This window comes from Artibeus jamaicensis, unplaced genomic scaffold (genome assembly GCF_021234435.1).
Source record: "Artibeus jamaicensis isolate MK-2021 breed Jamaican fruit bat unplaced genomic scaffold, CSHL_Jam_final contig_3197, whole genome shotgun sequence".
Classification (NCBI taxonomy): domain Eukaryota; kingdom Metazoa; phylum Chordata; class Mammalia; order Chiroptera; family Phyllostomidae; genus Artibeus; species Artibeus jamaicensis.
The window spans coordinates 17,016-161,194 of NW_026521752.1; the positions used below are offsets into that span (position 1 = coordinate 17,016).

General features: G+C 38.0%; 1 protein-coding gene and 1 non-coding gene across 3 annotated transcripts; one reads left to right on the forward strand and one right to left on the reverse strand.

Moving 5' to 3' along the window:
• The first annotated feature begins 23,768 nt into the window (after nt 1-23,768).
• TM9SF2 (transmembrane 9 superfamily member 2) lies at nt 23,769-111,263 on the forward strand. 2 transcript variants are annotated; one of them, XM_037154840.2, is made up of 18 exons: nt 23,769-24,136; nt 54,630-54,697; nt 56,911-57,004; nt 62,782-62,909; nt 70,136-70,265; nt 71,268-71,392; nt 72,256-72,367; nt 73,412-73,491; nt 74,265-74,373; nt 79,085-79,217; nt 82,311-82,430; nt 86,955-87,012; nt 93,790-93,949; nt 102,223-102,363; nt 103,900-104,051; nt 105,395-105,506; nt 108,722-108,893; nt 110,583-111,263. In XM_037154840.2, the coding sequence occupies exons 1-18, from the start codon at nt 23,972-23,974 to the stop codon at nt 110,648-110,650; spliced, it is 2,127 nt and encodes a 708-aa protein (XP_037010735.2). In that variant the 5' UTR covers nt 23,769-23,971; the 3' UTR covers nt 110,651-111,263. The 2 variants fall into 2 exon arrangements, with proteins under 2 accessions (XP_037010735.2, XP_037010736.1); XM_037154841.2 differs by lacking the exon at nt 102,223-102,363 and having other exon boundaries at nt 23,837-24,136.
• Nucleotides 46,556-46,766, reverse strand: LOC119056470 (small nucleolar RNA U3). Its single transcript, XR_005083888.2, has one exon. It is a non-coding gene; the product is annotated as a small nucleolar RNA U3 (small nucleolar RNA).
• Nucleotides 111,264-144,179: the final 32,916 nt, after the last annotated feature.

The window sequence follows — 144,179 nt, forward strand, 5'->3', positions numbered from 1 at the left end:
CCTACTGATTCAGAACTATGATGGTATTGAGCAAACAGTCCTCATAAGCATTGCTAGTTATCAGTAATTGTCCACATACTGTATTGGATTGGCCAAAAAAATCTGTTCAGTTTTTTCATAAAATAAAACACAGATTTCTCATTTTCATCAATAACTTTATTGATTTGAATTATTTGTGTATGTTGGCTATCTCCTGCTATTGGATTCTAGTGAGTAGAGGCCAGGGGTGCTGCCAAACTTCCAAATGCATAAAATAGCCCCACTACAAAGAATTATGTGGCCAAGGCATCAATAGTACCAAGAAATTTCTCAAACCACTCAAACCCCTTTGACACATTTGATCAGTCACAGTATCTTCTCCATACACTGCACAACTCTTTTTTGCGTATGTTTGAGTTGCATTTTTACCTTTCTTGAAATAATAAAGATGCTAAAAATGCTGCGTATTTTCTTCCATCTTCAATATTAAAATGGCTACACAAAATTCACTAATTTTGATAAGGTTTTTTAAATGCACGCTGATACAACAGCTGTCACAATACAATCTAACAAAAATTGTTTTAAATTAAGTTAAATACAACTAAGCACTAGTTGAGCCATTGTACACAAAAAACTAAATGAACTATTTGTCCAATCCAAAAGAACTCTCTATTTCAGTGGAATCTATCTTAAGTCTTTTGTTAATATCTTCCCAAATATAGTCAGGGAATTCTCAAACCCTTGTGGCAACACAGTCCAACAGTATTGGTGCATGGCTTTAATATCTGGGTCCTGCCGTTTAAAGGCAAATTACAGTCAAGCCTGTTCATCTATTTGGATGCAGAAAAAGGTATCCTTCAAGTCTAGGACTGAAAACCACTTGTTATTCCCAGGTACATGGTCAACAAAGTATAAGGGTTGGGCATCATAGGATGAATATCCTGGACAATGTCATTTATGGCCCTAAGATCCCATACAAATTGATAATAGAGTGATGCTTTTGACTGGCAAAATGCTAGTGTTATAGAAAAAATGGTGTGGCCAAATTAATCCTGATTTTAAGACATTCTGTAATACTGGTCGAATTCCCTCTAAAGCTTCCTTTCTAAGCTTTTGTTCCTTTTTATTTTTTCTTCCATTGGGACCCTCACCCCTTTATTAGGATAATTTTACAAGTTGGATGTTAACTGTTCTATTTGCATTTCCATTGGCCCAAACAGCTTGATCAAGCTCTTCATAGATCTCAGGTGGGAAGATTTCACCGCCAGGTCTTTCTAGGCAAGTCAGGAGTGCCTGGGCTAGAGAGCATGTTCCAACGGGATTTCTATACATAATTGCTGCTTCTCAAGAGAAAAAGTTATTTATGTATGCAATTTAAATTTACTAAATAAATCTTATCCTAGTAATGAAATGGGTCAGGTGGCATGTAAAGAAAACTATGCCTAAGTTCTTGATCCCCTGTTGGCATTCTAGAGGTTGAAGGAATGTCTGTCTTTGTAATTGTCTGGTCATTCCAGTGACCATTACTGCAGCTAAATTTTTCTTGGTTAGTTTTGTATTTAGCACTGAGTATGTAGCTCCTGTATATATAAGGAATCAATTAGCTTGTTCCTAATGTCCATTGTACCTGGTGCTCCTGTGGGGAAATAGTAATAGGTCAGAAGATGTCGTGGGGAGACCTTGGGCCTCCTCATTTGTCATCAGATTCATCTTTCCTTTCCAGCATTTCTCAGCCAGGCTTTTCATCTTTGCTATTTTCCTTTTTGAGTTCTGGGCAGTCCTTTCTCCAATGGCTTCCTTCCTTGCAATAGGTACATTTATTGGCACCTAGTAGGTCTTTTCATTTTCCTTTCAGGTCCCACCTCTTTTTCTGGTTTCTCAGCATTGTTTCTAAGGGAACCATGCCCTGTTTTAACTTCCTTGTTTCCCAGGTGTTGTAGACAACCGGCGGGTGTATACACACTCTCGGAGCCAAAAATTAGTTTAAAAGAATTTAATTTTTGCCAAGGGATCAAATAAAAAATCTTTGGCCAAGCTTTACCTGCGCAGGCGCGAACTTCCCAGATGTGACCGGAGCCACGTAGCTACCCAGAGCTACCAGATGGAAGTCGCGCCTGGCTTACAGACTACAGGGCTTTTATAGGGCAAAGCAAGCAAGCATGGGCTTACAGAAGCCAATGTGGTGGTTAGCTATTAGCTAGGTTGCTAAGTTGAAAATGGCGAAGGTCCCTAATTGGTGGGTGCTGCTGCTGGCGGGCCTCTTCTGGCGGGCCCTGGTTAGTTACCTTGTTTGGCTAGAAATTTGAACCCAACCGTTCCCGGATGTTTATTCATTACCCAGTCTCAGGAACTGCAGATACCTAACGGCTGTCCGTATGTTTCCACTACTAATGGCCATTACACCAGGCATGGTAAATTTTAAAGGCTATGGCCCCCTACTGGGAGGAATTCATTCCCAATGCCCCATGTAAACGTTGGTGCTTCCTTCTCAAAGCTAGTGGTTCTTTGCCCAATTAAAGTCATGTTTATCATCCAGACATTTTTCTGGTGCCTATGAGTCAGCATCAGTGTACTTTCAATAGACCTGATAGATCCTGTCTAAAAATTCAGGAAGATCTTTTTTGGTTTTTGTTGAAGGCCTGTACCATATTCAGGCACTCTTATTTAAGCACCCTTCCTTAAGTCCTTTCAATATGCACATTTTTGTAATATTCTTTGTAATATCCTAGCCTGAGAATAGCTCTCCACTATTCAAGTCCCAGTTGGGCTCTGTCAAGAGAATTGCCCCAGCTGGGTCTGAGGTTTCATTGGAATTCTCTTGACAGAGTCAATGAGCCTCGTCATTAGCCTTATTTAAAACTAGCCACCTTTCATCTGTTGTTAGCAGGATGTTAAGGAGAGCCTATACCTCTGCCTAGTTTGGATTGTGAGTAGCAAAAATGGAGGTGATAAGATCTGCCATTTTCTGAGGATTCTCCCTATATGAGGGGTTGGAATTCTTCTAGTTCAGTAAATCTGAAGTGAAAAATGAAATATGGGCCCAATAGTGGCCAATGGGCTGGCCTTCCTGGTTTATTCTATAAGGTATTACTTCAAAGGGAATTGTTCTGAGTAGGGATACTTCCTGGCCAAACTGGGTGTTCTCCTGGGTCATTGAGGGAGAGATCATTCCTTCATCACACAGGGGTGGGACTGTTGCCCTTCTGGGCCCTATTTCAGGACCATCCAGCAGAAGGAGTGGTGATGGGGGAAGTCTTCCTGCTGCTAATTCTGTGTCCACTAGCTTCAGGGCATTAAAGAGACTCATTTCCTATTTTCCTTTTCTTCCTGTGTCTTACTATCACAGGAGTGGTTGTGAAGCCACTTCCTTTTTTCACATCATTAAGTAGTTCCCTTTCCTTGACAAATCCCTATTATATAAAGACATAAATGCCTAGACAAAAGGAATTTCATCCCATGACCACTGGCAAAATAATTCCAATTGCTTAATAGTATAGTAATTTAAGGAACCATTTCAGGGCTACTTTCTCCCACAGTCTAAAGTATACATAGGCCAAACAGTGTTAAAGTAGAAAACCAATTCCTTCTTAGCAATTGGATAATAGCTGTACATGGACCCAAAACCATAACCATGACAATGTAACAGGGTGCAGTCAAGGGGGGCTCCCAAATAGGGATTCGTAATGGGGTCCAGAACTCAGAGTGTGCAGGAAATACTAGAGAAAAATATATGTCCATACCCCCACCAATCTGAACTGAGGGATGGAACTCATAGAGCTGAGCCATTGAGAGCTGTTTTGCATAGCAACAGCTTTGCATCTAACCTCTGGCATGGTCATTTAATATATCTATAGCCTTTAACTGGTTACATAGATATGTTAAATAGCTGTGGCTGTGCTTTGAGCTGGGGGATGGGAGTGACTTCAACCCAGGATGCAAATGGGAAGCAACTCCCCCTGGTTACAGTGCCTGAGTGAGAGCTTGGAGATGATTGGCTCCACACCATGGGGACATGCCTGTCTGGACTTACTATGGCAGCCCAGTAAAGCTGGAAGAATAGGGAATACTGGCAGGTGTAACTGATTGTGGGAGGAATCAGAAATGGGGCTTCAGAGGAAGACTGGCTCAGGAAAATATAGGAAATTTAAACCCAGACATGGAATCCCTGACAAGTATTACCATGTAGCTTGGGCAAAGGTCTGGACTACTTGGCTTTGGGGGAGTTGGGACCATTCAGCTTGTGCAAGAGTTAGAACCATGCTGTTCTGGGGTGCTCCCTTTTGCCACATGGCTTAGTCAGCAGGAGAGACTTTACCTGGAAGAAAAGGGGTAAAAGGACTCTTGCTGGTGGGCCATGAGAAGGTGCCACATGACTTCGGATTAGCTGGAGATCCTGGTGGTGACACAGCTGATGGTTCTGGGAGCCTGAATCACAGACTTGTACTTCTTTTCCTGAGATACAGTAGCCCGGACTGGAAAAAGAGGGAGAAGGAAGGACTGTGTGCATTTGTGGATATTCTAAAGAATTTATTTTTTTACTTTAATATATTTTATTGATTATGCCATTACAGCTGTCCCATTCCCCCCTTCATTCCCCTCCAGCCCGTGCGCCCCCTTCCCCACCACTCCCCACCCAGTTCATGTCCATGTGTCTCAAGTTCTCTAGACTCCACATTTCCCATATTATTCTTGCCCTCCCCCATCTATTTTCTACCTACCGTCTATGCTACTTATTCTCTGTACCTTCTCCCCCCTTCTCCTTCTCCCACTCCCCTGTTGCTAACCCTCCATGTGACCTTCATTTCTATGGTTCTGCTCCTGATCTAGCTGTCCTCTTAGTTTGCCTTTGGTTTAGGTGTAGTTGTTATTAACTGTGAGTTTGCTGTCCTTTCACTGTTCATGTTTTTTATCTTCTTTTTCTTAGATAAGTCCCTTTAACATTTCATATAATAAGGGCTTGGTGATGATGAACTCCTTGAATTTGACCTTATCTGAGAAGCACTTTATCTGCCCTTCCATTCTAAATGAAAGTTTTGCTGGATAGAGCAATCTTGGTTGTAGGTCTTTGGATTTCATGACTTGGAATACTTCTTTCCAGGCCCTTCTTACCTGTAAGATCTCTTTTGAGAAATTCGCTGACATTCTGATGGGAACTCCTTTGTAGGTGACTGTCCCCTTATCTCTTGCTGCTTCTAGGATTCTCTCCTTCATTTTAATCTTGGCTAATGTAATGATGATGTGCCTTGGTATGTTTCTTCTTGGGTCCAACTTCTTTGGGACTCTCTGACCTTCCTGGATTTCCTGGAAGTCTATTTCCTTTGCCAGATTGGGGAAATTCTCCTTTATTATTTGTTCAAATAAGTTTTTCACTGGTGGCTGTTCCTTTCCCTCTTCTGGTACCCCTATAATTCAGATGTTGGAGTGTTTAAAGATGTCCTGGAGGTTCCTTAGCCTCTCCTCATTTTTTTGAATTATTTCTTCATCCTTTTCTGTTTGGCCATTATTTGCTTTCTTCTGGTCCACTCCATTGATTTGAGTCCCAGTTTCCTTTTCATTGCTATTGGTGTCCTGTGCAATTCCATTCATTTCAATTAGTTTCGCCTTCATATATTTGTCTAATTTGTCGGTATAATCAACCAGTTCTGTGAGGATCCTGATGACCAGTGTTTTAAACTCTGCGCCTGAGAGTTTTGCTATTTCTTCATCGCTTAGATCTATGGGCTCTGGGGCTTTGAGATCTTCTTGAGCCATTTTTGGTCTGTTCTCGACATTTAAGTATGAGGAGCGGAGCCTTGGACTCCCAGGTCGCTGGGTTGTGACGCTGTATGTGGGGGCGTGGTCAGAGCGGGGAAATGGCGACCCCCCTCTGCTGTTTCTCACAGCTGGGTGAGGATTAGCGTCTTAGGTGGTTCACCTGGGCCGGGCCACTCAGAGTCTCTGGGTTATGACGCTGTATGTGGAGGTGGGGGTCAGAGCAGGGAAATGGCGGCGCCCTCCACTGCCACTTGCCGCGGGGACCCGCTGGGCCCCCATCCAACCGCCCACTCCCTCGCCTGTCCACCCGCGCACAAATGTGCGACCACAGTCAACACGCAGCACCGCTCCCCCGCTGTCTCCCCCACGGTCGCTCGCCTGGTGCCTTGCTCGGTCGCTCACTAGGTCCAACCCTGCGCCTGGATTCCGCGTGTCTGGATTCTGTGCCTGAGTCCGTCTGACTGAGTTTTCCTGTGCAATCCCGCTTTACCAGCTGCTGGTTTCGCTCCTTACTGGTCAGGCCGAAGAATTTGTTGTTAACGGACTTCTGAAAAGTTCAATTTTCCATGTTCTGGTTGTGTTTTTTGTTGCTAATATTTAGTTGTCTCAAACTTGGTTGTGTGAGAAGGCATGGCACATCCACCTATGCCTCAATCTTGGCGGAAGTCTCAGTACTTTTTAAGAAATAAAATTTAAAAAAAATAATTCAATCTGAGAGTTGTTTGAGTATTCTAGACTATCAAATCTTATTATATCATTTATCCAACTATTTTTCCCCAACTATAAAATTACCTTCTTTGTGTAGTGCTATTGAAATTCTAATTTCTTCTTTAGGTGCTTTGTATCCTTCCAGATAGCCATAGTTAGGAAAGAATGGAAGACCCTTAATCCAATCAAATTTAATTATTTCAGAGCACCTGTTCTTTTTTCTTTTTTGCTCTTTGATATAACACTTATTTATTCATCTATTAACTCTTCCAGAAAACTTCTTTAATACCTCTGATGGAAGCACTAACTTTAAAAAAAATTTTATTTAGTTATTTTTCAAGTACAGTTTTTGTCCATTTCTCCTATCCCAGCCCACCCCTCCCCGTGCTCCCTACCTCCCTTCCATTTGCACCCCCCTTAGTTCTTGTCCCTGTGTCCTTCATACTTGTTCCTCCAAATCCCTCCTCTTTTTCCCCTTAAATTCTCTTCCCTCTCCCCTCTGGTTACTGCCCCCTTCTTCTCTATTTCAGTGTCTTTGTTTTTTTCTGCTTGCTTGTTTGTTTTGTTGTTTAGCTTCCTGTTAAAGGTGAGATCATATGGTATTTGTCTTTCAACACCTGGCCTATTTCACTCAGCATAATGCTTTCCAGTTCCATCCATGCCATTGCAAAGGGTAATAGCTCTTTCTTTCTCTCTGCTGCATAGAATTCCATTGTGTATATGTACCACAATTTTTGATCCATCCATTTACTGATGAGCACCTAGGTTCTTCCAACTCTTGGCTATTGTAAATTGTGCTGCTATGAACACTGTTGTGCATAGGTTTTTTGAAATTGATGTTTTAGGATTCTTAGAATATAATCCTAGCAGTGGAATTGCTGGGTCAAACAGCAGGTCAATTTTTATTTTTCTGAGAAAATTCCATATTGTTTTCCACAATGATTGTACCAGTCTGCAATCCTACCAACAGTGAACTAAGGTCCCCTTTTCCCCACAACCTCTCCAACATTTGTTGTTGGTTGCTTTGTTTATGATAGCCATCCTGACTGGGGCAAAATGGTATCTCATTGTGGTTTTAATTTGCATCTCTCTAATAGCTAACGATATTGAGCATCTCTTCATGTGTCTCTGGATATTCTGTGTGTCCTCCTTAGAGAGGTGTCTGTTCAAGTCCTTTGCCCAGTTTTTACTTGGGTTAGATGTCTTCTTAGAGTGGAGTCGTGTAAGTTCTTTATATTTTAGAGATTAAACCTTTGTCTGAGGTATCATTGGCAAATATGTTTTCCCATACAGTTGGTTGTCTTTTTAATTTAATACTGTTTTCTTTAGCCACGCAGAAGTTTTTTATTTTGATGACACCCCATTTGTTTGTTCTTTCCTTTATATTCCTTGCTCTAGGGGACATATCAGTAAAAATGTTTCTGCCTGAAATAACTGAGATTTTCTTGCCAATGTTCTCCTCTAGGACTTTAATGGTGTCACTGCTTATATTTAAGTGTTTTACCCATCTTGAATTTATTTTGGTGTATGGTGTAAGTCTGTGCTCAAGTTTCATTTTTTTGCACATAGCTGTCCAGTTCTCCCAACACCATTTGTTGAAGAGACTATCTTTACTCCATTTTATATTACTGCCCCCTTTGTCGAATATTAATTGACTGTAGAGAGTTGGGTTTATTTCTGGGCTCTCTGTTCTGTTCCATTGGTCTATGTGCCTGTTTTTATGCCAGTACCAGGCTGTTTTGATTACAGTGGCCTTGTAATACAGTTTAATATCAGGTATTGTGATCCCTCCTACTTTGTTCTTCTTTCTCAAAAGTGCAGCTGGTATTCGGGGTCATTTATGGTTCCATATAAATTTTTGAAGTGGTTGTTCTATGTCTGCAAAGTATGCCATTGGTACTTTAATAGGTATTGCATTGAATCTGTAAATTGCTTTGGGTAGTATGGACATTTTGATGACATTAATTCTTCCAATCCAGGAACAAGGTATGTTTCCATTTGTTTGTGTCTTCCCTGATTTCTTTCTTCAGTGCTGTGTAGTTTTCTGCACACAGGTCTTTTACCTCCTTAGTTAGGTTTATTCCCAGATATTTTATTTTTGTTTTTGCTTATCAAATGGGATTTTTTTCTTGATTTCTGCTTCTGTCGATTCATTGTTGGAATACAAAAGTGCCTTCGATTTCTGGATATTGACTTTGTAACCTGCCATTTTGCCAAATCCATTAATTAGTTTTAGCAGTTTTTTGGTAGAGTCTATAGAATTTTCCATGTACACTATCATGTCATCTGCAAACAGTGATAGTTTTGCTTCCTCCTTTCCTATTTGGATGCCTTTTATTTCCTTTTCTTGTCTGATTTCTGTGACTAAAACTTCCAATAGTATATGAATAGAAGTGGTGAAAGTGGACATCCTTGTCTTGTTCCTGATTTTAGTGGAAAAACTTTTAGTTTTTGCCCATTGAGTATGATGTTGGCTGTAGGTCTCTCATTTATGGCCTTTATTATCTTGAGGAATGCTCCCTCTATTCCCACTTTGCTGAGTGTTTTTATCATAAATGGGTGTTGTACCTTATCAAAAGCTTTTTCCATGTGTATTGATATGATCATGTGGTTTTTGTTTTTGCTTTTGTTTATGTGATGTATTACATTTACTGATTTGTGAATACTGAACCATCCTTGCATCCCTGGGATGAATCCCACTTGATCGTGGTGTATGATCTTTTTAATTTATTGTTGAATGTGGTTTGCCAATATTTTGTTAAGGATTTTAGCATCTATGTTCATCAGCAATATTGGCCTGAAGTTTTGTTTCTTTTTTGTGTCTTTATCTGGTTTTGGAATTAGGATGATGCTGGCTTCAGAAAAAGCGTCTGGGAGTTTTCCATCGTTTTGGGTTTTTTGGAATAGTCTGTGAAGAACAGGGGTTAGCTCTTCCTTAAATGCTTTGTAGAACTCTCCTGTGAAACCATCTGATCCAGGGCTCTTGTGTGTCAGGAGATTTTTGATTACTGCCTCAATTTTATTTGCTGTTATTGGTTTGTTCAAGTTTTCTGCTTCTTCATTGATTTTAGGAAGGATGTATTTTCTAGAAATTTGTCCATTTCACCTAGGTTTTCAAATTTCTTGGTATACAGTTTTTCGTAGTAATTTCTTACAATCCTTTGTATTTCTGTGGTGTCAGTTGTAATTTCTCCTCTTTCATTTCTGATTGTGTTTATTTGTGCCCTGTCTCTTCTTTTATCAGCCTGCTTAAAGGCTTGTCTATTTTGTTTATCTTATCAAAAAACCAGCTCCTGGGTGCATCGATCCTTAGAATTGTGCTTTTAATCTCCATGTCATTTAATTCTGCTCTGATCTTGGTTATTTCCTTCCTTCTACTTGCTCTGGGCTGTCTTTCTTGTTGTTCCTCGTGTTCTTGTAGGTGTAGAGTTAGGTTGTTTATTTGAAATGTTTCTATCTTTTTTTGGTAGGCCTGTATTGCTATGAACTTTCCTCTCAGGACTGCCTTCACTGTGTCCTATAAGTTTTGGGTTGTCGTGGGTTCATTTTTATCAGTTTCCAGAAACTTTTTGATTTGTTCTCTGATTTCATTCTTGACCCATTTGTTGTTCAATAGCATGCTATTCAATCCCCATGATTTTGAATATTTTGGGTCTTTTCCCTTGAGGCTGGTTTTCAGTTTCAGTCCCTTGTGGTCGGAGAAAATGCTTAATTTGATTTCAATTTTCTTGAATTTGTTGAGACTCATTTTGTGTCCTATCATGTGGTCTATGTTTGAAAATGTTTCATGTGCATTTGAAAAGAATGAGTATTTAGCTTCTTTGGGATGAAGAGTTTTATACATCATTTAAGTCCATTTCATCTAGGACGTTGTTCAATGCCACAATATCTTTGTTGATATTTTGTTTGGATGATCTGTCCATTTTTTACAGTGGGGTGTTAAAATCCCCTACTATAATTATGTTGCTGTCAATGTCTTTCTTGAAGTCCCCTAAGATTTTCTTTATGTATTTGGGTGCTCCTATGTTGGGTACATATATATTTACGATGTTAATGTCTTCTTGGTGGATTCTTCCCTTGAGTATTATGAAGTGACCTTCTGGGTCTCTATTTAAGGCCCTTTTTTTTAAAGACTATTTTGTTTGATATGACTATTGCTACCCTGGATTTTTTTACTGGCCGTTTGCTTGGAAAATTTGTTTCTAGCCCTTCACTTTTAGTCTGTGTAGGTCTTTTGTCCTGAGGTGAGTCTCTTGTAGGCAGCATATATGTGGGTCACGCTTTCTTATCCATTTAGCTATTCTATGTCTTTTGATTAGAGCATTTAATCCATTTATGTTTAAGGTTATTATTGATAGGTACTTATTCATTGTCATTTTTATACCTGTGTTCTCTTTGTCTCTCTCTTTTTCTTCCTTTCCTTAAAGTGGTCCTTTTATTATTTCTTGTAGGACTGGTTTGATGGAGGCATATTCTTTTAGACTTCTTTTGTCTTGGAAGCTCTTTATTTGGCCTTCTGTCTTGATTGAGAGCCTTGCTGGATAAAGTAAGCCTTGGTTACAGGCCTCTGATTCTCATTACTTGGAATATTTCTTGCCATTCTCTTCTTGCTTGGAGTGTTTCCATTGAGAAGTCAGTAGCTAACCTTATTGGGGCTCCCTTGTATGTGATTTCTTTTTTCTCCTGTGCTGCCTTTAAGATTCTCTCTTTGTCTTGGAATTTTGCCATTTTAATGATGATGTGTCTTTAAGTGGGCCTCTTTGGGTTCCTCTTGATTGAGACTCTCTGGGATTCCTGGATTTGTGTGACTTTTACTTTCATCAATTAGAGAAGTTTTCCATTATTACTTTTTCAAATACATTTTTTATCCCTTGCTCTTCTTCTTCTTCTGGTATCCCTATTATTCAAATATTATTACATTTCATATTGTCTTGCATTTCTCTCAATCCCTCTTCATTCTTTGTAAGCCTCTTTTTCTTTTCTTGCTCTTTCTGGGTGTTTTTTTCTACTTTGTCCTCCAACTCACTGCTCTGATCTTCTGCTTCATCAATTCTCCTTTTGATTCTGTCCACTGTGTTTTTCAGTTCAGCAATTGTATTCTTCATTTTCTCTTGGTTCTTGCTAATAGTTTCTATTTCTTTTTTTCATGTTGATATATTTTGCTGTGAGTTTATTGTAATTTCCCTGTAGTTTCTGGTAGCACATTGTGAGCTCTTTGAACTTCCAGATAACCAGTGCTTTGAATTTAATATCTGATAGCTGACTTGCCTCTGTTTCATCTAGCATTCTTTCTGAGGCTTCCTCCTTTCTTTTCATTTGAGGATTGTTGTTTATCTTCCTATTGTTTGTGAGACTCTTCTTGTTAGCTTCAGCTTCTTAAAGTGATTTGTTCTGGCTTCCTGGGTTTATGGTGTGCACTTCTGTGGTATAATACCTGTGAGATTCAGTGGTGTAGTCTTCTTGATCTCATAAGCTCACTGGTCTTGGGCTGTCCTTTACATTGGCTCTGAGTTTGTCTTTGGGTTTTCATTGTTTAGGGGTCTTTCTTTTGTGGGTCCTTCCCACCAGCTGGTGAACTGATGGTCCCTCTGTCCACCACTCATTTTAATTTGTTGTGCTGGTGAGGGTGGGTAGTGTTGAAGGTATTGCTTATGTGTGTACAGGGTTTTGAGGATTCTCTTTTGCTCTTGTTCACTTGTTTGCACTGGGTAGTTTCTCCACTGTTTAGTTGTGTTTCCAGATAGGTCTTGGATTGATATTTGTGTGGTTTCTACTCTCTTCTTCACCTTCTTCTGTTGGTGATTCCTTTGTTGTTGGGTTTCCTCTTCCTTTGAGTGTCCTGGTGTTCACCACTTCCACCTACTCTTTTTTGTGTGCGTGATCAGCTGGAGGGGAAGGCAAAATGGTTTATCACAGCAGGAGAATATTCTATGATATTTATAGTAGCATCCAGTAGAGAAGAGATAGGAGATCCTTTAGGCATGCATAGTGATAACCATAATCTTCAACTCAACTAGCTACTTTTTATAAAGGATAGAAAGAAGATAAGGCCCTTGTCGGGGAGGGAAGATTTGTGAGTTGAATCTAGAAAGCAGTGAGGTTGTGGGAGGTCGGATTTGGAGGTAAGGTGAGAAAAAAGGATGGTAAATAGGTGTAGTGTGAGAGAGAATAGAGTTAACCACTACAGTATTATAGTTTAGGCAACAGTGAAGTCGGCTAAGATCTGGGGGTGGGGGGGTGTTGTGTAGTATTTACAATAGTATGGAATAGCTATTATTTACAATAATATTAGAGCAACAATCATATGACAGAATCTATGAGATACCAAGAATAGGGAGTATTGGAACTTCAATAGTGTGTTGATGGAGCACAGGTGAAGTAAAGGAGAATAAATTAGCAATAGATTATGACTGAGGGGACAGGAGAAACCTGTCAAATGATACAATACATCCAGCCAAGGCAAAGAAGACTATACAGAAAGAGGAGGAATACAAAGATACTATTAAAATAAGAGATGTAAGAATAATGAAAAATAATTTAAAAAATACAAATATGCACTAACTTGTAGTTCCTCTGCTATAGCAAAGTGAAATTTGTCTCTCTCTCTCTATTGTTGGGATGCCCCCTCTTTGGGTCCAAGTCTGATTTTTTCATAGTTCCAAGTTTTTTGTCTCACTTGCGGAGGGAAGAAAAAAAACAGAACAAAACAAAACAAAACAAAAAGATAGCAGAAGGGAGGAAAAAGCAGTAAGTTTGGAAAGAAAGAAAGAAGGAATAAAACAAGAAAGAAGGAAAGAGAGGAAAAAAAGTATTGAAAGATAAAACAATAATAATGTTTAAAAAAATAAAATTTTACTTAAAAAACAAAAAACTTCTTGTTGGTTTCCAGCTGGCAAAATTGGTTTTTCTGGTCTCGCTGGCTGCAGCAGGTTGCAGCAGGCTGAGGGGTGATTTGTGTGGCTTTTCTCCCTTCTCAGTGTACTCAGCCTGTGTCATGAACACTCTCCCAAGATCCAGACTGGCGCCTCAGTGCCCCACCGAGGGAATCCAAGTCCTTTTTTAGAGCACTTTTTCCCTGGAAGTCACCACAGGGGGCTAGGGTGCGGCCGTGTGCCAGACCAGACTTCCCTGGTCCCGCTGGCTTGGGTGCAAACCTTTCCCAGTGCTACGGGGGAACGCAAAAGCAACACTCGATGCTCCCAATCCAGTGACCACAGACTCCACAGGTGATCAAGGCCCCCTTGTTTGCTTCGTTGTGCCCATTCCTCTCTCTGACCCTTGAAGCAAACAGGTCTCTCCCGGTATTTTTCAAATTGTGCCTGACGGGGTAGGGAGGGAGCTGATGATCCTGCTCTCTTTCAAGGACCGTGCTGCCAGCCCTCAGCTCCCTAAGAATCCACGGCAGACCTGCCCAGCCCCCTGGTGCCCGGCCGGGCAGAGGCAGCAAGCCTGGCCCTCGGCCTCTGTGCTGGTCCCTTGGACCTTATTGACCTGCAGCCATCTCCTCACCATCTGGTCTTTCAGCATCTGCTATAATTTCTGGACTCCTATTTTCCAATATGCTGGAGCACTGATGGCTATTTGCTGGTTTCCTCCACAGATAGGCCAGGTTTTTCTCCCATTCGTGGGGGGAAGTGGAATCCTCTTTGTCCTACTCCGCTGCCATCTTCCCCAGGAGCCAGAACATTTTTTGTGCATGTATTTATATGTTTAAATAGTCACAGAAATACATAGGATTTTTGGTTTTGCTTTGAGTTGCAGAACTATTAATGGGAATCAAGACCAAAACCCTAAGACATTATAATATGCCAGTCCTAGCCTTTTCTAATATCCTTGCCCTGGGTAGTATAGCTCCCAAGGTAGCTAAATGCTCACTGCCCAACTGCCAAACTGAAGTATAATGTTTGGTAATAGTTAATGGATTTTTGAGAAACAACTTGGCCTATAGGATACCTATGGCATCACTTCCCACTGTTAGCCATGACAGATATAGATGAGGGAGGCTGGGATCCCCAGGCAGTGGTGAAAAGTATTGATTGCCATGGCCCAGTAGTGGTCTGCTTCTCAGAGCCAATTCTGCTGTCAGAATCTCGGGCTTCTGTCATCGATGTGGCAAATAATGACCAAGGAGGCCAAATGGACTTGATTTAAGTTTTGCTCTCTAGATTTTTTGATAAAACCATTAAAAAATTTCATCTAGCATAATTTTGGTCACTTACATAAAGCAAAATCTAATAAGCCCAACGCTACTGGAACTCCTAGAAGCTTTCTAATGCTTGATAAGAATTCTGATCCATTTATAAGACAAGCCAGAATTGATGAGAAATAAAAACAAATACTTAGTCTATGATTGCATCATGACTTCTACATTTTTTCATTTCAGAAGGAATTCTGGTGACATACTCTAAAGTGGAAGTTGCTGGTGAACGCATGCTAATGGGAAGCCTAATGGTACAGCAGAAGACTTTGTGCTAGGGCGCATGGCAAAGCACAAGATTCACTGAGAGATGACAGCACTGCCAGTTCTTTTATAAGTAAGAGAAACATCTTATCCAAAATATTTTTTAATAATGCAGTAAAGACTCTTTGTCCACCAAAGGCTGAACCAATATGAAATAACATCAGGCATCACTCAAGTTTTTTAATAACATGATATATACACATACACATATACACATGTACATATACATATATACATGATATATATCATATATCATGTATATGCACATACATATATACATACATATATATGCTAGTTATATAAAATCTCTTAGTGAAACACATGTTCATTATTTTTTAAAAGATTTTATTCATTTATCTCTATAGGGGAAGGGAAGGAGAGAGGGAGAGAAATATCAATGTACGGTTGTCTCTCCTGTGTCCCCCATTGGGAATTGGCCTGTAACTCAGGCATGTGCCCTGACTGGAAATCGAACTCTGATCCTTTGGTTCACAGGCCCACACTCAGTCCACTGAGCTACACTAGCCTCGGTGTTCACTACTTTTAAAAATGAAAATACTACATAATTGCAGAGGCTAAATATATTATTTTTCCTACCACTTTCTAAATTCTTCTAGTTGGGCTAATCAGCAAATTAGCAGAGACAGATAAACAGAAGAAAATCAAATTATAATACATGTGCATGGGGAATTCAGATAAGCATGAAAATTTCAAAGACAGTGAGACCACATTGGGTATACGTGACATTCTGGACAAAGATTAAAAGAAGGGGAACAGGGCATTAGAGTTCAGATCTGAGAATGGACTTTTGACAGGTAGTTGAAGAACTGAACACATATGGCAAATCCTGCTAGGTAACTCAAAAACAATAGGACACAAGTGTTATCTAGCTAACTGGCCCCTGCCTGATGCCCAGGCTAAAGTAAAATCCTAAGATTCCCTTCCCAGAGTGGGCCTTTTTATCTGAAACTCTTAGGCAGGAAGGGGGATGGTTTAGGTTATTTGAGTCTCGTTTCTCAAAAAAATAGCTTAAAATCAATGTCCCAAAAAAGGCAGCTTCAGGGTGGTAAAACTTTGGTTCCCTTCATAATCAACGGGAAAAAAAGTCAGCCTATTTTTAATTGTATTTTTAGAAAAGACCCATAAGAGTTTTCATGTGTGTCCTTTCATTCTTTTTGCTGTGATTATAAGGCAGAAGAGAAAGAAGTTACTGAGAGCTCCCCACAAGTGAAATGAGGAAGTAGAAATGGACATCACAGGCTGATAGTGTGCTAGGTCCTCTCACCAGAGTTTCCCACCCCCTGTGAATGATCAAAGAAAAACAGTTTATGGAAGGAAATTCCTATGGTGGTCATAGAAGTCAATGGCAAGAACTGGCTAAACCAAATCAATCCAAGATGGAGGAAAAATTGACCAGAGAATGACCCAAAAGTTTATTAGACCATCATTATAATTAAAATTGACATCATAAGTAGAAAGAGGGGGATAAATGCCATGACACTTGCAGAACAGATCATATTAAGAACAGGACACCCTCCCAACCAAAAGGCATACAGAATTTGGCACCACAAACTTCAGAAACAACCCATCTTTGGGAACACATAAAATCCCAAGAAGTAATTGACCTTAGCTCACAACTCACTTGTGAGTTTCCCTGTGTCCACTTGGATGTGTACTTTTGCTTTCAAAATGGTGCCCTATGAGACTTGCAACCAAGGGAGTAGCAGGGAGCAGCAGCCAGTTCCTGGCTTACTGCCTGATCCTGTCTCTGGGAATCCACATCCTGGTCCCTTTCCTGCTCTCAACCTTTTGAATTCACTTAGACTCACTCTTGGATTCTTTCCTGTGTGAAGTCAAGAACTTGTGGGTCACAAAGTGTTTAGGAGGCTCATTTCCAGTGTGCCTCCTGTGACAATTATATATATAATTGTCACAGAGTTCAATTGTTCACAGGAGGCACACTGGAAATGAAATATATAAATGAAATATATATATATTGAAATATATATTTCAATTCTAAACACTTCTTTCTATGAGTTTTAATGCACATATATCAATAGATATGTCTGACTACCACCAAAATCAGGATATATAACAAGTTTATCACCCCCTCAAATTCATCTTGGTATCCCTTTGTAATCATACCTTCCCTCACCCCTAATCCCTGGTACCAGCAAACATTTCTGTCACTAAAGCTTTGGGTTTTTGAAAGTATCATGTAAGTAGAATTATAGAATCTGTAACTTCTTAAGATTGGCCTTTTCACTTTATATGTATGAGATTCATCTGAGATGTGTGTATAAATAGCTCATGAGTTTTTATCACTGAGTAGGATTTTATTATACAAATGTAACATGGTTTGTTTACACTTTTATGGGTTGAAAAACAGGTTGTTTCATAATTCTGGTGAATATGAATAGAGGTCTGAAAGGAACTCTGAAGCTGCCTTTTTTGGATAGTGATTTTTAAGCTGGTTATTAAGAAATGAAAGTCTGAGAAACAACCTTTAATCTCCCACCCCTTTCCTACTCAAGAAATTAAAAAATAAAAAACCAGCTTCCAGAAAAGGACTTTTAGGAGACTTCTAGCCAAGGAAGCACAGGTAGATACACTTTGATTCCTCACACAACCAAAAGAAGGACAACAACAAATTAAAAAAAAAAACACCAGAGCTGCCAGAAAATTGAACTGTATGGAAGTCTGACAACCAGGTAGTTAAAGAAGAAACATTCATTCAGACTGGTAGGAGGTGTGGAGATGGGCAGCCAGGGTGGAAAGGACTCCCAGCAGCGCAGCTGCTGGAAGACCAGGTGGTACTGCATTTGTGTACAGATAAATCAGGAGGACCAATTGGGGAGTGAGACAAACCACAGAACCCAGGGTTCCAGTGTGGGAAAAGAAAGCCTCAAAACCTCAGACTGTAAAAATCTGGGGGGGGGGGAGGTGGCAGTAGGAGAAACTCCCAGCCTTACAGGAGAGTTCATTGGAGAGACCCACAGGGTCCTATTAAGTACACAAATGCACACAGCCAGGAATCAGCACCAGAGGGCCCAATTTGCTTGTGGGTAGAGGGGCAAGTGATGTAAAATTGTTGGAGAGCTGAGCAAGAGGCATTGTGTCCTCTCTGACCCCTCCCCTACAGACAGTGCCACAACGCAACAACGTGGGTTGCCCCACTCTGTCCAATACCTAAGGCTCTGCCCCTTACAAAGTAACAGGTATGCTAAGACAAAGAAATATGACCCAAATGAAAGAATAGATCAAAATTTCAAAAACATAACTAAGTGATGAAGAGATAGGCAACCTATCAGATGCACAGTTCAAAACACTGGCAATCAGGATGCTCACAGAATTGGTTGAGAATGGTCACAAAATGGAGGAAAAAGTGAAGGCTATGCAAAGTGAAATGAAGAAAAATATACAACTTCCTGGCAAGATGGAGGCATAGGTTGATACATTGCACCTCCTAACACAACCAAAAGAAGGACAACAACAAATTAAAAAACAAAAAACAACCAGGTCTGCCAGAAAATCAAACTGTATAGAAGACCAACAACCAAGGAGTTAAAGAAGTCACATTTACCCACACTAGTAGAAGGAGCAGAGATGGTCAGCAGGGGCAGGGAGGATTTGTGGCAAGGTGGCAGGTGGCAGACCTGGTGAGACAGCAATGGCGGAGGGGATGGTCCTATATCTGCAAGTGGGTAAATAGGGAGGAACAACTGGGGAGTGAGACAGACTGCACAAACCAGGGTTCAAGCATGGGGAAATAAAGCCCCAAAACCTCTGTCAAAACCCTCTGTGAGGGTTGTGGCAGTGGGAGAAATTCCCAACCTCATGGGAGAATTCGTTGGAGAGACCCACAGGGTCCTAGAATATACAAAAACCCACCCACTTGGGAATAAGCACCAGAAGGGCCCAATTTGCTTATGGGTAGCAGAGAAAGTGACTAAAAGCCAGCCGATAGCCCAGCAAGTGGGATTGTTCCCTCTGACCCCTGCCTGCATACAGCAATACAATGCAGCAATGTGGGTTGTTCTGTCCTAAGGCTCCATCCCTTACTATGTAACAGGTGCACCAAGACAAAAAAAAAAATATGGCCCGAATGAAAGAAAAAATCAGAACTCCAGAAAAAATACAACTAAGCAATGAAGAGATAGCTAAGCTATCAGATGCAGAGTTCAAAACACTGGTAATTAGGATGCTCACAGAATTGGTTGAGTATGGTCTCAAAAATAGAGGAAAAAGTGAAGGCAATGACAAGTAAATTAAGGAAAATGCTAAGTGAACCAACAGTGATTGGAATGAAACCAGGACTAACATCAACAGTTTGCAGCAGAAGGAAGAAATAAACATTCAACCAGAGCAAATGAAGAAACAAGAATTCAAAACAATTAAGTGAGGCTTAGGAACCTCCAGGACAACTTTAAACATTCCAACATCCAAATCATGGGGGTACCAGAAGAAGAGGAAGAAGAGCAAGAAATTGAAAACTTATTTGAAAACATAATGAAGGAGAACTACTCCAACCTGGCCGAGGAAACAGACTTCCAGAAAGACTAGGAATCTCAGAGAGTCCCAAAGAAGTTGGACCCAAGGAAGTGCACACCAAGGCACATCATAATAACATTACCCAAGATCAAAGATAAGGAGAGAATCTTAAAAGCAGCAAGAGTAAAGAAGACAGTTGCCTACAAAGGAGTTCCCATAAGACTGTCAGCTGATTTCTCAAAGAAATCTTACAGGAAGGAAGGGGCTGGAAAGAAGTATTCAAAGTCATGAAAAGCAAGGATCTACATCCAAGACTACTCTGTCCAGCAAAGCAGAATTGAAAAGGAGATAAAGTGCTTCCCAGATAAAGTCAAGTTAAAGGGGTTCATCAAGCCCTTATTATAAGAAATGATAAAGGGACTTATCTAAGAAAAAGATGAAAAATATGAACAGTAAAGTAACAACTGTCAACTATCAACAACCAAACCTGAAAAAAACAAAAACAAAGTAAGCAAACAACTAGTACAGGAACAGAATCACAGAAATGGAGATCACATGGAGGGTTATCAGCAGAGAGTGGTAGGGGAGGTACAGGGAATAAGAAGCTTAATTGGTAGGTAGAAAATAGGAGGAGGTTAAGAATAGTATAGGAATTGGAAAAGTCAAAGAACTTACATGTACAGCCCATGGACATGAACTAAGTGGGAGGGGAATGCTGGTGGGAGGAGGCTGCAGGGCAGAGCAGAATAGAGAGGGAAAGATGGGATAACTGTAATAGCATAATCAATAAAATATACTTTAAAAAAGGAATTTTAGAATGTTTGTCTTAGCCTAATTTCAGCTAAGTAAGGTGATAGGAGGGTTTTAGGTTGAGGCCTGTTAGCTAGATATCCCCTGTATTCCATTGTTTCTTGGTTGGCTAGGAAGAATTTGCCTGCCATGTGTGTTTAACTCTTCCTCAACTACCTGTAAATAATCCATTCTTACTTCTGAAATAGAATACCCTATTCCCCTTCTTTTATTCTTACTCCAAAATGTCATGTATACCCAGGACTGCCTTATTATTTTTGGAGTTTTCACGCTTATGTGAATTCCCTATGCACATGTATTAAAATTTGATTTTCTCCTATTAATCTGTCTCTGCTAGATAACTTAGAAAGTGGAAGAAAATATTTTTTAGCCTCCACAGTTGCTATTAGTATTTGTGTACAATTTTTTTGTGAAATAAGGTTTTATTTTTCTAGGATTTAAATACCTTGGAGTGGAATTACTGGGTCATATCGGAAATATATGTTTACTTTGTAAGATATGGTTACATTATTTTCCAAAGTAGCTGTACTATTTTTCATTCACAACAGTAATACATGAGAGTTCCAGATGCCTTGCATCCTCGTTAGTTTTTTAATACTGTCAGAATATTTAATTTTCACCATTATAATAGGTATTCATTGTTAACTTGTATACTTTTAAGTTTTAATGTGCATTTTCCTATTGACTAATGTTGATGAACATCTATACTTATTTGCAGTCCATATGTCCTCTTTGGTAAAGTGTGTGTACAAGCCTTTCACCATAATTTAATTGGGTTGTTTGTTTTCTTAATATTGGGTTTTGAGAGTTCTTTTCATAGTGAATCGCCTGTGTTAGCTAGGTTATTTACAAATATTTTATCCCGGTGTGTAGGTTTTCTTTTCATTCTCTTAACAGTGTATATAGATTTTTTAAAAAAGCAAGTGTGAACTCAGCATGTGCAGGCTGTTTTGTTATATACCTTTTTTCAATTAACAATGTATTTCAAACATTTTTCCATGTTATTAGTTCTTCTCAACATAAACTACATTCCTGAAGTTTTACAGGTAGTCAGAAGCATTAGTACTTTCAGAAAGGGGGCATCACAGTCTAGGGAGGGATGGAAGGAAAACTTCATTTCTTCCTAGTTTGTAATTGGAACCCCTGTTCAGCCTTTCTACTTGACAGCACCCAGGGTGGAAGCACCTACAATAAAGGGAGATTTTATTTTGTGCCCTGGGAGAGGTTCGGAGTGAGCCGCCTGAGCCATCGCTCAGACCCGGGAGCCTGGTAACCAAGGAATGTCGGCGGGGGGGGGTAGGCGTTTCCCTGGAGGCGCGGACCCGTAGGTACGCAGTAGTGCCGTCTCCGGCACGTCCCTCGCTCCTCCCACCAGTCTGGCCGCTCGAGATGACGTGTCTGAACTCTGTAGGCGGAAGCCAGGAAGAGGGTAGGGGCCGGCTTTGTACGTCCAGCCGTCCGAGCGCGCGTTCCACGCAGTCCTAGACCCGGTGTGTGTCGGGAGTCCGGAAACCAATTCTTTGGGGAAGACTCCACTTGTCCAGGGTTTTGCTTTTCCTGAGCTCGGAAGATTGAAGAGCTGGCGGGGTTTGAAGACAAAAAGGTTGGGAATCCAACTGGACTCCCAGGCTGCTGCGGGCTCAGCCTCAGTGAATAGTCGAATGGCTTCGAGCAGTCAATCACTCCTCTTTCCTCTCTAGACGGAAGAGATTTCATTTCAGCGCTGGAAGTCTTCGATTCTAAATTCTGACCTGGAGTTTCCGTGTTTTGGCGCTAGCAGTCCTGTAGTGCTTTCCGGTTACTTGCCCCTCTTGTCTCCTTTATGTGCCAGAAGCTGCTATAGATTCTGGGGGTATAGAGATAAGGTCCTTACTCCGTGGAGTTTACATATACATGGGGAGTGAACAAGTGAATTAACCACACTAACTGCAAATAATGGTAGTGTGGGATGCGATGCGTTGAGCAGAAGAGTGGTATCGAAAGGTATCAAAAACTTTTCCCACCGAAAACTTTTCTGAAAGAGGGTTTATTGATCAGTATGCTAGCCAGATAAAGGACCAGGTCCTGGGGCATGCAGTCTAAACCACCGCCAGCAGCAGGGCTAGGTGAAGAAGACAAACATGTCTGTTGTTCGGGGATGCAAAATGCTCTTTCATAAAAACTGTTGGGGAAAAGAAAGATTAAATTGTTTTTGCAGGAATTTACATTAGCTGTAGATGAAGGGGGTGGGAGAAGGTGAAGTAGGGCTAGTTCTGGGACAGGTGATAAAGAAGTGGCTGCTCTTTGGATTAGTTGTAGACAACAGTCTGGAAGATGTATTGGAATAGCAAGTACCTGGTGGTAGGGTATGAAAATAGCCACCTGGAAGTTAATTCAAGTTTCTACATATATTTAGGAATATTATAAGTCTTGTTGGTTTCAGCTTCTCTTCCTTCCACCCTGCTGTAGTTTGATTTTGGGCATCTCAGAATTTTTCAAAGCTGGAGCTCTTAGAGTAAACTACCTTTAACAAGCAAGAATTTTATTTTTCATTGTTCTAATTACCCTACAATGTAAAACAATTGTTCTAACCTTTGCAGGGCATTAGATCCCTTTGAAAACTTAATGAATATCATCAACTTTGGGTGTGTGTGTGTGCAGACACCCACAATGAGTTAGATGTGATGCATGGGGCTGTACATTTTTCTGAATTGTCCATTTATCAAACTATCCCATTCTTCAATTCTGAGCTGGCTCCCTGGTGTAGATTCCTTGGTATACGGTGGTTAGGTTGATGCACTCTTCCGAAGCATTCGTTGAACTATCTAGGCTCAAATTAATTGATTTAATGTCACAAAAACCAAATTTATCCTTGAAAAATACTCAGAAAATGACCTACATACGGACACACACATGCACATACAAACACAGACAACACGTCACTTCAATGGGAAAAGTGACAGATACGTAGGGATAATCATAGCGGATTTGTTTCGCTAGGACGACTTTCCAAGCTAAGCTGTAGGATGTGCCCATGTCTTTGCAAAGTGTCAACAGTAGCTTCTTCTATTTGCTCCTGGTTTTCGACCTCTTCAAGAGGTCTTGTGTATTCTGTGCAATCACTGTCCTATGCAGGGATGCTTGGAATCTGTCCGTGCAGACACCTCTGTGTAGCTATTTGAGCGAGGACTTAGAGTTAGTTCCTCCCCATTTACTTTCTTATCCTGCTGCTAAACAGATATTTCCCGAACTTTTCCCTGCCACCAACTCGGCTTCCATCAGCAAGTACTCTCTAGAGCAACAGCTCTTTCATACAGGTTGGCACGCTGGGAACAAAGAGGTGAGCAAACTTCAAGATGTTTAAGAGACATTGAGACAAAGCAATGAGCCTGGGGGTGCCAGACAAGCGGGACTGCTCCACAGCGCCCCAAGGGAGCTCTAGATCCGAACATGGAATGAGAATGTGAACACCGAAACCTCTCTCCCAGCAACCATCAAGCCAGCTGGCTGAAAACCTGGAAACTGGATTTTCTCCACGCTCCCTCCCGGAAACTTAGGGGTTCTGGCGACCGCTCTCACTGAGCATGTGCAGGCGGCATTGCGCATGCTCTGTCCAAGTCCAGTTCGGTGTCTGTTGCGGGATCTGCTGCGTCTTCTAGCGCGACCTGAACTGTCCGTCAAGGTGCTGGACTCAGTTTGGGCGACCTTGTCGTCATCTCTGAGTTTTCCCTTCCCTCATTCCCTTTTCACCCCTTCGACTCGTCTGCCCTTTTTCCTGAAACGGCCATCATGAGCGGGAGGCTGTCGTCCCCACCTCGGTGGCCGTGGTTGTTGCTCCTATCACTACTCCTGCTGGGGTCAACCCCGGGCCCGCGTCTGGGCGCGGCTTTCTATTTGCCCGGCCTGGCTCCGGTCAACTTCTGCGAAGAAGAAAAGAGGAGCGACGAATGCAAGGTGAGTGAGGCCTGTTGGACCTCCGGGTGCACTGTCGGAAGGGGAAACTTCCCTCTTCGTGGGAGATGGGGTTCGAGAGGAAAGGGGCGTAGCAGCGGGTGGGGTCAAGTATCTCCTGTTGCTTGGCGGCTTGTCCAGGCTGTGGATCAGAGGCTCTGGAATGGCCCTTGTAGGGGGTTAAATTCTGGAGGACTCTGGGCCTCAGCCTTTTCTCCCGTCTGGCGGACCAGATTGCACCAGCTGCTGTATTCCGGTTTCCTGGAACAAGGACCATGTATGTATGACGCTCCCCTCGAGTTGGATGCCTGCACGTCTCACGAGTGAGAGTGTACACTCACAGCCCAGTGTCAAGCACTCCAAGGGAGTGGACAACCAGGTCTTCCAGTAACTTTTTGCTCCGTTGCCTCCGGTTTTATTCTACTTTACGAGAACTCTTCGTTGATGATGAGAGCTTGTTCTTTCTAGAGCTTTGATATTTTAAGCCCATGATTAGCAGCTGGTTCCTTAATTGTGGAATACAACACCCTGAACTGCGTAAACTGTATTAATAAAGACTTGGCTGTAATGGTTGAAACAGTTAATTCTATTTTTTTAAGTATAAAAAATTTTAATATACAAATATATATATAAGATCCCATTATTTAGTTTCACCGAGATTGTTTTAAACACTCAAAAGGAGCAGAGGACAGGAGAAACTGGTATTTTCTTCCTAGAGCAAGCCTTGGAAGTGATGGTCTCTGAAGACCATCACTGTCAAGGTTTTTCAGTGTAACTGCTAGCAAGAAAGACAGAAAAGTGAACGCCTTTTAGATTATTTGGCATAAGGCATAATGATATACGTACATAATTATTCTAAATTGGTAAAACTTAACATTTTGGGCTTGAGGATATGTTTGCAACTATTAATAAATTTAACGATCCAAATAATCATTTAGCAAACTTTTACAATCTGTAAAGTAAGGTTTATTTACTAACTTTGATTTTTTTTAAAAGCTGGTGTTTATTTTATTACTGCCAGCTTTAGCGTAGCTGTTAATATTGAGCTGATTTTAGGGAATTAAAGAAGCTATTAAGTTTTTTATAGCATTTTACATTTTCTGTTTAAAAACTTGGATGTCTGAAAACATCTGAGGATCTTTAAGGTTTATTAAAGTCAAGCACGTGAAACCATAGCTCTCACACTTTGTAATGCAGGAAGCTTTGACTTTGAGAGTTTTGACTGAAAGAATATAGTGCTTCCAACTGAAAGGCAGAGCTAGTTTCCCAAGCACACTGGTTTTTCCACTAAATATTTTAGGAATCAGCCTTTAAAACCTAGTATATTGTCTTTGAATTAAATTTAATAGCAATTTATGTAGTGTATTCCTAGTGCCTCAGTCACAAAAAAATGTATCTTGGGCTTCTAGATAGTATCTTCCAAATGTATCTGGAGCCTCAAAGTAAAGGACATATGTTTATGAACAGATTATTGAAATCTGATGTTTTTGAAAATGTATGTCCAAGTGCTCTAAAACAGAAATGAAGGAACATTTGTGGATTGGAGTCTTAAGGGAAAGCTACAGGAGGAAGTGACATTTGATATGAACTTATGAAAGTGATTATAAGTGAAATTTACAGGTGGTCTGCCATTTAGATGATTTTTGTTTTCTCAACAGGTCTTTCTTTAAGTAGCTACTTTTTGGTTGACTTCTGGCTAATTTCAGAGCCCTTTGTATTTTTAATTTTCAAAAGTACAGAGATAAAACAGGCAAGGCACATTATTTTCCTGAAATGTTTGGATTTCATCTCTGTTGCCAGTTGCTTTCACATCTTGGTCAATGGAAACAACTCTTTGATGGAAAGAAAGATATACTTCTAGCAGTTTTTTTTCTCTACAGTTTGACTAACTGGTATAGAGAGTCTGAGGTGAACTTCAATATTTGTTCTCTTTGCCTCTCAAAGAATAAACAGTTTAAGCAGTAAACAGTTTAAAATTTCATTGCTTCAGTCAGTGTATTAATAATTTTTTCATCCATTCCATATTTGTTGAAAATAGTCTTGTTTACACTATTCAGAAAAGCTGAAGGGACGTATTTTAAAAGCTAAAAATGGGAATTGTGAAATGGGCATAATTATTTCCAGAAGATGCTAGAATCAAGAGTTGGAAGAATTGGGCAAGTTGTTGATAGTTTCCATGTATTATTATCTCCATGTTACAGTTTTTCAATCTGTAACATGGAGATAATAATACATGCTTATTATATGCATTTCTCAGAGAAAAGTACAGTATTATCTTTGTGATATTATAAAATATTTATAAGTATAGAGATGAAACAGGGATGTATATCTTCAGCATTAATGTAGTTATATAGTTTAGTCTCTATGTACTGTGAAGTTCATGTCCTGAATTTACCTAACTCACTGTATATGTTGAAAGAGAGTCAAAAGAACCCTGAAGATTTGGTCATCTTTTCCTTTCACAATATTTTATGCTCAATTTTGTAGCAGAGAAACAGAAATTTAGTGAGCATGAAATTCTGTTTATATTGTCTGACTTCTGATTGATGATCTTTATTAGCATTTATAAATACTTTGTATTCTGTGGCTTTTTTCTTTTAGCTTGCTGATATTACATGTACATACATTTGAATAGTGGATATTCTTAATGGTTTTTGACTATGTAGTATTCCATTCTATTACTGTACTATGGGTTGCTTAACCATTTCTTGCTTGTAGAGCATTTAGATTGCTCCCAGCTTTTTTCTATTATAAATAGCTTTGCTAGAGTGTATTAAGGAGGAATTACTTGCACATTCCTAAATATAAAATTACTAGGTCAAAGACAAGACGCAGTTTGATAGCTCTATTTAATATTACCATGGTTCTAGCCCTGGCTGGTGTAGCTCAGTGGATTGAGCGCGGGCCTGTGAACCAGAGTATCGCGGTTCGATTCCCAGTCAGGGCACATGCCTGGGTTGCAGGGCAGTTCCCAGCAGGGGACACATGAGAGGCAACCATACATTTCTCTCCTACTCTTTCTCCTTCCCTTCCCCTCTCTCAAAAAGTAAATAAATAAAATATTTAAAAAAATATTACCATGGTTCTTATAAGAAAGATAGTTTTGAAGCCCTGGCTGGTGTAGCTCAGTGAATTGAGCGCAGGCCTGCGAACCAGACAATCGCGGTTCGATTCCCAGTCAGGGCACATTCCTGGGTTGCAGGCCAGTTCCCTGCAGGCCAATTCCCAGCAGGGGACGCATGAAAGGCAACCATACATTGATGTTTCTCTGGCTCTCTCCTTCCCTTCCCCTCTAAAGATAAATAAATAAAATTTTTTTAAAAAAGGGTACAAAAGGATTTAAAAAAAAAAGATAGTTTTGATTTACAGTGCCATTAGCTTAATGATTCTGTGTCTCCACAATATTTTTAAATTTTTGTTTATCAATTTAATAGCTGTGTATGGTACCTAAAATGTTTTTTAAAGATTTTATTTATTTATTTTTAGAGAGGGGGGAAAGGAGGAAGAAAGAGATGGAGAGAAAGATCAATGTGAGAAACATTGATTGATTATCTCTTGTATGTGTCCTGACCGAGCCAAGCCTGCAACCCAGGCATGTGCCGTGACTGGGAATCCAACTGGTGAACTTACGCTTTGTGGAATGATGCCCAGCCAACTGAGTCACACCAGTTAGGGCCTAAAACATTTTTTAATGCTGCATTACTTTCATTGCTATTGAGGTTTCTCTGCCTTTTCATTGTTTTCTTTTATTGGGGTGGCCAAAAGTCCATTCAGTGTTTTCTATAAAAGAGAAGACTTTTAGTCTTCTAAAAGTCTTAGAAGTCATAGGTTGGTTGTTGTCAGTGTCTCAATTTGATCACTATCAATTTCAACTGGTCTACCTGACTGTGGAGTGAGAAATTTCCAGCAGGAAACTTCACAAATCACTTTTGACACATTCAGTCAATCACAGTACCTTCTCCATACACTGCACAAAATTTTTTTATTGCATTTCAGCTTGCATTATCTTTCTTGAAATAATACAGCTTGATATGCCAAAAATATTGCTTATTTTCTTTCATCTTCAATATTAAAATGGCTACACAAAAATTCACCAATTCTGATGTTTTTTTAAATACATGCTGATATGACAGCTGTCACAATACCATATAACAACATTGTTTCCAAAGAAGTTACAAACAACTGAATGCTACTAGAGCCATCTTAGGAAAAAACAAATGAACATTTTGGCCAACCCAGTATTTGCCTTATTTTGTTAGTTTTTGAAACCAGACCAATAAAGGATTGAACCATGGTGTTAACTTTCCTCTAGGATCCATTTTACTTTCTTAAAAATAGGAGACAATAGCCCTGGCTGGTGTAGCTCAATGGATTGAGTGCAGGCCTGTGAACCAGAGAATTGCGGTTCGATTCCCAGTCAGGGCACATGCCTGGGTTGCTGGCCAGTTCCCAACAGGGGACGCATGAGAGGCAACCATACATTGATGTTTCTCTCCCTCTCTCTTTCCCTTCCCCTCTAAAGATAAATAAATAAAATCTTTAAAAAAAAAATAGGGGACAATAAGTTGAATGCAATAGGTAGAATAAAGTGCTGATTAGAAGTGAATAGATCTTCACAGGGTAAAATGTGCAGTTCTACTCTACTTTGTAAAAGTTTTGGCTATTTCATTCAGCTGCTACATGCTATTTATCTTTCAGTTGAGTCTTAAGTGTGCCAGGTGACATTCTGATCGCTAATAGCTGAAGATTAGTGAGCAGTTCACTGTTGTGGCTATTAACTTGGAAGTAATTATTGGCTTGTCAACACAAATTCATATCTAACAACTAAACTCTCCAAACATCTGCCACTCTTTTACCATTTAATGTACAGATCATATTCATAGGTGAAAGATTGTTTTCCTGTCTAGTAAGGAAAAAGAGATAAATATATTCACTGATAGTTTTTAAAGGGAAGACTTAAATGAATTAGTAACTTTTTGATAAAAAGAAAACTTAATCAGAAGCATACTTTAAAAAAAATCTTAACCCAAAGTTATGTTTTTTGATTTTTTAGAGAGAAAAGAAGGGAGAGGGAGTGGCAGAGGTCAGGACGAGCAGGAGAGAGAGGAACATCAATATGAGAGAGAAACATTGACCTATTGCCTCCCATATGCACCCCAACTGGGGATTACAGCTGCAACCTAGTTATGTGCCCTGACTGGGAATCGAACCTGCAACCTTTCGGCATATGGGATGATGCTCCAACCAACTGAGCAACCTGGCCAGGGCCAGAAGCATACTTTTAGTCTTCCTCTCTCGAAAGATTTTTTTAGAAGCTTTTAACAAATGGTACGTCTGTTGTTTTGTGAGCAGTTGCGTATAAATATGGAATAAGTCAAATTTAAGAAAATAGTTCTAAATGTTGGTTTGAACTGACCCAAGTATGAATGGATCTCTACCTGTTTTAATTTGACCATAGAAATAGTTTGAAGATTTTGAAATATTTAAAGAAAATATAATTTATATTATTAATATAATTGACATATATTTAGTTATATAAAAATATTCGACATTAATATAGCAATATAATACCAGTATAACTGATATATGTATTGATATTTAATTTCACTTTCTCATAATTTTCTCTGGAATAATAGCATTGATTCTTAGCTTCTGGAAACTAATCATTGTGTAGAAGTTACTGATATTGTTTGAAAGATGAAATCTGGCACTGGAAAGAGTGGCTCTCACTATGATAAATTCACATTCCAACAGTTCTCCTTCCTGTTGAAAAAAATACATGGAGTTGAATTAGAAAATTTGCTTTCAGAAGTAAAAATTTTGAATACAATTATTTTAAAACTGACTGCTTATTATGGATCTGAAAGCTACTACTGGGAATGCAGACGTGGTCACTATAGATAAAATAATGTCCTGCTGCCTTTGGCTATCTGTAAAGAAAAGCCCCTCCAAAGGTATATACTTGAACATCTGAAACAAAACTACAGTTATGTGTTCCACACCCAACACCCAGACACAAGTAAGTTGTAAATAGTGGTCTCTGCTGTCAGTCTTAGAGCCCAGTTCCTATTCTTTGCAATTTTCTATCAGTATCCTCTCAGTAAGTGTTGTGGTTCATTGTAGCCACATTAAGTATGTTCTGCAAGATGAATCTCTGTTGTGATTAAAATTAACTAAGTATCTGTGAGAGGCATTGGTGGAAATTTGTGAATTTTTTTCTTTGTTCTTGTTATTTCTCAACTTTTAAATCTATTGCCCTTAGCTAGTAGTAATAGCGATATCATTAATCCTTGGGACAACCCTGTAATTTTTAGATGGGGGAAACTGAAGCTGAATAAAACATAGTAACCCTCCCAATAATACATAGCTAGGAAGTAGTGAAGCCGAGGTGCAAATCCAGGAGTCTCTGAACTTGAAGTCTGAGCTTTTTTGAGTCCTGCTGTATCTTCCATGCTGAGCACTCCACTTCTCCCGCCCTACTCTGGATATCCCTGGCTGCTTTTAATCCTGGACTTCCACAGTTAATAGTCAACATAAAGTTCTTTACCTATGTAATCTTTAAGTAGTCAGATTTTATATTTATTCCTTTCTTTGATATAGTCTAAAATTGAAATTCTTTTTTTCAGTGGAGTGGGGAGAAGAGACTATCTCTTAGTACCTAGGAGAGCAGCTTCCAGTCATTGCTGGTGAGATAATTCAAAGCTCACAAACATCTATTTGTGTATTCCATTATTTTTATTGTCTGATTTAAGATTTTCCTTCTTCAGAATTTTTGCCCCTGTAAATACTCGTAGCTCAGGAGCCCCAAACCAGGGAGCTACTTAAGTGTTTGTGATATTCTGAAAAAAAAAACCACCTGGAAGACTAGCAGATGTGGATATGCCTTTCATTACTCACGTTATAGGGGAGTGCACCGATGGCAGTGGGTCGGTGTGAAAGAGTCTGTGTCTCCTCTAATGTGAGGCTCATTTCAGGGGTGTCCAACCTGTGGCCTGTGGGCCATATGCAGCCCAGGATGGCTGTGAATACGGCCCAACACAAAATTGTAAATTTACCCAAAACATTATGAGATTTTTTTTTGTGGTTACATGTTGCAATGTATTTAACATTTAGCCCAAGGCAATTCTTCCAGTGAGGTGCAGCGACACCTACAGGTTGGATACCCCTGTAAAGAGTCCTAGACAAAGGGCACATATCCTGTGTGTGATGCTAAACAAGATTATCTCTGTGTGTATGTGCAGAGAGAAAAGGTCAAGAAGCAGTCATAGGACAAGAAGCTGCTCCCAAAAGGAGATAAGAAGGGAGTTACACTCTATTCCCCCCAAAATACACAATTCCTTCTGGCCAGCCTTCAGTCATGGGAGGGAGAAGGGTCCTGTCCATTGACCCCACACTCCACCACAACATTGCTCTTCCACCTCACATTCTTTGCATTAATTCTGGTAGGGGACATGTGTGGTGAGCATGTTGGCACTTTACATCTATATCCCACAGATACAGTAAAGGGTACACCTTAGGACTAAAGGTGGAAAACAGAAGTAAGAGAGACTCAGGAGGAAGGAATTCCACTGATACTCTGTAGCAGTCAGTACCATAATATTCTTGCACAGGGTTGCTGGCATCCACCCCATGAGTTGCACACTAATTTGTAGTCCTGTTTCTGTGTTCAATACATATGGGTATGGAGTGTCATAGTTCTACCTGTAATACTGACAGACGTCCCACACCATCCCTAACTGTAAGTGAGCTATGGCTTGGTGTAGTTAGTCTGTTCTCTCACGAAAACACCTTCTTGTGCATCTGTTTGAAGCGCGGCAGAAGCCTTTCAGTCTTGCAGCCAGTCCCAGTGTGTATGGTTCACAGGGTGAATCCACCATGGCAGGTTGGCAGAGGACCCAGTCAGGAACTCTGTGCAGACCGAGTAGTTTGAGTGGTTATTCTCAGCAGCCAGTATTCCCACCCACTGGGCGAAGGCATTTATGCAGAATCCAACCAGACAACCCCTAAGAACTTGACAGTGAAAGAACTCAAGAGTTGATGAACACAGCTGATCATAAACAAGTTTCTGAGTCTGTAAGAGTGTCAGATGAGAAGACTTTTGCTTGAATGAAATTAAGTAATGATAGTCTGATAATCCTCTTTATTTGCAGTTTGATGTCTCTGGTGATATTGACAAGAGCTCAGGTAAATTCTATATGGTTGATACTGCATCAGTGTAGTTCTCAGTAATTCCAAATCAAAGGATGAAGAAAAAAAAGGAAACACTAGTGTGAAAGAAAGCTGGAGAAATTTGGGATCCAGTCTAGTTTATAGGTGAGAAATAAAATTTTACAGACAATTCACTGAAATAGAATCTACTTTCCGTAATTGTGTATGATTTTATTGAAACATACTTTTTCCCCTAAAATCACCCTCTTTAATTTTTATTAAAGAGCCACATCAAGACCAATTCATTTACTGTGTTAAGTCCAGTTTCAGTTTGCCCTGATCATTTGCATAAAAACAGTAGGAATAGCAATTGATCGGGCTTTCTTAAATCTCCTTTGAGGGCATGTATTAAGAAATTCCTAGATTGAGTTTTAATCAGCCCCTCAGGGCAGGGAAGCCAAGCCACACAGTTGCCATCAGGCTTTTCCTGCAGTACCTGCAGATTTGGGTGAGTTTCTCAAGTTCTTGAAGTCCCCAAAATACATTGAGGTTCTTCCCATGCCATCTTTCAGGAAAGTAACCGTCTTCCCTCCTTACTTGGAAGGACTGCCTTGGATTACATGACCAAGCAAGGTACCAGCCCATTTCTCCAAGGAGCTTTCATTGGCTTCAAAGTCTATCTTAATTTCTTACAGCTTTCTGATGACATCCAAAGTCCAGGCAAGACCTCTTTGAGAATGTTATTCCAGACAAGACTTAGTTGTTAAAATCACAATTGGAAACTGGCTTTGTATGTCCTGTTATGAAGAAATCAGATTCCTATTGGATTCGTTCAAACAAACATATTGCTGTGGAAAGAATAATACTCATTAAGAACTTCCAAGTTCCAGAGGGCTCAAATAGGGAGAAAAATATAAATACCTCAGTACCACGTATGAAAGTATACTTTATCAAATTGCTTTAAGAAACAAAGTTTTCTTATGTCTGAAAAACAAATTAAAATTAAAAATTAGCAATATTTTGCAACAAAACTTACAAAAGCCACAATTATCTTCAGCTTATTATGTCCCATAATTAATTTCTGTTCCCATAATCTTGATTGTCTGCAAGCACCTCTGTAAGTCCAGTCATTTCACAGAGCTCCAGCAATCTTTACTCAGTTTAAAGGTTAAATCCAAAATCTATTCTCAGAAATATGCAGTTGTCCAAAACAAGTCCAAGTCCTCTCCATGGACCCCTCCCAAGATATATTTTTACAAATTCATTGGAACAAAATAATGACTTTAATAAATGACAGAACTTAAAATGACATGGTTACAGAGGTGAGTACAATGCAACTGACAAAGAAATGTGCTTTCATGCAACATTTTAAGATGACTAAAATTACAAATGAAAGTATATCAGAATTCATATAATCTCTAGAACATCTACTTCAATAATAAAAATATGTGTGTACAAATAGGACATACTTATTATTCTTTTACTTGACAAAGCTTTCCTTGTACTTTAAGCACATTAAATAGGGCTAGTTAGTTCCAAAACTTCTCTTTATAAAAGGAGAACAAATCCACAAAGTATTCCATGGGCCCACTAGAATAACCTAAAGTCATTTTTCAATTAAAAAGTCTCTTAAGATTTGAACTTTGGGAAGACTTTCAAACTTAACCAAAAGATTATAACATTAACTTTTTGTAAAACAACCTATTTTTATGGTAATAACTTTAAAAGACAGTAACAGACTTAAAACCGGTTTTCACATCAATTAATTTATCCAGACCACAGAATCCTATTTAATTTATGTGGTTACTTTCTTTAGGCCAATAAAATACTGCACCCTAATTGTGCCATCAGGAGGAAGGAAACACAGCACATGTAATACGCAGACAAACATATCACATAAAGAACACACACATAAAGACTGAACACATAAAAACTCTACAGAAAATATGACTTACTAATTTGGTTAGAGAAAGCATAAGATATTCTCATCTGCTTGTCTTTTTGCTTCTTCCCTCTACACAATGCTTCTCCAACTTTCCTTTTTCCCTTTTAGTTTGCCCTTTTAACCCATCCAGAAATCAGGACACCTACTTTTAATTCTACTTCCTTCAAACCATATTGCCATAATTTACATCTTGCATTACTAAAGCCATATCTTTTTCCCTAACTTAAATGTAAGTAATTACCATTCTTTAGATTGACAAATTCATGACTACATTTCCTAAGTCTTATTCTGTTCACTAGACCTTCAGTAAAACAATCCTAGTTAGTCTAAAATGTGACCTAGGCCTCTCCTTTCTGAAACAGAAACAAAAACAAAATCGAAAGGCAAAAGCAAAGGCAAAATTTCAAGGGAAGCAGGACTAGCCTTAGAACCATATCTCCTTATTTTTCTCTAACTTAAGCTCATCCTCTAATTACCTTACTTTTGCTTCAGCTGCTTCTTCCTTTTCCCCCACACAGGTGCTCTGCCAGGCTTGTGGGAGCCTTGGGGCCATTCCCCCAATACTGGTGCACTATCCCAGGATTACCCCTTGGCCTTCCCCATTTGTCATGTTACCACATGCAGTATACTTGACAGAGGTATTTTCTGGAATATCCTGTTTGTGAGGTCAGTTGCAGGAGCCTGGAACTAGGAGCTGCTTAAGTGTTTGCAATATTCTGAAAAAACCACCTGGAGGACTAGCAGATGTGGACATGCCATTAATCACTCTCATTACAGGGGAGTGCACTGAGGGCAGTGCATCGAGGGCAGTGAGAGAGGCCATGCCTTCTCCAGTCTGAGGCTCGTTATAAGGGGTCCCAGACAAAAAAGGCACATGTATGCAGGACTCTAAAACTACACTACCTCAGTGTGTAGCTGCAGGAAGAGAAAGTTAGGAAGCCATCACAGGACAAGAAACTGCTTCCAAAAGGAGATAAGGAAGGAGTTACAATCTGTTCCCAAAACAGTACACATTTCTTCTGGCCAGCCCTCAGTCAGGGGAGGGACAAGGGCCATGTCTACTGACCCCACAATAGCTCTTCAGTATTTAACAGTGGAAGTGTTTATAGTTTTTCTTTTTTTGTGGTTGTACCTTGGTATCTCAAACCCTTTTTTCACTAGTCACTAGCTTTGATCTGTGTACAAAGTCAAATTTCTTCATAGATTTCTTTCTGCCTTGAAAACCGATTGTAGGTGAGGGATGGGGGAGATGTGATGGCAGTCAGGTAAGGTATAATAAAAGCAGAAACAAAAGGAACAAGGAAATTGGAAAAAATGAAATCCTGTGGCAGGGACCATGTGTCTTAAGGGAATAAAATAGAGTGTAGTGGTGACCAAAGCTGGGGTCAGATGTAAAAATGGACAGATTAAGACTAGAAATAAAATTGTACTTTTGGAAGGAGAAGGATTTAGAAGGGAGACCATAGAACTGTAAATTAAATTAAACTGTTTTTATTAAAAAGTTCTTATGGTGGATTTTAATCAGCTTAAGTCTTTCTTTAGAATTTACAGTCTTGATTTAGGATTTATCTGTAACTTTCTTAAAATGTTTAACATTTTAAGAACTTTTTGTGCTTGTAATTACTCAATTTGGGACATTTTGAAAGCAGGATTGTGCCCTAAGTAACACATAAGGCTCTTTCATGTTACGTCAGTAATAGTTTGGAGTTGGCCCTCTCTATTTAAGGCAGAATTTCAGAAGGAGATGCACTCAGTAAACTTTTAGATGAGTAATAAAGAAATTTAGAGAAGAAAGTGACCTTAAAGTTAATCAGATATTGTCCTCTTATAGCACATTGCTGTTTTAATGATAAGAATTCATTATTCCCATTTAATGAATTAAATCCCATTGAGATTCAGTGTATGCTCCAAGACTATATAAATGGTTTTGTCACTTTTTATTTTACTTTCATGATTGTATGCCTTATTTCCCCATCTGGATTATAAATTCTTTGAAGGCAAGTATTGAAGTATTTTATATCGTATTACTCACAGAGCCTAGTACAGAATATTGTGGGTATGAAGTAAATGTCTTGAGTGAATTTCTTCTGGCTTTTCAGGATTTGTTAATGTTCTTCAGTTTTCCTGTATACTGCAAATACTACTTATTTAGAAAAGTTTCCCTTATTTATTCCTCTACTAAAAATTTTCCTTATTTAATACTTTTTTTAAAGTCCTCACCTGAGGTTATGTTTTTACTGATTTTAGAAAGAGAGGAAGGGAAAGAGAGGGAAACACCGATGTGAAAGAGAAACATCCGTCTATTGCCTCCTGTATATGCCCCAACTGGGAATCGAACCTGCAAATTTCTGAGGTACAGGATGATGCTCCAACTGAGCCACCTGGCCAGGGCTATTTAATACTTCTTTTGAAGTCATCTTCCCTGCTTTTTTAATTTATTGATTGATTTGAAAGAGCAAGCAAAAACATTGATTGGTTGTTCCCCTTATTTGTGCTTCCATTGGTTGATTCTTGTGTGTGCCCTGACCAAGGATCAAACCTGCAACCTTGGCATATCAGGACAATGCTCTAACCAAGCTACACACACCTTGGTGTATTGGGATGATGCTATACACAACTGAGCTACACAGCCAGGGCATCTTCCCTGATTCTTGAACATTTTTCCACACTATATTTTATTCTTTTGTATTTATTTTTTACTGCTTTGACTTGGCTTCCATTGCTTGATAATAAGACTGAATTGAAAGTCTGCTCTCAACTTTAAACCCTTTTCTTTTTCCAACTCTTAATTGTGACAATTTTCAAAATTCAAGAAAGTTGAAAGAATAGTATAATATCATCTGTGTATTCATCTAGAGTCCTAGGGCCAGCAGTTGTTTATGTTTTTCCCTACTTGTTTTATCTGTGCGTATATTTAAATTTTTAGGGGTGAATTTCATAATGTACCTTGACCTTCATTAAAAACACATAAACTCATTAGCACCTCATTTCCTTCTTCTTTCTGTCAATTTTTTTTAATCCTTACCCATGGATAAGTTTATTGATTTTAGAGAGAGAAAGAAACAGGTTTAGAGAGAGAGAGAGAAACATCTATGTGAGAAACATCAGAAACATCAGCAGGTTGCCTTCCATATGCACCCCCACCGGAGATCAAATCTGCAACTTCTTGGGGTACAGGATGACACTCCAATCAACTGAACCACCCACCCAGGGCGTTTCAATTTTTGACATTTGTTCTACTGCCATATTGTGAGGATTCACATTCCTATAATACTTTTGAAATGTTCTCATTTCACTGTAAGGATCAATATTTAAAATAGAGTATTGTAAATGTAACATATTTACAGACATTGTAACTCAATCTATTTTATGTTAAAAGTATTTTAAACTATGTTTCTTAGCATGTTTTAAGTGAAATTATAATTCTTAAATTTTCATATTTTTACAATGTAAAAAAGGAAGAATGAACAAAAGTGCTACAAAAATAGCCAAAATGAACTGAATCTCAAAGGTGTGTTTTGAGTAGTTCACTAAACAACAGAAAAAGGTCCATAATTTAGTGGTGATATTTATGATACATTAACTTTCCTGTAAAAGTAAGTGTGGAAAAGTATCAGAATTCTGAGACAAGAAGAAAGAAAAGTAGAGGACTGAGGGCAGCCGACATTAAAAGTGATGGTAGTAACAGTTGAGGTTTTTTTTTGAAGCAGCAGTCCAGTTTTTTAACTTATTTGTCTTAAAGTAGAGCAAGAGGTCCCTAGTTCAAAACATTATTATGAGACTTGTGCTTGATGATTATCTTCCTCTTTCCTAGACTTATAGCAAAGAAGATGAGTAGCCATAAATAGTAGATCAAAAAGCATATTGTCCTAGTGTCTTTTAACGGAAGGAGAAGAGAGTGAGCCTCTTACAGAAACCCTCAAGGCTGTCCTTACACTAATAAGTATTCAGACTCAGGAATGTCTAATTTTTCTAAAATAATAGGTAATAATAGCTACACTTACGTAGTCATTTAAATTATACTAATTGTGTACCAACTTTGGCCAGCTTCTGTGTTGTTTGCTATTTTAGTATTACCTTATTCTTTCATCACATTAAAAAAGTATTACTTATTTAGGAGCTCATATTTATTAAGAATAGACATAGGATTTGAGATGAACCCAACTGTCTGACATAATGCTGCCTTCAAACTGAAGTGTTCTCTATTTATGTGCTGTATGTTAAAATTAATTTTGTTTATAGGTGAAAGTTTAGTGAGAATTGTCTTTTTGATTTTGCTTTTTGGAAAAAATTTGTGAACAGCCCTTGATGGCTTGTAGACATTCTTATAAATCACAAAGCAAGACTAAAACATGCGCTTGTTAGGTGGCCTTAATACCTTTGTTTTAGGAGTTGAATTTGAAACTACTTCACCAGATGAGCAAAAGTTGATAGATAAGGTAAATTTAATGGGGATTTAAAACTAGATAAAATGCTAAGAAAATGGCCAAAAACTAATGTTCAAATAGGAAAATAGGGAGAGAAAGGGGTATAGGGGCCTTTGGCCTATAGACTAAAATAGAGTTAATGTGGTAATCTGTTAAAATGATAGTAAATTATATAAACAAAAGACTAGCATGGTTTCTGGAACAGAAATTTTCCCGGTATATAGAAATTATTCAAGGACTTGCAGTAGATGTAGAGGGAGCTGGTGAGTTTGATTTCTGAGGTTTTGACAAGATTTTTTTTTAAGGTTAAGTTGGAATTTACAGTGGTTTGGATTAGCTTACATGCACAGTGGAGCACTGAATAAATCCATGGGGAAAACAGACTTCCAGGACAGGTGCTTGAGTCTAATTTGGATATTAAATTTAGTAGAGAATGAAAGTGGAATGTTTCATGGTATTAAGCTCGTATGTGTAATGCATGGTAAAGCCAAGGGAATATATTTCCAGAAATTCTCTTAAAGTTACATGAGAGCACAATCGATAAGTTAGTGTGGTCATGGACAAGTTAAGAGAGTATATTTAAGGAAAAACAACAACTATATTTTTGAGATGATGAGCTCTAAGCTATTGCTTATATTAGGTTGACCAAAAAATTTGTTCAAATTTAGAGTAAGACCTTATTTTTGGTAAATTTTTAAAAATATTTTATTTCTTTGTTTTTTAGAGAGAGGGGAAGGGAAAGAGATAGAAAGGGAGAGAAATACCAATGTATTGTTGCCTCTCACGCACTCTATACTAGGGACCTGGCCCCAACCCAGGCATGTGTCTTGACTGGGAATTGAACCTACAGCCCTTTGGTTTGCACTTGGCACCCAATCCACTGAGCTGCACCAGCCAAGGAGAGTGAAAGACTTTTGTTTTTAAGTATATTTTATTTATTATGCTATTACAGTTGTCCCAGTTGTTCTCCCTTTGCCTACCTCTGCCTGGTACCTCCTTTCCCTCCAGCAATGCCCCCCTCCTTTAGTTCATATTCACGGGTTGCACATATAAGTTCTTTGGCCTCTCCATTTCCTATGCTGTTCTTAACATCCCCCTGTCTATTTTGTTCCTACCAATTTTGCTTCTTATTCCTTGCACCATTTTGACCTTTCTTCCCCTTCCCCCTCCCAGATGATAAACCTCCAAATGATCTCCATTGATTCTGTACCTGTTCTGGTGGTTTCCTTCATTTTTGTTTGATTGTTTTTTAGATTCAGCTGTTGATAGTTGTGAATTTGTTGCCTTTTTAATGTTCATGCTTTTGGTCTTCTTTTTCTTAGATAAGTCCTTTTAACATTTCCTGTAATAATGGCTTGGTGATGATGAACTCCTTTAGCTTTACCTTGTCTGGGAAGCACTTTGTCTGCCCTTCCATTCTAAATGATAGCTTTGCTGGATAGAGCAATCTTGGATGTAGGCCCTTGCCTTTCATGACTTTGAATACTTCTTGCCAGTCCCTTCTTGCCTGCAAAGTTTTTTTTTTTTAGAAACCAGCTTATAGTTTTATGAGAACTTCTTTGTAGGTGACTCTTTTTTTTTTTCATGCTGTTTCTAAAATTTTCTATCTTTAACCTTTGATATTTAAATTATGATGTGCCTTGGTGTGTTCCTCTTTGGGTCCAACTTATTTAGGACTCTCTGTGCTTCCTGGACTTGTATGTTTATTTCCTTCACCAAATTAGGGAAGTTTTCTTTCATTATTTTTTCAAATAACTTTTCAGTGTCTTGCTCTTCCTCTTGTCCTTCTGGAACCCCATGATTCAGATGTTGGCACATTTGGAGATGTCCTGAGGTTCCTAAGGCTAACCTCATTTTTTTTTGAGTTCTTGTTTCTTTCTGTTCTGTTTGAATATTTATGTCTTCCTTATGTTTCAAATCATTGGTTTGGATCCAAGCTTCCTTCCCTTCCCTGTTGGTTCTATGTGGATTTTTATTTATTTCACTAAATGTAACCTTCATTTCTTCCTTTATTATTACTATAATTATTATATTTTTGGCATACTCAATGAATTCTCTGAACATCCTGACCATCAGTGTTTTTAACTACATCTGATAGGTTGGCTATCTCTGTTTCGCATAGTTCTTTTTCTGGGGTTTTGTTCCGTTCTTTCAGTTGGGCTGTATTTCTTTGTCTCCTCAATTTAGCAGCTGCCCTGTGTTTGTTTCTCTGTGTTAGCTAGAGCTGCTTTTATTCCCTGTCTTAGTAGTGTGGTCTACTGTAGAAAAGGCACCTGTAAATTTCATGGGGTAGAGCTTTAGATAATTGTCAGAGGGAGGCAGCCCACTTCACTGCTTTCTTGGTGTGTGGGGAGGGCTCAGAGAGGGAACAGACTTGCCACCTGGCTTCTAGAGGTTCACCTGGCACTATTCCTGTTCCTAGTCACTTCACCCCCTTCCTGTGTATGACTGGCACCCTTCCAGCTGCTGCCCTGGTGGTGAATTCCACAGTGGGTGGGTTTGCGTGTGTTCTATAACCATGCAGACCCTTTAAGCCTTGAAAATGTGGCAGTTTCTTCTGCTGCCCCAGCCCTCACTGGTTTTTACAGCCAGAGGTAATGGAGATTATCTTCTTGTTACTGGAACCCTGGGTTGTGTGATCTGACCTTGGGCTAGGATCGCTGTTTCCCAGGGTATCCCTCCCGATTTTCGTCTACCATATGTGAATGGGGGACTATCTGTTTTACCACTACCTTGCTGCACCACACTGCATCTCTGCGACTCTGCCCCTCCTAACCTGGATGAATGTGGCTTCTTTAAATCCTTGGTTGTCGGGCTTCCATGCAGCTTGATTTTCTGACAGTGGGTATTATTAGTTTTGAGATCTGGTTGTAATTCTTTCTATGGTTGCACAGGGAGATAAAGCATGTCTATCTGCCTTCAACTTGACTTGAAGCCTCAAGACTTTTTTTTTGTTTTTACCAAGAACTTTTGAACAACGTATTCACCATTTGTTCCACTATCTTCTGCTATCTTTCAGGCAACTTCATAATTCCATCTTCCCAAAACTTTTTATCTTTTTGAGCAATGAACTATTCCAGGTGTTTTTTGTGGTGTTTTTTCCAGGGAATTAATACTGTTTTTATTTAGAGAATTTTGTAAAGACTGAAATAAATGTAAATGTCTAGTGCATATGGCATTGACTCAGAACTTCCAGCCAAGCTGTAACAGTTTATGTCTGGTCATCAAAGAAACATGTAGTCTTTTTTTGTTGACTAATTCCAGATTCTTTTCATCGCATGCTGCTTTCAGTTCGTTTAACTGGGAGTAGTATTTGTTGGAATTAATTGTTTGGTTTTCCTAAAGAAGCTCATAATAGAGGACTCCCTTCCATTCCTATGTTATACACAGCAGCACGTTCTTTGAATGAGGACTGGCCTTTGGTGTGGTTGGTGGTGGTTCATTTTGCCTGCCCACAATCTCTTGTGTTCCACATTATTGTAAATTATCCACATGTCATTGCCTGTCCCAATTTGTTTTAAAAACAGAACATTTTTGTTACGTGTAAGTAGAGACTCACATGGAAAAATATGATCAAGAAGGTTTTTTTCACTTACCTTATGTGGAACCTAGATATCAAAGCGATTAACACAACTGAGCTAGTACAAATGATTTTCAGTGCTTGATTTGGACATTTTGAGTGTGTCAGCTATCTCCTGCATGGTATAACATTGACTGTTCTCAGTTAATGTCTCCATATGATTGTCAACCACAACTGGTCTACCTGACTGTGGAGCATCATCCAGTGAGAAATCTCCAGCACTAAACTTTGATAACCACCATTGACATGTTCAGTCAGTCACAGCATCTTCTCCATACACTACACAAATTTTTTTATTCCATTTCAGTTGCATTTTTACCTTTCTTGAAATAATACAGCATAATGTGCCAAAAATACTGCTTATTATCTTCCATCTTCAATATTAAAATGGCTACATAAAAATTCACCAATTTTGGTAAGTTTTTTAATGCACACTGATATGACAGTTGTCAGAATACAGTCTGGCAAAATTATTTCCAGTGAAGTTAAAAACAACTAAGTGCTACTAGAGCCAGTTTACAAAAAAACCTGAACAAACTTTTTGACCAACCCAATAGAACATAGGTAAGAGATGAAGAGTGTCATTGAAGAATTATGCTTATGGCCAGAAAGGCTAATGAAAAGTAACAATGTCATTCTATATATATTTGTAAAACTATAGTGTCTAAACCTTTAATTTTTCTTGTAATTCTCAATCACATACCTTTTAAGAAGGGTATGAGGGTAGGGCAAGGTCCTGAGAAAAGCAGTTGGCATGATCAAGGAGATAGGTGATTCAAAAAAATTAAGACCTTTCTGTTTTGAAAGATTAAGATTCAGAGGAGATAGGGAGAAGTCAGAAAATGAGAATATGGTTTTCTCTCGGTCTTATAATCCTATAGCCAGAAGATATACCATGAAACTTCAGAGAGAACATTATAGGCTACAGAAAAATGATTGCCTCATCATTTGGGAAGAAATGGAAGAAGCTTTAACTGTAAATTTATATGTCCTTGAACAATGTCCTAGAGTTTTTCACATAGCATCAGGTCTTTAACCCAGTGCCATGTTTTAGGTTTTCTAAGATTTAGATTTAAAGAACATGGAAAAATATGTTGGGCCTTGGTGGGTTAGCTAAATTGGTCAGAGCATTATCCCCGTACATCAAGGTCTGTGTCAAATCCCTAGTCAGGGCACATATAAGAAGCAACCAATGAATGCATTAAAAAGTGAAACAACAGGACTTCTGCCAAGATAGAGGCGTAGGTGGAAGCACAGCACCTTCTCCCACAACTAAGTTTAAAAACAACAAAGTTTTAGCAACAAAAACGCAGCCAAACCACAGAAAATTGAACTACACAGAAATCTGACAAAAACGAACCCTTCAGCCAAACCGGTAAGAGCCAGCAGCAGAGCAAGGCCAGGCAGGAAAGATCCACCAGACCGACCTGGGCACTCGACCCAGGTGCACTAGCAGCCTTGGGTGGATCCCAGGTGTGGAGTAGCGGGCAGACCCACTGAGGGCTGATCACGGTCACACATTCACACGCAGATAAACCGGTGAAGGAGCGAGCAGTGAGACTGCATAGGCCCCAGTGGCAGGAAGCAGCAGAGGGAACCACCATTGTCCCTCTCTGACCCCACCCCCACATACAGAGTCACAAACCAGCAACCTGGGTGGCCCCACCCTGGTGAAAAACTAAGGCTCCACTCCTCATTCGTCACAGGCACAAACAGATCAAAACATGGCTCAAGAACAACTGAGAGGCCCTGAGCCAATAAATCTAAGCGACCAAGAAATAGCCAAACTGTCAGATGCACAATTCAAAACACTGGTGATCAGGATGCTCACAGAACTGGTTGATTTTAGTTACAAATTAGAGGAACATATGAAGGCTAAACTAATTGAAATGAGTGGAAATGTACAGGAAACCAATAGTGATGGAAAGGAAACTGGGACTCAAATCAAGGGAGTGGACCAGAAGGAAGAAAAAAATGACCAAACAGAAAAGGATGAAGAAACAATTCAAAAAAATGAGGAAAAGGCTAAGGAACCTCCAGGACATCTTTAAACACTCCAACATCCGAATTATAGGGGTACCATAAGGGGAAGAGGAGCAACCATGAGTGGAAACCTTATTTGAACAAATAATAAAGAAGAACTTCCCCAATCTGGCAAAGGAAATAGACTTCCAGGAAATCCAGGAAGCTCAGAGAGTCCCAAAGAAGGTGGACCCAAGAAGGAACACACCAAGGCACATCATCATTACATTAGCCAAGATTCAAATGAAGGAGAGACTCCTAGAAGTAGCAAGAGATAAGGGGACAGTCACCTACAAAGGAGTTCCCATCAGACTGTCAGCTGATTTCTCAAAAGAGACCTTACAGGCAAGAAGGGGCTGGAAAGAAGTATTCCAAGTCATGGAATCCAAAGACCTACATCCAAGATTGCTCTATCCAGCAAAGCTTTCATTTAGAATGGAAGGGCAGATAAAGTGCTTCTCAGATAAGATCAAATTCAAGGAGTCCATCATCACCAAGCCCTTATTATATGAAATGTTAAAGGGACTTACCTAAGAAAAAGAAGATAAAAAAGATGAACAGTGAAAGGACAGCAAACTTACAGTTATTAAGAACCACACCTAAAACAAAAGCAAACTAAGAGGACAGGTAGATCAGGAGCAGAGCCATAGAAATGAAGGTCACATGGAGGGTTAGCAACAGGGGAGTGGGAGAAGGAGAAGGGGGGAGAAGGTATAGCGAATAAGTAGCATAGATGGTAGGTAGAAAATAGATGGGGGAGGGCAAGAATAGTAGGGGTGATATAGAATCTAGAGAACTTGAGACAGGTGGTCATAAACTACAGGGGGGAATGATGGGGGAGGGGTGTGCAGGGTGGAGGGGAATGAAGTGGGGGAAATAGAACAACTGTAATGGCATAATTAATAAAATATATTTAAAAATAGGGGGAAGTTAAGAATAATGGAGAAGCCAAAAAACTTATATGTACAATCTATGGACATGAACTAAGGCAGGGGGGAGTGGAATGCTGGAGGGTGGTGGGGTACAGGGCAGAGTGGGGATAAAGGGGAGAAAAAAATTGGGACAACTCAAATAGCATAATCAATAAAATATACTTAAAAATAAAGCAAAATTTGAAAGAAAAAAATAGAAGTACAAATAGATAGTTCCAGAATAGCCATGGGAATGTAAAGTACAGTATGGAAATGGAGTAGCCAAGGAACTTATAGGGGTGACTCATGGACATTAAGAATTGTGTGAGGATTGACTGAAGGAATTGGGGGGTTCAGGGTGGAGGGGGAAAGGGAGAAAATTGGGAAAACTGTAATAACACAAGAAATAAAATATAATTAAAAAATAAAATTAATTGGAAAAAAAAGTGGAACAACAAAATGGTGTTTCTCTACCCCTTCCTCTATCCCTCCCTCCCCCTGCTCAAATCAATAAATTATAAGAAAAATGTTTGGCAAACATAGGTCAAGGATAGACTAGGAGTCAAACCATCTTGCTTATTGTTTTGTAGGATCCTCAAACTAAGAACATCAAACTTCAGTACCAATAAATAGAGTTTTATTGGGATGCAACCATCTTTATTCACTTATATATTGCTAATGGCTGCTTTTTGCCCTACAGTAGCAGGGACTTAGAGTCCTGCAAAGCCTGAAATATTTACTCCCTGGACCTTTAATAAAAAGTTGGCTAAACCCCTAGGTTAGACCCACAATATTAGAATTATTTTTCAAGGTAAATAAAATATTGTAGTGACATGAGCAAAGTGTTATATGTATGAAGAGGTACTGAGCAGCATTTTATACTTTTCTGTTACTATGCTAATCCAGTAGCCATTACCCTCCCATAACTATTTAAATGTAATTAAAGTTAAATTTTCATTAATTATTTTACATTTTACAGTATTTATTTGAAAAAAAATCACCATGTAAGTAGACCTGCACAGTTCAAACTCATGATGTTCCAGAATTGGTTATATTGTGTCTCTCTCTTTTTTGGTTATATATCATTATACTCTTTTTTTTCCCCATTTTTTATGGTATTTTTTTCATTACTATTTATTCCCCTTATACTACCCCTCATCCAAGCAATCACCACACTGTTGTCTATGTTCATGATTCCTTTTTTTTTTAACTCAAATCCTCCACCCCTTAACTTACCCCCACACCCCTGAGCTGTCATCCTGGTCTCTGTCTATGAGTCTGTATATATTTTGCTTGTAAGTTCAGTTTGTTGACTCAAGTCCACGTACAAGTGAAATCATATGGTATATGTCATTCTCTGACTCGCTCATTTCTTTTTTTTTTTCTTTTACCACTCAGACTGTATTCTCTTCCTCTTACTCCTCCAAAGGAAGAGAAGAACGATCATCAGGGGCTATTGGCAGTTGCAAAAACAACACCAAAAGCTGGCTTCATGCTCAGGAGAGAACACTGCACCTCCTCGTGGTTTCGGGTGCTCCACATGATCAGAGAAACTTCTCTAGTAACAAACTAGAGAAATGATCCCTGAAAGTATAGTCTTCTGACTGGCTTATTTCACTTAGCATAATGTTCTCCAGGTCCATACATATTGACTCAAAGGATAAAATTTTTTTCTTTGTTTACGGCCAAGTAGTATTACATTGTATAAATGTCCTATAGTTGTTTTATCCACTCATCTACTGATGGACACCTGGGCTGTTTCCAGATCTTGGCTATTGTAAGTGAATATAGCAGTGCTTATGTTCTTTCAAGTTAGTGTTTTGAGTTCCTTCAGTTATAGTCCCAGAGGTAGGATCACTGGGTCAAAAGGCAGATCCATTTTTTATTTTTTTGAGGTATCCCCATACTGCTTCCCACAGTGGCTACACCAATCTGCATTTCCACTAATAGTACAAAAGGGTTCCCCTTTCTCCACATCCTCGCCAGCAATTGTTTGTTGATTTATTGATGACAGCCATTCTGACATGTATGAGAAGATACCTCATTGTAGTTTTAATTCCTATTTCTCTGATGATTACTTATGTTGAACATCTTTTCATATGTCTGTTGCCCATCTGTATGTCCTCTATGGAGAAGTGTTTACAGGTCCTTTGCCCATTCCTGATTTATTAATTGGGTTGTGTTTTTGGTGGGTTTTGGGGGGGGTGTTGAGTTTTGTAAGTTCTTTATAAACTTTGGATATTAATTCCTTATAAGATGTGTTGGCGACTATGTTCACCATTCTGTGGGTTGTCTTTTTATTTTGTTGATGTTTTCCTTTATTGTGAAAAAACTTTTTGGTTTGAGGTAGTCCCATTTGTTTATTTTTTCTTTTGTTTTCCTTGCTTGGGGAAAGATTTCTGATAAAATACTGCTATCAGCATTGTCCAAGATTTTGCTGCCTGTGTTTTCTTCTATGGGGGGCTCTGCCCACAGAGCTCCCATGCCGATGCAGATAAGAATAAGTCTACCAAGGCATCATCTGCTTGGGTAGGAAAGGCTGACCAGTCTCTCAGAGGAGAAAGGCCTTGAGCCTGTTTCTCAATGGGCTTTTATTGGGTTTAGTTTGCATAGCAATACAGGGCATATATGTAAAGCTCATCAATCATAGGCAGTAATGATCAAGGAATAGATAACATTCACAGAACTATAAGGGCTTATTCTGAGTCAGGGTCAGATAGAGTGACGCCAAAGGGCCATAAAACTTTGGGAAACAAATTCTTTTTGTGCTTGGACCCTTGACATTTAAATTGAAGGCATTCTTAGCAAAGCAGGTTCCACAGGATCTTATCCATTTTCTCTTAGGCCCGATTGCCATGCTCCCCACACTCCCAGCCAGGCACCACACATTCTGGCACAGGACTGCACCTGCCTTCAGCATCATTTTAGGCTTAAGTTAGGTGGGGGAAGTAAGGCATCCAAGAGATTAGGAGACTTCTTACAGATAGGATGAAGGCTCAGGCTATATCAAAGCCAAGGGATGAGGGTTTTTTGTCTCTCCTTCATAATTCCCTAACTCCTTCCCTGATGGCCCCTTCGTGACTGTGCCTGTCTTAGGTGGTTCCTTCCTTGAGGAATCTTAACCGTCACTGGCTAACCAGCCATCCTTCAGTGGCCAAGCAAGGTCAAGTAAAAAAGGCAGAGGCTGCGCCCCTACCTGGAGGATAAGTTTTTTCTTCTTAGTGACTTATGGTCCCAAGATCTTTTTACTCAGCCTTAGCCATGGAGGATTATGGCTTCTGAAACCAGGAAAGGCGGTTCCCAACATTCTTCTATGATTTTTATGGTTTTAGATCTGACATTTAAGTCTTTGATCCATTTTGAGTTTATTTTTGTGTGTGGTGTAAGAAAGTTTCATTTTTCTGCACGTGTCTGTCCAGTATTCCCAACATTTATTGTATAAACTTATCATTAGCGAATTTTATATGCTTGCTTCCTTTGTCAAATATTAGTTGATTATAAATGTGTGGGCTTATTTCTGGGCTGTCTATTCTGTTCCATTGATCTATGTGTCTGTTTTTATGCCAGTATTATGCTGTTTTGATTACTATGGCTTCACAGTATAGTTTAATATTATATAGCGTGATTCCTCCAACTTTGATCTTCTTTCTCAGTATCACTGTTGCTACGTAGGGCCTTTTGTGGTTCCATATAAATTTTTGAAATATTTGTTGTAGTTCTGTGAAATACATCATCAGAATCTTGATAGGAATTGAGTTGAATCTATAGATTGCTTTGGGTAGTATGGACATTTCAATGATGTAAATTCTTCCTCCCATTAACATGGTTATGTGCCTCCACTTAGAGGATCTTCTTCAGTGTCTTATAATTTTCCGAGTACAGGGCTTTTACATGCTTGGTTCGGTTTATTCCTAGGTATTTTATTCTTTTCGAAGCAATTGCAAATGGGATTGTTCTCTTCATTTCCCTTTCTGTTAGAGAAATTGTGTTGGCATATAAAAATGCAGCTGATTTCTGGATATTAATTTTGTATCCTGTTTCTTTGCTGAATTTACTTACCAGTCCTAGTAGTTTCTTGGTGGAATCTTTGGGGTTCTCTTTGTACAGTATCATGTCATCTGAAATAAAGTCAGTTTTACTTCTTCCTCTCCAGTTTGGACGCCTTTTATTTCTTCTTCTTGTATGATTGCTGTGGCTAGGACTTTTAGTACTATGATGAATAAGAGAGGCAAAAGTGGACATCCCTGTCTTGTTCTTGATCTTAAGGGGAACACTCATAGGTTTTGCCCATTGAATGTGATGGTGGTATTGTGTTTGTCATATGTGGCCTTTGTTATGTTTAGGTATGTTCCCTCTATTCCCACTTTGCTGAGAGTTTCTATCATAAATGGGTGCTGGATTTTATCAAATGCTTTTTCTACATCTGTTGATATGATCGGGTGGTTTTTATCCTTTATTTTGTTTATGTGGTGAAAAACATTTATTGATTTGTGAATGTTGTACCAACCTTGTGTTCCCAGAATAAATTCCATTTGATCACGGTGTATGATCTTTTTGATGCATTGCTATATTTGGTTAGCTAATATTTTGTTGAGGATTTTAGCATCTATGTTCATCAGGGATATTGCCTGTAATTTTCTTTTTTTGTAATGTCTTTATCTGGTTTTGGAATTAGGATAATGCAGGCCTCATAAAATGAGCTTGGGAGCCTTCCCTCCTCTTAAATTTTTTGAGATAGTTTGTGAAGCTGAGTTGTTAGTTCTTCCCAGAACGTTTGGTAAAATTTCCCTGTGAAGCCATCCAGTCAGGGCTTTTGTTTGTTGGGAGTTTTTGATTACTACTTCAATGTCACTTGGTATGATCTGTCTATTCAGATTCTCTGATTCTTCCTGATTTCGTTTTGGAAGATTGTATGTTTGGGATTTATCCATTTCATCCAGGTTGTCCAATTTGTTGGCATTACTTTGGTGTCAGTTGCTATTTCTCCTTTTTCATTTCTGATTTTGTTTATTTGGGTGCGCTCTGTTTTTCTTGATGAATCCAATTAAAGGTCTGTCAATCTTGTTTATCTTTTCAAAGAGCCAGCTCTTGGATTCATTGGTCTTTTGTTGTTGTTGTTTTAGACTCTATTTCATTAATTTCTGCTCTAATGTTTATCATTTTCTTCCTTCTACTCACTTTGGTCTGTCATTCTTTTTCCAGTTTCTTTAAGTATAAACTTAGATTGTTCATTTGAGCTTTTTCTTGTTTTTTGAGATAAGCCTGTAATGTTGAGTTTTCCTCTTAGGATTGCTTTCCCTGTGTTCCACAGATGGTGAATTGTGTGTTCTCATTTTCATTTGTTTCAAGGTATCCTTTGATTTCTTCCTTGATCTCGTTGTTGACCTAGTAGTCACTGTTTAATAACATGTTGTTTAACTTCCATGTCCTTGTATGTTATTCAGTGTTCTTATGATTGTAATGATTTCTAGTTTCATAGCATTGTGGTCAGAGAAGATGCTTGATATGATTTCAGTCGTCTTAGATTTATTGAGACTTGTTTTATGTTGTAACATGTGGTCTATCCCCCAAAAATGTTCCATTTGCACTTTTAAAGTATGTATATTCTTTTGGGATGAGATGCTCTGAAGACATCAGTAAAATCCATTTAATCCAGTGTGTTTAAGGTCTCTATCTCCTTGTTGATTTTCTGTCTGTAATATCGATCCATCGAAATTAATGGGTGTTAAAATCCCAGACAGTGTGTTTCTGTCAGTCTCTCCCTGTATGTGCATCAAGATTTGCTTTAAATAAATTGCTTCTCCTTTATTGGGTGTGTAAATGTTTACTATGGTTATATCCTCTTGTTGGATTGTTCCCTTCATCATTATGTAGTGTCCTTCTTTGTCTCTTACTATAGTCTTGGCCTTACTAAAATCTATAGTCTTCAGTCTTACTAAAGTATATTTTGTAGGATATAACTATTGCTACTCCATCTTTTTATTCCCTTTCCATTTGCATGAAATATCTTTTTCTGTCTTTTTACTTGTAGCCGTTGTATATCTTGTGATCTGAGGTGGGACTCTTGGAGGCAGCATAGCATGTTCATGGGAATTGTTTTCTTATCCATTCATCCCCTCTGTCTTTTGGTTGGAGCATTTAAGCCATTTACTTTTAAGGTGATTACTGCTAGATACATATTTAGTGCCTTTTATTTTTAGAGTATTTTCCTGTGTCTTTTTTTTTCTTTCTCTTTTTCTTCTTTAACCAATCCCTTTAACATTTGTTGCAATACACATTTGGTGTTAACAAACTACTTTCGTGTGTGTGTACGTGTGTGTGTACGTGTGTGTGTGTGTGTGTGTGTGTGTGTGTGTGTGTGTGTGTGTGTGTTTGGGATGCTCCTTATTTCTCTTTCAATTTTAAATGATAGCCTTCTTGGGTAAAGTAGACTTGATGTAGGTGCTTGCTTTTCATCACCTTGAGTATTTTGCACCACTCCTTTCTGGCCTGTAATGTTTCTGTTGAGAATTCAGAATACAGACTAATTGTTGTTCCCTTGTATGTAACTACCTCCTTTTTCCTTGAATGTTTTAGGATTCTCTCTTTGTCTTTAAGCCTTTCATTTTGATTATGATGTGTCTCAGCATAGTCAAGCATCTCTGGATCCAAATCATTAGGAACTCTTATGAGCTTCCTGGATATGTGCCTTTCTTTCACCAGAATGTTTTTGGTCATTATTTCTTCAAAAAGGTTTTCAATTCCTATTCTCATTTTGGTATTCCCATGATACAGATGTTCTTATGCTTCATTTTGTCACCAAGATTTCTTAAGCTCTCCTTATTCTTTTTAATTTTTCATTGTTGTTGTTGCCGTTCTGCTTGGATATTTTTTTCTTTGTTGTATTCCAAATCACTGATTCAATCCTCTGCTCCATCTAACCTACTATTTACTCCCTCCAGTGAATTGTTTATTCCAATATATTGTTTATTTCATATATTGCGTTCTTTATGACTGGTCCTCTGTAATGGTTTCTGTGTCTTTTTTCATGCTGTTGAGTGGTATTTTAATTATTACTCTAAACTCTCTGATAGATTTCTTTTCTTCATTTCATCTAAGTTCTCCTTCTAGAGGATTCTCTCATTCTTTCATTCAGGGCCTGTTTCTTTGTCTTTCCAATTTGGCTGCTGCTTTGTGTTCCTATGTCTTAGGTAGATCTTCAAGACTGTGGTTTAGGCCTGTGTCACACCCTGCCTGTGACTGGCCCAGGGCAACCTATTTGGAGCTATCAGTGATCCACAGTTTGTGGCTCCCTTTGCTGAGGTTGGATGTGTGCAGGAACAACCAGGCTGTCCACCAAGGTTGGCTCTAACCAGCACCGGGCCTGGATAGGGTCAGCTCAAGTCTCAGAGTTCCCAGAGATCCACCTCTGTCTAGACTTTCTGTTAGGCTTAAAGAGTGAAAGTCTTCACACTGTATTCCTTAGCAACAAGGCTTAAATACCACAGGGTAAGGCAGAGTAATTCCTGAGTCAGGGCTACTCCTTCACCTCAGGCGTATTCCACTTGGAGGGGAGTGGTCTGCCTGGGAAAGATGGCTCGGGCAGTATGGGGAATGACCCAGCAAAGGGATCCTGGATCCTGGTGGCTGTACTAAAAGAACTAAAAGTTCTCTCCCCAGAGCCACAGAATATATTTCTATTCAGGCATATTGTAATGCTTATCTTTTTAGCTAAAATGACCAATGATATAGTCTTGAGTATTTCATGCAAAGAGATACATTTTCTTTATGTGCTTGAGATAGTGTTGCCATTTCATTTGAGTAGAATTTTAGAGGTTATATATGATACTGTTTTCAGTTCTCTATATAAAGACTAATGTCTTGTTTTCTGTCTTACAACATGAATCTTGAATAAGCATTTTATGGCATAACCAGGGGTATCCAACCTTTTGGTATCTTTGGGCCACACTAGAAGAAGAGTCGTCTTGGGCCACACATTAAATACATTGTGACATGTAATTACAAAAAAAAAAGTCTTGCAGTGTCTTAAGTAAATTTATGAGTATTTGTGTCAGGCCACATTCCTAGACATCCTGGGCTGCATGTGGCCCGTAGAGCACAGGATGGACACCCATGGGCCATAAGCAGTGTAGTTTGGGCATTCCCAATTGTGAATATTATAAAATGTATTTGGTTTTATTTATTATTAATAAAGTACTTTGTAAGTGTTAACTCGTCAATACCCCAATGAAGTAAATACTGTTATCCCCATTTTAATGATTAGAAAATTGAAGCACCCAAAGGAAACTGAAATTGTTAAATAACTTGACCAAAGTCACATGAATAGTAAGAGGTAGAACTGGAATTTGAACCCAGGCAAACTGGCCCCAGAGAGTCTGTTCTTTTCTTTTCCCTGTATGTTTTGCTGCTTTTCCCATGGCAATGTATTATTTGTTTTTTGTGTTATACATCAGACATCTTGTCTTGCTTTGGAATGTTAACAAGTATAAGAGGACAGCTGATAAAACTAGTGAATGAGATCAAAATTACAGATATGGCTCTGTGCCATTCCAGGGAGCCTCATGATCAGTCACAGACTCCAGTAGCAGCCATAGCAGGCTAACTCTATAAAAATAACTTGTCCCAAATACAGAGCTCATTTTTAGTTGTTCTTGATTAGCACACAAATTATTCACTGTCCTCTTCAAGTAAAGAATTCTGTCATGAATAAGAGTAAACCTGAAATGAGAGAGTGGGTATGTTTTGAGTTCTTTGGAGAAAAAGAACCTGAAACACACCCTGAAGAAATTTTGGGAGCTTCAGTGGGAAGGTGTAGTTTTAAATTAGCCCATATTTCCTAGGAAGCTAATACAGCTTTTTTCCCCCTTTCCCATTGCTGAACTTGATCTGGTAAATTTCTTTGCTGTTATTACCATGTATCAGCATTCTCAAATTGATTAAAGGAGCCCTCCAAAATTAGCTCATTTTGTCACTGTCCATTTCCTGTCTGCTTAAGAGTATGCAAGGGCATGGGATTGTATTTCCAGTTTAATTGATATAGAAAGTGCTTTACTACTTGGTAGCATGTCTTCATTGCATTGAGAATGTTTTAAAAATTGTTTTAAAAGTAAATATTGTTTTTGTGCTTCAGAATGAAATACTGAGTTTGAAAACCAGGTTTTTATAAATATATATACTGATATGATAAATGATTTAGTTAAAATATTTAATTTTTTAGAAACCTTAGAACTTAAAAAGCATTTAGAAAATATTGGAGACATTTACACCTCTAATAATTCAGCTTTGGTGTAATTTGAATACATATAAATCTCACTTGGTGAGTGGTTTTATAAGAGAATTGTTTAGAGTGGGTTGGATATCATAAAATTTCACATTTCAAACATATCAAATTCTTTTTAAATCCCAGACTTAAGGTTTGATCTTCAGTTGTTTATATTCTGATTCTGTGTTTCCTTATTTTCAGGCTGAAATAGAGCTCTTCGTGAACAGGCTTGACTCAGTGGAATCAGTTCTTCCTTATGAATATACAGCGTAAGTTTTTCAGCTTGGTTTTTTAATAAAATTCTATGCAACTCATCAGAATTTCATACATTTAGAACTTTATATGCCCCACAGTTACAAATAAATTCATATGCTTTTAAAAATGTGTGGCTAAGTGGATTGAGTATCAGCTTGCAATCCAAAAGGTTGAAATGTTGACTCCTGTCAGGGCACATGCTTGGGTTATAGACCAGGTCCCTGGTTGGGGTGTGTGAGAGGCAGCTGATCAACATTTCTCTTGCACATCCATTCACATCATTGTTTCTCTCCGTCTTTCTCCCTCCCTTCCCCTCTCAAAATAATAAAATCTTTTTTTATAAATAAACATCAATGTTGATATAAATTTTAGAATAAAAAAAATGTTCATGTCCTGGAAACATTTTTAAGTGGGCATTCTTTATTATTATAATGTAAAATGTGATCTTTTTATGTCTCTTTGCAATGCAATAGAAGCATGAACTAAAAACAATGGATTTCCTTTTTCATCTGGATAAAAAAAAACATTGTTTCCTTTAAATTTTTTAATAATAAAAGCTCAAGCTCACACATTTTGAAACAAAATCCTTCTGTGCCACATAATTGGTCCCCAGAAATAATTACTTTAATATCTGCTCCTACATTTTTATCTGCATAGTCTAATGTACATAACCCCATTTATTTATACATTTTAAATGAAATAGACTCATACTATTATATATGATTTGCATCTTGATTTTCTCACTGAATCTGTTGTGGGTATCTTTTCACGTTATACACAACTACTTCAGTCTTTTTAGTAGCCTTTTTTAATTCCTTTGTGGAGATTTTATGTAGTCCATATATCATTTATGTCACTGATTCTATATTTCTGAACAGTTGATTATTTTAATTTTTTTATATTATAAAAATGTTGCATTAATATCCTTTATTCATTTGATATGGTGTGTAAAACATAGTTCTTAAATTTTTGTTGGCTTCTAAATTTCTCTGGCATCTAAGACTTTAGAAAAAAAATACTTGTTAACTGTTGCAGACACTGTCCAGCAGAGTTCACCTGTTGTGGTTGACGATGAGAATCAATGCACAGGCAACAACAACCCTGTGTGGAAAAAGGAACAGGCACTACTACTCTCTCAAGGGGAGAGCACCTATGGTGGCACTCAAGAGGGGAGCGCCCCGACCCTTGCCTAGACAGGCTTTTATTGTTTTCCTTGGGTTTTACATCAAAGAAAGATTTATTATGTCACACAGAGCATTATTATCTATATTCTAGGTACAATCAAGGAAATAGAAATAGCATGCACAGGGGGATGGCAATGAGCTCATTAGCTCTGTCCTTGGGAGAGCTCACACAGGTTTTGGGAGTTACCTTGAGGATAAACAATATACATTTGTTGCTTTAGACCAGGGTGAGGGAGTTTTAGCAAGAGCAAGCCGTAACAGTCTGTAAGTATTTTCTAGGCCTGATTCAATGGATCTCTCATTTGGGGCCTTCCTAGTCCCAGTTTTTTATCATCTTCCTCTTAAGAATCTAACTAATCTATAGCCATCACAGTGCTGGTCTGAAGTACTCCCATATTATTGCAGAGTGAACACAGAACTGCCTCTTAATTTTTTAATAGCAAAATTAAAAATAGGCTGTAATGTTTTAATAAAACCTTATTAAAATCTGGTTAGTAATACAAAGGAATTAACACAGAGAGAAACTTAAGGTTGACAGGTAATGACTTTTCCACCACTCCATTCTCAGAGGGTTTGTCTAGCCGTGCTTCTCACACTACTAGGATGTGTTGTCCAGTGTATCTGGATGAGGCAGAAACCCACAGAAAATTGACATATATTTATTAACTAAAGATTAGGATTAGAAATTTATGACAAAAGGAAATAAGTTATGTAAAATTCACTTGAAGAATAAGGATGTAAATTCTTTTATCAGTGGAATGCATAAAAATAAATTATAATGTATCATTTTTTAAATTCTATAATTTACATGTCAATAAAAGTATTATTTAGAAATAAAAACATTCTAAAGCATAATTTGCAGATGTTTTGGGGTTTTTTGTTTTGGGTTGATTTGGTACATGGAACTTGGAGTATGAATATATTTCTTATTCATCTGTTGGAGGTACTGTAATGATCAGTACCTAATCTACCCTCAGGATTGCCTAGGAGTTCATTCCATTGTTTCCTTCTATCTTTAAAAACTTAAATATCTTTTCCCTCAGGTTTGACTTTTGCCAAGCATCTGAAGGAAAACGTCCATCCGAAAATCTTGGTCAGGTACTATTTGGGGAAAGAATTGAACCTTCACCATATAAGGTTTGTATTTACTGTTGTAAGTTATTTAACTGCATTTTTTTCCTTACAGAAAATCCAGAGATAACTTGGCTCTCATAGCTAAAGAGGAATTCATTTCTCCTTTGCATTCTGGAATAGTTTCTTAAAGTTACAGTTTAGAAGTATCCCTTCCCTTCTCAGGATATGTCATGATAAATTTGTCTTCACAAAAACTCATACAACCAGTATTACAAATGATAAGGTGATAGCCTAAAGGACAGTGCTCAGACCCCCCACCTCACCTTACAGAGGGACCTGGAACCCAGCCTGTAGTTGTGAAAAGTTGCCCCAGTTGCTCCACATCTCCTTCCTGTCTTTGTGCATAGTGTCCATAGACTCTCTGTGTTAGCAAATACAGCACTACTTGGATTTCTTCATTGGATTCTTGGGAAGCTAACCTTTGTATTTTGACCATTGAAAGTGTGTTTGGAACATCTTTGACATACTTTTAGGACACTAGTTAAACTAATCTAAACTAAATTATTCTATCCTTTAAATCTATAATAGTATCTTTTAAGCCAATTATCCTTCTGCATTTCATATTCCCCAGCTCATTTTATATCTATTCTGCTGCTACACAAAGAGTAATGGTCTCTTTTAGAAAAAGTAAGTTGGTTTACAATAACACCGTATTGCCATATAATAAAATAAATAGTACAGAAGAACATAAAATGAAAACTAAGTATCCCACTCTTCCCCCAGTTTCACATCAGTTTCTCAGTTATTCTTTCCTGACATTTTCCATACACTTATAAGCATATAAAAAAAATGAGAGATGTTGTACACAGTGCATTTTTCCTTTAATTCTCTACATTGGGCATCTGTTCAAATGTGCACTCCTTTTATTGGCTTGACCCCAGGTTTTATTTACCAGTCTGACAGCTTCTTTTGGCTTCACATTCTTCTCTTCTATGGCTTAGACCCCATGGTTAGCTGCCTTCCCTGCTTTCTCACTAAACACCCTCATCTATCTCTCTTGGCACCTGATTACTGTGAGCATCTGTCTAGCAAATCCCCAGGCCTAGATTAATCCCATTGGCCCTCTTAACTCCCTCTGGCACTGTACCTACATCTGAAGCTCTGGGAGAAAAGACCCATAATTGTGTACATTTAATCCACTGTAAGTTTACAGTTTTAAACTATACATATATCCTCTTAAAATATTCTTATTTAAGATTTTCTACCCTAAAGATGATAGTACTTTTTAAAATTTTATAAAGACAACAGATTTGAAGGCCTAATGGGATGAAGTCCCTGGGAAAGATGGAACTCAAAGTGTGTGCACATATTGAGTAGGACAAGCATAATAATTGTGTAACATCTCCCTGATATGATATTTTCAAAGATTACTTTAGAACTCATTTCATTCTCTTTTATAGAAGAAGGTAAATTTCAGGCATATTTATTAAGTAGTAAGGTTAATTTAAAAATAGTCCTCTGGTCCCTCAACCCTGTCTTTCTGAGTATCTCTTGGCCTTGAGAAATGATGGAAGGGAGAAAGAACATTCATAACACCTTTAATGAATTTGGGTGACAGCAGGTCTCTAGTAGTAAACAGTCCTTAATAGCAGTCAGCATGGAAGACCAGCAAAATATTCAAACCCATGGAGAAGTTTTTTCCCTTTGGGGCAGACTTTAAAGGCAGATTACTTAGTGGGATCCCATTTTAGTTTTGTCCTAGAAATTGAGGTAAAATTGATCAAGAGAAGTATTTTAAAATGGAGAAAGATATCCACCTAACATTTTCCATGAGCTTTCTAGAATTTTTTAAGATCAAGGTTGTGCTAAAACAAATTCTTTAAGCCTTGTCTTTAAAGAGACAGAGTAGGCATTGCTTAAGACTAAGGCATAGGTAAATCAAAACATCGGGCTAAGAGATCAGATTTTTCCCCAAGCCAGCTATAAATGTGTTGACTTACATCTTTTCAGTGTTGATTCAGTATTAACTTTAGTATTGATTCTTTATTAATTATATTTTATTTATACTACTTCAGTTGTCCCAATTTTCCCCCTTTGCCCCCTTCCCCCCGGCCTACCCCCACTCCCTCAGACAATTCCCACACTTGTCTGTGTCCATGGGTCATCCCTTATATAGTTTTTTGACTACTATATTTTCTGTGCTGTACTTTTACATCACCATGACTCTTCTGTAACTACCATTTTGTACTTAATCCCTTTACCTTTTTCACCTGTGGCCTCAACTACCTTCCTATCTGGCAACCATCAAAACGTATTTTGTATCTGTGATTCTGTTTCTATGTTGCTTGTTTTTTAGTTTTTTAGATTCAATTGTTGATAGATATGTGTTTATTGCCATTTTATTGTTCATAGTTTTTATCTTTTTCTTAAAGAAGACACTTTAACGTCTCATACAATACTGGTTTAGTGCTAATGAACTCCTTTAGCTTTTTTTTTTTGTCTGGGAAGTTCTTTGTCCTTCAATTCTAAATGATAGCTTTGCTGGGTAGAGTTACCTTGGTCCTTGCTTTTCATCACTTGGAACATATTTTGCCAGTCCCTTCTAATCTGCAGAGTTTCTGTTGAGAAATCAGCTGGCAGTCTTAAGGAAGTTCCCTTGTAGGTAACTACCTGATTTTCTTTTGCTGCTTTTAACATTCTCTCTTTGTCTTCCCTAACTTGGTGAAGGAAATAGACATATAAGCCCAGGAAACTCAGAGAGTCCCAAACAAGATGAATCCAAAGAGGCTCACACCAAGACATCATAATGAAAATGCCAAAGGTTAAAGACAAGTGGTATTGATTCTTTCATCTTTATTTTCAAAGAATTTTGCCTTATTTTAAATCTATAGTAAAAGCAATGGTAATAGCAAGTAACAAAACAAAACCCCAAATCTGCCTTGCCATCTTTTATCTATGATTTCAGTGGAGGTCCGAAAACAACAGTGTAAGACATTGAATGTGGTATGTGAAGCTGTAGCCACATTTCATAAGTCATAAACTCTCAGGTCTAACCACTCATTCACTCGTTCACTAGTTGACCCATCTGTTAAATGCCTTTCATGTGCCAAGCACCATGGTAGGTGTGGGATATAGCAGTGAACAAGACAAAAATCTCTGCTGTGGTGGATCTTATATCCCAATGGTGAGAGATAAACAAAAGGATTACTAAAATATATAGTATATTAATTGCTCATGTAAAAAAACTATTGGAAATAAATTAAGGAAGGTGGTTGGAGAATTTTTAATTTTAAATAGGCCAGAGAAGGTCTCACTCAGGTGACATTTGAGCAAAAAAACCTGAAGCATATAAGGGAGTGAGCTATGTGAATATCTGTGGGGAAGGTGTTCTAGGTAGGCGAGCAGCAGATGCCAAGATCCCCAGATGTGAGCTTGCCTTGCGTATTGAAGGTAAAAGAAAAAGTTGGTACAACTTAAGCAGGTGAGCAAGATAGGGAATAATAGGAAATGACAGCAAAGAAGTAATATGACTACATCATATAGTGGCTCATAGGCCACTCTAAAGACTTTGGCTCTACATCAGAGAGAGATGGTTAGCATCGGAGAATTTTGAGTCAGTTTAGAGATGTAACAGGATCACTAGAGTGGTTGTGTTGAGAATAGATTGTGGGAGAGAAGAGAAGCCAGGAGACACCTTGGGAGGCTCTCACAATCATTAAGATATGTATGACCTGATAGTGGTTCAGCTTATGGATGCAGAGGGGTAGGGGTTGTGAAGTGGTCAGAATCTCAGAAATTGGCTATACTTTGAAGGTAAGTCCACCAGAATTTGCTGAGGAATGGGATGGGGGGGTGGGTGTTGGAGTTTCTGTTTTCTAACATGGGAAAGCCCGTGGAATGAGCAGGTGTGAGGGGAAGGGAAAGAGTTTTGAACATAGTAAGTATGAAGTATACGTACATTAGGCATCGAGTAGGGATGTTGAGATAACAGTTGAATATATGTATCTGGAGTTTGGAGGAGGGGCTCAGCCTAGTATCAGTGTATAGATGGTATTTAAAACCAGGAATTGATGAGATCCCCAAAAGAGTGGGTATAGATAGTGAAGAGAAGAATTACAAGTACTGAGCCTTGGAGTACTCTGTGTTAATAGGTCAGGATGATGAGGATTAAATAAAGAAACTATCTCTTAGGATCGTTGGGAAGATTATGTGAGATAATAAATAAGTGTTAATTATCATAACTAAATGTCATCTTTGGATTTGTTATTTTCCTTCACAATTAAACACACAATTGACTTACCTAAACCCAGTGAGCACTGGATTGAGGTATAAGATATGCCACTTTTGGCATAATTTACAATGTCTGTTTCTGCTTAATTTAAGTTTGACACCTATTCCTCTGTTTCCTTATGATGTATACTGTTGTTTTTTAATTTCCATTCTTTAAAAAGGAACCTGTAAGGTTTATATAAGGTTAAAAACATTAAGTAATTGCACAAATACTGTATATTTACAGAACCTGTAATGCAACCAGAATGAAACTCTTGGCTGATAAATGGCAGCAGTGGGCCCCAGTGGAAAAGCTTGTCAGTAGTTGCACAGAAACTGGTGTAGGGATTTTAATAAGTTATATATAAAAAGATGGACTACTTAGAAGTGAAACATATGTAGATGATTTTTACTCCTGTAATGAAGTTCAGATTTTTTTAATGTAAACAATTATGAACTCTATATAGTTATTTTAGTTACAGCCTTTAGAATACTAGGAAATATGTATTTTTTCTTTTTTAAATTTATTTATTTATTGTTCAAGTACAGTTCTCTTTTACTCACATCCCAGCCCACCCCCGCAGTGCTCCCCACCTCCCTCCCATTTCCCCCCAACCTTAGTTTTTGTCCATGTGTTCTTTATACTTGTTCCTGTGAATCCTTCCGCTTTTCCTCTGAAATTCTCTCCCCTCTCAGAAATATATTTTTTAAGTTAAGACCTAAATGAATCTTGATAAATTATACATTATATAATTATATATATGTTATATATATTCACTACATATATAAATGTTGTGAATATCATTATTTTTACACACATGAAATAAATCCTAAACTCTAAAATTGGATTCATCCTTAATGGGTTTTTTAAACTTTGGTTTAAAAAGTTAATCAATTTTCGTTTCAACTCTATTAGTAAATTGATTAGTAAATCAATTTTTGTTTCAACTTTAGATCCCAAAAATCAACAAATTATTTCAAATGTGAGTAAAAAAACCATGTTTATCCTGATTTTAGACATCCAAATTTGACTTGTAACATCACAGTTTATATTATTCATTGTTGAATCTCCATTGCCTGGCTGGAGGGAACACTAAACATATATCCACATGACGAATATAGGTACATAAACACTTGTCTGCTTATTACTATAATAGAAAGCCTTCAAGTCCATAATTTCTAAAACATTGTTGGGAGACATTACTATAGAGAAACTGATGTTCTATTTTATTCTGCATGTAGGTTTTGTTTGTTTGCCTTCTAGGACTCATTTACATTTAGAAGGTAGGTTGACTGAAGTACTCAAAAAAAAATAAGAACTGTTACTTATCTAAAGGAAGATGATAATTTTTTAATTAAAAATTTTTTGTTGCATTTATTGGGGTAATATTGGTTAGATGATAAGGTTTTAGAGAAACAGTGACTTCAAGTTTGATTGACAAATTTGATTTGAGCTATGACAAATTTTTAAATGTCATTGTCAATATTAATACACTTAAGTAATTAATGAGACCAGTATTTTAACTCTGGATATTTTTGCTTAATTTGCTTTCTACTTTCTTTTAATACAGTTTACATTTAATAAGAAGGAGACCTGTAAACTTGTTTGTACAAAAGTATACCATACAGAGAAAGCTGAAGATAAACAAAAGTTAGAATTCTTGAAAAAAAGCATGCTATTGAATTATCAACATCACTGGTAAGATATGGAGATTTGGGATTTTTGACTTCTCCCTTTTCAAGATGAAACCATGTTTCACTGAATGTATAAATTATTTCATTGACTCTGTAAAGTATAACATATTAGTTGATTTACTTTTTTGTTATTATTAGAAACATGAAAGAGTGACTTTTTCTTGAAAGAGGATTGCTGAGGTTGACAGCTTGAAGTAGTTTCTCTTAATGTGCTTAGGTTACTTTAATGTCTGGTACTTGTTTTGATACATAGAGCACTTCTTTTTTTTCATATATAGTTAACAGGAACATATATATGCCTTGGGGAAAGTACCTGGATCGGTCTTCTAGAAAAATACTGTTATTTTGTATTTGTACACCATGAGAAAGACCATTGGAAAACCAAATTTAACTTTTGTTTGATGTTTGATAAATAGCATCTACTTCAAATAAAATATTTCTATTTTATGTATACTGTTTTTTATATCATAAACATGGTATAATATTAACAAGATTTTTACCAGTTTATGTTATAATCAAAAGCATTTAAAAAGCATTTCTGCTTCCATAGTAGTATTTACTTATTATACAGTATACAAACTATCAAAACCCAACTTTTCAAATAACAACAGTTGTTATTCTTCTGTATGTTTGCCAACAGATGTCTCTATTATATGTGGGTTTGTTGTTTATGTGTTTTGCCTCTTCTAAAAAGTATAAGGTGCTGCAGCTGGTGAACAGGATGACTATCTTCATGAACTTCTTGAATGTCTGTCCCATCAGTATCTAAGATTGACTCATTTGCCCACACTCAGAGAGGTTAGGAACCATAGATCTGTTTGGACGTGACCAGATCTTGTGGCTTAAATAATATGATTGGAATAACTCATCTCCTTTTGCCCCCTCAGTTCTTTTCCCTCCTCCTTTTCCATATACATAGATCAAAAAAGTCATAGAGAGGGGCCACCTTTGGTCAGATATCCATTCATGTCTGTGAACACCTTTGATCTGTGATTAGGGGGAGTCACTCTGATTCCCTGGCTAGTACACACCCAAACCACACAGAAATGAGTTTCTCATAGGAGAGTTCTGTTAGAAGGAAGGAAACTTGCACATTGTGCTTGTGTCACCTTTTTTCTTATGTGACCCTTAGTACAAACAGGAACTTGAAAGTTTCTTCTATCTCATTTCTTTAGTTTCTGTTAAGAGCTTTTTCCTCTAGCTACTATGAGAATATTACTTAATTGCTCATTTGATATAACTTGGGATACATTTGTTTATTCATAAGTAATTGAAATTTCCCTTGTTTTCTCCTTGCTTCAAATCCTTCCTTACAACCTTCAAAATCAGATTTAAGACTCAGTTCTTGCATTTACATATTAGTCCCATTCACTTCCATTTTCTCTAACAGCTGCTCATTTGTTGATCAAATGAAAAAATAACCCTTAAGGCCTGCAGGTGATTTTCAGCCATCCCTCCTATCCTTTCTTAGAGTACTGTTTAGATAGATTCTTGTTCTTCATGTTAATAGAAGCAGCTCTTTAGTAACTTCCTCACAGTGAAGTACTTAGAAATATTTTTATATATTTTATATATTTTATTGATTATGCCATTACAGTTCTATTCCCCCCTTTACTCCCCTCCACCCTGTACACCCACTCCCCCCACTCCCTTCCTTTAGTTCATATCCATGTGTCCTCAAGTTCTTTAGATTCTATATTTCCCATATGATTCTTGCCCTCCCCCCTCTCTATTTTCTACCTACCATCTATGCTACTTATTCGCTATACCTTCTCCCCCCTTCTCCTTCTCCCACTCCCCTGTTGCTAACCCTCCATGTGATCTTCATTTCTATGGTTCTGCTCCTGATCTACCTGTCCTCTTAGTTTGCTTTTCTTTTAGGTGTGGTTGTTAATAACTGTGAGTTTGCTGTCCTTTCACTGTTCATATTTTTTATCTTCTTCTTCTTAGATAAGTCCCTTTAACATTTCATATAATAAGGGCTTGGTGATGATGAACTCCTTGAATTTGATCTTATCTGAGAAGCACTTTATCTGCCCTTCCATTCTAAATGAAAGCTTTGCTGGATAGAGCTATCTTGGGTGTAGGTCTTTGGATTTCATGACTTGGAATACTTCTTTTCAGCCCGTTCTTGCCTGTAAGGTCTCTTTTGAGAAATCTGCTGACAGTCTGATGGGAACTTCTTTGTAGGTGACTGTCCCCTTATCTCTTGCTGCTTCTAGGAGTCTCTTCTTCATTTTAGTCTTGTGTAATGTAATGATGATGTGCCTTGGTGTGTTCCTTCTTGGGTCCAACTTCCTTGGGACTCTCTGAGCTTCCTGGATATCCTGGAAGTCTATTTCCTTTGCCAGATTGGGGAAGTTCTCCTTTTTATTTGTTCAAATAAGGTTTCCACTCGTGACTGTTCCTCTTCCCCTTCTGGTACTCCTGTAATTCGAATGTTGGAACGTTTAAAGATGTCCTGGAGGTTCCTAAGCCTCTCCTCATTTTTTTGAATTCTTGTTTCTTCATCCTTTTCTGTTTGGTCATTTTTTTTCTCTTTCTGGTCCATTCCTTTGATGTGAGTCCCAGTTTCCTTTCCATTACTATTGGTTTCCTGTGCATTTCCATTCAGTTCAGTTAGTTTAGCTTCCATATGTTCCTCTAATTTGTGACTATAATCAACCAGTTCTGTGAGCATCCTGATCACCAGTGTTTTGAACTGTGCACCTGACAGTTTGGCTATTTCTTCATCGCTTAGATTTATCGGCTCAGGGGCTCTGAGTTGTTCTTGAGGCATGTTTTGATCTGTTTGTGCCTGTTACGAACGAGGAGGTGTTCACCAGGGCGGGGCCACCCAGGTCGCTGGTTTGTGACCCTGTATATGGGGGCAGGTCAGAGAGAGGCCACCCAGGTTGCTGGTTTGTGACTCTGTATATGGGGGCGGGCTCAGAGAGGGACAATGGTGGTCCCCTGTGCCACTTTCCACCACTGGGGCCTGCATGGTCTGTCTCACCACTTCGCTCCTTCACCGGTTTATCTGCGCTAGAATGTGTGACTGTGGTCAGCCCTCAGTGAGTCTACCGCCTTGTGCCCTCAGTGGGTCCGCCCACTACTCCACACCTGGGATCCGCCTATGGCTGCCGGCGCACCTGGGTTGTGCGCCTGGGTTGCACACCCGAGTTTCTCCCCGGGGTTGGTCTGGTGGATCTTCCTGCCCAACCCTGCTCTGCTGCTGGCTCTGCCTCTCTTACCAGTTTGGCTGAAGAGTTCTTTGTTGTTAGACTTCCGTGTAGTTCAATATTCTGTGGTTTGGCTGCGTTTTTGTTGCTAAAATTTGTTGTTTTTAAACTTGATTGTGTGAGAAGGCGCAGTGCTTCCACCTACGCCTCCATCTTGGCGGAAGTCTTTAGAAATATTTTTAACTAATTTATGGTGCAGTTAGAATAGGTACTATTTTGATGCCAAGATGCTTAATAACAAAAAATGAGTAATTTGAAATAGCTTACAAACTTAGAAAGCATTAGTTTATTAAACAATTTGATAGGTGTGTCGGTTACAAACTTAAACTATTCTTCCCGAAATATAAACTGGAAGAATGCTGATGAATAATGATTTTGTAGTTGACTTTGAAAAGTTCATGATTAATTCTGAATCCATTAACAAAAAAACAAATCTAAGCCATATCACAAATACACAGTCTGGTAGTTCTAGGCAGTGGGCTGTAGTCCTTAAATCAGTTCATTATAAACTTTGGAAAGTGTTGATTCACTTTGATGAATTTATTTGAACTCTGAGTTGAGTATATTTCTGTCTTTGACTTATTTCAGAAAGTTTTTACCGTATAACTTGATTTTGAGCATAGATGACAGAGTTGATAGAGATAAAAAAGCATTAACCTTTAAAATATGCCCTGGCTGGTGTGGCTCAGTGGATTGAGTGCCAGTCTGTGAACCAAAGGGTCGCTGGTTCAATTCCCAGTCACGGCACATGCCTATGTTGCATGCCAGACCCCCAGTAGGGAATGTGCAAGAGAGGCAACCGCACATTGATGTTTCTGTCCTACTGTTTCTCTTTCCCTCTCTCTAAAAACAAATAAAATCTTAAAAATAAAAATAAAATGAAAGACCTAAAAGAGTAGTGTTCTATGTATTTTCCAGGTTTTCTATACATATGCAGGTATATGAAAAGGTGTGTACATTTTTTTAATAATGCAATCAAAATATTATACACATTATTCTGCAACTTGCTCATTTATTTAAGAAAATATTGGCATTTTTTCATGTAAAACACATCTGTAGATAAATATCTACCTCATTCTTTTCATGATTATATAGCATTGCATGGCATGAATGTACCATAATTTTTCCTTATTTTAACCATACTATCTTTTGGATCATTAAAATGACTGAGTATTAGTTAAGGTACCAACTTATTATCATCTTAGAGAATAGATAGAAAATAAAAATATAATAGTTAACTTTTAAAGGATTTATTTATTTATTTTTAGAGAGGAGAAGGAGGGAGAAAAAAGAGGGAGAGAAACATCAGTGTGGTTGCCTCTCGTGCACCCCCTAATGGGGCCCTGGCTCATAGCCCAGGCATGTGCCCTGACTTGGAATTGAACTAGCCACCCTTTGGTTCACAGACCGGTGCTCAATCTACTAAGCTACACCAGCCTAATAGTTAATTTTTTTAAATCTAAGTTGATGAATGCTTTTAATTATTATTTGCAACTTTAGAACATAATTTGAGGAACTTCCTGGCTTACTCTGTCAGTAATCTAAGTTACTTCTCGATTTGGTACTGCTGACTAGTGTATTGATACCAGCACCAGATGCTTTTGGTCCACAGCCTGTTAGAAACCAGGCCTGTTAGGAACCTAAGCTCCCCTGAGCTCTGCCTCCTGTTGCCCTGCAGCCCCCTCCCCCCACTCATCCACAGCAGGTGAGGGACAAGCCAGTGAAGCTCACCTGAGCCCACTGTCTTCCACAAAACCAGTCCCTGATGCTGAAAAAGTTGGGCACCAGACTGCTGTTCTACATGGCTTCTGATTATTTTTCTTGCCTTTGTTTCCAAATCTTTGTGACAGTTTATAAAAGTATAATTCTTTGACTAGTTATCAGACCCCTTAAATTTTCTTAGTATCATAGAATTACTGGGCCATAGCTTCTTTGACAGAAAAGAGTCTTTGAAGATTTCTTTTTTAAATCCTTACCCAAGGACGTGGTTAGTGATTTTTTTTTTTTAAGAGAATGGGGAAGGGAGGGAGAGAAACATCAATTGGTTGCCTCTTGTAAGCTCCTGACCAGGGACTGAATCTGCCACCTAAGTATGTGCCCTGACCAAGAATTGAACCTTTGACCCTTTGGTTTAAAGGCCAACGCTCCAACCAACCGAACCACACTGGTCAGAGCTTTTGAAGATTTTTAATCTAGTGAATCCCAATTGTGAATCCCACCAAACAAGCAAAGGGGGATGATGTGCTATTTTTAACAATTCAAAATCCTAACAGATGATGTAAATTTACTTAGGTTAAAGCTACATAGAATAACTTAGGTGCCAGCTTTTCTTTGCTTTTGGTTGCAATTTCCTGAGCGTCTTTTAGCAACATGGGTTATTCTAATCAGAAATTCTGGGAATTTAATTTAGTGGGAAAGTGAGTTATTAATAAATAGTTTGATTGATAGAAGTCTTTTCAAATGGAATCCATGGAGGGTAGAGGAAAATAATGGAAAGGAGTCCTTAATGGTAAAAACCTGGGGCTAGTCATTCAACCTTTATCTTTTTGAGTCCTCTACTTACACTCTTTTTCTCACTATATCACATTGAAAATTAGTATTAGTATTTTTTGTTTTATAAATTCAAACAACTACTACTCCCTCATTTAGCAAGCAAAGCAACAATTGAAAATTATGTTCTTTAAACTTTTGTACATTTATTCTAGGGGTTTATTGGTTTGTTTGTTTTCATTCTTTTTATTACCAGGAAAAGGTTTATTGTGTCAAGTCATCAAATAAATGATAAATGTAGGATGCTTGCTTTTTAAAAAACCTAAATTGCCACTTAGTTTCTCATTCCGTAACTATCACTATAAGTTTTATGTAGTACTTTCTCTGATATGATAGCATAAATATATTTAATATGTTGATAGTATATGTTCATTGATCAAAGCTCATCCTCTAGAAAATTAAAGCAATTAACCAAATTTGTTAGGCCTCCAGAAAATCTGAATTATTTACATTATAGAGCATTGCTTTAATGCTTCTAATATCTTACAGTTATTTCATGGAAACCATTAGCCTGCTGGTTACAATAATAAGCGATTTAATAGTATAGGTGATTCTAACACTAGGTACATTAGGTACTATTAAATAGCATTTAAATGTGACAAGACATGTTTTATTAGGTCATTAATGTTCACCTTCAGGGAATATAAAATCATAATTTTACTTCCTAAGGCATACATTAATTAACAAATAAAACATGCCCTGGAGTGTTATCTTCTGACTGTAATGCAGATAGTATATTTTTAGTAATTTTTTTATTTGTATCCTGCAGTGTGCTCTGGTCATAGGAGACCACATGCTTGGACTTTATACAGTGCTACAGAACTTTATTCTTTACTTTTATCCTTTCTTGTTTTAAAGGTGTTTTTTTTTTTACTATAGAATTGGTAAGATTTGTTTCTTTAGTTTTATTGCAGTATTTTTTTAGATATAAGTTGGATTTACACAATTTTAGTAGATAATACTATAATTTTCACTTTTTGACCTGGCCCTTACATTGGATATTTTCCCATATTCTGCAATTATATTCTCCTTTTTATTGAATTGCCTGAGTAATAAATGACATTTACTTCTATACTGTTGTATAAATTTTTCCCGAGGTACCAGATATATTGCTTTGCACCTATTTTAGAGCTTTTGAATGTTCTGCTAATGATAAAATCTACTCAGGTGTCTAGATAATGATATTGTTAAATTAGCAGTTTCAATAAATTAATTAACTAAACTTTGTTTCCTACATGCATTTATAGTTTCAGCTGTAAAGTTTTTTCTTTACTACAGTGTATCAGATATTAGCATAATGCTATTACTTGTGAAATACCACATTTTATTAAAATTCTTTGTAGTTTGCCATTTTAAGGTATTTATAGACATTTAAATTTTATGAAGTGATGACATGTTTGGGCAGTAATTCTCGTTTATTTTTAGTGATTTCTAACTTGATTTTTATTTCTGCATGTAGGATTGTGGATAATATGCCTGTAACATGGTGTTATGATGTTGAAGACAGTCAGAGGTTCTGTAATCCTGGATTTCCTATCGGCTGTTACATTACAGATAAAGGCCGTGCTAAAGATGCCTGTGTTATCAGTGTAAGTTTGTGATAAACTCTATGCTTCTCTTCAAAATATGGCTTCTTGGTAGAAAGACTCAGTCTTTACCAGACAGAAATTGTCATACTCATCAAATGAATGCAACTCAGATGTTTTGAAAAGTACAGCTACATAGATCTTAACCTAAGTCAGATTAACAGTGTACAGATTTAACTCTAGAACAAAAATAATTCAGATTGAATTCATCATTTTACTGAGAGTGTCTGATATATGCTAAGCACTATGCTAACTAAGGGCTAGGACTTTTTATGTTCTGATTCTTTCAAAAGTTAGATTCATATATCTTATATATAAAAATATGTAGATAGTACAGTGCCAAAAATACCTCACTGTAAGTCCATGACGTTTGTATTGAAAATTTAAGTCTATAAAATATTGTATTGTAAAAGTTTGGTTTTATACTTTTAAAAAAGGGTATCTGTCTTTGAGGCCATTATTTTATACTTTAAAACAGAATAATAAAGTGAAGACATTAATATAGCTAGTAATGAAAATAATTGAGATTTATATTAAATTTAATTTTATGTGACTGGGTCACCCTGATTTAATCTCTTAGTGACTTGGTAGAAGTTAGCATGAGCTTGATTCTGAAATTGCATTATATTAATGCTTTTTTGAGTGTTGACCAGGGACACAGGAATAACTTAGGTTATTGGATGCTCATAATATAATATTTTAAAATTCATTTTGCTAATTATATTGTGGTGAAAAGCTAGAAAATATTAGATGTATTCTTTTTTAACAAGCACTTAATAAATTATGTAAGAATTAAAGCACTAAAGAAGTGCAATTTGTATCTCTGCCAATTAGTTTTCATTTATAGAGAGTTTAAGCTTAAAACTTGAATATTTTTATTGGGAAGGATTAAAATCCTTCCCTAGTGTAAATTTTCCTACTTATTGTGACTCACTGTAAAGTTTTTTAATGTTTTGATCATATATAGCCAGTTTTCTACTTTTAATTTTAAGTTCTGTTTCACAGTCAGAATTCCATGAAAGAGATACATTTTACATCTTCAACCATGTTGACATCAAAATATACTACCATGTTGTTGAAACAGGGTCCATGGGAGCAAGATTAGTGGCTGCTAAACTTGAACCTAAAAGGTAACTAACTTATAAACATAAAAATTAGATAAATATAAGTGAAATTTAAACCCAAAGAATAAATAGTTCGGGGCTAATTAACTTTTTCCTTAATCACTAGTTTAGCATATAATCTGGCATTTCAGGACTGATTTTACTAAAAGTCCCTTTAGCATAATTTGTTGCTGAGTTATAGGTTTTTTTTCCTGTCTGGTAAAGTAGTTGAGCCAAGGTGCCTTTTTGGTTTGTTTTTTAGTCAGGAAGTTTTGACAACTTTTCCATGTCAGCTTGGAATGGAACAGAGTTCTCTTGTACAATGGAAAAGCATTGATACACAACCACGAAAAACATTTTTTTCCATGATGCACAACCCCACCTGCTGGCCAGTTGAGTTAGCCATTTTCACTGGTGGCAAAGAAATGCATGACAATTAATTTAAACTGTCCCAGTGTTTGTTTAAATTTTTAAAGATTATTTAAAGCTTTCCAAGTATAGTGTTTTAGAAGTATGTTTCTAATTTTGAATAATAATTTGTACAGATTCTTATAACTAAGCCCATTATTTGCATGAAGTAAATGTTTGTACTCTTTTTTTTTTTTTTAAGATTTTATTTATTTATCTTTAGAGGGGAAGGGAAGGAGAGAGGGAGAGAAATATCAATGTATGGTTGCCTCTTGTGAGTCCCCTGCTGGGAGCTCGCGCTCAATCCACTAAGCTACACCAGCCAGGGCTAAATGTTTGTACTCTTAAATGTGACATGAATAATTTCACATTTGATTATCAGCAGAATTGTGAAATATGTACAAAATCTCTAACCTTTACTTTACCCCATTTTTTAAAAACTTTACTTCATCAGCATCTTGCCAAAATGTTTCTTCCCACAGTTTCAAACATACCCATACAGATAAACCAGACTGCTCTGGACCCCCCATGGATATAAGTAACCAGGCTTCTGGGGAGATTAAAATTGCCTATACTTATTCTGTTAGCTTTGAGGTGAGTTTGTTTTTACTCTTAGTATAACTCAGAAATTGATTTTGAACTCATACTACTTAAGCTAATTAAAATATGATTAAGTTTGTCAAATAGATAAGCTTTTAATAGGCTGATTTTTGGAATAGTTTGTCAGTTCATGAGGCAGTAGAATTAATCACAGGAAACTAAACTTTCATTTAAATGAGAAGGATAGGAGCTTAGAGAATTGAACCTGACTAAGTGTGAAGTCATAAGAGATACATATAAGACAAATAGGCATAGAAGATGGTGTGAAGTTGCCAAAGATACATGCTACAAGCATTTGGGAAACCAATACTATTTTTAAAATCTGAGTTTGACTATAAACTTAATGGAGAGTTTCCTGGTGGTAGATGATTTATATAAGTTCTTAGGGAATTCAAGGAATGGTTTTTATTAATGGTGAAGTTTTTTAAGATGAAAGTAGAAGTTTATTTTATGAGGATCTTAGGCAATATTTCACCTCTATTTTTAATCAACTATTTTTGCAATCCATTATAGTTGTGACACTTACTATCCCTATGTGGTGTGCAATTTTGTACACTTAGAGCAGTACACAATATATCTTTCTTTCTGGGTATTAAAAGCTCAGTGGGGGTTCACCTGCAAGATGTTCAGCGTACCCAGGTAATGACTCTGGCCTAGTTATGTGTCTCAGAGGCGTAGATAGATGGTGTCAAAGCAAGTAAGTTATTCCACTCAGTTTTCTGAAAAAATTAAATATAATCCTAACTTTTGGCATCTGAAATAACCTTTACTATTTAAAATTCAAAGCAAGATTTAAAAAAAAATGCAAGTGACTAGTACCTTTAGGAACTTTTATTTTTTATTTACTATTTAATCTCACTGATTTTACTGAGACTTGTGCAGATTGGAACTCCCTGAATCTCATGGCTAACCCAAGTTCTGATAAGGAGAAAGTGCATTTTTTGACTAATGGAAGGCCAGGCTAAGAATGGAAATTTTGGGATTCTTAATATACTTTGTCAGGAAATGCTTATTTAAAGAGTTTTGTTTTGTCTGTAGGAAGATAAAAATATCAGGTGGGCATCTAGATGGGACTATATTCTGGAATCTATGCCTCATACCCACATTCAGTGGTTTAGGTAAGATTATAGATTAATCTGCTTTTTATTATTTGTACTTATTCTACTCTTTGTGCCTTTAAACATCTGATGGACTCTCTACTCCTCAGTTATTCAAAAGTCTAACTTTTTTAATCAAATGGGTTCAATCCTGGATTTAAGTTACTGGTTATGAGTCAGGCCACATCACTCAATTTTACACAGTGCATTTCTTTATCTAGAAATAACTGCCTTGTGTGGCTGTTCTGATTAAAGGAGGTAATGGAACAGAGTATTTGAGCACTTTACCTAGAAAGGAAGAGTGCACAATAAACAAGCCACTGTTAATGTTATGACTATTTATTATTATTCCCTCTTCAAACTTTTATTCAGAAAGTTGTTTCATGATGCTATTACTCTCCTTTTCATACTTTGCCAACTGTCCTTTGATATTCTTTAATTTACTGAATAAATTTGTTCTTCAGTAAATTTCTTGAGATAAAGATCAGCCCTTCATTGATTCTTGCTGCTTGATTTGCACTGATGTGGTCACAGTAGTTATTTAATAATGTTGACCATGTACAAAAAAGAATTCTAGTTCTCAACAAACCACAAAACTGTAATATAAATATATAAAGTGTCCACTAGAAGGATACATAGCAGAACATAGCAGTTCATTGAATTTGTTGAATTTTAGGTAAAATTTTGATTTTGAAAAATGCTGTTTTAATGTTACTCAATAAACAATTTAAAAATGAGTTTCACTGTTCCAAAGGTTAAGCTACAGATTAATCCTGACATGCTTATTTCTACAGCATTATGAATTCCCTGGTCATTGTCCTTTTCTTGTCTGGAATGGTCGCTATGATTATGCTACGGACGCTGCATAAAGATATTGCCAGATATAATCAGATGGATTCTACAGTGAGTGAAACATTTGAACTGTTCTTCACTCTTCCAAGCATAGTCTTTATATTTTCTTTGGAAGGTTTTTTTATTAATTTTTCAATTACAGTTTATATTCAGTGTTATTTTGCATTAATTATAGGTATACAACATAGTGGACAATTATGTACTTTACAGAGTGGTCCTCCCTGATATGGAAAGGGTTTAAATAATAGCTTTAGATAGAATGTGCTCTTAAAACATTCTTCTCAAAAGTTATCCTGGATTCACATTTTCAGATAGGAAAATGATTTTTAAGAATTGGTAGTCTCTAGAAAGTCACCACAGCATTTAGAACTGAACTATTCACACCCTCATCTGTGGCAGTAGATTGGTGCAGAATGGGTATAGGTGCACAGCTCTAGTTCTGTTATCTTTTTTCATGTACATGCTGTCAACTCTTTTAGATTCTCCATTCCCATTGTACAGTCCAGTGGGCAAAATAGCAAAGTCAAGTGGAATAACTCCCAAACAATTTTTGTTTGTATGTATATTTAATTTTTAAAAATTAATTTTAACTGAATTTTTATCATTTCAACCTTTTGGTATATTCAAAATAATTTAATGTCCCAGTATCGCGCATCCTCAAACATTTTAAGTTGCATAATGTTAATACATTTTGTACCTTTTCATTTCACAGCAGCTCTTTAACAAAATTTCCCCAAGAACCACAATGACTTGTCAGAAATACAAAAAAAAGGCTCAGATTTCTATTGTTTTCTCTTCCCCATCTTCTTAGCCTTTCCCCCTCAACCTTTCTGCCTTCTAATTAGAAAAAGAATATTTTTATTTATTTATTTTTATTTACTTTTTTAGAGAGAGGGGAAGTGAAGGGGAAAGAGGGAGACAAACATTGATCAGTGCCTCTCAGGCACACCCCATATGGGGACAGGACCCACCCCATCTGGGGATGGAATCAGGCACGTGCCCAAACCAAGGATCGAACTGATGACCTTTGGCATGGGGGCGTGAAGCCCAACCTTTTGAGCCACACCAGTCAGGACAAGAAAAAGAACATGTGAATGTTTATAAGCTTCTTAGCACTTCTACTCTATAATCCATTGTCGTGATTTTTATTAATCGTTTTATTAAGTATTTTATGAAAATAATTTCAGGGTACTCTTCATAATTGGCATTTCTAAATTATCACTGGGTTAGTGGCATTTTTCTTAATTGAATCAGAGCGTGCCATAGGATGTGTGTCATGGTAACCCTTTCTCCATTGTTGTTACCATTTCTTGCCTCCGTTCAGTTTCCTACTGGTCAGAGGAAATCTGTTCAAACATAAATCAGATCATTTCATTCCCAATCACCACCCTCCAGTGGTTTTCTGTTTTGCTCAGAGTGAAAACCAGAGTCTTTACAGTGGTTTAAAAGGTCTTGCAGTACTTGTTGGACCTCTGCACCAGCCATACTGGCCACCTTGCTATTCCTCAGACATAATTAAACATGTTCCCACCTCAAGGCCTTTAAACTTGTTTTTTTACTCTACTTCAAATGTTCATCCCTCAAATATTACACGGTAGCGCCCTTGGTTCTTTCATGTCTTTACTAAAACACGATCTTCCCAGTGAAATCTTCCTGACCATTCCATTAAAATAACATGTTCTCTGCTCCACATACACATTCATACTTCTTAATTTTTTCAGTAGCACTTAAACACCATCTAATGTACTGCATATTTTATTTACTTGGGTTTTTTTTTTTTTGCCTTCCTAAAGAGAAGACATACTCATGAAAAGAGATTTTTCTGTTATAATTACTGTGGTATCACTGGTGTTTTGGACAGTGCTTAGCATATAATTAGTGCTAGATAACGATTTATTGAATGAATAAATGAAGAAACAAGTTAGCCCTTTATGTGCCAGACTTGTTGGTGCAATGCTGAGCTCGGGATAGGTAAGAAATGTATCCAAGGACCTCCCCCCACACACACCTGTCAAAAAAAGTGAGCTGAGATCAGAACAGGAAACAACACAAGCATGAGAGGTTAAAATTCTCTTTTATGTCAATGCTTATATAAAGTCTTCAACCAATTGAGAGACTAACTCTTAGATCATTAGTGAGGGAGCTGAACCTCACATTCTTCCTCTGTTAAGCCTAGATTCTTGACAGGGAGCAAAATGATTCTGCTTTGTAAATGCCTTCTGATTCTTGGCAGATTCAAGTAGAAATTGACTGAAGGAAAGTTTCTTAAATTAAGTTGCAAGATTCCTGTAATTTAAGATCAATGAAATGGTCTATTAGCAGAAATCCACAAAAAAAAAGTTTACAATAAACAGCAGATTTAACCCCTTCCTGCCAAGATATCATATATTATAACTATTAGTTACAGGGTATAAAATATATGAAAATACAATAGCGAGGAGTTTTACAGAACAGATGAAAGATAAGAATTCGTAGATAAAGGAAACAATGTATTTCAAGCAGAATAAATAAAAAGAAATCCACATCTAGATCAACTGTGACAAAAATCAGCCAGAGGAAGAAAAGATTTGAGCATCTGCAGAGAATAAACAAATTAGAAATAGAAGCTCAAAAACAAAATAATATCTTTAAATTGCTGAGAGAAAGTAACTATTTACATGGAATCACATATCCAGAGAAGCTGTCTTTTAAAAATAAAGGTGAAATACTTATTTAAAGTTAATAAAACAGTTGACCACAAACAAGCCTTCACTGAAAGAATTGCTATAGAAGTACTTTAGCAGGAAACAAATAATAATAATAAATAAAAACCAGTCCTAAAGAGAATTTAAAAGGATTGGTAAACCAAAAAATTTCAAGAAAACATTTTTTGTGTATGTAGAACAATAATGAGTCTAAAATTAGAGATTAACAGAAATATATTGAAAAAAGAGTGGATACATACTATTTGATAAAGTGAGTGGCTATCTGGGGAAAAATAAAGTAGAAATTAACTTTATTCCTTATGTTTAAATAATGATTGAAATGACATTGTGAATCTGTGAAATAGTAGAACACATAGGAAGTTATTTTTAAATCTTTGAGCAGGCTAGAGTTTTGTAAGCATGGCAGAGAGCCAGGAGCCATAAAAGAAATGATTGCTACATTTAAAAAATCTGACTAGCAAAAAATCCTATTAAATAAAAAGATAAATGTTAAATGTGAAAATATTTTAATACCTGTCACATACGAATTGTTTAACTTCTCGGTGAATAAAAAAGTCCTAAAGTCATTAAGAAAATAGTCAACCATTCAGTAAGAAGTGAGGCAAGATACATGAAAATGAAAAAAGTTTATAAAAAAGAAATACCAGTGGTTCCGAAACATATAAAAAGATACATCATTCCTAAGTAAGAGAAATGCAAATGAAAACTGCAGTGCAAGATCGTTCACCTGGTACATTGGCCGAAATTAAAATGCTCGATGTAACAATGTGTCGGGGCATTGAGGGCAAGAATATTTCGATACCTAGTTTATGAGAATGAAAATTGTTACAACTTAGGGAAGGCAGTTTGGCGATATTTGTTTCTAATATAGTTTGATCCAACAATTCCATTTCTAGAAACTGATCTGGATACAAAGGATTTTACTATTATTGTTATTTTTTATCTTAAACAATAAAGCTGTGTTCCTAATATGTTCATAATAGAAGATTTTAGTTATGGAATATTCATATAGTGGGATACTACATAATCATTAAAAAGAATGCAGCAACTATATACAGATGTGGAAGTATCTCCATGATATCATTAGGCTAAAAAGATAAGGTATAAAGTATGGTATATAATGTGCTGCCATTTTTTGGGGGGAGTATTCATGCATTTGCTTATATGTAGGTAGAATATCTCTGTGAGGATAATAAGAAACTAGGCACATTTGTTTGCTTCAAGAGAGGAGACCTGGTTTTCTTTCTTTTTTTTTTTTAATTAATTATTGTTCAAGTACAGTTTTCTGAGACCTGTTTTTCTAATGGAAACTTCATTTTCTTACATTCTTTGAATGTTTTAGTATACTTAATAGAAAAATAATCAGAAATGGTTCCTTATCTACTTAATATATTGCCTCGCCTAAAAGAAGGGATGCATATACTTTTTCCCCTATACTTTCAACACATTTCTACTAGCAAGGAGATTAGTATGCCCATCACTTTGGTGCAGTAGTTACCAACTCATGTTCAGTTTTATCTACAGAATTGCACCTATCCCCCCCACACTTCAATTATTTTGAAGCCAACCCCAGATATAATTTTATTTACTCACTTACAGCCCTTGTACTTTTAATAAAACTTCAATTTGTACATTCTTCATAAATGACCAGTTAGCCTCTCATTCCCAGTGTATGTGAAAGTGTTTTGTACCAGCAAAATGGCCATGAGACCTAATTTACTTTGGAAATTAATGAATGTATGTTGAAAAGGGTAGAGTATGATTAAAAATTTGGACATTAAGCTGGATCATAAAGCTTTAGACTAGAACTAGGTGTAGGTATCACTCAGTTATCTTTGTATTTCCTTCCAGATTTCTCTATAATTATGCTTACAGACTTTAACACATAGCATTCCTTTAAAAATAGTTCAAGAAAACCATAAAGCTTTATGCAAGTTTTATGCTTCAAAATTGAAATAAATATTAACATTTGTAAGTTTTTTTTAATGTTTCTGTATCAGTGAATAAACTAGGTCGTTTTCTTGGTGACATGACAAATGATTTCATTTTCTTTTTAGGAGGATGCCCAGGAAGAATTTGGCTGGAAACTAGTTCATGGTGATATATTCCGTCCTCCAAGAAAAGGGATGCTGTTATCAGTCTTTCTAGGATCAGGAACACAGATTTTAATTATGACATTTGTGACTCTGTGTAAGTGTTAAGTGCAAATTAAATAGAAAATATTTTTCGAAATGATTATTTGAAAACCAGTTTTCCTAAGTGAGATGGCTAGGTTAGTTTGTGTGTAAGAGGTTTTTGGCGTTTAAATTTGTGTTTTGGCTGTACGTGATTTGAGGTAGGATTGATTAACTGCCCCCCAAAGCTGATTCTTCGTATCTCTCTTCATCAGGATAGTTACCGAGCCTTTGTCACAGCAGCACTGGAGCTGGGGAGGACTGAGCCCTGAAACACTATATGGGTCTGAGTCTGGGCAGCCCAGAACCAGGGTTACACTGGTTGACAGTCCCACCCCACCAGCAGTAATATAACTAGGAAGCCTAGACATTCTTGCCTTCAAAGACAAAAGGAGAAGGGTGGGTAGGACAGGAAGCTTGAGTTATAGATTGGCCATAGGAGTGGTTCTGTTAACTACTCTCTAGGGACACATTTCCATGGTCTTTCAGTTTTCCTAATTTTAAGAGAAAAATGTTTATGAATAAAATTTTCTAAATTTTGCATTTATTTATTTAGTTTCTGAAAGTTTATTTTTTTCCATTACCATTTAACAGTGCAAAAGGGTTCCCCTTTCTCCACATCCTCATGAGCCCTTATTTTTTTATTTATTGTGACTGGCCCTGGGCAGCCTGTTTGGAGCTAACAGCAGTCCACAGCTTGTGGCTTCCTCTGCTAGGCCTGGGCGTGTACAGAAAGAACTAGGCTGCCCACTTTTACCAGCACCAGACCCGGGGAAAGGGTAAGCTGAAGTCTCAAAGCTCCCAGAGAGCTGCCTCAGTTGTTATACTTAATCTGCCATATAGCCAAGCTGTAATACGGCTGGTTTAAGTTCCACAGGCTGGGATTATTGGTTCTCCTCAGGCTGATGCCACTTGGACAGTAATGCTTTGTCTGAGAAGGGTGGCCTCTGCAGTATGGAGAATGATTCAGCACAGGGTTCCTGCAGCTGTTCCTTCAGCTGTCTCCCCAGAGCCACCAGCCCCAGGTTCTCCTCACGAAATCTCTAGTGCACTCTCCCGGAGCCCAGAGGAAGTGGCTGCAGATGAAATTTTGTCTGTTGGCCCTTTAGGAGGCTCTCAGGGGCCATGTCTCCCTGGCAGACAGAAACCCCTGCTGCTTTTCACTTCTGGCTGTTACCTGGATTCTTTTCCTGGCTCTGGTGCTGTAGCCTGGGAAGCCCAGCTTAGGAAGCCCAGTTTAGGATTTAGATAGCACAATTCTCAGGGAGAACTCCCTGGCTGCTGAAATATCCCTCTGGAATTTCAGCTGCCACCCGTGTGAGCCCGCCAGCCCTCTCACACCTCCTTACCTCCTGCCAGTCATGTTGTAGTGAAGTGGTTTCTTCTGTCTGTCCTTGGTTGTAAGTTTCTTTCCAGCTAGTGCTCAGTTGGTTATTCAGGATGATATCTCTACAATTTAATTGTAGTCCACATTGGTCCTGGGAGGAGGTTATTGTAGCTTCCAATTATTCCTCTGCCATAATGGGTATCCTAAATTTTGCTTTTTTTCCCCCCTTTATTAATGCCTGCTAGTGATGAACAATAACAAATGAATATTACTGGAACAATTCACAAACCACGGACCTTTTAATAATTTTTAGTAAACATGTCTTATGCTTGATGTTTATTAAATATATAATAGTAAAGTCACTTTCTGTTAGTAAAACTCTAAATTTTTTGTGATGGAATTAACTACATAAATACTTTACAAAGAGAATTACCACTTTGAAATGTCTGGTACCTGAATAAGTTTGGGAACTACTGAGTAACACCTCCAGGTTCAATTTGAAGACTAACATGGAGATTAACTAGAATATATATATTTATTTAGATAAAGAGATGCAGCTGTGATGAGTAGGGCTACAATTAATAAGTATATTACACAGGATAAGGTAGGATGGGAGAAGTCATGAAAAAGACAGGGACATAGGCAGAGGATGGCACGAAGGCACTGGACTCCCAAGGAGCCAGGGTAGCATTAGAGCAGAATGGATGTTTGAGGATAAAATTCTTTAAAATTTCATTTGGAGCTGCCTTCTGCCACCATTTGGACTTTGTTGGGGTTGGCTATGAAGTGAACTTACGAGGGAGGAAAGTTTCAGAGAGCCTAGGACAGGAAATATTCAGGATCATTTTCCTTAAATACTTGAATATAAACTTTCTGCCTCAGAATAGTCTATTTCTCAGGCCTGAAGGGTGGGGGATGGGGGAAGGCAGTGCATCTTAGCTGAAATTCTAGTACATCTAATGTTACCGTGATTGTTTTTCTGCCTTCCTGCTGATCATGAGTTTCTCCTTTTGCCCCTCCCTGATGATCAGAGGTGTGCATGTGTGTGTGCTTGGTTATGTATATCCCAGAAGAAATGCCAGGAAGTTTCTTGCTCCTGGGATTAGAAAGCCACTCAAGTTTCTGTGCAAATCATAATTTCTGAGTCCTAGCTTAAAGTTAGAAGTCTCTAGAAATATAAGATTATATTTTTATTTTTATCAACAGAGACGGTTATATAGAGAAGAACAAATAAATCTAACCAACTAAATAAGCGTAGGAGCCAGAATTCTCCTGAGTCATTGATCAAGTCTTTCAGTAACTTATGTTCAAAAAGCTAATGGTACTATGGAATCTTTTTCCCTATTTTATTCTTTGATTAGGTTCTATTTTGTCTCGTATTTGAATGTTATGAGGCTTTTTTCAGCCCAGAGGACATTTTAAAAGTAACAAAGAATGAGACTATTTCATAGTTGGAATATTTTAATTGATGTTAATTTTAAAAGCTGTATTTGAATCTTAGAAGAGCTGAAAGCCCTCAGAAACATCTGCTCAGCCTCCTCTGATAACAGGAACGGCGAGGCCTTACCCTGACAAGAAACTTCCAAAGTGGAGGTTGCTTTATGCGTGATCCTGTTGATGCAGTACCTTAAATATTACTGAGATTCGGTGTGGCTGTGTGGTAAGATAGTGTATTTTCAGGTAGTTGTGCTCATTACTTTTAAAGACTAGGGTCTTACTTACATCACTTTACAACAAAGGAAACAAAATAAAACTTTTTACTTTAAATTACTTTTTTCTTAGTTTTTGCTTGCTTGGGATTTTTGTCACCTGCCAACAGAGGAGCATTGATGACCTGTGCTGTGGTCCTGTGGGTGCTGTTGGGCACACCTGCTGGCTATGTTGCTGCCAGATTCTATAAGTGTAAGTAAAAGCCACCCAACTGGGTGCCAGATCAGGAATATAATCTGTTACTTCAGTGCCTCTGAGCCTTGATGTCTGGTTGTTGATACTCCTTAAACAATATGTATTATTGGTGTATATTCTTATTTAAAAGAAGCTTGTGAAGTGGATGACTATCCCTAGATTTATTTGTTCAAAAATACTTATATAGTGAAATAAGCAAATTTAGGTGTTACTTGTCCATCAACCCCTGTCTTTTTTTTCCATTTAATTTTGACTTAACAAGGTCAAGTGAACAACTTAGATTTGCTACATTCATGGAAACATATGTAGACAAATAAAGGAAGAAGTCTACCACAGGGTATCACCAATTCACTGAAGTAATATATATAGGAATATCTTTCCTTATGTATAAGAAATCATACTTATATCAATTTAATATTTATAAAGTTAAACTATTTAAAGTAAACTAAGGTATCACTATTTTAAAGAGCCTTGAAGTAAGGTGATTTTAAAACATAGTTGCAATCTCTTGTATTCTTGCTTTCTAAAAATAGAGTTCAGGGAGAAAGAGGATGGGATATGATTAGATGACTTAGAAAGCAGCTTTGCCAGGGTCAGTGATTGCCAGAGTTTGCCTCATTTAGGAATCCTGAAATCCACTGAGATGGTTCCATAGGTAATCTGAATTAAAGTGCCAAGGAGATAGAACAGAGCTAGGGTTGGTATTAATAAGGCTTAAGCTAAAACATAAAACAGTAGGGCTACATAGGTGGTTTTAACATGTTGTCTAGACGTATGATAGAATTTTTTCCGAAAAAAATAATTAGAGGACTTCCGCCAAGATGGAGGATTAAGGTGGATGTGCCTGCCTCCTCTCACAACCAAGTTTAAGGACAACTAAATATTAGCATCAGAAAACACAACCAGAACACGGAAAACTGAACTTTTCGGAAGTCCGCAAACAACAAATTCTCCGGCCCGGCCGGTAAGAGGCAAACCGGCGGCGGCGGGTTGAGGAGTTACAAGGAGAACTCGTTCGACCCGGGCGCGGGCGCGGGACTCAGACGCGCGACTTTTCGGAAGTCCGCAAACAGCAAATTCTCCGGCCCGGCCGGTAAGAGGCAAACCGGCGGCGGCGGGTGGAGGAGTTACAAAGGAGAACTCGTTCGACCCGGGCGCGGGCGCGGGACTCAGACGCGCGACTTTTCGGAAGTCCGCAAACAGCAAATTCTCCGGCCCGGCCGGTAAGAGGCAAACCGGCGGCGGCGGGTGGAGGAGTTACAAAGGAGAACTCGTTCGACCCGGGCGCGGGCGCGGGACCCAGACGCGCGACTTTTCGGAAGTCCGCAAACAGCAAATTCTCCGGCCCGGCCGGTAAGAGGCAAACCGGCGGCGGCGGGTGGAGGAGTTACAAAGGAGAACTCGTTCGACCCGGGCGCGGGCGCGGGACCCAGACGCGCGACTTTTCGGAAGTCCGCAAACAGCAAATTCTCCGGCCCGGCCGGTAAGAGGCAAACCGGCGGCGGCGGGTTGAGGAGTTACAAAGGAGAACTCGTTCGACCCGGGCGCGGGCGCGGGACCCAGACGCGCGACTTTTCGGAAGTCCGCAAACAGCAAATTCTCCGGCCCGGCCGGTAAGAGGCAAACCGGCGGCGGCGGGTTGAGGAGTTACAAAGGAGAACTTGTTCGACCCGGGCGCGGGCGCGGAACCCAGACGCGCGAATCCAGACGCACGGGTTCCAAACCCAGGATTGGACCTAGTGAGCAGCCCACCGGGTGAGTGACTACGGAGGAGTCAGTGGGGAGGCGGTGGCAGCGAGTTGACTGTGGGTGCCCGGTTACGCGCGGGTGAGGGAGTGAGCGGGGACCGGGCGGCGCCATTTTCCCCCCCACCCCCACCCCCGCTCTGACCACGCCCCCACATACAGCGTCACAACCAAGCGACCTGGGACTCCAAGGCGCCGCTTCTCTCACTTAAAGGGCCAGAACAGACCAAAAATGTCGCAGGGGGACCTCAAAGTCCCGGAGATAAATCTAAGTGACGAAGAAATAGCAAATCTCTCAGACGCACAGTTTAAAACACTGGTCGTCAGCTTCCTCACAGATCTGGTGGACTATAGCCACAAATTAGAGAAACATATGAAGGCTAAATTAAGGGAAATGAATGGAATTCCACAGGAAACCCATAGAGATGAAAAAAAACTGGGACTCAACTCAATGGAGTAAACCAGAAGGAAGAAAAAATGATCAATCAGAAAGGAATGAAGAAATAAGAATTCAGAAAAATGAGGAGAAGCTTAGGAACTTCCAGGACATCTATAAACGCTCCAATATCCGAATTATAGGGGTACCAGAAGGGGGAAAGACACAACCACCAGTGGAAAAACTATTTGAACAAATAATAAAAGAAAATTTCCCCAATCTGGCAAAGGAAACAGACTTCCAAGAAATCCAAGAAGCCCAGAGAGTACCAAAAAAGTTGGACTCAAGAAGGAACACACCAAGGCATATCATAATTACATTAGCCAAAATTAAAACGAAGGAGAGAATCCTGGAAGCAGCAAGAGCTAAGGGGACAATCACCTACAAAGGAGTCCCCATCAGGCTGTCAGCAGATTTCTCAAAAGAGACCTTACAGGCAAGAAGGGGCTGGAAAGAAATATTCCAAGTCATGAAAACTAAAGACCTACAACCAAGATTGCTCTACCCAGCAAAACTTTCATTTAGAACGGAAGGACAGATAAGGTGCTTCTCAGATAAGACCAAATTCAAGGAGTTCATCATCACCAAGCCCTTATTATATGAAATGTTAAAGGGACTTATCTAAGAAAAAGAAGTTAAAGAAACATGAACAGTGAAAGGACAACAAGCTCACAGTTATCAACAACCACACCTAAAACGAAAGCAAACTAAAAGGACAGCTAGATCAGGAGTGGAAACATAGAAATGAAGAGCTCAAGTAGGGTTAGCAACAGGGGAGTGGGAGTAGAAGACGGGGAGAGAAGGTACAGAAAACAAGTAGCATAGACAGTAGATAGAAAATAGATGGGGGGGCAAGAATAGTATGGGAAATACAGAACCTAAAGGACTTGAGACACATGGACATAAGCTAAAGGGGGGGTAATCGGGGGGTTGGGGGGGCAGGGTGGAGGGGAATGAAGGGGGGAATAGAACAACTGTAACAGCATAAACAATTCAAAAAAATAAAAATAAAATAATAATTAAATAAAAATAAATTAAAAAAAAAAAAAAGAATTTTTTCCTCAGTATATGAAGTCCTATATATGTGTGTATGTAAGTGTGTTTAATTTCTGTGAATTTTTTCAGGTCTTTTTTTTCTTTCATCCTTTACTAAAGGACACGTAATTAGGGTAGTCATGTATTTAATACATGTGAGATATAGTTGGACCCCTGCCTGTACATAAGCCTCCCATTTTTTACTGTTTCAGCTGTGCTGACTTTCTTTCAGTTCTTCAGTCAGGTAGTGGACCTTTACACTTTCCAAAGGATCTTTCCACATGCTGTTCCCTCTGCGTGAAGTTCCAATCCACACTCCCTCATCACAGACAAATCCCGTTTTAACTCCTCTTCATTCTTAAGATCTCCCAGTTACAGATTAAATAGCATATTAATTAGGTAGAATATTCTGAGAGGCGCTACGTGGCCTCAATCACAAAATACTTCATTATATAGATTCATTTCTAAAGTTTCAAAAAATATTATTTGTTTTCTGATTGGAATTATATTAAACCCAAATTAATAATTTCACAGTAGTTACTTTATCAATAATCCTGTGACTTCAAATTATATATAAATTGTCAGTTTCTTCTAGGGCAAATGGTACTTGCTTATAAATTATGTTAACACTTTTTAAAACAATTTAAAGTTGTTCTCAGGTCTCAGCCAATTTCATCCCCTATGTTTAAACTGGGAGTAGAGGAGTACTTTCAGTTCTTACTCTGTATACCTGAGTTGTTTTTTTTAACTGGGAAAAAATTGGAGAGGAAAGGAGCAAAGGAGAGTAAAATGTTCATAAACAAATTTGTTCTGTCAATGGTCATAACCTTTCTTCTCTTCTTAACCAACTGATCTGACATTGATCTCCCCACCCCCCTCCCATCCTACCAGAATTTAGAGTTCTTGGTTTTATCACAAATTCTGAGACTGATCACAAGATCAATAAGAATCTGTGTCCTTTCTCTACCCGTGCCCATTATTCACACTGGCTTAGAATGTAAAGGTTTGTTTTATTTTTGACATAGAAAAAAGAACAGACAAAAAAAAACTAGTATGGATGACTTTCCTTTGATACAAGGTTTATTTTGTGCTGAAGCAAAAATCTTTACAGCAGCACTTACCCAGGGCAGTTCTGTGATGTGCATCTCTGATTTGGATCAGTTGATTAAAGAATATCATATCATTGGCTAGTGTTATTTTCTGTGAATAGGTACCCATTGCTATCTGACAGTTTGTCCAGTGCCAGACCTGGAGTTTTGATGTGAAAAAAGTCTGTCTCTATGTCATTTTTGTTTTCTTCTACAGCCTTTGGAGGTGAGAAGTGGAAAACAAATGTTTTATTGACATCTTTTCTTTGTCCTGGGTAAGTGAATTTTTCCATAATAACTTTGTTAACATAGTCATGTGGTAGTTCTCAAATTTTAATCCCTTAAGCCTTTAACATTATTTGTTTTTAAACTGTGTACTCAAGAATTGACTTTCTTAAATACTAAAAAATGAATATTTAATAAGCATTTATAGAATGACTACTACATGTTTTATTTGGAAAAAGTACCTCTAGGTATGGGAAATTTTTATGTTCCTTTTTAAAAAGTCTGTGCCTCAATCTGTAGATGTTAGTCTGGCATGTTATTGTATATGCTGTGGTTTTTTTTAATCATGGTTTATTTTTTCCATTACCATTTAGTTCCCTTATATCCTCCTAACCGCCCACAATAATCATACTATTGTCCATGTCCATGAGTCCTTTTTCCTTTTGTTCAGTCCCTCCACCCACCCAATTAACCCTGATGCCAAACCCCTGCCCTGTCATCCTGCTCTGTATGTATGAGTCTGTCTGTATTTTGCCTGTTACTTCAGTTTGTTTATTAGATTCTACATACAAGTGAAATCATACAGTATTTGTCTTTCTCTGACTGGCTTATTTCACTTAGCATAATGTTCTCTTGGTTCATCATACTGTCAAAAAGGGTAGCATTTTCTTTTTTATAGCCAAGCACTGTATACATGTCCCATATTTGTTTTACCCAGTCATCTACTGATGTACAATACTTGGGCTGCCTCTAAATCTTGGTGATTGTTGATAACACTGCAATGAACATAGGGGTGCTTAAGTTCTTTGGAATTAGTGTTTTGGGTTCCTTCAGATGTATTGCCAGATGTTGGATTGCTAGATCAAAAGGCATATCCACTTTTAATTTCTGAGGTATCTATCTCCATACTGCTTTGCACAGTTGGTTCACCAATCTGCATTCCTACTAACAGTGCAAAAGAGTTCCCCTTTCTCCACATCCTCATCAGCCCTTGTTGTTTGTTGATTTATTGATAATCGTTTTGACAAATGTGAGATGATATCTCATTGTGGTTTTAATTTTCATTTCTCCAATGACTAGTGAGGTTGAGCATTGTTTCATATGTCCATTGGCCATCTGTATGTCCTTTATGGAGAAGTGTCTATTCAAGTCCTTTGCCCATTTTTCAATTGGATTGTTTGGGGGTTTTTGGAAGGGTTTTTTTGGTATAGAGTTTTTTAGTTCTTTATACATTTTGTATATTAACCCCTTATGAGATGTGTTGGCAAATATGTTCTCCCATTCTGTGGGTTGTCTTTTTATTTTGTTGATGTTTTCTTTGCTTTGCAAAACTTTTTTTAGTTTGATGTGGTCTCATTTGCTTATTTTTTCTTTTGTCACCTTTGCCTGGGGAGATATAGCCAATGAAACATTGTTGTGAGCAATGTATGAGATTTAGCTGATTATATTTTCTTATAAAATTTTTAAGACTTTGGGTCTAACATTTAAGTCTTTGATTTTGAATTTATTCTTCTGTGTGATTTAAAAACATAGTCTAGTTTCATTTTTCTGCATGTATTTGTCCAATTTTCCCAACACTGTTTATTAAATAAACTATCTTGAGCCCGCTGTATATGCTTATTTTCCCTATCGAATATTAGTTAACTCTAAATGTGTGGGCTTGTTTCTGGGCTGTCTATTCTGTTCCATTGATCTATGTGTCTGTTTTTATGCCAGTATTATGCTGTTTTGATTACTATGGCTTCACAGTATAGTTTAATATTATATAGCGTGATTCCTCCAACTTTGATCTTCTTTCTCAGTATCACTGTTGCTACGTAGGGCCTTTTGTGGTTCCATATAAATTTTTGAAATATTTGTTGTAGTTCTGTGAAATACATCATCAGAATCTTGATAGGAATTGAGTTGAATCTATAGATTGCTTTGGGTAGTATGGACATTTCAATGATGTAAATTCTTCCTCCCATTAACATGGTTATGTGCCTCCACTTAGAGGATCTTCTTCAGTGTCTTATAATTTTCCGAGTACAGGGCTTTTACATGCTTGGTTCGGTTTATTCCTAGGTATTTTATTCTTTTCGAGGCAATTGCAAATGGGATTGTTCTCTTCATTTCCCTTTCTGTTAGAGAAATTGTGTTGGCATATAAAAATGCAGCTGATTTCTGGATATTAATTTTGTATCCTGTTTCTCTGCTGAATTTACTTACCATTCCTAGTAGTTTCTTGGTGGAATCTTTGGGGTTCTCTTTGTACCCCAGTATCATGTCATCTCTTTGTACAGTATCATGTCATCTGAAATAAAGTCAGTTTTACTTCTTCCTCTCCAGTGTGGACGCCTTTTATTTCTTCTTCTTGTATGATTGCTGTGGCTAGGACTTTTAGTACTATGATGAATAAGAGAGGCAAAAGTGGACATCCCTGTCTTGTTCTTGATCTTAAGGGGAGCACTCATAGGTTTTGCCCATTGAATGTGATGGTGGTATTGTGTTTGTCATATGTGGCCTTTGTTATGTTTAGGTATGTTCCCTCTATTCCCACTTTGCTGAGAGTTTCTATCATAAATGGGTGCTGGATTTTATCAAATGCTTTTTCTACATCTGTTGATATGATCGGGTGGTTTTTATCCTTTATTTTGTTTACGTGGTGAAAAACATTTATTGATTTGTGAATGTTGTACCAACCTTGTGTTCCCGGAATAAATTCCATTTGATCACGGTGTATGATCTTTTTGATGCATTGCTATATTTGGTTAGCTAATATTTTGTTTAGCGTCTATGTTCATCAGGGATATTGCCTGTAATTTTCTTTTTTTGTAATGTCTTTATCTGGTTTTGGAATTAGGATAATGCAGGCCTCCATAAAATGAGCTTGGGAGCCTTCCCTCCTCTTAAATTTTTTGAGATAGTTTGTGAAGCTGAGTTGTTAGTTCTTCCCAGAACGTTTGGTAAAATTTCCCTGTGAAGCCATCCAGTCAGGGCTTTTGTTTGTTGGGAGTTTTTGATTACTACTTCAATGTCACTTGGTATGATCTGTCTATTCAGAGTCTCTGATTCTTCCTGATTTAGTTTTGGAAGATTGTATGTTTGGGATTTATCCATTTCATCCAGGTTGTCCAATTTGTTGGCACAACCGTATTACTTTGGTGTCAGTTGCTATTTCTCCTTTTTCATTTCTGATTTTGTTTATTTGGGTGCTCTCTGTTTTTCTTGATGAATCCAATTAAAGGTCTGTCAATCTTGTTTATCTTTTCAAAGAGCCAGCTCTTGGATTCATTGGTCTTTTGTTGTTGTTGTTTTAGACTCTATTTCATTAATTTCTGCTCTAATGTTTATCATTTTCTTCCTTCTACTCACTTTGGTCTCTGTCATTCTTTTTCCAGTTTCTTTAAGTATAAACTTAGATTGTTCATTTGAGCTTTTTCTTGTTTTTTGAGATAAGCCTGTAATGTTGAGTTTTCCTCTTAGGATTGCTTTCCCTGTGTCCCACAGATGGTGAATTGTGTGTTCTCATTTTCATTTGTTTCAAGGTATCTTTTGATTTCTTCCTTGATCTCGATGTTGACCTAGTAGTCACTGTTTAATAACATGTTGTTTAACTTCCATGTCCTTGTATGTTATTCAGTGTTCTTATGATTGTAATGATTTCTAGTTTCATAGCATTGTGGTCAGAGAAGATGCTTGATATGATTTCAGTCGTCTTAGATTTATTGAGACTTGTTTTATGTTGTAACATGTGGTCTATCCCCCAAAAATGTTCCATTTGCACTTTTAAAGTATGTATATTCTTTTGGGATGAGATGCTCTGAAGACATCAGTAAAATCCATTTAATCCAGTGTGCTTAAGGTCTCTATCTCCTTGTTGATTTTCTGTCTGTAATATCGATCCATCGAAATTAATGGGTGTTAAAATCCCAGACAGTGTGTTTCTGTCAGTCTCTCCCTGTATGTGCATCAAGATTTGCTTTAAATAAATTGCTTCTCCTTTATTGGGTGTGTAAATGTTTACTGTGGTTATATCCTCTTGTTGGATTGTTCCCTTCATCATTATGTAGTGTCCTTCTTTGTCTCTTACTATAGTCTTGGCCTTACTAAAATCTATAGTCTTCAGTCTTACTAAAGTATATTTTGTAGGATATAACTATTGCTACTCCATCTTTTTATTCCCTTTCCATTTGCATGAAATATCTTTTTCTGTCTTTTTACTTGTAGCCGTTGTATATCTTGTGATCTGAGGTGGGACTCTTGGAGGCAGCATGTTCATGGGAATTGTTTTCTTATCCATTCATCCCCTCTGTCTTTTGGTTGGAGCATTTAAGCCATTTACTTTTAAGGTGATTATTGCTAGATACATATTTAGTGCCTTTTATTTTTAGAGTATTTTCCTGTGTCTTTTTTTTTCTTTCTCTTTTTCTTCTTTAACCGAGCCCTTTAACATTTGTTGCAATACACATTTGGTGTTAACAAACTACTTTCATGTGTGTGTGTGTGTGTGTGTGTGTGTGTGTGTGTTTGGGATGCTCCTTATTTCTCCTTCAATTTTAAATGATAGCCTTCTTGGGTAAAGTAGACTTGATGTAGGTGCTTGCTTTTCATCACCTTGAGTATTTTGCACCACTCCTTTCTGGCCTGTAATGTTTCTGTTGAGAATTCAGAATACAGACTAATTGTTCCCTTGTATGTAACTACCTCCTTTTTCCTTTACCTCTTTGAGCAACCCTTCTTTTACTTCAGAAGTAGGTGTTCACCAGTAGGGTAGTGATGTAAGCAGAGAAATAGAGAGAGCCAACAACCCAAGTTCCTCGAGTAAGGGAAATTGGTGTTCACCTAGGAAAAGAAGGATGTTTTAATACTATGAAATTGATTCATATAATTTTATAAAAATAAACTCCTGCATATAATTATTACAGTAGATACAACAAAATGGCATTTGATAATATTAAACATTGTTTTCAGACTTAAAAAGAATTTAATGGCCTGGCTGGTGTGGCTTAATGGATTGAGTGCCAGCCGGCAACCAAAAGGTCGCCAGTTCAATTCTAGGTCAGGGCACATACCTAGGTTGTGGGCCAGGTCCCCAGTTGGGGACATGTGAGAAACAACCAATTGATATTTCTTTCACCACACATCAGTGTTTCTCTCCCTCTCTTTCTCTTTCCCTTCCCTTCTCTCTAAAAATAAATAAATAAAAATAAAATAAAACTTTCAAAAAAGAATTTAATGGAGAGCCCTAGCTGGTGTGGCTCAGTGGACTGAGGGCTGGCCTGTGAACCAAAGGCTCACTGGTTCAATTCCCAGTTAGGGCACATTCCTGGGTCGTGGGCCAGGTTCCCTGGTTCAGGGCACGTGAGAGGCAACCACACGTTGATGTTTCTCTTTCTCTCTTTCTCCCTCCCTTCTCCTCTGTCTAAAAATAAATAAATAAATGATTTTTTAAAAAAATTTAATGGAGGGGGACATGGTTTCTTATATTAATAAAATTCTCATCTCTGTTTCAAATCCAACATCATTTAATGATGAAACACTAGAGATACTTTCATTAAATCACTTTTATGGCTTCAGTTTAACATGAAACAAGGAATACATTTCAAAAGTTGGAGATCATATAATTGGTGGCATATTGTATACAGAAAACATCAATAAATTTCAGCTATATAAAACTTGTAGAGTGAATAGGAGTTTGGCAAAATGGCTAGATGTCAACTATTATTCCAAGATCATGAATACTGACAATAGCAAATAACATTTTTTAATGCTAGTGGTAGTTTTGTGGGAACAGGAATCTACTTACAGTAGTATTAGCAACAGAAGACCTTTATAATATTCTGAGATAACTTGTCAAAATAGGCATAATTCATATGGCCAGTCTACATTGCTTAACTAGTAACAGATAGATATTCACTATGATACTTGATAAGAAACCAAAAAACTAACTAAGTATTGTGAAGGAGTTTGGAAATGGCTCATGGCTAGCAGGACAGAGAACCACAGAAATAGACCATGTATACATGGAAGCACACTAGATGAAGGGAGAAAAATTTTGTTCTAACCTCACACAGGGAATCAGTTCTAGGCGGATTAAAATAAAAATGTATTCTAACAGGTATAATAGTTAGATGATGATACAGAAGTGTATTTTCATGATCCCAGGTTAGGAAAGGCTTTCTTCTCTTGAACAAGTTACCCAAAGGATAGAGGGAAAAAAATGATGACTTTGGTAACATTAAAAACTATGCAGGGTACATAGAAGTGATTATAGTAAGATTACAGTCATGTTTTTGAAAATGTATTCATAGAAGAAAGACTGAAAGGAAATAAAGTACACATATTCAAATGTTTGGGTTCATCAAAAGCCATAAACTGGGAGAACAAGATACTTAACAAGGAGTTAGTTGATGGAGTATATAAATAGCTGACATGTGTGACTTTCCAAAAGCCATGCAACCAAAATGACAAAATAAGCAGTGGATATAACCAGTAAGTTACAAAAGGTAAGACCTAAGACGCCAACAAATACAGGATGCTCAGATGCAGTGGTCAATAGGAAATGAAAATTAAAACAACAAATCTGACAATCCCTGGCATACTGAAAATATGTAGAGAGACAACTTTCAATAGCTGCTTGCAGGAACTTAAGTCAGGCAAAATCAGTATAAAGAGTAATTATGCAATTTCTACTGAAGTTTTAAATTCACATATCTCATGACCCAGCAATTTTACTTTCTTCATATGTAAAACAAAAATTGTAATATTATATTACTTCATATGATTGCTACTATTTCATTTTGCTTCTAACTCAAGTTTTACTTAAAGCCTGTTTTGTCTTTCAGGATTGTATTTGCTGACTTCTTTATAATGAATCTGATTCTCTGGGGAGAAGGATCTTCAGCAGCTATTCCTTTTGGAACACTGGTTGCCATATTGGCCCTTTGGTTCTGCATATCTGTGCCTCTAACATTTATTGGTGCATACTTTGGTTTTAAGAAGAATGTAAGTTTAACTTATTCAAATGAATTTCAACTGTGGAAACTAGCATATGCCACGTTAAAAGATACATGTCTAAAAGATATAAACTTATTCTGTGGAATCTGGAATTCACAGAAGATTGATGACTTTGAACTTTCATTGCAATTATTGTTTAAAAAGCTTAGAAGCTTTTTAAACAGTACTCAGAAGTATAGTAGAGAGATTATAGATATAAACTTAGATTTCAAAGTTCTCTAAGTGGAAACTAATATAAATTAATAGGAAATGAAAATCTAGTTTAAACTAATCAAAATTTTAAAATTTCGACATTAAAATAAATTATTTTTTAACTTTTTATTTTAACCTTAAATGTACGTATATTTTTTCCTTAGCAATAAATGTTTCTAGTGTGCATTAGTTAACTAAGTAACCAAGCATATGGGTTGAGAAGTGAAGTTGTAAAAAAGGTGACTATAAATTAAGGCTAGCAAATTTTTAATGAAAATTGCTTTATAATAAATATTTTATTTTTAAATTATTTATTATTTATTGTTGTTCAGTTTCAGTTGTCCCACCTTTTTCCCCATTGCTCGACCCATCCCACTGCCAAATTCCCACAGTCAGTCCCTCGCATTATTCGCGTCCATCAGTCCTCTATTTGTGTTCCTTTGCTTGCCCCTTCCCCTTCTTTCTCCATTATCTCCCTTCCCCCTGCCCTATGGTCACTGTCAGTTTGTTCTTTATTTCCAGGTCTCTTGTTCTGTTTTGCATATTTGTTGTGTTGATTAGGTTCCACTTACAGGTGAGATCATATGGTATTTGTCTTTCACCGCCTGGCTTATTTCACTTAGCATAATGCTCTCCAGTTCCATCCACACTATCACAAAGCGTAGGAGTTCTTTCTTTTTATTGAGTAGTATTCCATTGTGTTAATGTACCACAATTTTTTGATACACTCATTTACTGATGTGCACTTAGGCTGTTTCAAACTCTTGGCTATTATAAATAACACTGCTGTGAACATTGGGATGCATAGGTTCTTTTGAATTGGTGATTTGGTATTCTTAGATTGAGTCCCAGCAGTGGGATAGCTGGATCAAAAGACATTTCCATCTTTAGTTTGGGGCGGGGGGTTTGTTTGTTTGTTTTTAGATTTTATTTATTTAGAGGAAGTTGGGGAGGTGGGCTGGGATGGGGGTAAAAGGCAGAAAACTGTACTTGAACAACAATTAAAATAATAAAACAAGATTTTATTTATTTATGTTTTAGAGGGGGAAAGGGGAAAAAAGACAGGGAGAGAAACATAAACATGTGGTTTCCTCTCACGCGCCCCCTACTGGCAACCTGGCCAGCAACCCAGGTATGTGCCCTAGATTGGGAGTCAAACCAGTGACTCTTTGATTCAAAGGCCAGCACTCAACTACTGAGCCACACCAGCCAGTGCACCATCTTTGGTTTTTTGAGGAACTTTCATACTGTTTTCCATAGTGGAACTTTCATACTGTTTTCCACCGTGGCTACACCAATCTGTATTCATATGAACAGTGTACTAGGGTTCCCTTTTCTCCACAACCTCACCAGCACTGGTTGTGGTGATTTGTAAATTATGGCCATTCTGACTGGTGTGAACTGGTATCTCGTTGTGGTTTAATTTTCATATCTCTAATGGCTAATGATGTTGAGTATTTGTTCATGTGTCTGTGGGATGTCTATATGTCCTCCTTGGAGAAGTATCTGATCAGGTGATTTGCCCATTTTTTAAATTGGATTGCGTGTCTTCCTTGTGTGGAGTCATGTGAGGTCTTTATATATTTTAGAGATCAAACCCTTGTCCAAGGTATCATTGGCAAATGTGTTTTCCCATATAGTTGGTTCTCTTGCCACTTTGTTGATGTTATCTTTAGCTGTGCAGAAGCTGTTTAGTTTGATGTAGTTCCATTTGTTTATTCTTCCCTTTATATCCCTTGCCCTAGGTGATATATCTTTGAAAATATTGATGCATGGAACATTGATATTTTCCCCCTATGTTTTCCTCTGGGACTTTTATGTTGTCATGACTTACATTTGTCTTTTATCCATCTTAAATTTATTTTTGTGTATGGTATAAGTTGGTTGTCTAGTTTCATTTTTTTGCATGTACTTGTCCAGATCTCACAACATCATTTATTGAAGAGGCTATTTTTACTACATTTTATGTTCCTGCCCCCTTTGTCAAATATTAACTGAACAGTATTGACATGGGTTTATTTCTGGGCTTTTTATTCTGTTCCACTGGTCTATGTTTCTGTTCTTTTGCCAGTACCAGACTGCTTTGATTACAATGGCCTTGTAATATAGTTTGAGATCAGGTATTGTGATCCCTCCTACTTTTTTCTTTCTCAAATGCTGAGGCTACTCAGGGTTATTTATGTTTCCATATAAATTTTTTAAACATTTGTCCTATATCTATGAAATGTGTCATTGCTATTTTAATAGGGATTGCATCGAATCTATAGATTGCTTTGGATAATATAGACATTTTGATGATGTTAATTCTTCCAATCCATGAACACAAGAATATGCTTCCATTTATTTGTGTCTTTCTTAATTTCTTTCTTTGGTGTTATACATTTTGCTGAATACAGGTCTTTTACTTCCTTTGTTAAGTTTATTCCTATGTATTTTATTTTTCTTGTTGTTAAAGTAAATGGCATTTTTCTTTTTGTTTTCCAATTTCTGTTTCTGATATTTTATTGTTGGTATACAAAAATGCCTTTTATTTTTGAATGTTGACTTTATATCTTTTCATTTTCTCAGATTCATTTATTAGGTCAGGTAGTTTTTTTATGCAGTCAGTAGGTTTTTTTGTGTACACTATCATGTCATCTGCAAACAGTGACAGCTTTACTTCCTTGTTCCCAATTTGGGTGCCTTTTACTTCTTTTTCTTGTCTGATTGCTTTGGCTAGAACTCCCAATACTGTGTTGAATAGAAGTGGTGAGAGTGAATACCCTTTACTTGTTCCTTATCTTAGTGGGAAAGCTTTTAGTTTTTGCCCATTAAATATAAGGTTGGTTGTAGGTTTCTTGTACATGGCCTTTATTATTATGGTGAGGTATGCTCCCTTTACTCCCACTTTGCTGAGTGTTTTTATCATAAATGGTTACTGTACTTTATCAAATGCTTTTTCCTCATCTATTGATATGATCATGTGGTTTTTGTCTTTCATATTGTTTATGTGGTGCATTACATTTATTGATTTACAGATATTGTACCATCCTTGCATCCCTAGGGTGAATCCCTCTTCATCATGGTGTATGATCTTTTTAATGGATTACTGGATCCAGTTTGCCAATATTTTTTTCAGAATTTTAGCATCTATTTTCATCAGCGATATTGGCCTGTAGTTTTCTTTGTTTTGTCGTGTCTATCTGGTTTTGGAATTAGGATAATACTGGCCTCATAAAAAGAATTTGGGAGTCTTCCTTCTTCTTGAATTTTTCGTAATAGTTTGAGAAGAATCAGGTTAGCTGTTCTGTAAATGATTGGTAAAATGCTCTGGGAATCCATCTGTCCCAGGGCTTTTGTGTTCCAGGAGTTTTTTGATTACTGCTTCAATTTCACCAGCTGATACCAGTCTATTCAGGCTTTTTGCTTCTTCCTGACTCAGTTTTGGAGGATTATACGTTTCTAGAAATTTGTCTATTTTGCCCAGGTTTTCTAATGTCTTGGCATACAGTTTTTCATAGTAATTTCTTACAATCCTTTGTATTTCTGTGGTATCAGTTGTAATTTCTCCTTTTTCATTTCTGACTTTATTTATTTTCATCATCTCTCTTTTCTTGATTACTCTGCTTAAAGGCTTTTTAATTTTGTTTATCCTTTCAAAGAACCAGCTTCTGGATTTTTTCGATCTTTAGAATTGTTCTTTTAGTCTCCACATCATTTAATTCTGCTGTGATCTTGATTATTTCCTTCCTTCCTCTTGCTCTGGATTTTGTTTGTTGATGTTCCTCTAATTTTTGTAAATGTAGGGTTAGGTCGTTTAGTTGAAATTTTTTGTCTTTTATAGGTAGGCCTGTATTGCTATGAACTCCCGTCAGGAATGCCTTCACTGTATCCCATAGGTTTTGGGTTGTTGTGTGTTCATTTTCATTTGTTTCTAGAAACTTTTTGATTCTTCCTTGATCTTGTTGTTTACCCATTCATTGTTTAATAACATATTATTCAGTGTCCATTTATTTGATTGTTTTTGAGTTTTTTTCCCTGAGTTTGGTTTCTCATTTCAAGCAATTGTGATCCAAGAAAATGCTTAATATAATTTCGGTTTTCTTGAATTTGTTGAGACTTGTTTTGTGTCCTGTCATGTGGTCTGTCTTTGAAAATGTTACATGTGCATTTGAAAAGAATGTGTGCATTGCTTCTTTGGGGTGAAAGGTTCCATGTGTATTGATTAAGACCATTTTATGTAATGTGTAGTTTAGTGCCACAGTGTGCTTGTTGATACTTTGGATGATCTATCCATTTTTGACAATGGGGTGTTAAAATCCCCTATTACAAAAGTGTATTGCTGTCTGTATCTTCCTTGAAGTTCTCCAAGATTTTTGTTATATGTTTGGGTGCTCCTGTATTGGATGCATGTATGTTTACAATGTTTATAGCTTCCTGATGGATTTGTCCTTTAGAATTATGAAATGGCGTTCTTTGTCTCTTTTTATGGCCTTTGTTTTGAAATGTATTGTGTATAGGTATTGCTATTCTGGTGCTTTTTTTCCTGGGAATTTGCTTGGAATATTTTTTTCCTTCACTTTCAGTCTGTCTAAGTCTTTTGTTCTGAGGTGGGTCTCTTGTAGACAGCATATATGCAGGTTATGTTTTCTTATCCATGTAGCTACCATTTACATTTAATGCTATTACATTACATTAAATATAATGTTATTTATGTTATTAATTACATTTAATGTAATTAGTTTATGTTGTGTTATTAAATTTAATGTTATTTATGTTATTAATTACATTTAATGTCACTAAATGTAATTAATGTCATTAAATATATGTCATTTTATGTCATTAAATATAATTAATGTTATTAATTACATTAATCCATTTACATTTAATGTTATTACTGAAAGGTACTTATTCTTTCCCATTTTTTCTTTTGTACCTATGTTCCTCTTTCTCTTACTGTATCTCTTCATCTCCTTAAAGCAGTCCATTTAGCATGTCTTGCAATACTGGTTTGGTGTAGGTGTATCCTTGTAACCTTCTTTCATCTGGGAAACTTGTTATTTTGCCTTCCATTTTAAATGTCATCCTTGCTGGGTAGAGCAGTTGGTTGCAGACCTTTGCTTTTCATTACTTGGAATATTTCTTGCCATTCCCTGCTGGCTGTATTGTTTCTGTTGCAAAATCAGCTGTTAACCTTATAGGAGCTCCCTTGTATGTTACTATCTGTTTCTCCCATACTGCTTTTAAAATTCTCTCTTTGTGTTTAAAATTTGGAATTTCAATTATGATGTGTCTTAGAGTAGGCCTCTTTGGATTCAACTTGTTTGGAACCCTCTGTGCTTCCTGCACTTCTGTGGCTTTCCCCCTTTCTAAGTTAGGGAAGTTTTCTGTCACTATTTTTTCAAACAGGTTTTATATCCTTTGCTCTATTTCATCTCATTCTGGTATGCCTATGATTTGAGTGTTGTTATGTTTAATGTTGTTCTGAAGTTCCCTTAAGCATTCCTCATATTTTCTGAGTTTTTTTCATGCTGTTGCTCTACCTAGGTATTTCTTTCTGCCTTGTCTTCCAGCTCATTAATTCAATCCTTTGCTTTATCCAGCTTGTTTGTAATTTATTCTAGTGTATTTTTTATTTTAGATGTTGTATTCTTCATTTCTTCCTGGTTCTTGTTTATAGTTTCTATTTCTTTTTTCATGCTATTGTAGTGTCCCTTTGGTTCCTTCTAGTCATCACTGAGTTTTTTGAGTATCCTTATAACCATTTCTTTAATGCTATGTCTGATAGTTTGCTTGCCTCCATTTCATTTAGCACTTTTACTGGGGATTCTTCTATTCCTTTTGATTGTGGGCCCTTTTTTTGTCTCTTCATTTTAAGAGACCATTTTTGTTTGTTTCTGTGATTCTAGATGCTCTGCTTTGCCAGCTGTCTTTGTAGGGTGAACTTCTGGGAAGGAGTTCTGTGAGACTTAGTATTGCAGTCTCTTTGATCTCCTTGTCTGGATGTTTTAGGGTTGCTCTTTCTTCCATTTTTGTGGGCTGTCTTGTTGTCTTTGGGTTTTACTTGTTGGTAGCTCCTTTGTTGGTGGGTTCTCCCCTCCAGAGGACTTATTGTTAGTCACAATTCCCACCTTGTCTTGTATGCTGTTGTACAGGTGTTGGTTAACAAAGCAGTGTTACCAGACAACTGAACCTACGCCAGCAAAAAGAACCCCCTCTACCACATCAGCAATCTCAACCACAATCGAAAAAAGATTAATAAAGGTCAAGAGAGATTATGATATTAGAAGCAATGATATTTGAAATGTTAAAGGGACTTATCTAAGAAAAAGAAGATAAAAAAGATGAACAGTGAAAGGACAGCAAACTCACAGTTATTAAGAACCACACCTAAACCAAAAACAAACAAAGAGGACAGCCTAGATCAGGAGCGAACCGTAGAAATGAAGATCACATGGAGGGGTTAGCAACAGGGAAGTGGGAGAAGGGAGGGAGAAGGTACAGAGAATAAGTAGCATAGAGGGTAGGTAGAAAATAGATAGGGTGGAGGGCAAGAATAGTATGGGAAATACAGAATCTAAAGAACTTTAGACACATGGTCATAAACTAAACGGGGGAATGGTGGGGGAGGGGTGTGCAGGGTGGAGGGGAATGAAGGGGGGAGATAGAACAACTGTAATGGCATAATCAATAAAATATATTTTTTAAAAAAAGGAAAGGTACTGTACCAACACAATGAAAATTGCCAAACAACCACAGCAGAGTTGATAGCAAGGACAGCTGACTGAAGCTTAATAAAGGTGGAGCAGGAATAAGAATGTTGTATAAAAGCAAAAAGTGAATATGAGATATCTACAGTAACGAAAAATGATTTTGATAGGATGAGGGAAGCAAACTAATAAGAGTACAGAGTAATGTCCAGGTTGAGAAAGAGGGTAGGGTAATAGAAATGAAATAAAATTCCTCACTCGACTCAGGGGCAGGGGGAAGGCAAAATGGAGTAAGACAGGTGGGGTGGGGGATTGTTTTATGGGATTTAAAGTACAAACAAGTAGTGAACAAATCAGGGTTCCATTGGAGAAGTACATCGATAACCATGGTATTTCACCCAACTAGCCACTGTTTATAAAAGGTGAAAAAGAAATAAAACTTAGTAGAGGGTAAAAAAAATGTGAGCTGATTTGTGAAAGAATAGCACTTATGCAAGGTCAGATGGAGGACAAATAGTGAGATTAAGAGATAGGAAAATGGGTCAGTGTGAGAGAAAATAAAGTTTACACAACAGTAATTAAGCTCAGCAATATGGCAGAATGGGTTAAAACCAGGGAAGGGTGTTGTGTGGGATTTGGGATAACAGTAGTATGATAAAAAAAAAAATGTACGATGTGAATAAAAAGTAGAAGACCAAAAGTTGTGAGTTATATGGCATATGAGTGAAGTGAAAGAAGAAAAAATGCAATATGAAAGGGAAATATCCAACAAAAAACTAAAACGAAAAGAGAAAAAATGCAAGTTTTGATGGAGAGCAGGGTGAGATTTGTCTCAGCTGTTGGTACTTGCCTTCTGGCTTCTTTCTGGATCCATCTCTGGTTTTCTCTAGGTCCAGGTCTTACTGTCCTACTCTTGAGGCAGGGGAAAAGCAGCCTTTTTTGCAGGTCTTTCCAGCTCCTGCACATGGTGGGTGGCTGGGGTCTGTTTTCCCTTTTCTGATGGTTCCGCAAGGATGGGGGCCCAGTCTGGACTACAGTAATCACAGGTACCCATTTTCCAGCCCACATTATCAGAGCACTGTGCTGCACACACTCTATTCTGCACAGTTGCTGCTGGGTTGGAACCAATAAACCACCTCACTTCGCACCCCTTTGATCAATCCATGAGGTGCACTGAGTGGGAGCAAATCCCCCTAATTGGTCTAGCAGCTGTGCATGTGAGGTCCCTGCCCAGTGTGCCTGCCAGTTCCCCTTTTGATAAAAGTCTGTTGGTGCCGCTGCCTCTCTGAGCCACTGACCGGGTTTCCACACACTCCAACCCTCTGGCAAGTCCAGAGTCTTTCTGGGTCACAGCCAGTCACGGCCCACCTCTTCTCCCAGCTCCAGTTACCGCCAGGATCCCCGGCTCTCTGGCACTGTCCTGGCCAGCAACCTCCACCCCAGTTGGGTGTGCCGCCAGCTGTGTGTGTGATTGCTGCCTTTCCCACCCCCCAAGCGACTTCACACGTCATGTTACTCCAGGTGAGGGTCTGGGATTTCCCCACCCTGGGAGGGGAGGGAGCCACTAGGCTGCTATAACTGACCTGGCTCCTCTGTTGTCGAGGGTGGCAGCCATGCTTCTGAGGACCTTCCCAGTCTGCCTGTAAAACCTCCTTACTGCCCATTTTGAAGCGTACTCTGCACACTTTGGCTTCCAAACTTAGCTAAGATTCTGTTGGCTTTTTACTTTGTTGTTATTCAGATCAGCTAAGGGTCCCAGTTGGGTGCAGAAGCAAGTGGCCTCAGTTCCCACCTATTCCTCTGCCATCCTCTCTCTGCTTTATAATAAATTTTATATAGCTTACCTGCTAATACTTGATTTTTAAGGAAGATTATAATCAAGGGTCACTTCCTCTTTCACCTTATCTTTCTCCACCTGTGCTATCCCCTTCTATCAGGCTAAGAGGAAAATGCTAATTTATTTTTCAGTGTCTTTCTCTAACTTCACTATCTTTGCTCTTCTCTGGAAATATTCAGTCCACAAGGTTAAAAGAAATAATTTATTATAGTACACTTGGTGAGGCAACCTGGATCCAGTGCTTTGGAAGAAACTGTCATTGCCTCATAGTATCCACTGTATCTACTGTGCCAGTCTAACAAAAGATTTTTCAATTATTTGGCATTTAATTTATGATTTAATATCTATATAGCATAAGTAGTAAACTGACACAGTTTGAAAATTTTTAAACATAGATAAGGACTTAAAATTCTAAAAATATAAAAATTGAACAAAGATATGTAATGATTTTATGAAAAATAGATATATTCATAGAATCATATATATGTAAAAATGTAGTCTGTGAAAGTATAATCTCAATGAGACAAGTTGTACATTTTGAACTTTTTTGTTAGAAAACTAACTTCTACATGTGTAACCTTTTTTCCCCCACTCATATAACCATATTTAGGTACTTTAGATTCTAGTTGTTTTTATACTGTCATGTAGTGTGTTATGAAAGAGATAATAAATGAGAACATTACTCATACCTTATGGTAATAAAGCTTTACATAGTCATTCATTGTCTTCTTCATGTTCTTGAGTCTTAGTAAAATTGAGCTATTTTAATAAAGATGTCATTTCCCATCTCCCAATAAAAATACATTGCTAATAACTTCAGAACCAGCTAATGTATATTTACATTAATATATATTTACCAGCTAATGTATATTACAGTGAATGTATATTTAAAAAGGAAAACCTAACTCTACTTTTTTACTAACTATTTTTTTTCTAAGTACTATATTGTCTTCTTTGTATTCATTTTTAGTGTAAAGCCACTAGTCAGCGGATAACTGCTGGTAACTGTGGCTTGTTCCAGTAGACAGATAATATTTCACCTAGTGTCTGGTTTGTTGCTTCTAAATACAGATTTCTGTTTGATGACTTAAGTAGACTTGTATTGCCATTAGTATCAGCATGGAAGCTGAGAAAAAACAGGCAAATAATCTAGTACAAAGAATTTTTAAATAGATATATAATTACAAATTATTTTTTCTTGCATTTTTGTCTTACTGAAGGCCATTGAACACCCTGTTCGAACCAATCAGATTCCACGTCAGATTCCTGAACAGTCCTTCTACACAAAGCCATTGCCTGGTATTATCATGGGAGGAATTTTGCCCTTTGGATGCATCTTTATACAGCTTTTCTTCATTTTGAATAGTATTTGGTAAGCTAAGGACTAAGTCCTCTTATTCCCATTACCGCTATTTGTAGTACTAAACTTTCTCTTTTTGTTTATACGGGTTATTACTTATATTTTACAAATGTAAACCATTCTCCAATCAGAAGTCTTAAGAGGGAGAGGGTTGCTGGTGGAGGTGAGGGAAAGGGGAAAAAGCAAGGAGAACTGTAATAACATAAACAATATCCCAGTCAGGGCACATACCGGGTTGCAGGCAGGTTCCCTGCAGGCCAGTTCCCAGCAGGGGATGCACAAAAGGCAACCATACATTGATGTTTCTCTTCCTCTCTCCTTCCCTTCCCCTCTAGAGATAAATAAATAAAATCTTTAAGAAAAAAAGAAAGAACATAAACAATAAAATACAATTTAAAAAAAAGAAATCTTAGGAGCCAAAAGGTTATTTTTTTTTCATGTGAGAAAAAAATAATAATGATACATACCTATTATTAATTGAGGGCTTATTAATCCCTCCTTTTCTCAGATATCTATGAGGTGGTTATTATCCACATTTTACAGGGATTAAAATGAGGTTTTGAAAATTAAGTAATTTATGTGTCACAGTTACCATGTGACAAAAATTGTTTCCAAACCTGTTCTTAAATAGGTAATTTGTACTGCTTCAGAGAAGATACTTTGAGCTCCTGATAGAGGGTTTTCAAGCAAGCATTGGAGGAAAGGTCGAGCTAGCTAAGCTTTCAGAGTTCTTTCTTATCCTGAGTTCTTCATTCTCTGATTTCTTATTTGCATGGAAAATCTCATAGTGGTAATTTTGATTCACTCTATTAGGGTATACAAATTGCAGTATATTATGATAGTTCTTTGATTACACTGACATATGTTAAAGAAAGTATCAAGGTTTGATGAGCATAAAGTGAGAACCAAATTTGAGCTTTTTAATGATTAGAACCTCTTTCCTTCTGATTGTTATAATGTTTTTCAAATTCAACTGTTTTTATCATATGTGATAAGAAACTACCGTGTATATATTAAATGTATATACACTAAATGTGACCATTTCTTGGTTTGGCTCTGTCTTTCCATTAATTTTTTTATCAAATTAAACCAGTAAACAAGTAGATTAAGCGTATTTGAATTAATAAGAGTTTCAGGCTTTACCTGAGTTGGAAGGCAAAGTCCATGACGTTGCCATATCTTTTCTCCTCTGCCCCATCCCCACCCCATCACCATTTAAACCTATGTGAATTTGTCATGTTTGATTAGTTCAGAGAAAAAGCAAACATTTTCAGCTGAAGAAAAACGAAAAGATTGTCATTTACTGTGTCAAAGAGAAAATATTTATACTTTCATTTTGATATGTTTGATTATAGGTCGCACCAGATGTATTATATGTTTGGCTTCTTATTTTTGGTGTTTATCATTTTGGTTATTACATGTTCTGAAGCAACTATACTTCTTTGCTATTTCCACCTATGTGCTGAGGTATGTATTAGTAATATTCACTTATGTTAATTTGTACACAATGTTTATAATTTTGGCATGAGGCTGAAACTATTTGTTGAAATAATTTTTGTAGATATATGTTATTAAGACAAAAATTGACCTGTATTTCTAAGTCATATGTAGCCCTCTTTAGAATTGAATTAAAATTGTATCCCAGTTCAAATAGTATTTACTTTGAGCTTAACTTTAAAATGCTAATTTCTTAAGAATACCATGTTATGCATAATTTTTATTTTATAGTATTTAAATGTCTGGCTTAATATTTCTTTTGTGACATATTTCTAGACCAAAAATTTAGGAAAAAGTAAACATTTTAAGTGGAAAGTATATTAATACATTACATTGTAATGAGTGATATTTGTGGCATCCTGGCAAAATGATATCCTTACGTAATAGGTAGAGTTGCTATCTAAAGATTTAGAGTGTGTTAAGTAATTCTTTTATATAAGTTATTTTCTATACAGGAGATAAAAATCTAACTTTGTTAAACTCAAAATGCTTTTTAGAAAAACCACAGTTAGTCCTGGCCAGATGGCTCAGTTAGAACATCATCCTGTACACCAAAAGGTTGTGGGTTCACTTCCTAGTCAGGACACAGATGTAGGTTTCAGGTTCAATCCTGAGTCGGGGCACACTCAGGAGGGCAACCAATTGATGTTTCTTTCTCTCTAAGTCAGTTAAACATATCCTTGGGCAAGGATTAAAGCAACATTTTTTTAATTGAGGTTAAATTCAGATAGCATAAAATCAACTATTTTAAAGTGAGTATATCATTGGCACTTACTGCATTTACATTGTTGCATAACCACCATGTCCAACTACTTTCAAAATATTGTCATCACCCCCGCCATAAACAAAATTCCATGTCCATTAAGCAGGTACTTCCTAGTCCCCTCTTCCTCTGCCTCTGACCCTACAACCACCAGGCTGCTTTTGTTTCTATGGATTTACATATTTTGTATATTTCATATAATTGTGTAGCCTTTTGGGTCTGGCTTCTTTACTTAGCAGGCTGTTTTCAAGGTTCAGCACACTGTAACAAGTATCAGTAGTTGATTTCTTTTTATAGCTGAATAAATACTCCATTGTATAGATACACCCCAATTCATTTATTCATTGATGAACATTAGGTTTGTTTCTACCTTTTAGCTATTGTAAATAGTACTGCTATGAACATTCATGTACAAATATTTGAGTACCTGTTTTCAATCTTGAGGGATATACATGTAGAAGTGGAATTACTGAGACATGTGGTAATTCTTCATTTAACTTTTTGAGGAAGCTCCAAACTGTGGTTTCCACAGTGGCTGCAATATTTTACATTCCTGCCAACAATGCATAAGGGTTGCAATTTCTCCATGTCCTTCCCAACACTGTTATTTTTCCTCTTTTTTTTTTTTTAATTATAGCCATTCTAGTGTATGTGAAGTAATACCTCATTGTGGTTTTCCATTTCCCCAGTGACTGACGATGTTCAACATGTTTTCTTTTGTTTGTTGACCATCTGTATATCTTACTTGGAGACATGTTTACTCTGTTTGTTTACCCATTTTTTAAATTGGGTTGTTTATCTTTTTGTTTAGTTGTAAGAGTTCTTTATATATATTCTGGTACTAGACCTTTACCAAATAAATGATTTGCAAATATTGTTCCCATTCTGTAAGTTGTCTTTTTACTTTGTTGATGATGTCCTTTACATGAAAATTTTTAATTTTGATGAAGTCTGATTTTATCTATTTTTTCTTTTGTTGCCATATCTATCATTGCTAAATCTAAGGTTATGAAGTTACCTTTATGTTTTCTACTAAGTGTATAATTTTAGCTCATATGTTTAGATCATTGATTGATACATTTGCAGTTAATTTTTGTGTATGTTATTAGTTAGAGGTCTGACTTCATTCTTTTGCATGTGGATATCCAGTTTTCCAGCACCATTTGTTGAAGAGACTGTTATTTCCTCATTGAGTGGGCTCGGCAAAGTTGTTGAAAATTCATTGAACATAGACGTATGGGTTTATTTCTGGATTTTCACTTTTATTCCAGTGGTGTATACACTATCCTTGTGCTAGTACCACACTGTTGGGCTAAGCCCTCCAACTTTGTTCTTTTTGAAGATTATTTTGGCTGTTCAGGGCCCCTTGCAATTTCATAGGAATTTGAGGATCAACTTTGCAATTTCTGGGGGGGGAAATGATAATAGGGATTGCATTGAATTTGTAGATCACTTTGGAGAAAATTTTCACCTTAACAATATTAGGTCTTCCAATCTATGACCACGGGATTTATTTCCACTTATTTCAGTCTCCTTTAATTACTTTTAGCAATATTTTGTAGTTTTCAGTATATTAGTCTTTCACCTCCTTAGTTTAAATTTATTCCTCAGTATTTTATTCTTTTGGAGGTGTCGTAAATGATTTTTATTTTTTAGTTTTTATTTTTTGAATTGTACATTGCTGATATATAAAAACATAACTAACTTTCATGTTAATTTTGTATCCTGTAATATTGCTGAGTTTGTTTACTAGCTATGGTAATTTTTGTGTGTGGATTCTCTTGTATTTTTAATCTTGGTATGCTTTTAAAATATATTTATTTTTCACACATTCAAAAGGGTAGGAGATGTAGTGAAGTACCGTATTTCTTTTGCAACATCCCCTGCTAAGCTATACGCTACTTTAGGAAAAAGTAAAAACTGTTTTAAAAACTTACCTTGTTTAAATTATGATAGTAATAACTGAAAATGGATTTCCTCCAGGCCTTAATGGAATTAATTTTCTTCCTAACATAATTGTGTAGACTATAAGATAAGTAGTATTAATTTTGAACTATGTAAATGTAAGTAAACTATGTAAGTAAGTAAGTAAAAAATTACTACTTTTCTTTGGGAAGCATACATTTTAAAATACAGTTTAATGCTTCATTATTCATTGTTATAAACTGTTTAAGATTTTTCCATATGTTTTTAGTTGGTGTTTAAGCAGTTCCACCAAAAATAAGGGATGCTTCTTAGCCCTTTTAGTGAGGAGGGAAATTGACAAAGTTCAGTAGGAGCAAAATACTGGAATCTCTAGCAAAAATTAGGTTCTAGGGGTTATTTCATTTATTTATGTTTGGTGAGTAACTTTATTCTGCTACATGTTATCTATTAATTGGAAAGTAATTCTTGTTCTTTAATTTTTTTCCTTTCTACTTAGGATTATCATTGGCAATGGCGTTCATTCCTTACTAGTGGCTTTACTGCAGTTTATTTCTTAATATATGCAGTACACTACTTCTTTTCAAAACTGCAAATCACAGGAACAGCAAGTACAATTCTGTACTTTGGTTATACCATGATAATGGTTTTGATCTTCTTTCTTTTTACAGGTAAGAATTTAAATGATTATTTTTAACTAATAAATTTTTAGGCCAATTATTCAAAATATTTATAAATATTTTCCTTATAAAACCCATAAAGGCTGCCACTACTCAGCTCTCCTATGTTTAGTCCTGAGTGCAACTAAATCTAGTCTGCCTCCCTGTGAGGTGAATATCAGTAAACCAAGGTGAGAAAGCAGAACCTAAGGGAAGCCAACTACACAGGGTCATTGTTGTCCTAAAAGTATATCTTAAGGTTTTCCTCGGTAACCTTTGAATAGTACAGTCTTTGTTTTGCCCAATTCAGAAATAAAGTACAAAGCTCTAGCTAGCTAAGTTAAAAAGTAAAGTAAAAATGTGGGAGTTAAAGTCAGGATGAGATTGAGAATAAATGATATCAAGAAAAGATAATCATAGGACATTTCTTATTCAAGAAATTTCAACCTACAAGTTTATATCTCTGTTTTAAAATTCAAGTACCTTTTGGGATATAGTGTACTATATATTATATTGATATTTATGTATGTATTTTTCCCTGTCTATCTGGATAAATGTTTTCTGTATCTCAGAGTCCTATGGATGGTTAGTAAACATGTGTGGAATGACTGAACTAAAAAAAAGGAAGTTGTGTGACTGTTTTTGTCACAAAAGTGTACATTTAAAATTTTATGTAAGGTTGCGTTGCATGGTATATGAGGAAATATAGGAGCCAAAAAGAGGAAAAACTGCTTTTAAAATTAGAAATGTTCTACCTTTTACTCATCTGTTAACATTTAAGAGAACTAAGTAGGGTTTTGAATATCAATTCTGTATTCCAGGTCATTGGTCAGACATAAGAACGTTGGTGTTTTTCTAAAGTGGAGTATGCCTGTTACAGAACAGACCCAGGGTGGGGGGTGAACAATATACTATTACCAAAAGGACCCCCCGTTTTCTTTCGGGGTTCCCCACTGTATGAGGTTTGCTTTGCCCGCTGCCAGAGGAAAGACATCTCTCAATGCCAGAGATTGAAGAGGAAAGAAATTATTTATTTAAAAGTTATACAGGCTTAGAGTAATAACTTAATGTCTATGTTAAAGTACTAAAGTCTTTTAGAATACCCACAGACGTACACAGTCCTTCCTTCTCCCTCTTTGCCCAGTCTGGGGTACCGTATCTCAGGAAAAGAAGTAGAAGTCCATAGTTCAGGTAGCCCCTTCTAATTATATGATTCTTAACACTTCATAAAAAGTTTTTGAGTTTACGCTATTATAGTTCTTCAAAAACTGGTAATGCCCAATAACTATATCTCCATTTAATTATTCTGTGAATCTGATACTCTGCTTAAGCTATTCATATCATATCTTGAATTAATTTAACATCAACTTTCCATTTTCTGATAAGAAAATATTTTTAAATAGGAAAGGAAAATTGTCTTTCTTTTCATTCTTTAATTTCAATCTTTTGCATGTATTAAGAAAAAATGTTTTATAGAAATCTTAGGTAACTTACAGTATCAAAAGTTCTTTCTGTCAATTTCTGTAGGAAATTTTACTTGACATGGTTGTATGTTTTTTTAAAAAGCTCATAGATCTATGGTATATTTCTGAAAATTAATAGTTTTGTGACTTTTTTTGAGTCAGTCATTTTAAGTATTGTATTTTTGTGTAAATCATGATGCTTTAAAAAAGGGTTTATTTTTGTTTTTTTCTTTTATAGGAACAATTGGCTTCTTTGCATGCTTTTGGTTTGTTACCAAAATTTACAGCGTGGTGAAGGTTGACTGAAGAAGCCAAGTGTGTCCAGTTAAAACAAATAAATTCTTCATTAACAAAGATCTTTTTTTTGTGACTACCTTGAGTTTTATCAGCATTGGCCTAGTAATCCTTCAGAAACAACATAATTCTAAATACACCTCTTTCCATATACTTGTCCCCACAAAATGTGTTTTCAACACCAAAACATCTGTATTGTGATTTTATTAAGTATATATTGAGTTGTTCTCAGTGAAGAGCAAATTTAAATATTATGTGTATTTGTAAATACAATAGCTATAAAATTTGGAATACTTCTAATGGCAGTAATAGAGGAGGCCATATTAAACAATATTGATGAAATGTCAGACAGTTCATTGTAAATAGGATTTTCTAGGCTCAGTAGGTGGGAAGAATTATTTTTCTTTGAAGGAAATAACTTTTTATCATGGTAATTTTGAAGGATGATTCATATGATGTGTTTATTGGGGGGAGGCATTTTTTAAAAATCCTGTATTGGTTGTAATTGTTCATACTTCTTTTCTGTGTTGACTTCATTATTCCCATGGTATTGGCCTTTTAAACTATGTGCCTCTGAGTCTTTCAATTTATAAATTTTGTTATCTTAATAAATATTGTAAAAACATCTTCATTGAATCATTACCTGTTGTATATTCAAAGAGAATCTGTAAATAATGGTGTTTTAAAATGAGTTATATGATTTTATCAAATTTTACTGATTTTTGTTAATGCAGCTCTTTCTGAGTTTTTATCTAAATGAAATTCCAGTATCCTGGGCTTCGTGACAAATCTAAAATTTTTACCATTAGGCAGTAATGGAAATTTTAGTCGTGCATTTCTAGCTAGATAAATTAATTATGTAAGTCTAGTTGTTATGGGCCCTACTACATTGTCATTAAGGATTTTATGTTTTTTACCTGTTTTTTTTTAATACAGCACTTTTGTTTTCAAAAAGTCGATTTTTATGATCAACAATGATCAAGCAAGTCTTCCTCTTTATGATTACATTGTCTTAATTTGGATTTCACAGATAATTTTATTTCTTAGAGTTAAATAACTTTTTTTATTTTTCACAGTTCTCCTTCACATACATCTGATTAATTGAAATTCATTTATGTAGAATATAGAAGTTTGGGATTTCAGAAACATTAATCTGCTTATATCTATGAGAATATTCATTTTGTATTTTAGGGGCTAAGTGCTTGCTGCTTATGAAAGCAAAGCAGATACTGTCAGTAAACTTACAACTAAAATTACTGTTGCGCACATAATGTTGGTGGGTTCTTACTCAATAACTTTATGTTGATAACCTTTTTTTAAAAAGACTGACCTGTTGGTTTTCAAGAGTGAAGGAATTCTAGTTATTTGTAACTCTTACATAGAATATTTAAAATAGAAAAGTTCCTTTCAAATTTATTTTATATACCTCTTGCAGTATATTCAGTGTTTTATATAGCATATTGTTAAAGGTAGTGTTGAGATAGGCTGGTTGACTACATAAAGAAAAGGCTTTATAAAAACTCCACATTCGGACCCTAGGCTAATTTTGTTGGTCAAAGTTAAGTTTCTTCAATTTTTTTTTCAGTGAACAATTAGCTTAGTGTAAAACAAGTCAATTTACTGTGTTGATGTAATCTATTTTCTTTTTCTTGACACTTTGTAGCAACCATATTTCACACTTAAGCAATGAAAAGGAAATTGGAAAAATAAAAGTATTAAAGGAAAAGACTTAGAAGGTGAGAAAGATGCAGAAGGAGGCTATGAAAAGGCAAGACCAGTGGTGAGAAAGGCAGTGCAAGAACTGGGCCTCACTGCCATGATATGTTTAGGACGTTCTTCAGGATAAAATGGCCCTGGTTACCACATGTGGAGGTGGTTGGTCAGAATCTCAATAGTCTTTTCCTTAGTTCGAGTGTTTGCCAGAAAAAGAACAGTGATCTGAGCTCCATGGCTGTGCTTCTCTGAACACTTGTAGAGAATGATACCTTAGAAGATAAAGGGCTTCTTCTGGGCAAAGTATCTAGAGAAGTCCTGCTTCTGATATGACCAGAATTGCTCAGAAAAGAAGTGAACTTCAGCTGTTTGGAAAAGTTTTTAAAAACCCTCATTGGGCCCTGGCTGGTGTAGCTAGTTAGTTGAGTGCAGGTCTACGAACCAAAGGGTCTCGGGTTCCATTCCCAGGCTAAGGCACATGCCTGGGTTGCAGGCCAGGTCCCCACTAGGGGTCACTCGAGAGGCAACCATACATTGATGTTTCTCTCCCTCTCTCCTTCCTTTCCCCTCTCTCTAAAAATAAATAAATAAAATCTTATTTTTAAAAAAAAAAGCCCTCACTGGTAAAGATCTCTTCCTTCATACTTTACAATGTAGTCATTTATCAGTCTTTTCTCTTGGCCCTCCACTAACACTACAAGTAAGCTCATTGAGACATGGTCTCTGCCTGTCTTATCTTGGTTGTCTTAAGCTTGGTTCCAATTGACCAGAGCTTTAATTGGAAGGAGTGACTGGAAAGAGTGCTATTTAAGTAAAGAGACAGTTTGGGGGAAGTGAATGTAGACCTTTCTGTATCTGTCATACCATAAAGGGCACATATAAGCTTGTGCATAGTGCAGGCCAGAAGTTGCTATGTGGTCATAAATGGGCATCTGGTTCCTTTATTTGGACTTGAAAATACCTTAAATCTGTGCTTTCAATGCTTCATACTGTCACATACACTAGCTAAGATGATGCAATACCACAAGTCACAAAACACTTTAAAAATTGTAAAACGTAAGTCTTAAAGATTTTTTTGAATTATTAACTTCAGGCTTTATAAAGGCTGGCTTTTTAATGAACACAATAAATAACCTTTGTTAACAATAAATTCGACTTCCGCATAGGTGGAGACGCTGTGCCTTCTCTCACAACCAAGTTTAGAGACAACTAAATATTAGCAACAGAAAACACAGCCAGAACACAGAAAATTGAACTTTTCGGAAGTCTGATAACAACAAATTCTTCAGCCTGACCGGTAAGGGGTGAAACCAGCAGCTGTCGGAGCAGGGTTGCACAGAAAAACTCGGTCAGAAGGACTCGGGCGCGCGGAACCCAGGCGCAGGGTTGGACCTGGTAAGCGACTCAGCAAGTGACCACGGGGAAACAGCCAGGGAGCAGGGCTGCGGGTTGACTGTGCTCGTGCTTTCCTGCGCAGATAGACAAGCAAGGGTGTGGGCGGTGAGACTACTGGACTGAGCAGGCCCCACTGCGAGTGGCAGCAGAGGGTGCCGCCATTTCCCCCGCTCTGACCCCGCCTCCACATACAGCGTCATAACCCAGCGACCAGAGTGGCCCTGCCCTGGTGAACCACCTAAGGCTCTGCTCCTCACCCAGCAGCGAGAAACAGCAGAGGAGGTCGCCATTTCCCCGCTCTGACCACCCCCCCATATATAACGTCACAACCCAGCGACCTGGGAGTCCAAGGCGCCGCTCCTCATACTTAACAAGCGAGAACAAACCAAAAATGGCTCAAGAAGATCTCAAAGCCCCAGAGCCTATAAATCTAAGTGATGAAGAAATAGCAAAACTCTCAGACACACAGTTTAAAACACTGGTGATCAGGATCCTCACAGAACTGGTTGATTATAGCCACAAATTAGACAAGCATATGAAGGCGAAACTAATTGAAATGAATGGAATTGCACAGGAAACCAATAGCGATGAAAGGGAAACTGGGACTCAAATCAATGGAGTGGACCAGAAGAAAGCAAATAATGGCCAAACAGAAAAGAGTGAAGAAGCAAGAATTCAAAAAAATGAGGAGAGTCTTAGGAACCTCCAGGACATCCTTAAACGCTCCAACATCTGAATTATAGGGGTACCAGAAGGGGGAAAGGAACAGCCACCAGTGAAAAACTTACTTGAACAAATAATAAAGGAGAATCTCCCCAATCTGGCAAAGGAAATAGACTTCCAGGAAATCCAGGAAGCTCAGAGAGTCCCAAAGAAGTTGGACCCAAGAAGAAACACACCAAGGCACATCATCATTACATTAGCCAAAATTAAAATGAAGGAGAGAATTCCAGAAGCAGCAAGAGCTAAGGGGACAGTCACCTACAAAGGAGTTCCTATCAGACTGTCAGTGGATTTCTCAAAAGAGACCTTACAGGCAAGAAGGGGCTGGAAAGAGGTATTCCAAGTCATGAGAACCAAAGACCTACAACCAAGATTGCTCTATCCAACAAAACTTTCATTTAGAATGGAAGGACAGATAAAGTGCTTCTCAGATAAGATCAAATTCAAGGAGTTCATCATCACCAAGCCCTTATTATATGAAATGTTAAAGGGACATTATCTAAGAAAAAGAAGTTAAAAAAACATGAACAGTGAAAGGACAGCAAACTCACAGTTATTAACAACCACACCTAAAACGAAAGCAAACTAAAAGGACAGCTAGATCAGGAGCAGAAACATAGAAATGAAGATCTCAAGGAGGGTTAGCAATAGAAGAGTGGGAGGAGGAGAAGGTACAGAAAATAAGTAGCATAGACAGTAGATAGAAAATAGGGAGAGGGCAAGAATCGTATGGGAAATGTAGAATCTAAAGGACTTGAGACACATGGTCATAAACTAAAGGGGGGGTAATGGTGGGGACGGGGGGGTAGGGTGGAGGGGAATGAAGGGGGGAATAGAACAACTGTAATGGCATAATCAATAAAAAATAAGAAAAAAATAAAAATACACGCACAAAAAAAACCAATAAATTCCTCAGCTTCTGCCTATGGGTGGCAGGATACTCTGGTATCATCAATATGTAAATATACGTCATGAAGAAATATATTATTTCCTTATTTGTATTTTTCTCCTGTAGTTAGAATAGATGGTGGCTACAGCATGCCTACAATAAGAATTGTATGCAGAAAATAATGCTTTCCTTTGCCAGGTATTTTCACTTGTATAGAACCAAAGTCTGTTTTCTTCTACTGATGTGTTTTCTCCTTCAATGCGATTTGAAGTCTCAACACTGAAAATCATCATTTCCGCACATTTCCTGTAGCTTTTGAAATTCTACCAGATTTCTTCAGCTTGCTTATTTGAACTTCATACCTTTTTTGTTTCATTTACTTATCTTCTTTTCCCTTTCATTCTTTGACCTGCTGGTATTTGGCATTCTAATTAATAATGTATTATTTTATAAGTAAGAAAGCACAAGCTCCAAAAGATTCTATTATTTCCTTTAGATATGTTTGGCAAAAAAGCAGTCTGGGCCACATGAATGTATTGGCCATGATAAATAGGTCATTCATTTCCCTGAAAAGAATTAAAAAATATAATAGCTATAACTCAAATATGATAGATTGAATTCACTTTTTTAAAATGAGTTTTTATTGATACTTTATAATCAGTGACATTATTTACATAGAATTCAAATTTTTTCCCTAAATATAAGGTAAATAGTTTTTGGTTATCATTAGTAAGAAACAAAAAACATAAATGGATGGGTCAGAATGAATAATGAATAAGGCTTTTCTGGCTAATGCTACAAGTTACGATGTAGCATGTTGACTGGGACTATCTCATGTACAGTTGCAAAACTAAGGTGATACAACTAGAGTTAGCCACACTAGTTTTCTGCTTTGAAAGTGCTGGGTAGAAGGAGCTTGGGACTCAGAACCCATCCCATGATAGTGCTGCTGAGCCATCATTGTACTCAGTGGCCACCACCACCAGTATTCAGAGGACACCTTCCAGACTTCTACTCCTTGCCTTTGTACAATGTAACTTTGAAAAACTTTGCCAACTCCTTGAGGAGAGAGGGTATGATTGAGAAAATGATGAAGCCATAGAAACAAGGTGATGGAATCTTCTTTCAGGACATCAAGGAACCAGATGGTAAGGACTGGGAACACATGGGTATAGTGGGAAATGTGAACGAGTTATTACCGATATACCCAAATTAGCTGCCATCAAAAATGTCTACCATTCATACGATTTTCTTAAGAACCATTGCATGAATCTATCAAAGAATTGAGTAATCAACCCGTGCAAGATGAGGGCCCAGGAAACTGGTGTCTGACAAACATACCCTGGAAGTCAGTGACAACTAACTAGAAGCAAGGTTTAGGCTGGCTTTCCTAGAGCCATGGCAGTGACTTTGAATCTTCACCAATGTAGTGATGCATCTTTGGGTTACCCTTAATCATTCTAGAGGTGGTGTATCAACCTTTGTAAACCTTCTGCCCAGTGTGTTTGTGTGTGTGTGTAAAATGTGAGTAAGGGTGATTTTGAGGGGACACTGACTTTAGAGTTCAATGGTGTGTGTTTCATTCAGTCCTGCTCTCCCAATGTAAAACTTTTGGCCAAAGTAATTCCTTTCTATCCTCTGAACTCATAGTAATTAGCTACATACAAATGTTTGACAGCATTCCTATTGCTGTCTTAAATGTTACTCAAATTATTGTTAAACTTTTCAGACTTGTCCTGCCAAGTAGATCACAAGCTTCTCTAGGGTGGGATCCACCACTCTATCATGTTTGGTTTGCGGCCAGGGCATAGCAGTACTTAGCATGCAGTAGACATATATTCATTGATTGAAACTAGGGATTTAGATAATAAATGTACTGATTTTAAATATATAAATTGGTGATTTAAAAATACCTTTTCAACATTTTATTTAGCTATAAAATTCCAGAACATGCTATTTTGATTCCATAAAATTGCACATCTTAATATACATCCAATGATGTCTTCTTATACACTAAAGCAAATCAGCGCTAACAGAACTTGGCCAGCTCCTTCCTACACTTAGTTTGAACTGTTCCCCAGGAAGCAGCTCAGACACAAAGCTACAAAGAGGCTAATTGAAATCAGAATGGTGGGTCATTTCTCATTCACACAAAACAAATGGCCCTCCTTACCACACTTCTGTCAAACCTGGGATGGGGATGATTAAATGCATCTTTAACTCCCACTCATGCATGCTTACCCACTCCTTAGAGCAATTATACACAGATACTGAAATGCTGGAGTTGAGGAATGTGGGCCTTTTTTAAACAGCAGAGCTTGTTCCCTTTAGAAGTTTTAAGAAAAAGCACTTTTAACAGGAATATTCAACTGACAGTTTCAAGTTAGGTTTGGAATATTTATTTTAATTTTCACTTATTTTAATTCATTTTTTCCTTGAAATAGGTAAATCTACACACATGGTAAACATTCAAAATGTATAAAAGCATATAGAGTTCTGGCCAAGATGGAGGCATAGGTAGAAACACTGTGCCTCCTTGCACAACCAAAATTAAGGACAACAAAAATTTAGAAACAAAAACAACCAGAACAGACAGAAAATTGAACTGTACGGAAGTCTGACAACCATTCATTCAGATTGGTAAGAGGGGTGGAGTCAGCGGGTGGAGAGGGGTCACAGCAGGAAAAGGCAGTGGCTGGTGGACCCGGGTGCACAGGCAGCATGGGATGGGGCTAGGAGACCCCGGGCACAGGGAGGAAATGAGCAGACCCAGGGGGGCGCACAAGGCAGTTGGCTGACTGTGGTCACACATTCTTGTGCAGATAAACCAGACAAAAATGGGTAGCAAGACAGACCACACAACCCGGGGCCGCAGCCCTAGGAAATAAAGCCTAAAAACACTGATTGTGGGGGTTGAGGTATCGGAAGAGACTGTGGGGGTTGAGGCACCGGGAGAGACTCCCAGCCTCACAGGAGAATTTGTTAGAGAGACCCACAGGGTCCTAGAACGTACACAAACCCACCCACCTGGGAACCAGCACGAGGAGGGCCCAATTTGCTTGTGAGAAGTGGCAGAGGGGACCAAAATCCGAGAGTGGAACAAATTCCATTCCTCCTTCTTTGACACCCCCTCCCATTCACAACCCAGCAACTGGTTTGACCCACCCTGGTGAACACCTAAGTTTCCGCCCCTCATACATAACAGGCTTGGCCTGACCAAAACATTATGGCTCAAGCAGAAGAACAATTCAAAGCCCCAGAGCCAATACTTTTAAGCGACCAAGAGATAGCCAACCTATCAGATGCATAGTTCAAAACACTGGTGATCAGGATGCTCACAGACCTGGTTGATTCTGGTCACAAATTAGATGAAAAAATGAAGGCTACAGTAAGTGAAATGAAGGAAAATGCACAGGGAAGCAATAGTGATGGAAAGAAAACTGGGACTCAGTGGAGTGGACCAGAATAAGGAAGAAACAACCAAGCAGAAAAGAATGAAGAAACAAGAATTCAAATAAGGAGAGGCTTCAGGAACCTCCAGGACATCTTTAAACGTTACAACATGGGAGTTATAGGGCTACCAGAAGGGGAAGAGGAAGAGCAGCAAGTGGAAATCTTATTAAAAATACCTAAAAAAAAAAAAAAAGAAAAGAATGAAGAAACAAGAATTCATAAAAATGAGAAGAGGCTAACGAACCTCCAGGACATCTTTAAATGCTCCAGCATCCAAATTGTAGGGGTACCAGAAGGAGAGAAGGAAGAGCAACAAGTGGAAAAGTTATTTGAACAAATAATAAAGGAGAAATCCCCAAATCTGGCAAGGAAAATAGACTTCCAGGAAGTCCAGGAAGCTCAGGGAGTCCCAAAGAAGTTGGACCCAAGGTGGAACACACCAAGGCACATAATCATTACATTAGCCGAGATTAAAATGAAGGGGAGACTCCTAGGAGCAGCAAGAGATAAGGGGACAGTCACCTACAAAGGAGTTCCCATCAGACTGTCAGCTGATTTCTCAAAAGAGACCTCACAGGCAAGAAGGGGCTGGAAAGAGGTATTCCAAGTCATGAAATGCAAGGACCTCTATCCAAGATTGCTCTATCCAGCAAAGCTTTCATTTAGAATGGAAGGGCAGATAAAGTGCTTCTCAGATAAGGTCAAGTTCAAGGAGTTCATCATCACCAAGTCCTTATTATGTGAAATGTTAAAGGGACTTAGCTAAGAAAAGGAAGATAAAAAATATGAACAGTGAAAGGACAGCAAACTTACAGTTATTAGCAACCACACCTAAAACAGAAGCAAACTAAGTGGACAGCTAGATCAGGAGCAGAGCCAAAGAAATGGAGATCACATGGAAGGATAGCAACAGGGGAGTGGGGGGAGGAGAAGTGGGGAGAAGGTACAGAGAATAAGTAGCATAGATGGTGGGGAGAAAATATGGGGAGGGCAAGAGTAGTGTGGGAAATGTAGAAGCTAAAGAACTTATGACATATGGACATGAACTAAAGCAGGGAATGTGGGTGGGAGGCAGTATGCAGGGTGGAGGGGAATGAAAGTGGGGAAATGGGACAACTGTAATGGTATAATCAATAAAATATATTATTTTTATAGAGAAAAGTAAGTCTCCCATCATCCTTCAGTCACTTGATTTCTCTCCTGCTGAGAACCACTGTTAAGGGTTTCCTATGTATCGTTTTAGAAATTTCACCTTTGTTTTTAATTTACCTACTGAAATCTATGTTTGGGTATCTGTTTAACTGACAACGTTAATAGTATTTGGTTTCAGAATTGCTATGAGGGTTTTAAGAAAGCAACTATAGAGGTTCTGTTTTTACTGTACAGTGTGTTCAGCATATGAATACAAAGCAATAATTAAATTAATGACATCTCATTGAAATTTAATATGTAAAGTGATATAAGCCACCCCTTAGGACCTGTTTAGGGAAATAAAATTGAAGAGATAACTGTTGCTCCAAAACTCAACTACTCACAGTCAGTACATGATGACAAAAACTCTCATCAAAGCTCTGCCAGATCCCACCTAGTGGGCACATCATCTAATTCCATATACAGAAGGGTGGCCCCATATTACTGATATTTGGAAAACAACAAAAACAACCTGATGCCTGGCTAAAATGTGCACTCGACAGTCTGTCTTGTTGCTTGAACCTCCCAGTTTGCCTTAGGAGCCCAAGGTTCACTCCGTTTGCTTTCTCCCCCCTCCCCCACCCAACAGTCTTATCAAAGCTTAAACTTCAGTGGAAGTCACAATATGCTTTATTTTTCCCTCAGGTGTGAATTTTGTTTTTTGGAATCTCTGTCAGGGTGGTTGCATTTTTTAACTATATGAGTAACGGTGGAATGAGCTTTGTATCCTGGTGCAAGGGGCGGGAGTCCAAAAATGAGTGTTGACAGGTTGTGGGGTACAGTTCTTTTCTCAGCACCTTAAGGGTGCTGGGAAGGAACTCCACTTAGGTTACTAACTTGACTCCTCGAGACTAGAACAAACCCACTGGGTTGATTTGAAGGGTCTGCCTCCTTTGCTTTCCCTCACCCGTCATCGGGGCTGTGGCCAGAAGCCCAAGTGCATGGGTGCCTCAGAGCACACTCTCAGCTCAGGCTCTAGGTTCCAGAAATTCCCCAAACACATCCTATTATGCCCTGACACCCAGCATAGTCCCAGGAGGCTGAGTCCTCCACCAATTTAACCCCAAGGTGATGTTGTTTAAAGGCTCCCCTGAGGAAGTGAGAACAGCTGCCTCACACAGCGCCTATGAGTTGCCCTCTTCCACTGAAAGATGTGGCCTATTTTAAAAACTGAAAGGTCTGCAGTATTTTATCTTTTCTGACTTACATTTACATTCATAGATTTAATCTCTTGGTTTCTATTGTTATGTGTGTGTGCATATGTGTGAAATTCTTTTGGCAAGTAACAAAAGAATTGAGAAAAAAAGGGAATTGGGTAAAGATGTCATTTTATATTAAGCCACGATTTGCCTCTGATCCAACTAATGTTCTAGTTGCATAAATATAGGGTGGAGAAAAGTAGGCTTCAAGTTGTTTGTGTGGAAAATAATACAAGAATAAACTCATTACTCACAAGTGTAAACCTATTTGTGGTTTACACTCTGTATTATGGTTTGGTATTTTTAATATTTATCCTATTTTTACCAGATGCTCTCTATACTCTTATTGAGTATAAAGATACTTGTTAAAGAGTAACTTTAAAAAGTTACTTTTATAGAGATACTTTTTAAAGAGTAACATATTGCTCTTCATTTTCTTAAAATCTTATTGTGACTACCATGAGAAGGAGAAGATGTGAGTGTTGTTAGGCACATGGGGAGTGCCATACCCTAATTTGCTCTCAGGCAAGAATGAGCTGACCTGTAGTTCAGTTTGAGGGTTTAAGTTGCTGATTTCATGGTGGAAGGCAAGACAAGTCCCTTCCAATCAACACAAGGGATGGTGGTGTAAATCAGCTGGATATTAACCAAAGTCCACTGACTGGTACCTGCTGGTTGAGGAGCCCAGATCTACTGGTTTTCTGGTGAACAGAAAACACGAATCAAATACGGGACAGGATATGGCAGTTGAATGGCAACTGCCTTTGAGACAAAATGTAGAGACACAAAAGGAGGACAATGAATTAGTCTCTGTTTATGGAGCCCAACTCCCTGCCAATGTGCTCGCTTGCACTGGGAAAAAGTCAAGTGGCCTCTTGACTGAAGTGATGCTCAAAGTGTCACCCTTGGTTCATGGCTTTTATTTCCATATCTGCCCTGGGCAGGGAAGGAAGCCAGAGCTGTAGTAATCTGTGAGCACACCATAAACACTGAAGGGGAGAGATCCAAGTGGGCAGGATGCTGAAGGCTGTGGTGGGAGGGAAGTTCCAGAACTCCCAGTTGGTGGGCAAGCAGCAGTCCTTGGGGAGATGAGGTGTTGCAACTTCCTCCTGTTTTCATGTGGAATCTGATTTGCTCCTCAGTCAAAACCAGGTTTTAGAACCTGCTCGGGGTTCAGGACCTGAGCCAACCTGAGCGTCACGATGAAATGTGGCTGAAGCGACACCCCAGACAAATTTCTCCCAGTCTAGGAGCCTTGAATCAGTGCCCTCATGGCCAAGGTAAAGGACATCCTGTTGACAAAAGGGCTTCTGACGTGTGGCACCTTCTAGAGGCAAGAGATTTACCTGTACTTTCTTAGGCTTTCTGGAAGGTTCTGAGGTATGTGCTGTTTGGGTTTGGTGACCAGTTATTTCCCAAGAAAGAAGTGATTTAAGCGATTATATCCAGTTTCCATAGAAATGTAGGGTTTCCAGGGAATAAAAATTCCCCTTTGTCCCTTTCCATTCCATACTCTGTGGAAGCAATCAGAACTCCTCAACTGTTAAAGATTCAAGGCACATTTCTGTATGGGGACCAGGACACACCTCTCTCTTATTTTTCCAATAATCATTTCTTTTCTTTCTTTCTATTTTATTTTTTAAGAGATTGTAAATTTATATGCAGTTATAAGAAATATGAGAGAGAGAGGGATCCTGTGTACCCTTCACCCAATTTTCCCCAGTGGTAACATCTTGCCAAACCATAGGAGAATATCAAAATCAGGATGTTGACTTTGTTATAGTCAAGATACAAAACATTTCCAATACCACAAGGATCCCTCAGGTTGCAATTTTATAGCTACCCCCACCTCCCTTACCCACTGCCACCATTAATCTGTTCTTCATATCTATAATTGTGTCTTCGAGAATGTTACATAATGGACTACAGCAGTATGTGACCTTAGAACTGGTTTTCTTCACTCAGCATAAGTCTCTGGAGGTTCAGCCAGGTTGCGTGTGTCAGTAGTTTACTCCTTTACTACTGTAGTATTGCATAATATGGATGGATTGGGGTTTGTTTCCTACACTGAAGGGCATCTGGGCTTGGCCCCATCCAATTTGGGGCTCTGTGTAGATTCTTATGCAGACTTTTGTGTGATTATAAGTTTTCATTTCTCTGGGATAAATGCCAATGAGTGAAATGACAGAATCATATGGTAGTGACATGTTCAGTTTTACAAAGAACCGCCAAACTATTTTCCAGAGTGGCTATACCATTATACATTCCACCAGAAATATATGAGCGATCCAGTTTCTTTGCATTCTTGGCAGTATTTGGTGTTGTCACTGGTTTTTTTTGTTGTTGTTAGTTGTCCTGATACATATGTAATTGTAATGGGGTGCAGAGCAGGAGTCCCTGAGAATATCCCCTACCCCCTCTGCAGCCCATGATTGGAGGATGGGGGAAGGGAGAGTGGGCAATATGGTTAAGATACTTTGTATATCTATGGAATTTGATAGCTAGTTGATAGTTATGCTAGTGCACCAGGCAAAAGGACTACATGACTTTAAGAGCATTCAGGGACTCATGCCATAACCAGGGGAGGCAGAGGTCCCCTGTCACTCTTCACTCTTGTACTGACTAAAGATGGCAATGAAAAGAATGTAAAACTGGCAAATGTAGCACATTGTAGGAGAGGCTGGAGATGAGGTCGCAGAGGAAGCCCCAGGTCAGGATTTAAAATAAGGGTGGGCAGAGAGAGAGAGAACTGGTCTGGTCTGACATGAGGTAGTGAGGAATCAACAAGCAGCCATGCTTGTCTGTAGTGAAAAGGGCAACCATGTGAGAGGGATTCTGCCATGCTGCCTCTAGTGAGGGAGGAGCTAGGTCTGCTTCTCTGAGGATTCAGCCATGGGGCCTGGGCTAATAAGAAAGAGATAGCAGCCATGAGGAAGGAGCCATGAAGTAAGGGATTCCACCATGAGGTCTGAGAGAGAAAGCAGCAAGCAGCTATGTAGCATGTAGTCACAATTTCACCGTGAGGGCTGTTGTAGTAAGGAAGGAGACAGGTGGTCTGTAGTAAGGAAGGAGCTGGAATAAGGAAGAGGAGACCCACTGGGAAACCTGCCTGGAGAACACAGTGGCATAGCTGATGGAGCTGGGAATTGCGGGAACCTACCCGACCAAGCAGGGATTTGTGGGAGATGCCTGGAATGCTGAACGTTAGCTGGGAATGCTGAGACCATAGACTTCTGCTTCTCTGAAGGATGTACAGAGAAGCCACTTTCTTGGGAACATGTGCCTTCCTGGACTTCACCATGACGCAGTGCAACATGGCACATATTTTCCCGTACTACTACCTGGAGGCTGAGGACAATGTACCCCAGATCCTGAAGGAAAGAGCTGCTGTGAGAGGATAATGACCAGAGGTTTGGAGAACTGTTTGCACAGCCAGCTTAAGAACAGATAAGAGTATGGGAACTAATGGCATGGTTTTGGCTAATAGCCTGGTGGGGAGCCAGGGAAGTACTGGGTTTTGTGGGAGAACAGGGCTCTGAACAGGAGTGCTCCTAGCTGCCATCCCCAACATTAAAATTCTGTAAATAAAAACCTGTTTCCCTCAACACTAATTGTTGGGTCATGCATCAAGGTTCCATGTGTACAAGCCCCAGTTTGCTCAGTTACATGGTGTTACTGTGGTTTTAATTTCCCTTGTGGTTAATGATGGACTTTTTTTCATGTGCTTATTTGCCCCCTGTATATTTTGGTGTATGTCTGTTCATGCCTGTTGCCCATTTTCTACTTCTTCTTATGATTGAGTTCAGCTCTCCATTTTTATAATATGGGTATAAGGGATATTTCACTGTGGCAGCCAGGGGTGCCGCAGACCAGCTCCAGCAGGGTCAAGGGATTCCCAAAGGTGGGTAGGGAGTTGGCGATAGGTAACAGATGACAACACGTTTCAAAGGACAGTGAAGCTCTGTTCTGTTTATTGCAAGTACAAGCAGGTTTTTATATTTTCATTTTAGGTAGTGATTAACATTTGCAGATGTATAGCATGATCAGTTAAGCAGAAAAAAATCAATACAAAGGTAACCAGGAAAAATATGAAAGTTAATAAACAAAGATTATTTTGACCAGGAGAGCCATAAATCATACAATTGGAAATAGCTGTATATACAGAATTTGAATGTCTTATTGTATAATAAGTTTCTCAGAATTTGTCATGGGGCAAATGCTAGATTTGCTAGATTGAGTAGAGGTAATAGGAAATTTATTATAAAGCCTTTGTGATGTCCAACTTGGCTATCTATCCTTTTCTGTCTAAAATGTTTCTCTGTGTACTATAAACTCTGACTCTTTAGTAACTGTTTCTATGTGTTTAGTTTGTAATAACTAGCCAGCTTTTTTTTTCTTTGCCTGTCTAATTGATATATGCTCTTATTCAAGGTAAAGGAGGGGCTATTACTCTAACAACTATTAGACATACAGGGACTTTGTTCTCTAATCAAGATACTATTTTGTACAACTTCATTGGAATTATGCTAATCAATGAACCTGAAATACAAGTGTCTAACCATCCCACCACCTTTTGATCACCCAAACAAACATGCAAGGAGAGACAGACAGGAAATCCAGTCACAGTTGCCTCTGCCTTGCAGATGCATCTCAACCATCCTGACCGTATCCCTGGGTTCTGGGTAGGGGCTATATAGTTTTTACTTGTCTTCTTGGAAGACCCTTTGTATCTGTGGGTAAGGAACAGTCATGGGAAAGTCTTTCTGATCTGTTCTTCCATTCCCTCAACTGTTGGCAGCACAACCTGTGCTTGCAACAATAACCTGGTTCTTTATTAACTGGCCTTAACTGTTGATTTAAGAGATCTAACTTGTTTTTCTTATTTCTGGTACACCATGGCAGTCCTGATCGCTTTAAGTTGCTCAAACCAGGGTAATTTATACAACTTGACATGCTTTCCCTCATGGTTAACAATTATATTGCCCTGGCTGTCGTACACCCCTGTATAAGGGAGAGGGGAATCTGTGGAGATTTTTCCATCCTTTCAGGCAGTTCTGTGGGGAATACTAATGTTTTCCCCTGAACTGTCCCTTCCTCTTGGGTAATTTTCACAGGAATAAGTAAGTACAGTACAATGTCTATATTCAGTAGCAAGAGTAAAATAATTAAAATAAAATAGTCAATTGTTAACCCATTTTGGATGTCACATTCTCTTCCAGGGAAACGAATTCTTTGAACTCGAATCCTTCATGCCCAGACCTTATCAGACAACATGGTTGGAAGAGGATGTGGCACAGGGGCATTTCCAAAATTAGGCCATTAATCCTGTTAGTTTTGCTCATTCATTCCCTAGATCTCTTAGCCAAGGATTAGCAAGGGGTGGGAGGCATGCCCTCGCATTTGAATCCTAGTTTTCTGCTCTTAATGAGGTGAGGGAGCCTTCCCTGTGTATTTACAAGGCTAAGAAACAGGGATGAACCTCTTCCCTCCAACCTGCTACTGGGAAGCAGGGGACGGCGAAGGAAGAGAGAAATTAAATTTCAGTGACTCCCTCCTTAGTTTCCTCCTGTGACCACCAGACCAAATGAGTCTTAAACCTGTGCTTCTCAAACTCCAATATGCATTTGAATCACCTGGAGAGCTTAAACTGCAGCTTCTTGTTCATTGTGTCTGAGGTAAGTCCAGAGATTTTGCAGTCTCACCAGCTCCAGGTGATATGATGCAGCTTGTTCCCCATTGCTGGCCCACAGTTGAGAATAAGGGCCTAAAGACCACTAAAATCAGTAAGCTCCTCCTGTTCACAGAGGCGGAAGCTAAAACCCAGGTAAGTTAACAAGTTAGCCAAAGTCACCCACAATGACCACAACCAGGTCCCCTTTCACCCCCATTAGCGTTCTCACTGGCCACACCCCATAAACCCCATTACCTACTTAGGGAAAGTAAAATTCCTCTCAGAAAGTAGCCGGGAAATCTTGCGCTAAGAGATGCATTTAAGTTAATGAGCTAATGCAATTTCCTGGAAAGAGTGTCTGCAGTTTGGGGCTTGTCTTAAATAATTTTGTGTCCAATAAGCAGATTGTAGGCTGTATCAATATAACTAAGCACCTATTCCATAAACCCAATTTCATCAGACTAGTACACTAAAAACTTTCAGGGTATATGTGTGATATACTATCAATCTGGATATCAGCTGTTAGGGGCTGCATTATGTCCTCCCAAAATTTATATGTCAAAGCCCTGACTCCCAGTACTTCAGAATGTGGCCTTTTAAGTGTTAAAATAATGTCATTAGGGTGGGCCCTAGTCCAATATGACTAGTGACCTCATAAGAAGACAAAGATCAGGCATAGACACACAAGATAAGATGATGTGAAGACATAGGAAGAAGACAGCCATTGACAAGCCCAGGAGAGAGGCCTCAGGAGAAATCAAACCTGCTAACACCTTGATCTTGGACTTCCAGCCACTGTGAGGAAATAAACTTACGCTGTTTATCCATCTGGTCTGTGGTACTTTGTTATCACAGCTCTAGTGGACTAATGCACCAGCTAGGTTCATTAGGATGGGGATGGGGAGGTAGCAAAAACTCCTTGCCATATATTCAGTAAAGTGTGCTAGAGGGTGGCCATCTTTCAGCAGCAACCTGGCAGGATCTGGTTTCTGAGAAGATGAGGGCAGGACAAAATAGAATTCCTGTTCTCCAGATTGTACACACTGCCCCAGTAAGAGATCTCTTTAAAATTTTTTTATTTATCGATTTTAGAGAGAGAGTAAGAAAGAGAGGGGGAGAAACATCGATTTGTTGTTCCACTCATATATGCATTCACTGGTTGATTGTTATATGTGCCCTGATTAGGGATTGAACCCAAAACGTGGGTGTATCAGGATGACAGTCTAACCAACTGAGCTACCTGGCCAGGGTGAGAGACCTTTTTATGCTTCTTCTAACCGATCTCTATTAAAAAGAAGAGAAAAAGTTAATAGTATTATTCACAAGAGCCAAAAGGTAGAAACGACCCAAACGTCCATTGAAAAAATGGGTGGATAAGTGAAATGTGATATATTGACACAATATAATATTATTCAGTCTTAAAAAGGAATGAAATTCTGACACATGCTACAACATAGATCAACATTGAAACATTATGCTAAGTGAAATAAAACCATCACAGGACAAATATTGTACAATTCCACTAATACGCTGTACCTAGAGTGCTTAAGTTAATTCAGACAGAAAGTAGAATAGGTCTTAACAGGAGTGGGAGTTACTGGTTAATGGGCGTAGAGTTCATATTTGAGATGATGGAAAAGTTCTGGGTATAGTTAGTGGTAATGGTTACACGATATTAGGAACGTATTTAATGCCACCAAATTGCAAACATAAAAATAGTGATTATTATATTGTATATTCTACCACAATTATACAAATTTGGTATAAATCTAATTTTTTAATTTCAAAAAGAAGAGAAAATAATGCCTTTGAGTAATTGTGTACAGACAGTTTCAGCCTCTTAGTTGGGCAAAAGGTCTTGCTGGGAAAGAAGGAATTTTGGATATTGGGGGAGGGGTGAGTTCAGACCCTGGTGGGGTCTCTGAAAGTGGAGATGTACAAGAGAATTTGAAAGGTCCATGACAGACTTCACCTCTACTGAATTTTTTGCCCCAACAGGCTGCTTTCTCATCCCTCACTAATAATGACTTGATTTTTCCCATAATTATTTGTGTCTCCATTTAACATTTGAGACTTCGGGCACCCATGAATCTCTCACTTTACTTCTCTTTACTTACTAAAAAGTAGAATGCTCTAAAAGGTAAAATCATGATTTTCATACAACTATAAAGTGCTTGCATGTGAAACATTTTATTTAACTCATTAATTAATGAGAGAACCAGTAAGATGTTCAAATCAAGTCAAATGAGGTTTAGACTTAGGGATATTTATATTCTCTACCGGAGAAAATTCTTTTGCATTCCTGTGAACAAGACTCATTGACATTGTTAGAGACAGAAAATGTTTGCATGACTATCCATTTTCTGCAAGTTTACTTCTGTCTCTACTTCTATCTAAAATAGTTCAATCAAACACAATCAAATGTGCACAACCCTTATAGAATCCAGTAGTCCTAGACATCCAGTTTTGTGGGTTAGGGAGGAGTGGGAAGGAACCTGTCACTAAATTTCTGACTGTACCTGAAGTCAAACCCCTGTGGGTGTGGTCCAGTTTGTCTTTCCTGGGCTGAGCTGAAGTCATTTTATTAGCTGACCTCCTCCTAAGGCCATGTAGGCCCCACTTATTCCACGTCTACCTCCCTGCAGACCCTCAGTTATTTGGTACCTGAAGGGAACAGAGACCCTCTACCAAGAATCCAGCATTTTCTGCCTCAGTATTTGCCACTTTGTCTTATTTAATCAAGTGTTGCTAAACCCTGAACATAGTCCCCGCTCAGTCACCCAAAGCTGTCACTTAAGCTCTTAACTATATTTGAAACATTTATTTCAATTTGAATTTTTTAATGTGTTAGGCTTTACGGTGAGAGCTAAGGTAAGTTTTTTTGTTTTTTGTTTTAGAAAGGCCAGGCTTTACAATATAATGTGAGTAATAGCCAGGAAAGTAGATAATTAACAAATTTATGATCTGAGAAATGTCATGATTATGCATCTTTTAAAGGCTTGAGGCTTTGTCAGGATTTCCTATTGCTATAAGCTCTTCAAGAGCATATCCTGTGAGTTAACCCCAAGTACTTCTTTTTGTACATAAGAAATGATTTGTTGGGACAATCCATCACCACATAGGCAAGGTTTTCCCAGTCTCGGCTTGGAATATTTTTATTCATAGGCGTATCAATGACTATACTTTTGGAAAAATCTGGATTTGGTTGGGAAAGAGAAGGGGTGAAGGGAAGATGTTATGGGTTAATTGTATCCTCAGAATGTGAACTTTTCTGAAAACAGCGTCATTGCAGATGTAATTAGTTAAGATGAGGTTTTACCAGAGTAGAGTAGGCCCTAATCCAATGACTGGTGCCTTGTAATAAGGGGAGAATGCCATGTGAAGATAGAGACACACATGTGATGAATGAAGCAGAGACTGGAGTGGTGCAGCTACAAGATAAGGAACACCAGGGATGGGCAGAGCACTAGGAGAAGCTAAGGAGAGGCAAGGAAGGAAGCTCTGTGAGCAAGGAAGCTCACACAGTTGGGTAGAAACTCTGAGAGTGGGGCCTGGCTATCTGAGTTTTAATAAACCAGTTGAGGTGATTCTGATGTCCACTAATGTTTTAGAGGTAGTATGGCCCTACTGACCCTAGATTTCAGACTTCTAGCCTCCAAAACTGTGAGAGAACAAGTTTCTGTTGTTTTAAGCCATCCTCTTGTGGTAATTTGTTACTGCAATCCGAGGAAACTCATAGCAAGCAACCAATAATGTCCTGTATTCAGTAAATAATGAAATGTGCTCTAAAATGGGTACAGAATTGAAATTAAAAATAGAAAAGCTCTAGAACTTTCCTCAGCCCTAATTTTCTTCTAACCTAGATGATGGTTAGATAATAGCTTTTATAAGGTGGTGATCCTCTTACCACCTTTCAAAGTGATTTTCATTATTTTTAGTTTCTGTTTTATTGAAACACAGATTCAGACCATGAATGCCCTTATTGTACTGAATACCCTTTTCTAAAAAGATTTTATTTATTTTAGAGTGAGGGGAAGGGAAGGAGAAAGAGAAGGAAAGAAACATCAATGTGTGGTTGCCTCTCAAGTGCCCCCTACTGGTCACCTGGCCCACAACCCAGGCATGTGCCCTGACTGGGAATCTAACCAGCAACCCTTTGATTCACAGCCCTCACTCAATCCATTGAGCTACACCAGCCAAGGCTGTACTGAATATCTTTGACCCGAGGTGGGTTTTGGCTGAAAGCATAGGATTCCAAGCGAAACAGACCCTGACTGACCCATTAACTAGCTCTGACTGTCCTTGTTAGGCCTGGGCATTGGGCAGTGTGATAACAGTTCTTTTTTTTTATTATTTTATTTTTTTAAATTTTTTAAAAATTAATTTTATTTAGTTATTTTTATGATAACAGTTCTAACAACAGAACCCACCCAGGCTACCTGCAACTTTTTAAAATTTTTTTATTTAGTTATTTTTCAAGTACAGTTTTCTGTCTATTTCTCCCATCCCAGCCCACCTCACCCTGTGCTCCCCACCTCCCTCCCGTTTCCCTCACCCCTTAGTTATTGTCCCTGTGTCCTTTATACTTGTTCCTCTAAATCCCTCCCATTTTTCTCCCTTAAATTCCCTCCCCTCTCCCCTCTGGTCGCTGTCCCCTTATTCTCTATTTCAGTGTCTTTGTTTTTATTTTCCTTGCTTGTTTGTTTTGTTGTTTAGCTTCCTGTTAAAGGTGAGATCATATGGTATTTGTCTTTCAACACCTGGCCTATTTCACTCAGCATAATGCTTTCCGGTTCCATCCATGTTCTTGCAAAGGGTAGGAGCTCCTTCTTTCTCTCTGCTACATAGAATTCCATTGTGTATATGTATCACAATTTTTTGATCCATTCATTTATTGACGGGCACCTAGGTTGCTTCCAACTCTTGGCTATTGTAAATTGTGCTGCTATGAACATTGTGGTGCATAGGTTCTTTGAAATTGATGTTTTAGGGTTCTTAAGATATAATCCTAGCAGTGGAATTGCTGGGTCAAAAGGCAGGTTGATTTTTATTTTTCTGAGAAAAATTCCATACTGTTTTCCATAATGGTTGTACCAGTCTGCAATCCCACCAACAGTGAACTAAGGTCCCCTTTTCCCCACAACCTCTCCAATATTTGTCGTTTGTTGCTTTTTTTATGATAGCCATCCTGACCGGGGCAAAATGGTATATCATTGTGGTTTTAATTTGCATCTCTCTGATAGCTAGTGATATTGAGCATCTCTTTGTGTGTCTCTGGATCTTCTGTATGTCCTCCTTGGAGAAGTGTCTGTTCTCCAAGTCCTTTGCCCCTTTTTTAATTGGGTTAGATGTCTTCTTACAGTGGAGTTATGTAAGTTCTTTGTATATTTTGGAGATTAAAGCTTTGTCTGAGGTATCATTGGCAAATATGTTTTCCCATACAGTTGGTTGTCTTTTTAATTTAATACTGTTTTCTTTAGCCACGCAGAAGCTTTTTATTTTGATGAGATCCCATTTGTTTATTCTCTCCTTTATATTCCTTGCTCTGGGGGACATATTAGTAAAAATGTTGCTGTGTGAAATATCTGAGATTTTCTTGCCAATGTTCTCCTCTAGGACTTTAATGGTTTCAAGGCTTATATTTAAGTCTTTTATCCACCTTGAATTTATTTTGGTGTATGGTGTAAGTCTGTGCTCAAGTTTCATTGTTTTGCAGGTAGCTGTCCAGTTCTCCCAACCCCATTTGTTGAAGAGGCTATCTTTACTCCATTTTATGTTACTGCCCCCTTTGTTGAATATTGACTGTAGAGAGTCGGGTTGATTTCTGGGCTCTCTGTTCTGTTCCATTGGTCTATGTGCCTGTTTTTATGCCAGTACCAAGCTGTTTTGATTACAGTGGCCTTTTAATATAGTTTGGTATCAGGTATTGTGATCCCTCCTACTTTGTTCTTCTTTCTCAAAATTGCTTCAGGTATTCAGAGTCATTTACGGTTCCATATAAATTTTTGAAGTGTTTGTTCTATATCTGTGAAATATGCCATTGGTACTTTAATACGTATTGCATTGAATCTGTAAATTGCTTTGGGTAGTATGGACATTTTGATGATGTTAATTCTTCCAGTCCATGAACAAGGTATGTGTTTCCATTTGTGTCTTCCCTGATTTCTTTCTTCAGTGCTGTGTAGTTTTCTGCACACAGGTCTTTTACCTCCATAGTTAGGTTTATTCCCAGATATTTTATTTTTGTTTTTGCTTATCAAATGGGATTTTTTTTTATTTCTGCTTCTGCTGATTCATTGTTTGTATACAAAAATACCTTTGATTTCTGGATATTGACTTTGTAACCAGCTGTTTTGCAGAATTCATTAATTAGTTCGAGCAGTTTTTTTGGTAGAGTCTATAGGATTTTTCATGTACACTATCATGTCATCTGCAAACAGTGACAGTTTTGTTTCCTCCTTTCCTATTTGGATGCCTTTTATTTCCTTTTCTTGCCTGATCGCTGTGGCTAAAACTTCCAATACTATATTAAGTAGAAGTGGTGAAAGTGGACATCCTTGTCTTGTTCCTGATCTTAGTGGAAAAGATTTTAGTTTTTGCTCATTGAGTATGATGTTGGCTGTAGGTCTCTCATATATGGCCTTTATTATATTAAGAAATGCTCCCTCTATTCCCACTTTGCTGAGTGTTTTTATCATAAATGGGTGTTGTACCTTATCAAAAGCTTTTTCCACGTCAATTGACATGATCATGTGATTTTTGTCTTTGCTTTTGTTTATGTGATGTATTACATTTACTGATTTGCGAATATTGAACCATCCTTGCATCCCTGGGATGAATCCCACTTGGTCATGGTGTATGATCTTTTTGATATATTGTTGGGTGCGATTTGCCAATATTTTGTTGAGGGTTTTAGTGGCTATGTTCATCAGCAACACTGGCCTGAAATTTTGTTTCTTTGGTGTGTCTCTATCTGGTTTTGGAATTAGGATGATGCTGGCTTCATAAAAAGAATTTGGGAGTTTTCCATCCTTCTGGATTTTTTGGAATAGCCTGTGAAGAATAGGGGTTAGCTCTTCCTTAAATGCATTATAGAACTCTCCTGTGAAACCATCTGGTCCAGGGCTTTTGTGTGATGGGAGTTTTTTTATTATCTTTTCAAAGAACCAATTCCTGGATTCATTGATCCTTAGAATTGTGCTTTTAGTCTCTATGTCATTTAGTTCTGCTCTGATCTTGATTATTTCCTTCCTCCTGCTTGCTCTGGGCTGTCTTTGTTGTTGTTCCTTGAGTTCTTGCAGGCGTAGGGTTAGGTTGTTTGTTTGAAATGTTTCTATCTTCTTTAGGTAGGCCTGTATTGCTATAAACTTCCCTCTCAGGACTGCCTTGGCTGTGTCCCATAAGTTTTGGGTTGTTGTGAGATCGTTTTCATTTGTTTCCAGAAACTTTTTGATTTCTTCCCTAATTTCATTCTTGACCCATTCATTGTTTAATAGCATACCATTCAGTCTCCATGATTTCAGGTGCTTTAGATTTTTTTCCTTTGGGGTTGGTTTCCAAATTTCAGTCCCTTGTGGTCAGAGAAGATGCTTGGTATGATTTCAATTTTCTTGAAGTTGTTGAGGCTCGTTTTGTGTCCTATCACGTGGTCTATCTTTGAAAATGTTCCATGTGCATTTGAAAAGAATGTGTATTTAGCTTCTTTGGGATGAAGGGCTCTATATATATCAGTTAAGTCCATTTCCTCTAGGGTGTTGTTTAATGCCACAATATCTTTGTTGATATTTTGCTTGGAAGATCTGTCCATCTTTGATAGTGGGGTGTTAAAATCCTCTACTATAATTGTGTTGCTGTCAATATGTTTCTCTTAGTCCTCTAAGATTTTCTTTATATATTTGGGCTCTCCTATTTTGGGTGCATATATATACAATGTTAATGTCTTATCGGTGGATTCTTCTCTTGAGTATTATGAAGTGACCTTCTGGGTCTCTTTTTATGGCCCTTTTTTGGAAGTCTATTTAGTCAGATATGATAATTGCTACCCCAACTTTTTTTTCTTGTCCATTTGCTTGGAAAACTTGTTTCCAGCCTTTCACTTTTAGTCTGTGATGGTCTTTTGCCCTGAGGTGGGTCTCTTGTAGGCAGCATACGTGTGGGTCATGCTTTCTTATCCATTCAGCTATTCTGTGTCTTTTGATTGGAGCATTTAATCCATTTACATTTAAGGTTATTATTGATAGGTACTTATTCATTGTCATTTTTGTACCTGTGTTCCTCTCTGTCTCTCTCTTTTCCTTCCTTTCCTTAAAGCAGTCCTTTTATTATTTCTTGTAGGACTGGTTTGGTGGAGGCATATTCTTTTAAACTTCTTTTGTCTTGGAAGCTCTTTATTTGGCCTTCTATCTTGACTGAGAGCCTTGCTGGGTAAAGTAGCCTTGGTTGTAGGCCTCTAGTTCTCATTACTTGGAATATTTCTTGCCATTCTCTTCTTGCTTGGAGTGTTTCCATTGAGAAGTCAGTAGCTAATGTTATTGGGGCTCCCTTGTATGTACTTCTTTTTTCTCCCTTGCTGCTTTTAAGTCTTGGAATTTTGCCATTTTAATGATAATGTGCGTTGAAGTGGGCCTCTTTGGGTTCCTGTTGATTGGGACTCTGTGATTCCTGGATTTGTGTGACTTTTTCTCTCATCAAATTAGGAAAATTTTCTCTCATTACTCTTTCAAATATGTTTTCTATCCCTTGTTCTTCTTCTCCATCTGGTATTCCTATTATTTGGATATTATTACTTTTCATATTGTCTTGCATTTCTCTTAATCCCTCTTCATTCTTTCTGAGCCTTTTTTTCATTTTCTTGCTCTTTCTGTGAGGTGTTTTCTACTTTGTCCTCCAACTCACTAATCCAATCCCCCGCCTCATCAATTCTACTTTTGAAACTTTCTACTGTGTTCTTCAATTCAGAAATTGTATTCTTCATTTCCTCTTGTCCCTTGCTGGTAGTTTCTATTTCCTTTTTCATGTTGATATAGTTTGCGGTGAGATTACTGTAGCTCCCCTGTAGTTTCTGGTAGCTCATTGTGAGCTCTTTGAACTTTGTGATAACCAGTGCTTTGAATTCAGTAACTGATAGTTGATTAACCTCTATTTCATCTAACATTCTTTCTGAAGCCTCTGCTTTTTCTTTCATTTGGGGATTGTTTCTTTGTCTTCCCATTGTGAGACTCTTGTTAGCTTCAGCTTCCAAAATTGATCTCTTCTGACTCCCTCGGTTCATGGTGTGAACTTCTGTGGTAGAATACCTGTGAATTTCAGTGGTGCAGACTCCTTCAGGTATCTTGATGTTCTCCGTTTCCACCTAGTCCTTTTTTCGTGTGTGTGTAATCAGTTGGAGGGGGAGGCAAAATAGTTTATGACAGCAGAAGAGTATTTTATGATATTTACAGTCACAGCCGGTAGAGAGGAGATAGGCGATCTTTAGGCTATATATAATATTAACCGTATTCTTCAACCCAACTTGCCACTTTTACAAAAGGATGGACAAAAGATAAGTCTCTCGTTGGGGACGGAAGGCTTGTGAGTTGGAACTAGAAAGCAGTGAGGTTGCAGACAGTCAGATTTTGAGGTAAGGTGAGAGTAAGGATGAGTGAATAGGTGTAGTGTATAATCAAGTAGAGTTAATTACTCCAGTAATAGAATTCAGGAACTTGTAAAGTGGGTTAAGTTCTGGTAGGTTTGTTGTGAAGTATTTACAATTATATAGAACAGCTATTATTTATAGCAGTATTAAAGCAACAATGATATGACCGACTCTATGTGATCTGTCTGAATAGGGTGTAGAGCTTTGGGTAGTGTGCTAAAGGAAAACAAGAGGTATGAGGTATAGAAAATTAGAAATACATTGTGGAGGAAAGGACAGAGGAAAACTGTCTAATAGTACAATATAACCAGCCAAGACTAAGAAGCCTATACAGAAGGAGGAGGAATACAAAGATACTATTAGAATATAAAAGAAGTGAGAATGATGAAAAAATAATACAAGTATGCAGCAACTTGTGGCTTCTCTGCTATAGCAAAGTGAACTTTGTCTCCCTGTCTCTATTGTTGAGATGCCCTCCCCTTGGGGCCCTCTCTGGTCTTTTTGCAGTGCCCAGTTGTTTGTGTCTCTTGTGGATAAAAGAAAACAAAGCGACAAACAAACAAAAGGAAACAATACCAAAAAAAAGGCAGGATAAGGGAGGAGAAAGCGACAAGTTTTGGAAGAAGAGAAGAAGGACTAAAACTGGAAAAAAAGAAAGAAGAGGATCAAAGTATTGAAAGATAAAGCAATAGTAAAAGTAAAAATCTATAAGATTACTAAAAAAAAAACCCTCAAAACCCTAAACGACACCCCCCAAAAAAAACAAAAAAACCTTCCCTATTGGTTTTAAACTGTCCAAACCAGTTTTCCTGGTTGCAGCAGGACCTCTCTGTGGGCTGGGTTGCCAGCACGTGCCAGCCAGGCTACCAGACTGGTGCCAGCGCACCTGCCAGGCTGCCTGGGCCCCTTGGTCTCTGACTCGGTATTTCCTCTCTGCCAGGCCGTGTGGAACGCAAGCCAAACCGTCCCAGGAGAGCACTTCAGTTCACTTTCAAAAAAACAAACAAAAAAAACAAAAAACCTTTCCCGACAGCCTGCCTCTCAGCCCAGCCCAATCCCCAGCCAGACCGGTGACAATAATGCGCCTCTCAATTCCCCCGGGCTGGTGGCCACAGAGTCTGAAGATCGACATGGCCCTTTGTTCTTGTTTCTCTCTGTGTAAACTGAAGCATATAGGCCTCTGCCTGGCGCTGCCCAGATGGGGAGAGAGGAAGCTGCTCACTCATGCTGGTTGCCAACCGCCACCGAGTGTCCCGGCTGCCATAGATGACTCCTCAGGTGCCGGTCCCAGGCCCGCCACAATGGGGGAAGCGCTGGAGTGCCCAGCCCGGGGCACTGGCCCCGCCACGGCTCCTGTCTCCCTCCACTCAACTCCCCAGTAGTCACTGACCTGCTGCTGACTGGACCCTAAGCATGCGTCACAATCGCTGCTCTCCGGATTTCATAAATGTTATGGATCTGTTACTTGATTGCCCTATTTCTCAGTAGCTCTGCCAGGATTTTCACCCACGTGTACGGGAGCTGGAATCCACTCCGTCCTACTCGGTCGCCATCTTCCTTCCCCTCCTCGCTACCTGCAACTTTTGACAATGGGGTATGCCCAGGGGACAGGAGTAATAATAATAATTATTATTATTATTTTTGTACTTTTCAAGGAATAGGAAGCAGCAAATCTGCTATTCTCTGGAAATTGCTCTCTGGGCTGACAACATAGAAAACTTCTCTATCTGTCCATTTCCTTAATGCCAATCCTCTGAGGTATTTGCTTTTCACAGCCACTCATTCCTTCTTGAAAATCTCATGGCACTTAGCATAGTTTCCTGAGCAGCAGTGTCAGCACCACCTGAGAACATACTTCAAATGCAAATTCTTAGGCCCCACCCAAGGCCTACTGAACAGAAACTCTGTGAGTGGGACCCAGCTGAGTTTTAACAAACCAAGTGAGGTGATTCTCATGCCCACTAATGTTTAAGAAACCAAGTTTGAAGTTATTGCCATCTGTGACAATGCACTGTCTTACAAGTACTCACTTGCCTTTCCAGCTGCTTCTTCACTGTGTCCCATCCTGACTTATTCCTCCTTTATTCCCCTGCTTGTATGTGTGGATGTATGTATGCATTCAGCAGACATCCAAGAGAGGCTATCCCACAGTCAGTTTAGTAGGTAGGACTAGATGGGTCTGAAGCTCTGATGGGATGTTGGTTAAGCTCCTTCAGTTATGGGAGAAAAGATCCTTTCATATTTCTTCAGGTGACAGCATTTATTGTGAAGAAACAATGAGGGAGAACATCTCTTACTACAACCAGGAAAAAAATAACAGTATAAAGCTATTTGTAAGAGAGAGAAGGAAGAGAAGGAGGACAAAAAGGCAGAGGAAAGAGAAGATTGAAAGAATTAGAATGAGAGAAGAGAGGCCTCGAGAAGTAAAAAAAAAACAGGAAATCATCTCAACATCTAGGCTGCATGGAGTCTTGGAGTGTTCTCTACAACAAGCAGTAGGGGGTTCTCTACAACAACCCCCAACCACTCCAGCGATCCAACATCAGTGTCCTTTGCTACTGGCTCTAGGAACTCCACTCACAAATGGCAGAACTTTGCTAGATCTCTGCTTCTTCTATTACTATTTCAGCTTCTCCTCAATGCCACTGCTTACCCTCTAGGTCTGATTGCCTTGAGGAATCTGCATATTGGCTTCTCTTATTTTCTTTTAATCATGGCTGCCAGTACCAAATTCTTCTTTGTCTCAGTTTAAAAAGAGCCCACACGGTCTCAATTTGACTGAGTCAGTATGGAGCTCCCACTTTGGGTACAGTCTTGCCATGGCCAGTACAGAGGTGACAACTCTTGTGGAAGTACCAGTCACTGGTTGGTCCACTGTGTGCTGAATACCTGAAGAATTAGGACACTTGATTTCTTGAGCCAAAAACCCAACTCAAACTATACACACACACACATATAGGCACAAAAAACCCTGGAAAGTCCAATGAATGGCTCTGTTTGATCTAGGGGTTCAAACAATATCATTAGGGTTTTCTCTTCCTTTCTCTCATCTCTGTTTTTCTCTGTTACCTCAGGCAACCTCCCTCCCCAAAGCAGTCTAGATGGTAATACTATCAGGCTTCTAGTGTGCTTACTGCTTTTGATATTAGAAGAGACTCTTTTCTTACCATTCAAGTTCATCCCCCCAAAATGGAATTTCATTGCCTGATTGGCTCACATGCCTTGCCTGGATCAATAGTGGGGGAAGAGAAGGTGGCCATGTGAATGAAAGCCCCACCAACTCCTAGAAGAGCATTCCCCAAAGGAAAGATGCTGGGCAGACCAAACACTCACGGATGTCCACCTCGCCCTGCTATGTGGTACCACAATCCTCTCACAACCCTGAGAATTGTTATAGGAGAAGACACTAAAGCTCAGAGAATTTATTATTTTTTTTCTGAAATTTATAAACATTTACTTTTTTCTTTTTTAAAATATATTTTATTAATTATGCCATTACAGTTGTTCTATTTCCCCCCTTCGTTTCCCTCCACCCTGCACACCCCCTCCCCCACTATCCCCCCTTTAGTTTATGACCACATGTTTCAAGTTCTTTAGATTCTATATTTCCCAAACTATTCTTGCCCTCCCCCTATTTTCTACCTACCGTCTATGCTACTTATTTTCTGTACCTTCTCCCCCCTTCTCCTCCTCCCACTCCCCTGTTGCTAACCCTCCATGTGATCGTCATTTCTATGGTTCACTCCTGATCTAGCTGTCCTCTTAGTTTGGTTTTGTTTTAGGTGTGGTTGTTACTAACTGTGAGTTTGCTGTCCTTTCACTGTTCATATTTTTTATCTTCTTTTTCTTAGATAAGTCCCTTTAACATTTCATATAATAAGGGCTTGGTGATGATGAACTTCTTGAATTTGGTCTTATCTGAGAAGCATCTTATCTGCCCTTCCATTCTAAATCAAAGCTTTGCTTGATAGATCAATCTTGGATGTAGGTCTTTGGATCTCATGACTTGGAATATTTCTTTCCAGCCCCTTCTTGCCTGTAAGGTCTCTTTTGAGAAATCAGCTGACAGTCTGATGGGCACTCCTTTGTAGGTGACTGTCCCCTTATCTCTTGCTGCTTCTAGGATTCTCTCCTTCATTTTAATCTTGGCTAATATAATGATGATGTGCCTTGGTGTGTTCCTTCTTGGGTCCAACTTCTTTGGGACTCTCTGAGCTTCCTGGATTTCCTGGAACTCTATTTCCTTTGCCAGATTGGGGAAGTTCTCCTTTATTATTTGTTCAATAAGTTTTCCACTGGTAGCTGTTCCTCTTCCCCTTCTGGTACCCCTATAATTCAGATGTTGGAACTTTTAAAGATGTCCTGAAGGTTCCCAAGCCTCTCCTCATTTTTTTGAATTCTTGTTTCTTTATCCTTTTCTGTTTGGTCATTTTTTTCCTCCTTCTCGTCCACTCCTTTGATTTGAGTTCCAGTTTCCTTTCCATTACTATTGGTTTCCTGTGTATTTCCATTTATTTCAATTAGTTTAGCCTTCATATGTTCCTCTAATTTGTGACTAAAATCAACCAGTTCTGTGAGCATCCTGATTGCCAGTGTTTTGAACTGTGCATCTGAAAGTTTGGCTATTTCTTCATCACTTAGATTTATCGGCTCAGGGGCTCTGAGTTGTTCTTGAGCCATGTTTTGATCTGTTTGTGCCTGTTACGTATGAGGAGCGGAGCCGTAGTTGTTTACCAGGGCAGGGCCACCAAGGTCGCTGTTTTATGACGCTGTATGTGGGGGTGGGGTCAGAGAGGGAGCAATAGCGGTCCCCTTTGCCGCTTCTGGCCACTGGGGCCTGCGCAGTCTGTCTCACTGCTAGCTCCTTCACCGCTTTATCTGCTCGTGAATGTGTGACCGTGATCAGCCCTCAGAGGGTCGACCCGCTTCTCCACACCTGGGACCTGCCCACAGCTGCTGGCGCACCTGGGTTGCTCACCCGGGTCAGTCTGGTGGATCTTTCCTGCCCGACCCTGCTCTCCTGCTGGCTCTGCCCCTCTTACCAGTTTGGCTGAAGGGTTCGTTATTCTTGGACTTTCCATGTAGTTCAATTTTCTGTGGTTTGGCTGCGTTTTTGTTGCTAAAACTGTGTTGTTTTTAAACTTAGTTGTGGGAGAAGGCGCAATGCTTTCACCTACGCCTCCATCTTGGTGGAAGTTCTCTCAAAGAATTTAAATTACTTGGAAAAAAACCCAAACCTGCAAGAGGCCAAGCCTTACTTAGCAACCTGGTCTGTCTATGTTAAAGCTGGAACTCTTTCTGCATGTCACACACGCTGTGCCACAACACTGCCATTTGATTATACTGCTCTTGCTTCAAACCCACTGTAGTGCAAAGAAAGCTCATAATTTTTCCTAAAATCATGTCTAAAGTTCGAAGTCTCCAAAAGTTATTGCCATTTTCTTAGTCTCCCAGGTGTGAAAATTCACTGTCTCCCACTAATTCAGCGTTTTCTTTCATCCTCATGTCCAATCCTTTGTCATCTCTTCTCTCTTCTTCCAGTTTCTTTTGTATCTCCTGTCCACTCACCCGTTCATGCAATGATCACCTGACATCTGAACAACTCTACTATCTGTTCCCTACCTTATGTTACCCTGTATACAACCACACGTGAAACTCTCTCAAATACAGGATTCCTTTAAAAAAGTAAATTTATAGGGGTAACATTGTTTAATAACATTATATAAATTTCAGGTGTACAATTTTATAATACAATATGTGTATATGCCCTTTTGTGCTCACTACCCAAAGTCCAGTCTCCTTTCATCACCATATATTTGATCCCCTTTACCCTCTTTATCCTTCCCCTACCCTTCTGCCTCTGATAATCGCCATTCTGTTGTCTGTCTATACATTTTTCTGTCTTGTTTGCCTGTTGCATTTTGTTGTATACAGGATTTCTTTTTTTTTTAAGTCATGAGCCTTTTTGCTTAAAAATGTTTATCAATTTGTATTATCACAATGACGTAGCAAAGCAGAGCACCTTAAAAGTCAGGGACTTAAAACACAGCTATTTATTATTGTTGAGTGTTTATGAGTCTGCTAAGGTTCTGCTGATCTGGGCTGGCTGGAGGTTTTGCTCCTAGCTGAGGCAGCTTTGTGTCTCACTGTAGGTTTGTAGGGCAGCTCCACTCCATGGGTCTCTCCTCCTCCTCACTGTGGCGGGCTTTGCTTCTCTCATGGTGATGGCAGAAACATGTGAGGCCTCTCAAGGCCTAGAGCTGGAACTGACACGCAGTCATCAGCCGAGCTCCAAGCTAAGGTACAAGGAAATATACTCTACAACACTGAGCCTATGTAAGGGTGAGGATAAAAAGATGGGGGAAGAATTGAGACAATAACAAATTCTACCACAAATAGTCAAGCCTCGTCTCTACTGCCTGGATTTCAAAGCATTCCATGGTCTGGTCTCACTCCATTCATCCAATCCAAGGCCCTCACATTGGGATATTCATCTGGAATACAGTTCATGAACCTTGGGAATTTTATAGAAACTGAACAAGATCAGGTAATTTCAGACGGTAAACTATAGTCCAACTGCAGACCATACTTACCCTACCCCCTGCTTTTCCACCACACAAAAAAAGAGAAAGGAGTTTTATGGGCCCATTTATTTTTGGTACTTTTTACAAAATAAACAAATATTAAACAAAATTTCCTTTAGGAAATATACTAAGCCAGAGATCTTGTTATGATTTTAAAACAGTTTCGGGGAGGGGGTAGGGGGAAAAAAACAGTTTCTTAGGGAAAAAACCTCAATGAACTATTTTCTAAGTAAACAATGGCAACAGTTTAGTTTTGTTGGATTGATTGAATCTTCTCCCACTTTCTTTTTGTAGATTGACAGGTTGACTACAGAAATAAGAAAGAGATAGTTTTAAAATTATTTTTGTGTGTGGTTCCTCTGGCTGGAAAAGAAATCTCTGTATTCAGTGCACTTCAAAGGTATAAAAATTTAGATAAAGTACATCAGGTTGTTCCAGATTTCAGTCTATTTTTAACTTCCTTATAGTTCACATTTTTTGACCACATGTTAAAAGAATGCTTTTGAAAAGTTTAATAATTTGGTCCTAACAGTGGTTGTAACAAAGACCCTTGGGTCAATAAGTTAAATTTAAAGGATTTTAAAAAGAAGAAGAAAAAGAAGCAACAAAAACTAGATTTTGCAAAAGTTAGATTTTGAATGGGACTACATGACAATAGGAGAATTTTTCAGCTATAGTTCCCTAAAAAATTAATGTGTGAAAAGATTTTTCAAAGTTTACCAGAGTGAAAATGTTTGAATTAGAAGAAACTGATTTCCTAATACTCTTAATTCATTTTCACAGCTTACCTAGGGACTCCTTGGATTTGTCTTTAGTATTTTAAATATGTATTTTGTTTCTTTCTTTTCTTTTTTTTTTTTTGGTCAACCAAAGTCTGAATATCTCCAACTATACTGTAGTTTCATAATACAGTATTACATAAAATATATGTTTTAGTGATTTACCTGAGAAGGAAAAGTAAGTTGCAAAACAGTATGTATATGTGATTTTATTTTTGTTGAGTTGTATATGTGACTCTGATATATATGTATAAATATATATGTATACGTATGTATCTATGGAGAAAAATACATACATACACACATCAAA

Bases quoted from the DNA above. Each gene is read 5' to 3' on its own strand.
- TM9SF2 (XM_037154840.2), top strand. From the start codon at position 23,972: ATGAGCGGGAGGCTGTCGTCCCCACCTCGGTGGCCGTGGTTGTTGCTC. The intron at 104,052-105,394 runs GTAAGCTAAGGA...GTTTGATTATAG, and splicing joins TTCATTTTGAATAGTATTTG to GTCGCACCAGATGTATTATA. The intron at 108,894-110,582 runs GTAAGAATTTAA...TTTCTTTTATAG, and splicing joins GATCTTCTTTCTTTTTACAG to GAACAATTGGCTTCTTTGCA.